The sequence below is a fragment of the Chaetodon auriga genome, chromosome 4 (genome assembly GCF_051107435.1).
Source record: "Chaetodon auriga isolate fChaAug3 chromosome 4, fChaAug3.hap1, whole genome shotgun sequence".
Lineage (NCBI taxonomy): Eukaryota > Metazoa > Chordata > Actinopteri > Chaetodontiformes > Chaetodontidae > Chaetodon > Chaetodon auriga.
In genome coordinates this window covers 5405497-5549675 of record NC_135077.1, presented here as the reverse complement: position 1 = coordinate 5549675, position 144179 = coordinate 5405497, and the positions used below count along the sequence as shown (strand labels likewise).

General features: G+C 42.6%; 1 protein-coding gene across 1 annotated transcript; it reads right to left on the bottom strand.

Moving 5' to 3' along the window:
* Nucleotides 1-31263: 31263 nt before the first annotated feature.
* Nucleotides 31264-134220, bottom strand: LOC143319398 (alpha-1,6-mannosylglycoprotein 6-beta-N-acetylglucosaminyltransferase B-like). The gene is made up of 17 exons (XM_076728354.1): nt 133672-134220; nt 128276-128388; nt 95714-95864; nt 86987-87096; nt 84061-84137; nt 83645-83824; nt 80386-80550; nt 74073-74242; nt 50204-50335; nt 43975-44108; nt 42810-42940; nt 39396-39554; nt 39023-39169; nt 38358-38474; nt 35211-35285; nt 33269-33552; nt 31264-32317 (listed from the first exon to the last, which is right to left on the bottom strand). Exons 1-17 carry the CDS (start codon nt 133737-133739, stop codon nt 32119-32121), a joined length of 2412 nt encoding a protein of 803 aa, XP_076584469.1. The 5' UTR covers nt 133740-134220; the 3' UTR covers nt 31264-32118.
* Between the last annotated feature and the right edge of the window lie 9959 nt (nt 134221-144179).

Below are 144179 nucleotides of genomic sequence, written 5' to 3'. Positions count from 1 at the left end.
ATTTCCAGAGCGACAGGTAATAGAGGGCTAATAGCTTTCCTGGTCTGGGAATCTCTCTTACTGTATTTGTGTTTTTTTTACTGGTGTATGCGTGTGTGCAAACAGAAAAGTTTGTAAATCCGCACATAGGCCTACTGTATATGCATGTGCAGCTGTGCAGAATTTACAGTGAGCTAAGTCAATGGCTAATACAAGGACTCTCATTTGAATGACACAAGAGAGGAAAGCTTGCTAGACCCTGAAACCTTTGGATTTCTCCACGTTGAAGCGGTGTACAGAGGGTTGTAGTACAAGATGTACCCAGTGTCCCAAGAGCCTTTCCAAAACCCAAAATAAAGTGTAATGAATGCATGAGTGTGTTTATCAGCTAAAATCTGCCACCTTTATCTTTGTGGACTCGGTGAACTGTCAGCTGAGGAGATAAACGAGAGGTGACATGGAGGAAGTTTGCAGTGGCTGATGAAATAAGAGGCACATCAGGGAGGGCTTGCACATCACTGAGAAGATACACTATACACTAATTGTTTGCCTGCGTGGCCATCAGTCAGTGTTTGTGTTGTCAAGCGCATCACTCTTTTAAAATATTCATTGGTCTGTTCCCCCCTATGCAAATTTGATCCCCAGCGCTGGAGTATATGCAGTCCTTTCCCATCATTTCAAGCTAATACACACCACAGCAGTAAAGCAGTGGTCGCCCTGTGGAGAATTCAAAGTCACTTCCATCCAGCCTTGGACAGCACGGTGTGGTTATGCTTTGCTCTGTCTCTGGCTCTCTCACTCTGTCACTCTGTGTCTATCATATGTCTGTCTATCTTCTCTGTGCCACTTCATTGTTAATCAGTCCCATTTACTCACAGCACTTGCCAAAAGACCTCTGGCTCTCAGTATGCAGCTCTTAGTGTTGGCTTCGCCTGTGAGGATCGGATGAAAGGGGCGAGTGCTAACATGACTGAAATGGTGGGGTTTCTGCAATGAGGTGGACGCAGATGTAAAGGAGGACACAATCACATACAAACTGGACACAAACATACTGTCTGAATATTACAACCTGTCACCGACAAAGCAGTGGACAATAGCAGTGCGGATATCTAGCATGTCCAACCCTGTTTTGGCTAAATAATTTCACATTTAAAATGAACTGTAATACAACTGCCAAGTAGCTATCAACACTTTTCAAACTGCACATGTGACGTATGTGTGCCACTCTTTTATATAAGTCCTCTAAAATTTGACGTAAAATTTTCTTGCATAATTTAATTCACTTAATTTAAGGAAAGTTCCTTCCACACTGTGCACACTCTTATGGCCAGCTCTCATCCCAAAATGAAGACGCCATATGCACAGACACGCAGGGTCGACATATGCAAAAACATACGGAGGCAGAGGCGCGTAAAGGTAAACTGACACAGACGGATGCACAAGGACATACACACATGCAGATGGAAACTCAGAAAAGTGCATCCCTGCATGCCAGCACAAAGACTTGCACATACTGTGTGTTACAAACAGGCACAGAGGTACAAAGGCACACACAGGGACATAGCGTAACAATCCTCTTAAGTCTCTCCGTGGTGCCCTGAGCTGTGATCAGTATCCTCCACAGTCCCTGGCCACCACACACACACACACACACACACACACACACACACACACACGCACACACAATCTGCAAGTGATTCTCTTTTTGGGCAGAACGAACACAGTGGAGGTCACACGCCCAAAATTTCAGGCTTTGTGGGCGGATGATTGTACAATTATGCACCCCTGCTTGTTAGCCAAAGTCACCAGATACACACATTTCCATATTCATCCCCGTTATTTCCAGTTAAAAAGGTCATGTGCTCAGCAGCTATTTGCATAGCAGAGGGGTACACAGGGAGGTGAGCCTGGATGAGCCACAGTAAACGTGCCAGGGAGGCTTCAGATGCCTCAAGTTTTTATTATCCTCAAACTCAAGTTGTTTCTGTGCCAGTGATGTTTTTAATTAGCGAATTCCTGAAAATGGTAGCTGGCCAGGAAATTTGACATTACAGTTGCGGCTAAAAATGGAAAAACAAATTATACTATTATCTTTTATGAACCTTATTTGCAGTATGAATAAAATACAGTCATACTGAGTATACTATGATCGGTATTCGATTTTGACATACATCTGTAGATACATATACATATTTGATACAGGTCCCTTAAGTAATTGGCATCAAGATATCATGTGTACTAACTTGACATTTAACAGCTAAATAATGAGCTCAGAGTCAGTTCTCTCCAGTGGACAAACTGTAATGACCACACTGTCTCTAAATCACCACATGGCTGACATACTGTATTTGTGATATGGTAATATTAGGTTAATTACAGAATTTTAAAACCTGGCAGTCTATTTGAGGGCAGTAGCATTATGTTTGACTGACTTCTGATCTCCCACATAACTATCTAATGTAATTTTGTGATGCCGTTTGTGTGTCCTTTCATGAAAGTGAGCCTTTGTATGTGTTTAAAAGCATCTGTGAAAAGAAGTCTGGAGGTCACAAATAATCAAGGACCAAGCAGTGAATTAAGGAGGCTGAAGGCAAGAGATAAATAAAGAGAGAGAAGATCAAGTGAAAGAGGCCTCCCACAGAGACCTCTGCGATGCCGCAGGGAACGAGGACCCCGTTTTTCTTGAGCCGGCCTTTCCCCTTGTTTCCTCACATGAGATCCGCTGAATCCTCACACGCACACAGCAGCAAGCAAGCCTAAGCTAGAGGAAAGTACGCCTCGCATTAAAACCCCACAGAAAATTCCCTTTGTTCTGCACACATGCCATTTTAAAATGTCTTTTCTTTCACACTCTTGTAAGCCCTTGAATGTGTGCAACAACACAGAAACTCCCCGATGGCTAATTTTATAACTTCAAGGATTAAACCAGAGAAAAAGATAAGCAAACAGTTCTAATCACCCATCAGGAGACTGTTTTGTTTGGATCAATAATCACATTAATGACCCTTATTAGTTGGTGGATTTTTTCCTATTCAACTAATTATGCTGCTAGCAAAGATCTTACTCATGTAATTGGACAGCTTTTGTCAGTTTCCACACATAAATTATCATTTGAATTTAAAAGCTTGCTTTCAGGGCTCATAATCCTACCTTAAGTGTAGCGCTTCCATTAGACGAAACTCAATTTGAGGAGCAGATTTGCTTTAATTATGAGGTCCATCAACATGATCATCCGGCCTCATGTCCATTCACAGTGCTATTTGTGCTGTAGTGTCCAAGATGTTACACAGCCAGCGATGGAAAGTACTTACTGCGAGATGTTCCCACAGCCAAGTTCAAAATCCACACCCCGTTTAATCACTGTAGTCATTATCCAAACTGAAGACTCACCCTGCCAGCCAAAACTCCGGTCTGCGCTCCATTAGTCGGGCACTGCCAGTCGGTCCAGATGGCTGCTGCCGGGCTCAGCCACCATGTGGCCGGCTTGGACTCATTGAGACAGAGTGGATCATTCTGCCATCCCTCTCTGCATCCATGCATGGCAAACACAAACACACACATACAAACACATTTCATACACAGAGATATGAGAGCAAAGATGCTGTGATGAAGACAAATGGCACAACTTTAAGTCCTGCGTCCTGCCAATGGTAGCGTGGCCAGTGGAGAATGCCTCAACACGCCCACTGATATAACGATATACCAGGACCATATCAATTTATCTACCATCTAATATTTTCACATTTATACAATGGTATCTACTCTTTTAATATATCTTAAAATAAAGTCAGTGACATTTGTCAGATATTTAATTGACTGAATCAATCAAAAACATCTGTCTGGCTGTTCTATCTATACTACTAAACTGACTGTGACTCGAGAAAATTGATGTTTATCAAAAAAGTTATCAGACCCTCATTTACCTGAATTAAAGGGCCTGAGTCCTACTAATGCGTGAAGTTACAAATTTAGATTTCTGTCTGTGAAGTGTTGGTGGTTACAGTAAATAATGAACATTTTTATAGTGTTTACTGAGGAAAGTATGGATGGAAATGGTGAATAGTTGCATTCAATTATTACATGGTTTATAATGTTAATTAAACCATGTAATTATTATGTATTTATTATACACTGGGTGTTAGAGTAGTTGCGAAAAACTGCATTAAGGTAAAATAGAGAAGCAAACATGAGCAGGATTCGTTAGCTGGAACCTGTATGCTGACTGGTGTACAAACATCAGTCTCCTCAGACTGTTGTCCATTGAACCCATGTGGTGTGAACCACAGAGAGCTGAGCAGGAGTCTCTGTAAGCAGTGAGATCAAAGGGAGCCATTTGAAGGTTGATGACTTATGTCAGGAGGGTGGGCACTCTGAGACCCTGTTTACACTGTGTTTTAAAATCCCAAGTGAACAGTGCTAAATACGAGAGAGAAGGACCTGGTGCTCTGGAACTCATTTGACTACATACTGCATCTTTTGTAGTGTAAACGCCACGGTGTCCTGATGCGTCCCTGACAGGGACCTAAAAGGATCTCATCCACATATATAATTTAAAATGTGGAAATTACTGAGTATCTAAGTACCCATTTTGATTTTATTAGCTGAGTCCGAGGACAGAGTAGACGGACTGAGAGAATGAACGGAGCTGATGAACACTCATGAAATCTGCAAGTGCAGCCTGTGGTGTTGTCTTTGATTCACTGAACAACAATGATGCCTCAACCGCTGCCATTTCAGAAGAAAACACAGTATTTGAAGCCACATTGAAACAACCAAACCAAAGCAGGAGAGAAGCACAAACATGACTTTCCAGTTGGAGAGTATTCCCTCCAGCTATCCTGTATGTTCCAGCAGTAAACCATATGAACTGACTCACATTGCTAGGTGTTGGATTAGATCATGAGGGGACACTTTTATGCAGTGTGTGTGTGTGTGAGAGTGTGTGCATAAGCATGGACCTAATTAGGATTTAGGCAGTTAATGGGCAGAGGCCTGATGGTGTGTGATTGCCTGGGGCTCTTGGGGAGCATCAGCCCTCATGTCTACACACACTTCAGAGGAAAACTGCAGTGGCAGAGAAGCGTTCACTTTTTCCTCTATTTCTTGGTCCCTTTTGTTTTTTTCCTCACACTTTTCCTTTTCTTACACACACACACACACACACACACACACACACACACACACACACACACGCAGTCATGTTTCTATCACTTTTTACATTGATTTCCTGGAGACTTGCTCTAACCTTATCCATTACTGGCCCACCCCGACCCTTTACAGTGACCATAACCTAAAGCTAATCCAAAAATGTCCTCACTCCCAAGGTCTAAAACTCAAATTGGTTCTTACAAAGATAGCTATACAAATACACACACACATACCCATACCCCCCCCCACACACACTGCCTAATGAATAATGGCTGAAGTGAGGAGTGTAGAGGTTATTCATTTACAAAGCACTTCCTCTGCTTTCATCTCCCTGTAGGCGCATCACTCTCACGCTGAATGAATCCCAAGAGAGACAGTAAGGTAGAGATGAAGAATTTAATATGCTTAATATATTGTTTGGTGCGCCAACTTCAGCACGCACGCACGCACGCACGCACACACACACACACACACACTCTCTCTCTCTCTCTCTCTCTCTCTCTCTCTCTCTCTCTCTCTCTCTCTCTCTCTCTCTCTCTCTCTGCTGGCCTTCAATGGAACTGCTCTGACAGTCATGGCAGGGGAGAGCACTGGCACTGGCCACCCCTGAAATCTGACTGGTTGCCCCAGGTGTCATCCAGTTATCCTAAAGTATGATTGGTTATCTGTCCAGTAAGAGGCGGCTGTTATGTGTTATGTATCTGCATTAATGTTGTTGTTTAATGACGTATTCTGTTAGCACAGAGTCAGCTTCAAACCCCGTCCCATAATTCACTGCACTGTACTGCTCAGAGCAATGTACTTACTGCACAGGTCTCTAGTGACCCTATAAACCTTTTCGGTAAATAACAGTGCTTTTTATTATTTTTGACATTTTGAACACTGTCAAAGACAAATCATTTGAGGAAAACCAGGGAGCTGAGTACATAATTGCATAAAAAAATGAATTAGGCAGGGTGTGTTGTTGTCCCAGGCGGCTCAATATCAGTAACCATTGTAACAGAGAGAAACTGAAGCCTTGTAGTTCACAAAAGCCTCTGGCAGTCAGCATGTGATGTGTTTACATTTTAGTTTGCTTGGAATGAACACAGCAAAAACTGGTTGGATAGTTAGTTTGAGCATCAGAGGCTGCCATGAATGAATAGAAAAAGAACACAAAGCCGGCGCTTTGTGTTCTTTTTGATTGACAAGTGACCTCTGGAAAGTACAAACGCAAAGCAGCAGCTAGAACTTAGCACCAAGATAACTGTGGATAAACAAAGGATTTCAGGGATTAGCAGAGTAAACGATGCGGCAGGGAAGCTTGCATAGAGGACAGGGAACAAAGAGCTTGCTCGCAGAGAGTGGAGTAGGGTCATAACTTCCACATCCATTACATGAAAATACTGAAGGATGGTCCGAGCCAGTAGAGGGGAAAACAATCTCTGCATCTATGCTAAAGACAAAAATGAAGACAAATGAAATTGTCAGGACACTAAATACTTACCTGCTGATGACTTGGATCATTGTGCTCTTTAATGTATAGTTGTACTGATAATAAGACACATCATGATGAATGTTTCTGTAGGTGGAGACTGTGCTTGCCCTCCCTTTTTGGGAGATTTTGTCAGAAATGTCCCCTGTCATTCAAGTTACTTGCTTTCTCTGTCTGTAACTGCCAGATGAAATTTATTTGCCACACACACACACACAAACACACCTATTTCCCTTGCTGTGACCCTGCCTGCTGTGCCAATGTGTTGTTCTAATTAAAGGCGAGTTTCCATTGGGGCATGGCGACTGAGGTCATAACACCATCTGAGTGACAATAGAACTCTCAGGCGGTGTTGTCGCACCATCAGTATGCCGTGCAATATTGCACCGCTATCCCCCACAGAAGCACAAACACCTTTCCTTATTAATAAAATTCCTGTGACTGAGATGGGAGGAGGAGATTGTTTGCATCTCCACAAGGTGTTTATAAGTTCACGTAATTAATGTATGTGTGTGTGTCTGGTGTTGATACGGATGTGTGGGTGTGAGCAGTTGTGTGTTTGTGTGTAATTACGTGTGCTTCAAGCGCATCTTCCCTCCCTTTAATGTGCTTCTCTATTGGAACAAGACCTAACACATTGGTAACAGCTGCATGGGAACTACAAACAATACGAACACACACAATAGCTTTCATGATACGGCCTGTAAATTGTCAGAAGAAAAATCAACCAGCTGTAGCATGAACACAAGTACATGTTGATCACAGCTACTGTAAGAGAGACGGGGAATGGCTCCATGAGGATGGAAAATATATCCCCACTGAACAAGAAAATGGAAAATCTGATTGCTCAGTAAAACACTACAATTTGAAACTTGAGCAGTCGCCCATAGTGAATTTATGTACTGTAAATGAGTGTAATGTGGCATTTGGCACATTTCTTTGAGTAAAATACACACCTGCGATCAGCCTGAATCATTAAGTGGGACTGCACCACTGACAAGCATCCCATCTCTACTAATTTCAAATACAGTGGATTTACTCTATTTTGTGCCAGATTGTTAACTCAGATCCGTGTGATTCTTCTACCTGGTTACCTGTATCTGGTTTTTCCTGCCTGATTTCACTGTTTAACCTTTTCCCTGTTTGTCGGACTGTGGAGTCCTTATTGAATTCGCTTGCTTGTGTTAGACTGCCTTCTGGTTTTTGACCCTTGTCTTATGTTCCTCAGTTTATAACATTAAAGATCAGTGGACTGCGCTAGATCTGTCTCTGTCGTCTGCATCTGGGTCCATCCCTGTTACCTTACGCTCACCACTAGAGACACTTAAAGATTAATCACACTTACCGTGAGCGCCGTCTCCGCCTACTGCGAAATTATGAAAAGTATGTGGCTCGGATGAATAAGGGAGGAAATGCGTTTTCATGTTAGATTCTGGTCCATTTGACACCAGAGTGCTGTGACTGTGACTGTCACTCTGAAACTTGTGAAGCCACAGGGCCAATGTGGCGTTTCTGCCCGTTTCTGGCTGTATAACACTGTTTACATAACATTATATGAATGTCAGTGTGGCCTTGCGTAGGGAGGACTGCAACAAATCGTGGGAAGACTGCAAGAATGATTCTGTCTGATCAATTTGTATGATGTTTCTGGCATTAGTGTGGACATTGTCCGGAAATCTCTTCTATACGCATGACTTGCTTGAAGTCCAGCAAAAAGGCTGTTTACTAGTTCCTGTTGCCAATAAATGCAGCCAACATGCAACCTTCCTGGCAGTTTTACAGTGGAGGTCAAAGGGGCAAATCTGGAGGTTTGGAGTTTTTCTCCTCATCACTGTTTGAGGCAAACAGCTCAAGTCTACATTAGCTGCAGGAAGCAAATCAGACCTGAAACCCTGATCAGACTGTCTGTGGTTGAGTTGTATTGTGGAAAATGTAGGTGTCACTTTTAACAGAGAAGAACAATGTGTGGAACAAAAAAGAAAACATCTGTCCAACGTGAGTCCAGTCATGTTTCTTTTACACAGTAATGTGTGTTTCTTAGTTTTAGTAATTTCTTATCAGGACGAGCAAATATAATGAGCATATAGTGAAGCTGTATGACTAAGTGCATTTCTTTAAAGATGCACTATAGCAGACGAAAATATCTGTTTATGATTGGATGGTGTCAATTTGACTACATACTGTAACTAAGTAAGCAAGACACAGGAAATGGTTTTCAGTTGTTCTTTCTGCTTTTGTGCTTATTGTATAAGAAATATAATGCATTCATATTTGGCAGATGATGGATGAGTCAAAGCGACAAAGAGTGCTATGATGTGAAACAGGAGCACTAGTATATGCAGGGTAATGTCCCTTCCACTACATCAGGACACCACTTTGGGACAGGTAGTAGGCTAAGACAAACACACAGTACTGCTCCACTCATGTCATATGAGACATGTGTTACCTGGTGCTTCAACAGGCTGTTAAGTCTGTTTTAAATGTGGTGGGCTGCTAACAAGCCAAAATGTTGGACTCTGTTTAGAAAACAAAGAGCTTCACAACAGTCTTTACAGAACAGGCTATCTCTGTACATCCATTGTCTCTTTATGCCCATCAGTCTGGCTGGCTGTCTTCTCACCAGTCCTTTTCTAAATGATTCCTTCTAACACCCCTATTGTCTGTGGTATGGCTGCTCCACAGTTGATGCTGTGGGATGGTAGTCATTTATAGCACTCCGGCTGTGCGGCACCCAAACTGGGACGCTTTTCAGCAAAGCTGCACGGAGAGATTAATCTGCTGAGGAGACAAGGAAAAAGGGAGGGGAGAGTAGCTAAGAGCCACGGAAGTGAAGTGTCCCTCCAAGGACCCCAGCTGTGCACCTGTCTGCATCCTGAAGTGATTTATTTTCTGGAGGGATGATAATACAATTATAATACAGGGCAACAAGACTCCGTGGTACCATTTGACAACTGCTTGCTGAAAACAGAGAGATAGCAGTAAGAGAGAGAACAACTGTGTATAGGATTGAGATCAAAAAGAGGTGAAAATAGCTACTGCCGTTTTATGACTAAATTGTACTTAAAATAGTGAACGTTCTGCCCCTTCGGGCACTTTGAAAAGTGCTCTGTGGAGTTTCCCTCTGAACAAACAAAAGGTATGTTTGTATTCAGCATTTCTCACCAAAAAGTAATGTGTGTATCTTTGACGGCTAGTTAGTCGTCGTCTTCTTCTTCTCCGCCTTTATTGATGTATTGCTGTTTCTTTGCTACCAATTGTCAGTCAGTGGAACAGACACATGCTCGAGTGCATGCACATGTGCGTGCGTGATACAAACAAAATTGAAACCCATTCATAAGAAGCGTGACGAGCGGTCAAAGGTGCCCGCACACGACAAGGGCTGAAATCTTCCTATTCTGCTTGAGTTGTTATTGTCCAATGGGGACAGCAGTGATATAACAGCAAAGCTTTTTACATGCCTAAACTGGTAGTAGTCTACATTAGCCTGCTGTATGTTTTTTAAAGGAGCAACAGTTTCTATTATTCATGTTTCTGCAATGATGTATAGTACCTCATCGTGCATCGGACGGCAGTTTGTAGCTGCCGTGTGCAGATGCAGCTTGGAAATAAGTTGTTTATGCAGAGCAAAAGAAAAATTCAAAGCTTTTTCATGCCACAGTTTCTTGTATCGACACTTGGCCACCTTGATTCAGCATCAAAGCATTCTGCAAAGCTCCCTTCTAGCGCTGAGTCAGCGTCTGCTCTGTTAGCCATGTTTGAGTAAACTGTGGCTCTTCGGCAAGTTAAATAACATGAACTCATCTGATGATGCACACATCTGTGGACGTACATCAGCGTACTGTACATATGTGTGCATGTGTACAGATTTATGACATGCAAACACAGAAACCTAAGCTGACGTAATGTTCCACTCTGAAAAACAAAGACTATGAGGCTTCTGAGGAGAATACAGACGTTCAGAGGACAAACTCTTGAATGTTGAGAGGGAAAGATTAAAAAACACCACAGCATTTTCCTGTTAGACAAAGGTAATGCAAAGGTAGAGCGGTGACCCAGTTCCAGCGGATGTTTCAGTTTACCCTTGTTTTCTGTACACTTGAAGGCACAGAAAGTATACTGTAGGTGTAGTTTGAGCATCTACAGTACACAGGAATTATGTCACGGCCAAACAGCTGGTGCGGTGGATGCTAATGCAGCTTCTACCACATGGCCAGTTTGGCATGTGCTGTCTTGAACATGTTCAGGGGCTGCACACTTCTTTTACTTGATTGTACACGGTGAATTAACAGTGTTATACCTCAGTGTTAAATTCAGCACCTCTCATTCCCGCTGTCATCTCCCACTAAAATAGCACAGCTAGCCAACAGAGGCTGGTATCCAGTTGAGAACATGTATGGAAATACAGTTTATGGATTATATTGATGCCAATTTGACAAGAAGACTGTCGACATATGATGCCTTTTATCCTTTTATGTGTTCTTGCACACATAATGCATTGTTAATATGCCATATCCCAGAGAGCACAGGGAGCTCCCGTTTCAGTCAAATAATGTGTGTATATTTTTTAAAGTTTCTAATAACATGTAATTAAATCTTAATTTATTTAGTGTTAAATTTTAACTGCAGGACAAAAACAGCCATACATATGTGTCCCACAGTTCTAATTTGACATCTGGTCCAAATACTACGCTCGACAACTGGCCCATATCTTGTTTGCTGGCTTAAACGCAGTGCCACCTCTGCCACATCTTACTGGGTTCATGTGCCCTATGCCAGTGCCAGTGTCATGCCAAATCTTAGCCAAATGTCTCTGCTGTGTGGGAATATTATGAGTTGTTCACATTTTAAAAGATCAAGCCGACAGCACTTTTTGGAAAAGTCAAACACTCAGGTTACAGTTTTAGTAAACTCAGTACTGTTTTTCAATACACTGACTCCTAATTGTTGATTATACACTGTTTTTTCTTTGCACAACGTAATTATCACTTTTTGTTACTGCACCATTGGTTCTGGCCTTTGTGCCTACATTTTTGCGGCAATGGCCGCAATAAATTTATATTTATTAAAGGCCAAAGAGGCCTTGACCTAAAAATGTCCAGGCCTGATATTTCAGCCTCCAAAGTCCAGGAGACCTTAAATGGACAAGAAAGAGCGTAAAATGCAAAGGGGTTTAGATGGATGGACGCAGGACGATTCTGGGTCATTTTTCACACTTCGTTGGCTTTTGTCCTTCCCCTCATTGGGCTTCGCTGCAGTTTAAAAAGCTTATTCGGCTAGAGAGGAACATTTAATACAATGTGTTTGAGTGTGCCTCAGTGTCAGAGAGAAAAAAAGCAGCAGAGCTATTTTCAGATCTCCTAGCTGTACAGATCAGTGTGTATCCAGCTGTAAGTAAATACCCAAACACCAGTGCAGTGTTACAGTTTCAGGGAGATTTTCCTTATCCAAATCCAGGGTGTAAGGACAGGAGGTTGTAAATGCTGTACAGATTGTAAAGCCGCTTGTGACAGATTGTAATTTGCGATTTTGGGCTACATAAATTAAACTTGACGTACACAATCCTGAACACTTCACCCAACCTGCACAGACACACACGCACAGTCTCACTCTGCCGTCCCCCTCAATCAGTCAACGTAACGCAGGTGGTTGGGTTTCACCTCTATCAGTCTGACTGGCTCTGTGATTTGCTCTAAGTGGACATTCAGCCTTGGGAAACATCTGTGTTTACCTCCCTCACTGAAAGTGGATGGATCAGCCTCGCTCTGCCTGCCCCTGAAAGGTCTCTTCAGAGGAGGTGGCTATAATCACTATGGAGCCCACAGCTCACGGCCAGATGAAGCTGCAAGGCCACATGCTGTGTGTGTGTGTGTGTGTGTGTGACATGATTGAAGACATGTTCTTCGTTTTTTTTTTTTTTTTTTTTTTTACTGCAGTCATAGACAGAGTGAAATGTTGATGATCTTCTGTAGGCGGCTTATGAGGGTTGCCAGGTTAGATCACTGGATCAGATAATACCTTGACTGTGGCTGAACCAGATGATGAATATCAAGACGGTCTTGATTCCAGACACTTGACTTTTCAACGGAGCTATCTGTGAAAGGGTCAGAGTAAAACGCCTCTGAAGTCCATGTTTTGCATAATGATGCATTATGTCTTTACCAGTTGGGTTGTCTCATCATCTGGTCTTTTGGTCATTCTGCTTCCAGTGTGACAGTATCAGTATCATGGTGACAATGAGACTTTATAGTTTTCTATCAACTACAGATCACCAGAAGTTTCCATCAAGGCACCGGTGCAGGATGACACAAAGACGGTGAATGGTCTCTTTTATTTGTGTAGCTGTTAAAAGGTTAAATCTCTTAATGTAATCCAGAGACATCCTCCACTCCACTTTATCCTGCTCAGAACTGCAATTAACGCAGCTATATTCATAGTGTGGGGGTGTTAATGTTACACTTAAATCCATTCTGCCGCCGGCACTTATTTTTTGTTGGACCTCCTGTTGCTAGTAGCAACTGCTACTGGCACACCATCATAGTGGTTTCTGGAACTGACCAAGTAAATATTAATATGTGCTTTTTATTTATCATTTATTACAGGGTTTTTGGGATTGTTGATGTACGATATGCAGTTTTACTGTGATTACTTAGTATTGTAATTTTTAGTGTTACTGCTAACCTAGCCATTAGCCATCTAAGGCTAATTCATTGCTAAATGTAAAGTTGTAATATTATTACTTTTTTTGTCGACATAACTGTTAAGTTACTGTTTGGCTAAATGTTGATGTTACTTGTTACTGGTGAAAGTTAATTTTTTACAGAGACGAACTTAACCAAGTTAAACAGTTTACCTGTTACTGTAAAAATTCATTTTTACCATGTTGCTTTATTAAGTGGCTGTTTCATAACTGAGCTAGCTGCTGTTTGCTAGCTCAGTTAGTCATGGAGCTAGTGGCCTTATTAGTTGACTGGAGTCTGCTGACCGTGGGAGTGCTGACTGGTGTTTCTGTCGAGTTTGAATAAATGTGTTTTACGATGAGTTAACTTGGCAATTAAGCTCATCTTAGCTTAGTAAAACAGAGCGACTTGACTTCACAAGGTGTGTTTTTGTTTTCTTCTGTTGGCGTAATGTTAGTTCTGGTTCATTTTGTTTATTTTTGAGAGAATTTCTGAAATGTTGGTTGGGCCGAGGCTAGCTGGTTGTGACGTAGCGTCAGAGCTGTTACCACTTCGCATTCTGTTGATAATGTAAATTCATTTTTATTTTTTTATTTTTAAACATTTTAAACTAAAATTCTGACCATACCTGACACATTCTACTTTTACAATTACAATTAGTCTTTTGGCAGACGCTTTTATCCAAAGTGACGTACATATGAATTCACACTCCGATGGCCCAGCATCAGGGGCAGTTTAGGGGTTCAGTATCTTGACCAAGGATGTTTCGGCATGTGGACTGCCAAGGCCAGAGATTGAACCACAGACCTCCTGCAGATAATCGCTCTACCTCCTGAGCCACAGCCACCTTTTAATAAGCAAAACTTGTAGTACATAATTTGCTACAGCTGATAAAATCTGTCATTTCAGATGGCAAAAATGAAATTAGTCTTTTTTTGTGTACTTTTGTGTATGTTGAGTATCAAAAATTATTACTTCAGACTTCCACTGCGCTCCCTAAAATCTTGCTGCAGTGTTTTCCTGAATCCTTGCTGTCATTCCCTATGGTTGACCCACTGTGACATGGTTATTCTAGCTTTTACCTCCATGATCACGAATCCATAGACAAAGGAGGGAAATGGAAAAAGAAGAAACTAAGTATTGGGCTGCATTTAAGAGCTTCTGTCTGAATGAAGGACAACGCAACTGTCAAGGGGAATCAGAGGAGCAATGGCAGGCTTCGGGGAAACACAAGAGTACCACCACCTGAATTTGAGGGCTCTTAGGAGGACATATCTGTCCTTAATGGAACAGCAAGAAAGAAAAGCCCTATTTCTGCTCCCTACTGAGTGAGTACAAACTGTATTGTACAATTGTACAACATGTACTATTTAGGAAAGAAGACAGGTATTTGGTATGAGAGCTTTGTAGCCCACAGTATTTTGGCCCCTCATGTATCCTTTGTTCTTTTCAAGTCATGCTTTTTGCTTCAAGGATGATATTTCAGCTGTAGTTTCCAGTTTTATTTGTCAGATTAAAAGAGACCTTCAGTGGAGGTTGTGGAGAGTAAACACACAATTAGCCTGGTCAGCAACCAAGGCCATAAATACAAGACAAGTAAAAGTCATATCAAACTGCATTTACTTAACACATGTAAATTTCATATTGACAAAATCCAAATCAATTGTCCCAACATACCCAACATTATTGAAAGTACATGAAAATGCTTGTAGGGAAGTCCCATTTTCAAGCCGAGCTCATCTCAGGGAGCCCTACAGTAATGTCAGACATATTTTTAAGATCATTATTATTGAGAACAATTAAGATTGAATCAGTCTCTGGTCTTTAGATTGAATCAGGGCAAAGTTACCGGCTGTAAAATCCAAACGATGAATTGAAAGATATTAAAACGCTCATGAAGGGTCAGCTGATAATCCTCAGCGAGTGGCCTTCAGGAGCCACACCTTTCTTAAGCAGAACATGCAGCAGCGCTCAAACCTGAGGACATTCCAGAGTATCGCCCTTGATTCATTTTCACATTTCCATTAGCAGGTACAGCTATAAAGAAGCCCTTATATAAGTGTCAAATATTTTCAACGGAGGCTGCCTTAGAAAGAATAATTGGTTCTGGAAACTCATATAAAGTCTGCTGGTTGCACAGATCTCTTTATATGACAATGACCTTGAAATCTGCAGTGCTTAAACCTGATCTTATTCAAGCACCTCATCCTATGTGCCTAAATCTTTGCTTTTGCTTTCTTCAGATGAATGTCATCTTATGAGGGCAGCAAGGTGCAACAACGCCCGGAGGCCTGTAACGTAGCTGTTCGCTGCACTGCCGCTGTGCCACAGGGAGCTTCCTTGAAGTGTCAGGTGGTTGCCTGGATCTCGATGACTGTTTCCACAGCTGTTACAGCAGTAAAACCTTTGCTGTAGCTGCTGGCCAGCAATATCACCTTCCCTGGAGCAGCAGAGGAGAGACAGGAGGTGGGTATCCTGCAGCCACAGTTGTGATAGATGGCACTCTGATTCCTGTGTTGCTCAGTAAAAATTACCTCTACAGCTGCCAGAGAATTTCACTATTATGACTCACGTTATTTACAGCCTCCATCATATGTTCTATACCCAGGGCCAGTTCTGAATTGGAGATGGCCAAATACACAAGAATAGTGGTTAACCTCCCCAACCTTATTTTCTCACACATGCCAAGAGGAGAGGTACGAATAACGTGCAGGGTGGAGAGGGCAACTGGTGTTTATCTTTCTCAGCAAGCCCGCGTACAGCTGAACACCAACACACGGCGACTTTCTATTATGAATTATTATAGTTATTATATTATTGTTAGTCGTCTTGATGGGCCTAACTTTAAAAAGTTCTGTCTTTTATTGAACAAATTGAACTGGCTTTAGTTTGAGCTTAACAATTGTGTTCTTGTGTTTCCATTATTGTTACAACATTTACATTTTCTTAGATATTTCCCACCTATGAATCCTCTTGCATCATAAGTAATCCGAGGGGGAGACTCCCTCAGGAAGTATTAATTGTTTTAAGTATTAATAGTTTTTATTACTCATAATTATTTACATCTTGACGAATTGGCACCATCACAAGTATGCAGAATTTTGCACCATCCTCAGGAACGTACATGGAGCTGCCACTGCACTACTTTGAATCTGAAGAATACTTAAAAAACGTGAGGTTTCTCAGCCAAGTTCTGGAGCTGTAAGGATTGTGTTTTTTCTGTGATTCTAACTGGATTTTTGGATGTGGACATGAAAGATAATGACATGCCCACGATGTGTAGGCCACTCTGAATCTAAAAATACAGGTCATGAATAAGACACCATATTGACAAGTTTTGACTGACAGATAAAATGAGCTGGAGTCAGTTAGACATTTATATTCAGTCCCTGTTTAAATAAAGCAGCTTGTGGATTTTTCTTAAGGATATGAAAAATGTATTCAGGGGAAGTATCCCTACTGCAGGAGAAGTTAGCATGTCAACCAAGGTAAGGAAATGCTTCTGTAGCCGAAATTTAACAAAGAATTGACAAAGTAAAATACATAGTCAGTACAGCATCAAAAAAACCCCCCAAAAAACCTCAAGTTAAAGCAGTGAGATTTTGTCTGTGTGTATGTCCAGGGGGAATGACGGTCCTCAGGCAAATGAGAAACGTAGAAGACAGTGCCAAGCGTGTCAAAGACTGTGTAGTCAGTCAGAAAACTTTAACAGAGGGAGAATACACATTGGGATTACAGCCACCACTCCGAAAAGATCAGCAAGGTGCATTCAAAGGGAATCTGGAGTTCGATGTTTCTTTTGTGGCATCAGTTCTGCAGACGTCTGATTATTTCCTGTCTCTGTGTCAGAAACCTCCAGGGACAGCAAAGGGCTGGGAGCAAAGCGGAGTGAACATGAAGGATAATGTGACAGAAAATGAATTGTCTCGGGTGCCTGGCTTTGTCTCTTACTGAGGGACGGCATCCCAATATTGTTTTTCCACAACACCAGCCTAATTCTAAATTCTGCAAACAGAAAACTGTCCTCAAAATCTTTGCGTTAGACGTGTCATCATGGTGCGTTGAGCCACTTTGTGTAAATCAGCTCCGCTCTTTTTCAAATAATTAGTCAAATTAAGCTACAGTAAATTTGCTCAGTGCAAATTTGGACTGAATGTCTCATAATCAGTTTGTGTGCAAGTAACTTCTTACAGTGTTAAATAACAAGACAGAGAATGGGGTCTTCCATTCCCTCAACAAGGCCTGTTAGGCAGCTGCCTTCAAGGCTGCCAGTCATAGATGCGTTCAACAGCAAGCGATAAGGAAGCTGCTTCACATTATAGGAAAAGACAATACCACAGATTTCATTTTTGATCTGATGCTACAGTCCTCATACTAGCCAAGCTGATACCAATACTTTTTAATTGACTCTGAAGTTTAAAGGAAGTGCTGAGTGAAGTTGAAGTGTTGAAGGAGTCGAAAAAGGTGAAAGGGAAAAGTTGGAGTGCCTGAAAGAACTGGAAAACTGACAAATTTAGACTTCAAAACTGTATATTATGCAGTAGTTTATGGCTTTAAAAACAACAGCCGAAGATGTGATTGAATATATCTGTTTCTTTAATTACACGAATAATAATACATGTGTTCAACAACTCTGTCTAATTAAGTTGTGTTCAGACAGAAATAGAAGCAAGGGTGTTTCTTCGCATTGAATTAACATTTGTCACATCATGTTGAATGAAATACCCTCAGTACTCCATGTCAAAGCTGAACTCAGGCCATGAAAACTGAGAAAAATATTCTTCCTGTTATAACATTGGTGCTACGATCAGAAGATTTAGCATTTCTGAGCATTTTGAGGAGAGGACAGTGAGGGCATTGTTGAGCACCCAGCGAGGAGTCCACAACTGAATCCCGGCATTGAATAACGAGGCTGCGTGTGTCCTTCAGTTTGTTGTTGGTGATGGTGCCGTCCCCTGTGGCGTCTGTCAGCTTCTATGGGCTCATGCAGATCCTGTACATACTGTTCAGAGCTGTTCACCAGAAGCGTTTGAGGAATCTGACAGTGAAAGGTCTTTCCAGGAACACGGTCGTGCAGCGTTGAAAGCCATTCATTAAAGTGGAGGCTTTCTCTGCTCTGACGTAGACGATGCCACAGAGGTAACAAGAGACATATGCCTGGAAACGGAAACTCGGCCTTCTCTCTGTCACTGTTTGATATCCTTTATCCCAAATCAGCACCGCGACTTGACCCCTCTGAGCCCAGAGGTTGTCAACTGAAACCTTGAGAAGCAAGTTTAAAGGGGTGAAGGATTACCTGCAGCAGTACAGAGACGCAAAGATACAAGTGAGATATCAGAAAAGGCCTCAGAAGGCACCTTTAGTGCCCTCACAGATGCTGCCCTCATCACCTTAAAGCAAAAGGCTTTCACACTCATAAAACACTGTGCGGAGAGAGAAATTGGAAGTTGATGCGGAGGATGTGAACCTGCAGGTCACGCCGCTGTTAGGAAATTCCCCTCTGATGTCTCCTTGCTCTCTGAGATACTTTTTAACGCCTGCAGGGAAAATATCATAGACCTCAGTGTAGTTCACTGAGGCAGATGCTTCAGGTGAAAGTTTTTTTTTTTATTATTATTTTAATGTATCGTTCTGAATTTTATTAAAACTTTGATCCATGTCAGGAGAGAGGCTGTCAGTGCAGGGATCTCCATTGAGGATAGAGTCAGAAAGTCACCGTGTATCCAGAGTCTGTGATCAGATGTGCAGAGGAGAAAGCTTTAAGGTTCAGATGCTGATCGCCATCCTCAAACAATCATCCAAGCTATACCAGCCACGCTCTGCAAACATAAAAAATATCACAGAGAGACCACAAAAAAAGTGTAGCCGAAGCCCCCAAATCTGTAAATACACCGTCAGTGGAACTGTAAGCAAATCATTTGTCGCGCTGTGGGTGTTCAGACAATCACCTGGAGTTTACAAGGCAACAGAAAAAGAAACATCTCCCCAGTCTGTCGCCGTATGAAGATGGCTTCTCAATTTCATAGAAATAACTAGCATGGACCCCTGCGAACATAACATGCACCGTGCAAAAGCTGAAAATATTTCACGCTGGGAAGACGCCACTGTTTTATGGTTGATGTTTTATAGGAAGGAGGCAGGAAGTTCATGAAAGAAAGGGCTTATTTTTTGTTTGTTTGTGGATTTTTACTTATTTTTAAGTGTCTGAGATTTCACTTTGTTTTCTCACTTTCTCTTATAACTTTGTTCAGATCTCAATAATAAAAAAAAGTATTTCACTAAAGAGCAGAAAACTGAATAACTGAATTATCCAGATTGTGAATAAATAAAAATACAAGTACACAGTACAGTTACAATGCATTCATTCATATTAGAGATGGATATGAATACTTCCACATGCTTGTAGAAACACACATAATATATATGCACACTTACAGAAATATTCTTCTAAATAGATAGAAATGTAAATGTGTTTCTATGTGTAATACACCTGCAGTTTGCAGGTTCAGTCCACAAAGTGCATAAAAAGATGAGGAAGGAATTGAGCTTATGTGTTCTCCACCATCTGCATTGTTTGCTAATGGTCACATTGTTCAGTTTTAAGTCCAGTGTTGACATTTATTACGGGCATTTTTAATGAAGAAAATGCAAATTCAGAGGAGCCAGCTGTCCTGCTTTGTACTGAGGCACCGGGACCACGGGGACTGTACTGTACAAATAAATAGCCCGAGGCTTTAATACACACACTTGCTAATTAAACACTTGTGTTAGTATCACCTACAACGAGTTTCATTAATGTTTGTAACAATTACAATGATTCTGTGCCGGAGGCGCTCATGAGGCGGGGTCACCTCAAAAGGATGTAAAATGTCAACTTTGAATGAATGAAATTAGCGGTTGTGAATAGCCCAGGGCCAGATTTTAGGCCTGAAAAGACAAAGCTGGAATCAATACAAATGTGACCTTGATACCAACACCAGTGGGATTTTCTGTTTGCATAATAACACTGCAAAGTTACAAGGAGAGAATTAGTTTATAACCTGGTTACTGAAGCATTTTTTTTTTTTTTTTTTTTGGGGGGGGGGGGTTAAGTCTGAGAATTTGCTTGCTTGTTTTTCAGTTAATTTCAATGCAATACATGAGCGTTGTCTGAGCATTAAGTGCATGAAGTGTGGAGCTGAGGGCCAGTTAGCTTAGCTTAGCATAAAGAGAGGAATCGCAACTATTTCTTGACAGAAAACAGTTTATCTGTACATCCTGCAGCTTCTCCGTCTGTGACGCAGGTTGTCAATGAGCAGTCGGTTAGTCAGGCAGGCACAATGATACAAAACCTACCAATTTCACTGTTCAATGTTAAATGAACTTTTCTAATTCTTCGTTTCTGTTTTCGTGTGAATTAAACAGTTGAGGTGTGAATTAGTGAGCTTTTCAGGTGCTGGGGGCATATTTTAATAGTCTGGATAACGCCAGGCTAGCTGTTTCCTCCTGCTTCCAGACTTTGGAACTAGAACTACAAAATAATAAGTAACATAAGTGCAACTTAAATACAAAACGACTCCAAACAAATCACTGGGGGACGTTTACTAATGGTGACACAAACGATTCTGACACTTAGTGTGTGTTAACATTTATTTGTTCTGTTGCACTACGCTGGTTCCTTATGTACAAGTATAAATATCCAGAAAGTTGTGCTCTGCTTTTGTAACTTCACAAATGTGATCCAATCGATGTTGAACCATCTGCTGTCTTTGTGTAAACAGCTCAAGAACAGAAAAGCCTAACAAGATTTGACTCCATAACGGTGTTAAATAGTACTGGCTGGGAGAGGGATCGCCTCTCGGGACAAAACTAATAGTCATAATGGATTTGATTGCAAGTTTTAACAGAAAAAGAAGTGAAAGTTGGAAACTATAAACAACAGATTGGCTTTCAGTAAAGGACAGGTTCCCAATTATCCCTTCAGAGAGTACTTACACTCAGACACTCTGAAAGAAAAAGGCTGTGATTCTCCAGTATAAATGCCTTAGAGACTATAATGCTGTACGGTAAGTAAATATATTTGAAATATATTTTTTATAGTGGCTTACTGTGTCCCCACTGGCAGTTTGTTGCCTCCAAGCAATCTCCTTATATCCATCTGTACTGTCATGTAGAGATGTATGGCTGCGCTATTTGTGTCCCATCCTGTCAAAACAATCTGGAACGGCCATCGCACATCTCCCGGGCTTTCTGTGACCGTGCTTTTAGTTTTTAAGCTGAATTTACAGTGTGTGTGTGTGTGTGTGTGTGTGTGTGTGTGTGTGGAATGAGAGGGAGAGAGAGTGGGAATCAAAGAGATCCAACAGTCCTTTTTCTGGTAATAGACCGTAGCAAACCAAGGCTACTATCCAGTGTCTCACGCATGCACCAACATAATTCACAATTTCACTTTCTATGTTGCCTTGGGCTGATCAAAGCTCCTCTCTGCTGTGGAAGTAGGTCCCCAAGGTCCACGCATAAATAATACTACACACACACACACACACACACACACAGAGTCACACATATCCACACACCATCTGATTCACAATAATTTCAGCTCTAATTAAAACCCACGTCTATTTCCCAAACACAATCTGAAAACTTTCTGAAAACACGACTCGCTGCAGTGTTTTATAAACCAGAGGTCACTACTCAAAATAGGTCGAAAACATGTTTTGTTTTTTTGTTTTTTTTGCTCAGGAAAAGTCTTAAAATGTTCCCTGGGTTGGAACAAGCTGAGGAATCACTTGAGCTTTTACGCCTCCATTTCATAGCTCTAAAAATTCTCCTTGTAAATCCTCTTACTTGGGCGATCAGTGATGCTCACGACATCCCAGTCATTAACTTGACGCTGTATTTTAGATTTTTTGGGTAAACCCATTTGCTGCCATGTCTACTGTAGTTAGTGATGCTCTACACTCTCTCTAAGTGACTGTTACACATTAGCCCAAAATAGCCACTCTAGAAAGAAGCCTCTGTGCTTTGAATCCAAGGAAAACTGCTCTCTATCTGTTCAAATCTCTCTGCGGCCATCTTCTTTACTTTCTCCTTCTCTGGAGAAAGTAAAGAAAGTGGATTTGGACACTCATCTGGCCTGTTCCTCCTCAGTCATCTCTCCAGTGTTGACTCCTCTGAATCTGTCTGTTGCACATTCCCCGAAACATTCATTAAAACCATTGACCACAAAAACTCTAACAGACTTAAGTGACCTTAAATGTAATTTTCATGTGAACGAAAGGCCCAAACGCAGAGGAAATCAATAGAAAATATCCATATTTATGCGGTCATGGTCTCAGTTTCAGGGTCCTGGTATCGAGCATGCTGGCTCTCTGTCAAGGTTTATTGGATCCTTGAATAGAAGAGAGCCATCAGTAATGCTATTAGTAACACCTGTGCTGTTCCTGCAATGACAATTCAAAATGTCTGCTGTGATAAAGGCCAGTGAAGCTCAGTCTACGAGGTCTAATGAACCAAAAGAATTTAAATCACCTGTGTGCATATGCCTTGGATTTGCCGTGCCTTTAATCTGCCTGTATTGACTGACATATTAGGGTGGTGAAAAAAGCAAAAAGGAGAGACTCTTCACCATAATAAGTAAGTGAAAAGCTGTGTCTGGATTAAGTGGCACAATTGCCAATTTGCATTACCTTAAAATGTTTTTCTGTGTGTCATGGTGTTTACAGTGCTAATCCACCTGCCATAAAATAGACAAACGCTTCACGCTCAAGTGAGCAGAGCTGCCATTAACAGAATGCAAAATGAGACTCTTGACAGAAAGACACCCAAATACTTTCCAGCGAATGCAACGTCCCTATTTGGGTTCGAACCTCCTCAGTGTTTTATGTCACTGCCTGTAGACTGCGAGAGGGGCGGCACAGAGAGGAAGACGGTCGAGTCAGAGTTTGGAATTTACGATCAGGGTCGTCTGTTAGAAAGTATCCCCGTGTGACCGCAGCTGTAAGCCGAAGCTGGAGGACAGACTACATGCTGGATGAAATGTTGACATACAGCCTGGCTGACATGAAACGCAGGTTCACGTCCAGCCCTGCAGGCCGAGGTTTGATCGCTGCAGCTCCACGTATTGTCTTTGTTTACAAGGGATTTTTAGGTCTGCTCTGTGAACGCTTCACTTTACTATATTTTACATGATAGCTCCCTGTAGGTAATTGCCACTTTCTGTCTTTGCGTCTCCCTTTATTGCTTACTCGCTGTCTGCCTTGTTTGCTTTCTTGTTATGTGATCTGGTCAGTGAGTGAAGTGACGGCCGTTCAAGGTTCAGACATCAGACGCGAAGCACTGGATGAATGTTGAAAGACGCTCTGGCTCCCATCCTTTTCAAAGGGGACCTCTTCCTCTGCTCAGGCGTCCTGCTGAGCCCCCTCCCTGGGCAGAGGAAAGCTCAGGGCCAGCCTCTCTCTCTCAGCCGGCTCTCAGCCTCTCCGCCGTCTTTCATCATCCCTTCTCTCTGTTTTCTGTCTTTTTTCCTTTTAAAGCAACCATTCTCTGGTTTAAACAACATCAGAGAAAAGAGACAATGTGCAAACTAAGTCCTTGCTGGTGACAGATTTGACCTTGTGTTTTATTTTGAAATGTATTGATTTTGACGCTTGTCAAGCTCAGAGCGTCCCTTTCCTCAGACTCTGCTGTAACAAATTGCTACCATGATGCATTAGTGCCATTTGCTGCAGAGGCAGCTCTTATAAGGCGGAGGTGTTTATTGTCTTTGGACTGCGTTCCACAAACTGTGCATCAAGGGACACGATGCATGGGAAACCTTGCTGAAGTCGGTCATACATTTCAGGTGCTGAATAGAGTCTCTCCACCTTTTGACTGGCACAAAGCTTAAAAGCTCCTCTTTTCCTGCACTTCTTCTATTCTCCAGTAAAGATCTTCAAAGAAACTACTGTCTTAGTATTTGGTGCATTGAACATGGATTTGATCCTTTTTTAGGTCACTGTCTAGGGGTTATTTTGAGTTATTTAAGTTGCTTTGAAGTCTTGCCATTAACAGTATTTACTTCATTTTCAGGCATATACTGAAATGTTCCGGCTGTAATGCTGTTGAAAAAAGTCGCTATATGCAACTTTGACACCTAACAAAACAATTTTTCCAAAAATGTTTTGTCTGGTTTCAACATAGACAGCTTTTCACCAGTGAATGATCTAATAAAAGGCTTTCTGGGCCCTGTAAACAGGTGGGGAAGGTGTATTGCCTGATACAACGTTACAGAATGTAACTGCCTCATATTTACAGTCTCTGTTTTCTGTCCCGCTGGAAATTAACGGGAGCCATCAAGCTCGACAGCTTTGGCTAAAAGGATTCAAAAATATTTATCTAGAAACAACCGGACTGTTTTATCCACCCATATTTATACTCTTTGCCTCTCAAAAATGATTGTTTCCTGAACAAATAACCAGCCGGGTGAGTGAAAGCCACCATCAGTTTCACCAGGGACTTTGTTTTTTTTAATGAATTTTCCCAACACCTATAAAACAAATAGCAACCAGTGCAAATTAGAGAGATGAAATGGTCTACTTTACTTACTTACACGTCCATGCAGTGTGTAGCCTACATTTGTTCTGCATCAAGTAAGTATGCATTTAATGTGCCATTGATGCAAAGTGAAAGTATTCCTGCTGGCTTTCCTACACTGCCACCAGTGGCCCAGTGTGCAATCGCTGAATTTGAGCTACATTATAGAGCAACCAAGCTATAAGTTGAAAAGGTGTTTGCCTGTTTTTCACACATTAATATCTGCCTCAAACACACGACTCTTTGTACCGGAAGGCAGACCAGTTAAAGGCGGATAAATGTAGATTGCCTGGATTTAGTTTAGTTGAAGCCTGAAGGTCATTTTAACGTCAGCACTGCATGGACCTTATTGTGCCATAACCACCACTGTTGAAAACCTCTTTTTAAATCGGCCTCCGCTCCTTTGCACCATTTCTCTCTCTCTCTCTCTCTCTCTCTCTCTCTCTCTCTCTCTCTCTCTCTCTCTCTCTCTCTCTCACTCCTTCTCTACCTCATTACGGCAGCTCCCCGAGGGGGTCCTTATCAGTTTTAGCTGGCCTCACCTATGCCGGTACTGAAAGAGGTTGGAGGGAAGGAGGACAGACGTGGAGATGGAGGGCATGATGCAAGAAGCGCTGGGAAGAGGAGTGTAGAGGAGAGAGGCATGGCTGAAGGAGAAACATGCTTAGAGAGGAGATAACAGTGGAGAGCTGCTGAGGGGAGAACAAAGATGGAAGAAATGCATGCAAATTGCTCCGAAGGTGTTATCTGCATGGCTTATTGTTACGCACCGCTTTGAGCCCACCTTGTTGTTTAATGCTGAAGGAAATGAAGAAAGAAAGAGGGTGGGGGGGGTTCTCTCCCTCTCTCACCTGGAGCATCTCTCATTGATTTGCTGCTCTTTCTGAGCGGCTCTTTTATTTACACACAACTTTATTTATTCAGGCTCACGTCGGCACTCAGAACGAGTCAGCCAATTACCCATGCATTATTGACAAGGACGCTCTCGCGACTCCCATCTCCACTTCTCCTCCTCTTCATTTCCTCCTTTTCTCTGTCTTCTCCCCTCTCCTCCCATTACATCATCTTTCTTGTCTTTCTCTTTCTATCCACCCCTCTTTCCTCTTCTAATTTCCCCATATCTCATCACCTCTTCCTCCTCCTCTAATTTCCCTCCTTCCTTCCTGCATCTCTCCTGCATTTCTTTTCCTCATGATGTCCCTCTGCTACTGTAGGTCTGGAGGTATTTAACTACAGAACAAGGGTGAATTTCCATCTTACTGTCTTGGAGATAAACAGTGGCACACACACATTTAGTTCTTCCTGTTCTCATTCGCTGTCAACTCTCTGCATACAGGCATAAACACATCGGCTGCAGCATTTCATCACGATGGTCTTTAAGTATGAACCAGTTCTGGCACATTGGTGGGGATTTCTGTCCAGAGAGAGGGACTGAGATAGTAGCACATCTGAGGCGAACAGGAAACAGGCCCACTCCACCTTGATGTGAAAAGCCCAGTGGGGATCTGACCACATGACTAAAGGCACTGGATACATCCTCCTCCTCCTCCTCCTCCTCCTCCTCCTCCTCCACCACCACTTCAAAAGGATGTCGGCTTCATTAAAGGGCTGTGCCGGAAAACATGAGAAAGTACTACAAAGAGATGAGTGTTTGTCTTCACATCTGTGGGCGAGCTCACACACACACAGCTTCCAGTGCACATATAAACAAAAACACACACAAACACACACACACACTGGTGCATTATCCAAGGCTGAACAGGGACAGAGCACGTGCACAGGTAGAAACCAGGGGGAGAGGTAATTAGAGTCGCACATATTGTAGCAGCTACACAAACAAATAAATAAACAAACAGTTTGTGTCAGCAGGACTGTTGCAACAAAGGTTTGGTGGGCAAATTGGACCACTGAGAACTCTTAGACACGGACACACAAAAGAGAGAGGAAGGAAAAAAACGACAGTTTGAAAGCTGACTTTGTATGTTTGCAGTGTGTGTGTGTGTGTGTGAGTGTCCAGTGGACACCGTGTTCCTCAGAGAGACGTAATGATTGTGTGCGTCTGTGTGTTTACTCTGTGTGTTTGTGTGTGTGTCCGTGTACACAGGTCACCGTGACCACACGTCCACGCGTTTGTCAGTCTAAGCCGAGGAATGGCAGGTTCTGACAAACACGCTTCCTGCCAGTTATTTATTTATCTATTATCTTCTCTGGCTCAGTAATTATTCAGCTGTGTACATCAATCTGTTCCTGAACTGATTAATTATTGTTTAAACAGCATAAATAATATGCTTGGATGTGGTTCTAATTCAAATTTCTTAACAGCTGACAGACTAAATAGGACTGATAATAAGCTCATTAATGCTGCTTTGTAGATACAGTCGCCCACACAGACACAAACAGAAGTAAGACGGAGACACGCACCACTATAGACAGAGCAGACACAGATTTAAGTACATTTACGCCAACACTGTACTTACACATCATTTTGAGGTACTTTTCTCTGAAAACTGTGAAAAATGTCCACCAAAATTCACAATTTCAAGCACAAAGATGTTAAATTTAGCATCAGATGAGACCACAAAAATCAGCAGCCTCACAATCGAGAAGCTGGAAGCAGCGAATGTTTGGCGTTTCTGCTTGAATGACTCAAAAGATTTATCGATGAGCAGCTTTGTTGGCAGTCGATTATCTGTCCGTTGACTAATAGCTGTAATCACACACACACACACACACACACACACACACACACACACACACGAATCTACAGGTGAGTCCCTCATGCTGCTGTTCCCTGCCAACACGCCTCCACTTCAACCAAATTCCAAACTAAAATGCAATTAAAATCAGATGCATGGGTGAAGAATCGTGTCACAAGCCACATAACCAATAATCGGTTTGCCTCCACGCATGAGAAGCGCAATCATCACTGTGAACCTGATACAATTAAAATCCAGGCGTGCATCCGCCGCTCTCTGTGGGAGAACAAAAAGCCAGCGTCGGAGTAATTGTTCAGCGAGAGTCTTCGGCACACGTGAACCTCCTCGAAACGGAAGGCAGATGAGCTGCTTCCAGTGAAGGAGGCTCGAGTCGGCATCGCCCTCAGCGATCAGCCGTTTGCTGTGTAATTGTTCCTCGCTGTGAATTCACTGGTGTTTCCCCCCCAGTCTTTACACTGAGCGGTGAGTATGACCATGATAAAACTGACTGCTGCCGCTGCTGCTGGTTATTCGTTTGGTTTTCAAGCCTTGACAGCACAGTAATAATTGTCCTTGGTGAAGGTGCCGAGAAATGTCTTTTTATCCAGAAAGAGAATAAATATGACATTTAAATTCACTCAAGACATGTTGTTTGCTTCTTATGCTTGGAAAGTGTTTGGTTCATGTCTTTCTGTTTGGATGGAGCCTTCAGTCAAAATAATTGTGGAAACTCACAGCTAGAAAACATTCTGCTTGAATTTTAGCCTCCAGGCATTTTGAGGGCTATTTAGGCTCATGCTGCTCTGTGCATCTTCTCTCTCTCTCTCTCTCTCACACACACACACACACACCGAGTCTGTGTCCTTAAAAGGCAAGTCAAGAGGTTTTTTGGGGGGTTCAACAAAAACAGGAAATGCATCTGTTGGAAAAATTCCCCCATCTGGTTCTGAGGCAGCCATGTGTAAAGTTTGAAAGTCACCCTGAGAGCTGATAAAGACTTTCGGAGAGAGACGGAAAGCTCTGAGTTTATAGGCTCAAATTAATATCTGATGGTTGTAATAAAACCATGTTCAGCCTTCAGTGGTTCAGTTTCATGTGCTCTTGTCTAAAGTACGTGGTCTCTCACACAGACATGACCTGCAGATACCAAAACCAAGACCATAAACCTCATCTCCTCTAATTTACATTCCTATTTAGCACGAGTAATTTATGTCCATTGGCAAGCAGGAAGCACTGTGAGGTTCACACAGTGCAGCTACAAGGACAGGGAGGTGCATGGGCGGCCTGTGAAGTTCTGCATCACACTGAAAACCAGTGTCGACATTTGACCGTTTAACCACGGCCACAATCTTTCCTCAACCTTAAAGGGATACTTTGACATTTTGGGAAATATGCTTGTTTCCATTCTTGCAGTGACTCCCAGCAGTCTGCCCGCTGGTTGCACGCAACCAGGAAACAGTCTGAGACACGTAAAACCACACTTTGTCCTTTTAAAACAGGTTAAATAAACAAGATGGCAAGTGTGAATTAGTAGACTTCAGAGGAGCTGGGAGGTGGATTTTGTTATTTTTGGACAGAGCGAGATGTTTCCGTCTGTTTCTCACCTTTATGCCAAGCTAAGCTAACTGTCTCCTCATCCAGCTTCATAATGATTGGACTAATGTGAGATCCATTCACACCTCAGCGTTTTTCCCAGAGGGCTGACCTGTTCCTTCAATCAGAAAATCTTAGTTACTTAAACTTAACCACACTTCATTTGCCACATGGTAAAACTGAAGGAAAAAAACCAAAAACAAAACCAAAAATTCCAGCTGAGACAGACAGATGTGAACGCTTAACATCTTCACATAAAATGTAACGTAGGTGATGTTGTGTTTCCTCAAACGTATCCATCTGTTGAAATATGTGCTCTGCTTTTAATTCGTACGAGTGAAGAAATGATGATGCGACATCGTCTCTCATTACGCTCACAGAGTTGACATCGGAGCCGTTCTATTGGCTGCTGGCCTTTCTGATGTGCTGAGTTTATGGAGAGAAAGAACTGATTTTCTGCACGAGGCCTAAGTGCTTTTTTATGACCATTGTAAATATTTCACTTGAGAAGACGGATGAATTGCACAGATGAAAAGTATTCATTGCAATTTGAATTGCCTCTGGTGTTAAATTGAAATCACAGTGCGCGGGCGAGTCGGGTGACATTTTTTTTCCCATGCTGCTGTGGGTCAATGAGGATTTGATGAATCTACTTTGGCATTCACGCTTGTGATTTATTATTCATTGAATTCTGCTTTAGTCAGTGGGATTCAGACTGAGAGGGGCTGTTTCTCTGACACACATGCACACAAACACACACACACACACACACACACACACACACACACACACACGGTATATATGACACAAAGGTCATTATTTAATAGTTAATCAAACAGCTGTGTATTGGTTATACAGATGGCCTCCACTACAGTTGTGATTAATCTGTCTTGAAAAAAACAAACAAGAAATAAACTGAGTTACAAACAAATTTTTCACATCAAATACTGAACTGAAAAGACTTTTGGAAGGTTTTAACACCGAACTGACTCCTCCTGATAGCAGTTTGTCTCCACAAGAACTCAGCATTTTGCGCAGACGTGAAATAATGACTCCTCAAAAGTGCCTATAAATAACAAAAATAGTGTGAAAGTATCGTGTGGAGGGAGCACAGCTAACCTGCCTGAGATGCTACCAGGTTGTTTGCCATCACTCTCACAAAAAGAAGGAATCCCTGGATCTTTTCTCACATCTGTTAACAGCATTCACAGCTGTCAAAATAACCGCAGCAGAATGAAGAGTTACGCTGAGTTCATCGGTGGCCACACGTATGACAGAGGACATAATTCTTAGTTAAATCAATTACTTTAAATACCACACAAAGGGGAGGTCAAGGGTGGTGGAGCGAGGCAGAGTGTGACCAGCCCTCACACTTCAAAGCTTTGTCGAATGTTGTTCTGCTGATGTGGGTGTCAGATCAGAAGCTGTTTCCATATATCCAGAGGTCATAAACAGCTTATTATGTCATTTCACGTGTTGTTGGAGGATGACGCTGACTTTGACCGTTCACCAAAACAAGCTGTCATTCTTGCGTGGAGGACACACATTAAATATTGCAGTGAGGAATGAACAAGAAGGAGCAGTCGCAGTGAGCTGTAGGATGAGGAGCTGCAGGCAACAGGTTGCACACTTGAAACACTTCAGCAAGGCAACCAACTCCAACCACAACACCCTGCTGAGGGCAATATTTGGCTTTCCTAGTGATTTCCCGTGTTTCCCAGAATGCCACTGGGTAGCCTCCAGAATAATGGACTTTCACTTTCTGCACATAGCAGCAACTGCAGTACTTGTGTACATGACCAGAGTCAAGACAACCTGATACTGGACATTACTGCAGATATCGGATATTGTTTTCCGTTTTGAAAAACACTGAGTGTCCCTAATCTGAAATCTGATTCCCTCCCCTCTGTCACTTGCTGCCTCACTTCTTATCGACAGCTTCGACCAGAGCCGTCTGTCGACTCCATGTTTAAAAGATCAAAACGATTCTGCCTGCGGTTGGACGGATTGATTGAAATCCAGATGAATGTGAGTGGTGGGAGGATTGTTAGAGATGGGTGTAGAAGAAACACTCCAACCTGAAAAGAACAAAAGGAACTGAGTGAAGGTGATGTGTTACATAAAAACCACCTCAACACTTGGATCCGTTCTAATTTTGTTTTTTATTTCATGATTTGTTTTTCCATCATAAAGCCCAGAGGACTCTTTAAAAATCCAGTCGAGAGCTCTAAAGGCGTATTTATTGAAAAATAATCTTGTACCCTTTATCTTTGTCCCCTGTCCTCCTCCTCCTCCTTTCTTTTTCATGACCAGAGATGATTGCATTGACCGATGTTGCCTCAGACTTGGGGTTCAGTCTGATAAATGACTCTGCCCATCACTGGAGGAGGGGAGAAAAAGCGAGGGAGATAACCTGGTTGTCCATCATCCTTTGTCCAAGTGCAGAGAGGAGATTGGATATTGACCCGAGGTTGCCTTCTCCAAGCCAAGATATTTGAAGTCTCTGTCATGGAATGACACTATAGTCCCAATACTGACTTTCTCTGCAATCACACACTTCTTAAAGTGTATATTTTCCAACTTAAACCCATTATTTTTGGTGAGGCACAGTTCCAAAAATGAAATGTTGTGTATCACATCACCGGTGAACATCTTGCAGAAACTATTATCCTGTGGTTGGAGGGTTAATGTGAAATTTTGTCAGTAATAAAGGCCTTTGCCCCTGGTTGCAATGACACCTGGTATCACTGGAGCTCTGCTCTAAGACGTCTTACTGCTTTTTATCTCCAGGTACAGTCTAACAGCTGTTACAACAATTACAGTCAACCAGACATTTCATGCCTACTTCCAGCACTACAATCCATGCATGTTCCTCATCATCCCACATACCTCTGTGCACCATCAGGTCATTTTGCCGCAGCTTTGTACCTGTGGGTTCCCTTCCCCACCCTCAATCTGTGTCCAATTCTTCTGCATCTGTCCTTCACCTGTCCCATCACTATAGACAGTCTCTGCACAGCGCCACCTGGCCGCGGCGGAAGTCCCTGCAGGGGCAAAGGCGCCTGTATTTGGGGGAGTGTCCTGCACAGCTGAAGAGGAGGGGCTCCCGCTGGAGGCCGCACTCCTGCCGCACCACCGAGAAGGCTGGGAGGATGTGGTTGATCTCGGAGTCCACCACCTCGCACTGCACCTCCAACCTGAGGGGAAACAGAGGAGCAGAGGTCTGTGCACACCCTAAAATAAGCAGTTCACTGGGTTTAATCACAGGGGAGCCTCTCTTGAGAGGATAAGAAACTTAGAAAATACAAGTAATCAAAGTTATTTTATTTCAGACAAGTAACAGGGAAGTGGAATTGGAATAACCTCAAAATAAATGGAAATTAGGGACAGATTCAGACCTCAGATTCCAATTTAAAAAGAGAACGATGAAATGTTTGGAGGAGAGACTCAAACAGCAGCAGGCTGTCTTTCTTGTGTCAGAGCTCCAGAAAAGGAAGCGTCTGAAAGTTAAGTTTCTGGTTCGCCTGGAGCTGGTGCAGTAAACTGAGTAAGCTGGTGAGAAACAGCCTCACCTGTCCTCAGGGTTAACTTATACTGGAGAGGTTTACCAGCCAGGCAGTGAAACCACCTGGAGCCTTTAAGATACAGAGCTGTTGTTATTCGTTGAGGGGATTTGGATTTTTGTGCTGATAGATGAACCAAATATCTTCCAAAATAACTTGTTTGTTTTCAACTTGTGTCTGTATTCCATTTAGACATGACTGACAGTGTTGTGACAGACGACAGACGGTCTAGCTGAGAGAGAGAGAGAGAGAGAGAGAGAGAGCACTCGTAAGTGGGGAAAATCTGTGATGAAACGTCAAACCATCACAGTCATAATCATCCTGATTTTTGTGGGCATGGAAAAAGTCCAAACACCGTGACTGAGGAATTCAAATGTTACTGTAACAAAAAGTATGAAGACGGGTGAAATCGACCTGCTTCATGCCTCAGGAATGTCTCTCTGGGTAAACTGAAGGAGTGGTGCACCGGCTTGCTGGGACTGAAGTTTCCAGGTTTGGTTGACAGACAGCAAGTTTTGTACTTGTGCAGCTTCCAACCAGGTATGCTCACGTAACTCAGACGGACATTACTCCCGGCTGACTCACCCGTGCAGGGCCTCTTTGTTGTTGATGAAGCGGAAGTGAGCGGGCTCACAGATGAGACCGGCTGAATGGCACGCCTCCACACAGGACTGGCCCTCTTGAGATACCACCAGCCTGAGGGAGCTGAGAGGAGGCCAGGCAGGGGGAGCCGTCACATTGGACGCCCAGCCAAGGGCTGTGGAATTGGGCAGGGGCACAAACAGAGGCCCTGTAATCCTGCTCCCACCAGCAGACCCCTGTCTGGAGAGGTTGGCTGGGATGAAGGGAGGCTCTGGGGCACAAAAGTCCTGGAGGTGGAAGATATGGTGGCATTAGTTTAGCAGTCATATAATAGTGGTAGACTGTTGGACAATGTGTCTTTTATTGTGTTTACAGGCAGTGATGCAGCTCACTAACAGGTAAATTAAAAGAGAGGTTCACAAGGCCGTCTTAAAACATTACTCTCATGCCCATATGGATGCTGACATAGTTTCTTCTTGCTGTAATCATTCCTCTCGTTCATGCATCCCTTCCTAACAGGAATTCCATCCAAGTGATGGGAGGCAAAATCCACAGTCATCGGTTTGTGCAACATATACACGATCGAGTTTATCCGAAGCTACAATGAGGCTTCACAGTCTGAGTTAGTCGAATCAAGCAGAGATCCTTCAAAGATACAGTCTCTTTAGCACCAAATCCTCTTTTTGGGTCCCTTACTGTACACCATCAGATCAACTGGAGTGATTGGCTGAAACAGAACGAACATCCAAATACAGTTTTGATGAAAATTGCAAACCCTTTTAAGCACATACATTTGTGGATTTGTTTAACATGTGTATCTATGTCTACATCTCTTTGTGGACAGTATGAATAGGGAGCAGCCGAACAGGTAGAAACTGTTTCAGTGTCCATATGAGCACCTGATTATTGTTTTAAGATAGACTTGAGAAAACGTGAACTTCTCCTTCAACAGCGGTGGTTCTCTCTCTGTGTCTCCACCTCCACAGCTGCTGGCTACTACTAGCAGCTTGTGTCATATGCTGCAGAATGCTGCTACCCACCTACTCTAATTCATTCAAAATAGAGCAGGCTGTCGCTTCAAACTGAGGAAATAATATCTAATTAATATTACAAGTTAAGCTAACCGATATCAAATGTGTTTTATGTTACCTGAAGACAATTTTTGGTAATCAATACATTTGTTGGCTGCTGGTGTGGGGGTGTAATTTATCTCTATATGACATCTAAAAGCATCAAAAGACAAGTTGATTTGTACAACACCTTTCAACAACAGCCTCCTATTTATTGCTCATGCAGCAGCATTAGCATTAAAAGAAGGAGCTCATTTAGCCTTAACTGCTACAGCAGGCCAGTGTGTCTTCAGAAACACTGAAGAAAGCACATCGCTGACTAACTGTAAGCACTGGTCTGTTAAATCTCCTGTTTGTCTTTCGACAGTACGAATGCTGTAGTCGAGGTTTCTGTGTCCACGCCAGCTGACGGTCAGGAGCAGTCAAAAGCTGTTGAGAAACTCTTGGCAGTTTGTCTGACATCTAGTGTGGGATTATTAAAAAAAAAAAAACCCTTTCCTTCATCCCAGTCCTCCATCACCATCATGCCCACACTTCTGCTCTTCCTCCTTACTCATCCTTCCTCATTAGTGTCAGTAGACCTTCTGCTTTAGAGCCAGAGGGCAGATATGTGGTTCATAATGAGAGTTAGCATGTAGATTAATCACAAGTCCACATACATGGAGCACAGAGACACTGACGCACACACACACACACACACAAGCAGAGATACACAATGTTCTAGGTGTTGAATGCACATGCACACAACTATGAAATATTGAGCAGAGTGGGGAGTTTGAGGGCTGGTTTGAGAGAGAAGGAAGGGGAGCGACTGAGAATCTCTGCAGGTGTGTGTTTTGTGCGGCGCTCTGTGTTCGTCTTCACATGGACCTCACCTGATGCTGGATGTAGGAATGGACTCTCTCCAGCATCCCCTCACAGGTGTACTCATAAGGCAGATATGGCTCAACCTGAAACACAAACATTTCTCAGCCCACTGTTATTTCCATGTTATTTTGCACACGTTAAAGTTTACTTTTTTTTTTCGCTGTCACTTCATTGTTCACACTAATTGCAATAAATTGTCTCTGCTCCTTGTTAATTTCAACAGATAGATTTTTCTATTGTCGCATTTCTGCGAGGCCTAATCACAGTGTGTCACTGCTTGGAAACTCATTAGGCTTTATTTGCATACCAATAGATCATCCCTTACTGTGATGTGCCGGTTTTATAACTAAAGCACACTTGATTGGCCTAATTAGCGATGAGCTGGATTCACTATATATGTATTCTTTTGTGTTTGTCGCTGATACCGACATGTTCAACGCAGGCTAACAAACTGTGTGACACAAACTGGATGAATGTAAAGCGGCTGCAACTGCAACAGCAGGATTAATACAAATTGAATTAGGGGATTTTAAAAACTGCTTTTTTTTTGTTGATTTATCCTCATTGGAAATCAGCCAGAAAATCAGATATAACAATGCGAAAGCTTCATGACTGACTTCGAATCCATTGTCACCAAAGTGTAACAAATGAGAAGACTTCTCCGTGTTTAAAGGACACCACACATCAGAGAGATCGAAGCAGCTTGTCTTTACACCCTAATGCAAAAGACCTGCCTTTGTCAATGATACTCGACTCTCTAAATTGCATTTCTGATCTGAAGTCAAAGCGGTCTAATGCTAAACCATGTGTGAAATCAAACTTGGCCCATTTCAAGTGAAACCCGCTGAGAAGCAAGCACGCAGGGATGATGCAATTTAGAAAGTTCTGATTAAAGCCTTATGTTAATCGACTCAGCTGGAGCAGAAAGTAAACACGTGGACAAACGAGCTTCCGGCAACAACAGTCTACTGTATATAAGATACTCGCTCCTATTCCTTCTGTCACTTCTCTCATTTAGCTTTACTTAACCAGGCAGGGTGACTTAGAGCATAGTCTCATTTATAGGAGCCACCCCTGGCTAAAAAGATTAGATTGTTTTGCGAATAAAGACGGTTGACAACGTTTAAGCCACAAACCAAAAATATTGTACTTTTCCCAAAAATGAAAATGAAAATAAGCTTCATCTTCTATTAAATGAGAGCAAATACCAGTTCAGTCAGCTACAGCAGAGAATACTGAAAGCCACAGACCCCGCAAAGGTCTTCTACTGCAAACAACAACAGGTCGGAGGGACAGAGGGACAAAGACTGAAGGACAGAGACTGAATAATACAGAGACAGAAAGGAGGGACCGGGGACGACAAAACCAAGGATGAGAAATAAATAAAGAAAGAGAGAAACAAAGAACGAGGGAAAGAAAGAGATGAAGAAAGGATTTATTGGAACATGAGGATTTGTTACCCAGCCAGAGATTGCTTTGTCCTGCATGACTGAACATGAGCCTCTACTAAAAACACACACATACACACTCACACACACATACACAGACACAGACACATACACATACGCATGCAAAGTGTGTATGTTTGAGTGTGTGACTGGAAGTTGATGGCATTAATGTGCAGGTTAGGCTCTGTGTGCTGTGCAACTCCGGTGTCTGTCCAATAGTGGTTATGTGTTTTTGTTTGAATAGATGCAAAAGAAGAATATTATCTGACTCTGTGTGTGTGTGTGTGTGTGTGTGTGTGTGTGTGTGTGTGTGTGTGTGTGTGTGTGTTAGCTGGGAGATTGTGCCTCCAGTGAAGGGTGAAGGGGTCCATCAGCTCTCTCTCAGTGGTCTGACTTTGCAGACAGAGACACAGTAGTCAGCCAGTGCTGTTGAACTGTAGCTTGTCTGACAACACAGACGAGATGCAGAGAGCAGACACACACACGCACGCACGCACGCACGCACGCACGCACGCACGCACGCACGCACGCACGCACGCACGCACGCACGCACGCACGCACACACACACATCACTACAGATATCACCTTTCCTCTAATCTCCATGCACACTACTTTCTAATCTGCTAAAGGCACACACTATTACAGAGTGTTTAAAGGATCATGCAGACAGCTGTCTTCCTGCTGCACATGATCCCTCAGTGCCCTTCATGCCGTTGAGGTTGACGCTTTGTTGGAGCATTACTGCGGCTGACTCCCTCTATGAAATACAATATGGAATTAGCTACATGGCTGAAATGGAAAGAAATAACGCCAAAGCCACGTCTTGACTCGCGCTGACGTTTGCAAACAGTATCATATGCTATGAGCATGATTTCTTCAGCAGTAAGTATCACTCAGATTTAAAAATAGCCACTGAACAATCAAGTTGCAACAGACCTGTATTATTTTTGTGCTTGAAATGGCAAAAAGTATGTTTTTCTGCAATTTCCATGAGTGGGTTGACTATTAAAGCTGTGTGCAGAGTAGAGATCCACTGTTCACTCTCTCAAACCCTCCATTCTACGCACTTGAAGCACCTGTAATCTTAACATTTTAAACATTACTTAGTCTGAGATACAGACGGTTTGTGCTGTGGGTATTTTAGAGAGCAAGTTTTGCCCGGTTGGCACATCAGTCTTCCTTTTTAATGAGAACAGACTATGCAGACATTTAGTCGATCTGAGCCTCACTCTCCCTCTCAATCTGCCTGTTTCTCCGTCTGTACGTTCATCTCTCTATTCTTTTCCCATTTTCTCCCCCTTTGTCGTTCTTTCCAGAAAGATTTAATATCCTCGGCTGACTCCTTAATTAACCTCTCTCCCACTCTTGGCATCCTCATATTCTCTATCAGCCCACATTCCCTGCATGGAAAAGTTCAGCACTTTGTAATATCAGAGGGCTACCTACATGCTGGCAAAGCTGCACTGTGGATAAAGCTGCTGTGCGGTTGTATCAAAGTTTAAAAACCCTTTATCTCGACACGTCACACATTAAGATGTCGATGACTGATTTGACCGCAGGAGAAGTTGAATGGATAGTGAAGGCTTTTCTTTTTCAATTTAATGTCATAGCCTGACAGCTTAGCTGCATCAGAGGGAATTATAAGTACTGTTACACAATGTACAATCTCTATTCTGTCCTTTGTGATTTACAGTGTGTATGAGTACCTTGGTCCTCACGATTTCCCTGATGGCAGAGTCAAACTCCAGGGAGTTGTTGTAATCCACCGTCATGACATGAGGTCTGCCGATGTACTGCTCTGCATACGGGTGCTGGGAGGACACCTTCAGAAAACACGTGCAAGGCATACATTAACAGTTCTATATGTCTAAAATGTCTTAAATGGCCTTAAAAGGTTCTCGTGGGGAGTTAGATCATCTTGCTAATTCTTAACTTTTTCTTACAGTGATGGCTATTTGATTGGATTAAGTGCATATCATCAGTTATCATTTTACATGTTGAAAAATACAAATATTTTATGCTAATGGAAAATGTCTCAAGTGCAATGCATTTAGAGCAGAGCTAGCACATCAGCTGTTTGCAGTGTTTCAAGGATGTTCCTCTGAGGGCTATGAAGAACGTCCTGGGCCAGAAGAATGGACTGCAAGACTTACACATGCAATCATTAGTAACAACATATCTCGGTGTTCTAGGAACACTTTGTTCTCGCCTCTTATCAAGCGCTAACATGTGTTGTCTGGGCCTACAGTTTGTGCCAGTTCTTTTAAAGGGTGAATGAATAAAGTTACCTGGCAACACAGCTGGAAGTGCGGGGCCAAAATATTCTCATCGATGACTGATGGTGGGGATTAATGAGCAGTAATGAGCTCACCTCTCTCGACGTGGGTTTGCCTCTGAAGAACTCGTGATTGAGTGAGCTGTGAGGTGGGTGGAACTTGGGCTGCAGGAAGATGCAGCCATTGGCTATCGCCTCCAGGGGGGCTGGGCCTTCATAGGGGAAACCAAAGCCAATGAAGAGCTAGAAAAATAATCAGGAATGTTATTTTTTGTAATTATGGTAATTAACTTCAACACGTTTTTAGATGAGTTACTGTAATTTGTTGTGTGTGTTTCTGGAGAAGTAGGAAGTGTAAGAAGAGAAAGGCAGAATAGAAGCTGCAGAGGAAGAGTGTGTGTACATTCAGAATGACACCAGCAGTGAGAATTCAGCAGATAAAGGATGTGTGTAGGCGATATTTTCTTGCCTTGGCCTTCCGCAGCAGTTGCTGCAGCTCATGCTGGGGCAGCAGGCCATGGTTCTTCACAAAGGCCGGGACTTCTGGAGGTCTCTGGGTCTCATAATACACTGTGCCGTGGACCTCCATGTACCTGTGGAGAATCTGCAGGAAACCCTCCTTACCCTGCTGGGAGAGGAGGGGAAAAAAGATGGGTTGGTGAGATTGAGGGCAAAGGGCGAAGCGAGGAGGGAGTCTGTCAGAAAAGAACAGCATAGAGAGGACTATGATTAAAGAATGCCATGTTGTGCTTGTTTTGTCTCTTTGTGTGAGCTGTCCGCTTTCTGTGTGTGTAGACGCCAACCTTTTGATGTCAGTATGTTTGTACAGTACAGCGCTAAAAGAAGAAAAACAAGATTTTTTGATCATTGAACTCTTTCAGCAGGTAGGTACCCCTGGCAAAATGATTGTGCCGGTGAGCAAGAGAGACGCGATTAAGTCACGTCAAACAGATTTATTTAGCAGATTTCACAGATCATGAAGACATATTAAAACCCATGTAATGGAAAAGTCATAAAAATGATCATCCCTTAGAGATTAGAGATTAGATTTATCTGTCCGTTTGCAAGGAAAATTGTTCCCACCTTCCGTACAACCTCAGAGTACACAAATGCATAAAACCAAACCAAATACATCAAACAGCTACATACATGAATGCCATACCACAGCCCCACTACCAGCACATTCTCAAACCTCACATACACACAAACACTTGTGGTACATCTTGTATGATCAGGCTGTTTGTTTCAGAGAGCGGGACCACAGTTACTGAATGCACCTGCACCAGATTTACTTGTGATCATGGGTACAGTAAGGAGACCAGTGTCTGATGATCTGAGGGTTCTGGAGGGTTTGTGAACAGTGAGCACGTCAGAGATCAATGGTGTACTTCATCAGAAACCAGTGAAGTGAACTCAGTACAGGAGTAATATGTTTGTTTTTTCTTGTCCCAGTGAGTAGTCTGACTGTAGCATTTAACTTAATCTATTTAATAATAGCATGTTTGATGGAAAAGGGGAAGACATCTGATTGTAAACTGTTGATAATATTCATGTGACAGATAGCAAATACACGTTTGAAAAATGTTGTGGGAATTGGGTCAAGGGAGCAGCTGGAGGAGCTTAATGGCTGTATCACCTCTTCTAGATCGTTAGAGGCAGCAGGTGAAAAATTCTGCATTGTATCCACAGTGGTATGATGATGTATGGGCAGAGAAGAGCTAAATCCGATAAAGCAATACTTGCACTTACTCATGGCGATGCATACATCTCTGCTTATATTTCTAAGGAATAATAGCATTAAACTCCACTGTGAGACAGCCAGAGGGACACACTTTCAAAGTCAAGGTTGACCGTGATGACTGGGAGAACAAAAACCAACCAGCATCAGTGGACAGCCAAAACTGAATCATGTGAACGGAGCGTAACCCTGGGCCAGAGTATTGACTGGCCGTCTGGTGTTAAGCAGCTTACTGTATCCCCGTGCTGCGGTGTCGCCCCCCTCCCCAGCTGTAATTGGAGGCTGTTGCGATCGATAGCTTGCTCTGCAAGGATTTTCCCAGCCAATTAGGAGATTAGCTCAAGCGCTAAGTGCAACAGACAACATGAATTAGCAGAAGGAGAAACACAGGCGTGGAAGAGTGCAGATTCCATAAACTGCACGAGCAGCTCTCTCTCTCTCTCTCTCTCTCTCTCTCTCTCTCTCTCTCTCTCTCTCTCTCTCTCTCTCTCCCCCCCTCGCTCGCTCTCTCTCCCCATGTCGAGTGAACTCTCTCAACATTGGATTAGCACTGGTAATAAGTATGATCGGCTGTGCTGGTTTTGATCCCTCACCTCATTTTTTCTAATGTAGAAAACTGTTTGCAGGACATAAACATGTTGAGTTCAATTTGCATGTTATGTCGGAAGGGTACGATGAGTACAGGGAAAAAAAGATTTGCTGAGCCTCACCCTCCCTACAGTTGCTATGCAGCTGTCAAGCTTTCCGCTTTCACATGACAGAAATGTGGTTTACAAAGAAAATGGTGGCAGATGGGCATGAGATTTTTGTTAATTAAAGAAAAACAAAAAACAAAAAAACGGGTCCTTGATTTCAGACAGACAGACAAAAGCAGACTTCTCAATTAAGCTTAAAATGATGAAACAGTATCCACACATAAGGTGGGAGCAACTTGAGAGGACCAACATCATCGTTAGCGCTGCATTAGCCACATTAGCAGAGCTATGTTGTCAAATGTTTCAGTTGGAAGAAACTGAACTGCTGTGTTACAGCACAAAACTTCCATCCTTCACATGACTGGCTGCCTGACTAGTCATTGTGCCTTCTGACAAGAGGATAAAAAGATAATGACTGTTGTCGATAAAACTCGAGGAATGATAGCTGTCCTGTGAAGCCTGAAATGCATTTGAGTGTACTTGTGAATTTGCGACAAGTAGCTTCTCATAAATCCATTTTCGGGATAAAACCCGGACAATACGTGTGTTTGCATGCATGCTTGTGTGACATGTTAAAAGCTCAGAGTAACTTTTTTGCATACAATATAGGTTGTGAGATGGACAGAGCAGGAATATGTGGTTAAAGTAACAGGCTCTTACCTGAAGCTAATCAGCATGCAGCCGCCGGATACGCCGCAACAGAGAGAGAGGGAGAGAGAGAGAGAGAGAGAGAGAGAGAGAGAGAGAATCAGATAAAAATGTAGATAGACAAGAACAGGAAAAACAACAGCGAGAGGAGGCATTTCCTGCCTTTTCACCAGGCTTTTGCACATTATAGTATTGTGCTTTTTGAACCATTCATCTCTGTTCTGTGCTTGTCACTCTCACAAGCTGCGACTTGAAAAAAATCCAGGGAATTGTATAGACAGACGGTGGAAAGTGATGGCAGCAAACAACATCTTTATAATCACTTTAACAATGGAGGCACAACTGTGCTCCTCTGCAGTGTGCAGAGGAACAAGCAGACAGCTTTTGAGAGGAAAATTGCCTGTAAATTAAAGCCGTGCAATTGTGTATATAGAGCTACAAGAAGCGGCGCTGTAATGGTGCAAACAGCGGAGTGTGCAAAATGCTGCCGTTGGATTCTTCCGTTAATACTGCAGCACATTGTTCGGGGGTGTTGTGTGTCTGTGTGTGAGTCTGCATGCGTCAACGCTGAAAGAGGCTGTATGATGGACTCGTCTCATTTTTGAATTGAACTAAGCAACATACAATGAAACCTTTCGATGCATGTGTGGTTTCCCATGCATTGGATTTATTAAACTGCTCTACATTGTCTACATACAGTACGAGGATGCATGCATGAACATATGTGCACCATTCATGCAAATGTGCACATGATTCTAAATGCACATTTGTGTGTGTATTTGCTGTACATGTGAGTAATTACCTTCCACATGCTGGCCTCCTTCCCGTACACGACAGCCATGTTGTTCACTTTGTTCTGCTGGATGCTCCTCTTCTCCGTCTCATTCAGCTCCTCCGAAACGAAACCCATGAATGAGTTGTCTGGCGTGTGAGCTGCATGTGTGCATGTGTTTGTGTAAAGAGTAAGGAAAGGCAGGATGGTAGTAAAGACAGAGAGAACAATGCACACAGAGAGACAGAAAGTTTACTGTGAGTAAGAGACAGAGAGGAAAGACAGAAAAGGAGCAATGCATCCTTGTTTGTTTCAGTTCAACGGCTGAGTGAGTGAGTGATTATCGGTTCCCTAAATATTACAAAGAGTGAGTGTCATAAAGCCAGCTGCTGTTGGCTGTGTGTGATGGTTCTGAAAGTACTGAAGTGTGATGAGACGGGTTTTCAAGTACTGACTTTAAGTTTGCATAATCAAACTCAGGATTTTACACCTGCTTCCTCTAGGAAAGGAACTAAACCAACTAATTCTGTTTAAGATTTTTTGCAGTACAGATTCTCATACTTTGAATAAAAGTAATAAGTCACGGCTGTTCCTCCTCAGTCGGTCACACTAGCTTAGGACAGTGGGCGTCTACAGTAGGCCACATACTGGCATTATGATGATCCTGCTGCGGAGTGGCAACTATAGCTGAAAGGTCATTGAAACTGAAGCTCCTGTGCTGAATATGAGAGCAGTAGAGAGTTATGCTGTCAGTGTTTCAGTCAGAAGACAGACAACGACAAGGGCTTGCAAACAGCAGATCAGACATATTGTGTAGCATGAAACAGACGAAGAAAAAGCGAAGAAGTAAAGAACAGATAACAGCTTGAAAGGACACTAGAAGCTGTGGTGGTGCTGAAAATAGCTGCATTAAACACATTATTCCAAATGAGCAAGCAGCCACACCTGTCAAAGAAAGTGAAAACACTGAGTTGGAGTCATTTTATCATTTTTAGAATAACTGTCAAAGCTGATGACAGATCAGTGTGTGTGTGTGTGTGTGTGTGTGTGTGTGTGTGTGTGTGTGTGGGAGAGAGAGACCATTAAGAGTTCTGTTATATCAGTACACCGACAGTGTGTAGAGTGTGTTACAGAAGATCAAAAACCATATGAAATTCAGATGTTTTAAGATGAGGGAAGTGGTTTTGGTTCTTACGAAACATGGTCATGTACTGCCGGGCGTTGAGGTTCCAGTAGCCCCAGTTGGTCCGGTAACCGTGCAACGTTGCATACTCCTCATGATTGTAAGCTGGCTCCGTCCCAAACGTGTCGATCACACGAATGTGACATCTGTAAGACACAGAACAGACACTTTAAAACACAATGTCCCTGTTGCCTCTCATGTACAGAATATATCAGGAACACACCGCTTTAACATCCCTATGATAAGCTGTATATAAACGCTTGGTTTATCACAGAAAATAACCTTCAAGAACTCAGTTTTAAGCAGCTGTAAGAACATTGTAAGCACTTATTTCTGTATTTGTCACCAGATATAGTTAAAATAATTTACAATCACCTCTCGTTATGACTTTTGAACACGATCACATACAGTTTTAAATACAGTTAATAAATGTTTATAACACAATGTAAAGGACTTTTTTCATATGTTACATTGTAACCGAAACTGTTCACACAATAGTTACGGATGCTTCAATATGTATTTGCTTGAAAGTACATCAAAACGTGTTATAGTTATGATAATTAATAAAACCCAAATAGGGTTTGGTTAAAATAAAGGAACATATCAACAAACACTACATAAATGAAAATGGTGCATTTTCATCATGAGTACTGATACTGAGTTTTCTTACTATATGAAGAATATTTAGGCCCTAACTACATGAAATTAAGTCTTCAGTGTGTTATTTCATGAGTACTGGTGAATACACACATTTCCTGCTGTATTGCAGCTGAGAAAATGAGAATTTTTCTCAACTCTGCACTTGTGAATAACAACATTATCATTTCTTTTCTGAGCTTGACAATGATTCCAGACAAATCTGAGCCATTGCAGGGTATACATGGAGGGTCGTCCCACGTGCTTATCCAGTTACATGCTTGGTTTATGCTGATTATGAGCACAAACTGAATGCAAGACACAACTCAAATCTGCCTTGCACTTTCACCTTAGTAAATCCGGCCCTGGCGGTGTAAAAAATTCTGTTTTCTCCCTTGACAAAAGGCTGAATGACAGAAAGTCATTAATACCTGTCACACAAAATACTTAGCACAATAACTCAAATTATAGCACATCTCTGCAGGATTGTCAAAAGTGAAAAAGAGAAAAACAAACAAACAAAAGTAATAGAAGCCAAAAACCAAGAACAGCAACCAGCAGTTTTGCCTGCAACTTGCCAAGTGCAGTGTGGGAGGTTTGACAGGAATAAAAAAAAAATCGCAGAGGTTTAGAGGCTGGTGCTGTGCTAAGTCACTGAGAGGGTTTCCAGGTGAACGCTTAGTGGCACAACAGTGAAGCACAGAGGCTGAATATCAGCACACAGAACACCATCAAACAGACACACATCACACGCATGTGCTCTCTAACACAGCTGTACAAGCGGACACACACACACACACACACACACACACACAGACACACACAGACACACACACAGACACACACAGCTTACTTTGTCTGTAGCAGTGAATGTGTCCAATCGGACCAGTCTGTGAGCTCAGGGGGATTAACAAGAGCTAAAGGTGGCAGAGTCCACTTCCTCAGCTCTGAGACTCTTTCTTGGCAGATAACTGTGTGTCTGTCTGTCTGTGTGTGTGTGTGTGTGTGTGTGTGTGTGTGTGTGTGTGTGAAGGAGAAAGAGTGAGATGTGTGTGTGTGTGTGAAGGAGAAAGAGTGAGATTGAGTGAGAATAACATTCTTCATTAAAAGAAGTCACTTAACGCTGGCACACCACTGGCCTTGCAGATGCAAACAGGTATCTTTTTTCACACACACACATTCGTGTATGGTGAATAAATGACGTTCTCTGTTTCCCTCAACCAAGCGCATCTTCTTCTATTTTAGTTAGTAAATTCCAATATTTCCTGGAATTACTGTTCAGAAACTGCAATAACGGGCCATGAAGTGTTTGTTTTCAAATAAATATGTCAATTTTATCGGTATGTTTGATAAACATGAAATTAGAGGTAGGTACAACAATAGTACAGTCAGTACACGTGAGAGGCTTTTACATTGAACTGGTGCAGCGGTAAAAAGGTTCGATTCCATTTTTTAAGCTCTACTGAAGCTGCTCACAGTGCAGAAGTTTCCCTTTCTGTGCAACGATGGACTTCTTACTGTATACTTGTCGGACATTGGTTCTATGAGTGAGTTGCACTTTGATTCTTATAAACTGGCGGCTATAGAAAAAATCTGTTCTTACATTCCTGTGTTACAGCTGAAACAGGGTGTCATGTTTTCTATACCTGAGGTGTTTTAGCAGTTTTCCTGCACTGCCATCATCATGTGCATCCGTCAGCTGCTTGCAAACAAGATCAAAATTGCTGCGTTCAATGTTCACAGTTTGATTAAAGATAGGGTCTTTTGGTGATTGTTTATATATTTTCAGGAGCTTTAATGTAGAAAACAAAAAAATGATCCTCTGAACAACACCCAAATCTTGCTTGACACTCCTCAGATATTTCTGTCGTTGACTGCAGTGATATTTCTGGGAAAGGAGCTTATAAAAACAGGCTTATCTGCAAGAGTCAAAAAACACGCTTTTATCTGTGTAGCCTTGTTTTGAGGCGCTAAGGATGATACTCTGCAGTTGTGTGTCTGTCTGGAAGGGTCATGGAAAGATGATGATGAATTATTAATACCAAATATGAGTTTCACTTGTTTCTGTCCTGTCTCCCTTCCTCCCTCTCTCCAACCTGTGCTATCACATATCGCCAGCTCTGAAACGGTGAAAATGTTTCTGCCCACAGATAAGAGTTCCCGAAGGGAGGAAAAAAGAAGGAGTGGAAGAAGAGGGGATAAGCGGAGGAGTAGCTGAGCTGAATATCTATCGGCAGATCAGAGCATGGGGCTAATCTGGGTTAAACGGCTGCTCGGCGAGGCTCAACAGTCCTCCGGGCGAGGGGAATACGGCAGGGTGGTGTTTGTCATCCACGGTCTCAGCTTTAGCTATGGGGAGTAAGAAGAACTGGACAATGACACTTTAAACTTCAGGTACAGTTCAAGTCCTAAAGGGCAGACTCCTACTGTGTTTGTATATTATATTATTGCTATTATTATTTTTTTCTATCCAAACGGCTCAAATCACCATGAGCAGAAATGAGGTAGAAACTGGGCCTCAAACTGGAGATGATGTGCATGTGCTTTCCAAGAAATAAGAACCCAATCGGCCAGATGGTGGTGCTGTAATTAAGGACCAAAGGCTCCGTTTTGAAAAGGCTACGCCCCTCACAGTGTAAATCGGAATGACTTGAAATTGGGTACAGATTTCGTGGTCACCACAAATACCAAAACCTGTACCTCAGAAACATGCGGACAGAATCTCACCAGCTCAGGTGTACACGCTCTGGGGGCGAGTATTAACCGAAGTCTGAAGTGCCTGATGCTGATACTCAGCAATCCTGATTAAACTCACTGGAGACATGCCACGCGAGTTTCGTTTAAATTCGACGAAGGAGGGAAAAAAAATGGTGGAACTTTGTGTGCATAACTATCAACATGCTACAGGCTTTGTAATGAGACGAGTGTGCGATCGGTTTCGTTCCTTGCTTTAGCAGAATTGAACTAGCTAACGGAGCTAATGGAGCTTCATCACTCTGTTGAGTGCCTCAGGCTACCATATAGACATATTCTTAAAGAGCTTAAGTGAGTTTGAGGAAGGTGACAACTCTATGATAATCAAAACAAACAACCAGCTATTGATATCTCTATGAAACTTGCTCTTTTATTAATCTAAATTGTTAGTGATGTTTCCCCTGGAGGGAGCGGGCTCCAGGGAAGTGTAGCTCTTAGTTCGTCTTGCATCTTAGTAAGGAGGTTGTTTTTTTTTTGCAGGCCTTCCCCTGGATATCTTACCCAAACTGCCTCTATCAGAGCAGTAAATTCAGCATGCAGAAGAAATCAATATGCCAGTCCTGTTATCTGATGAGTGGGCACGCATGCACCAACACACCCTTGTACACACACACACAAACGCACAAACACACAAACGCAACACACCTGGCAGGACAGCGCTCTGTTGTCCAGGCATAATAAATGAATGTGGATGTCGGTGGGAACATAAAACAAAAGTAATTAAAGGGAGCTGAAGGGCCCCAAAGCTCAGAGCAGTTGATTAATGATGTCTTTCAGTGCACAGGGCTCAGCTAGACTGGTCTAACGCCTGACGAGGCTAGAGAGAGAGAGAGGGAGGGAGGGAGGGAGAGGCAGGTGCATAGGTATGTCATTGACCTGGTCTAAACCTCTGGGGGAAAGTGCAATGGTTGGGTTAAGATAAATGGATGAAGAGGCTGCCTGATGGGGAAACAGTGAACGGGGAAGAAATGCAGCTTTACAGTACATCGATACAAACGATTGGTGTGCCTTATATATCATACACCTGATTGTAAGTTTGAATGATTTCTTTAAAAGCTTGTAGCAAATATGCACCTCCGCTCCCAAGAATTGCACATCCTGGACATTCTTCTTCATATATTTGAAATCTCTTCGGCTGAAACTTTCGGATAATTCCTTCACGGTGAGCTTCTGCGGGTGAACAAAAGACTGTCTCTTACTCGCACTAAAAGTCACGTTCTGTTAGGGAAAGCAGAAATCTCGACACTGAGCGGTAATGACGGAGCGGAGAACCGCTGACCTAAGCATGCAATTAGGTGCAGACTGCTAGCAGAGTGGCATCTTGTCTGGGTGGAATTGTGGGATTTGGTGTGTGTGTGTGTGTGTGTGTGTGTGTGTGTGTGAGAGGGAGACAAATCGTGAGAAAGGGGGAGGCAGCAAAACAGGTTTTGTGCTGGGAAAATAGCTCCCCAGCCCACCCGTAATGCATTTCTCTCTCTCTCATAATTGGATTTTAAAAATACATGGAGCGGCCCTTTTTATGTGGTGTCAGGTTGACTCCAGACACTTTCCACTCCTCCTTTGTGGGATCTCTCTTTCTCTGTTCTCTTGTTTCTCCTTTGTCTTTGCCATCTCTCCGCACACCTTCACTGTTTTATCTCTTCCTCTTTCCTCTCTCTGTCACTTGGCCTCATACTGACATTTGCCCTTTCCTCTTTCATGTTTCATTGTTACTTCTTAACGCTGGGAACTTGAACAAGGAAAGCAAAATGGCTGTCACATTCAGGGGGGTACGCAAAGATGCCAATTTATTGGACCAGGAAATATGAGAGCGGGACAGAGGGGGGTGGCTGCAAGCTGGTTTTAAGGGGCTGCAGAGGACAAGGCTCAAACTACATTTTCAATTTTCTGTTTTTCTGAGGCAACAACATGGAAGGCCTCTGAAGATAATATGGGCTTGCATTGCTGTGCTCTGCAGGGTCGTGCCGCTTATTTTTATTTCCAAATGCACTGTGGCCCTTTAAATTCTTGTTTTTGTACGTCTCTTTATTGTTTTGTTGCCTCTGTCTCATGGCTGTCATGGCCTACTTTCCAAGTTGTTCCATATATTTGTAGCGATGCCAAAAGCAATTAAACACACTTTTGTAACAGCACAAAAAAAACTTTCAGCCTGTTTCTTTTTAATGTCTCACTAATGTTCCTTCTTTCTCGGGAGGCAGATGTCCTCTGTTTTTTCACCACCCTCCCGTGGACAGTAAGCCTGTGAGTGCAAAAGGAAACCGTGCAAACAGGGTTTGACTGGAAAGTGGTGCAACATATGAACCGGTGTTTATGGGTGGATTCATGTATGTGTGTGTGTGTGTGTGTGTGTGTGTGTGTGTGTGTGTGTGTGTGTGTCCGGGGGGTGACTGGTACATGTGTGCTGCTGTTCAAGCATAATGACTTGTCAATATCTCATCTACCTCCAGTAAGCTACTACATGTGCTATTTATCTTACTCTTGCTGTGCAGAGTAATGATGTATGACAGGTGGTGCATGACCAGTTTGTGTGTGTAGCATGTTGTGAATTTGTTCCATCTTATCCGAACATGAAATATCACGTGTCTGATGTATTTTGTATTACGAGTGTCTGACAGGGTGTGTGAATTTAACAAGCTGAATAAGTTACAGTCAGACATCTGGACAGAGACGTGTACACCTTATTACCTGCAATAATTGATCCATAAACACAGCCAATAAACTTCCCTGCCTGCTCGGAAAATTGCTGACACACACGCGCACACACACACACACACACACACACACACACACACACACACACACACACGTACAGTGAGAAAATGGAGCCACATACAAAAATACATCCACTAACTTGTGTTTCTTGAGCGAGAGCCCCATGTGCTGCTTCATCTGCTGCAGGCCGTGGTAGTCGGTGTAGATGAGGTCAAAGGGCAGCGGGCCAGTCAGTGGGCAACTGCCTCTGCCTGGGGGCACACCAAGGAAGCTGCAAGACACACACAAACACGCACAAATACAAACACAGAGTTTAGATAAGCAGAGGAACGTGACAGACAGTATTTTTGGAGTGAATCTGAACTTCAGCCCGCTGAGCCACCAGAGCATCCAAGCATGTATTATTAACTTGGACAAAAACATTCTGGTTTTGTTATAAAAAGAAACGGTAAAAGCAAAGAGTACATGCAGTACAGAAGTGTTTTTCTACTGATGCTCCAGGTGTTCTAGTGTTTTCTAGTATCCCTGAATCGACATGCCCAGAGCGGACATGAGTCGGCTTCTATCTACCCATGCTTCATATTGGGTCACCTGCCAACCAGAACAACCAGAATAAAAGAGAGCTGAGTTCAGTTCAGCCACATACAGCAGCTAATTAACCAGAGTGGAAGCCTGCAGTCCACACTGTCAGCAACTACTGCTGCTGCGCCGCAATCACATACAAGTAAAGGCTTTTCTCTTAAGTCTGAAGGTTGTGGACAAATGCTATTGTAACAAGTAGGCTGCACACACACACACACACACACACACACACACACACAGAAATGACAGTTTGTCTTTTTCACCTACAGCAAAGACAAAGGAAACACCAGGCGGAGTGTGTTGAAGTGGCAGAGGCACTTTCAGCGGGTCAGAAATGTGTTCTCATCGTACTGCATTTTTATTGACTATAATAATCTCATAATGAGCCTGTTCTCTTTTTCTGTTGCTCTTGCAATTATAACCCTGTGCTGCTTTGAAAAATGTGTGCTGCTGCTTACTGTTTGTTAAAAGTTCTCCAGTGTTACAATAATAGAGTAGCTGTATTAAAGGGGTGTAAAGTCTGATTTGTTTGCCAAGTGAATTCATGCAGCATTTAGTATGATTCTGAAACAGCAGCATGTCATTGTCAGCGTGTTAGCATGCAGATGTTAGCTCTTTGCTCAAGGTGTTAGCCTAATAGAGCTGCCAGTGTAGCTGCAGACTCTTAGCCTTGTTTTATAGTGGTTTCAAGAAATGCATATTCCCTATTTGAAATTTAAGGGCTATAATGTTACTTGATTACAGTTGGAATCACCTGGAAATGGGTGCAAAGATACACATTTCCATCTGCAGAAAAAGTAAGCGGCTAGCGTGAGCAGTGATAGCTGAACAAACGTCATCAGGAAATCCTGTTTGATTGACAGTCGATCTCTGAGATCTCTGCAGACGCCACAGACTTTGTACAAAACTTATTTTTTAAAGAACTGTGCCACTTTAAAACACCAGAAGGATATATTTTTTAAATGCATGCACCCTCACCCTGGAGCTGTTCTACCTCATTCTACCTGCCTGCTGAGGCACTCGGCAACACAAGTGAGAGAAACAGACTGTAGGACTAGATGGCAGTATGAAGCCAGAGCTGGAGAACAGCATGAAGAGGGATTTGAATAAAAACTGCAGTCGCCACAATTGAGGGAACTCCTCGCACTGTGTGCCAAAATGATAATGACCACCAGCATGTCCTTCAAAGAGTTTGGGTGACCGAGTAACCAAGTTAACTTGTAATAATAAACAGTGCCCATCACTGTTCACATCTCCCCTTCCTTTGAGAAAGTCTTTCTCATATCAACGTTAAGAATCGAAATCCCTGGAGTGAAAAGAAAAAAAGAAAAACCTATTAAAACTAAAACTGTGTTTAGCCTGAAAGCTGAATTAAAAGTGTGTTTGTTGATCAGATAACATCATACGGGTAATACCGAATTCAATCAAAGTCAAGCCAAGGGGCACCTGGGGGGGGGGGGGGCCTTAGGCGAAAAATAATTCAAACAAGCAGGATGAAAAGAGCTGAATGTGTAATGACCTGGCTGTTGTACCTTACAGCAACAACAACAGCAGCAGATGGTCAATGGACAGAGGGAGAGAAAGTACAAGGGGGTAAACTGATTTATTGTGTGTGTGTGTGTGTGTGTGTGTGCGTGTGTGTGTGAGGTTACCAACTGTATAAGTGCTTATGTGTGTACGTAACACTTGCTGTGTTGTGAGATCCAAACGTCTGCCTATCTGATACCTGCACTCCTACCACTTCCCAAAAGTCTTTGATTACAAGAAGACCTTGAAGACACAAACACACACAGGTACGAACCAAAGGGGAGAAGAGATATCATTTCTAATTATGGCTGTACTGCGTCCAGATCCACATCCTTGTTTGACTCATTGATTGACTGAGGGCCTCTCCGTTGCCACGCTGACAGACGTGCTATCGGATACCTGACCTGTGAGTGGTCTGCTAGCTCTTACTTAGCTCTTATTTCTGTGACAGATGAGGCCAAAGGCTAATGGAGACTGAAATGCAATTCATACCCCCAGTGAGTTTCATCTCACTGTGCTGGTTTCACAGTGCAGTCTTTTTGGCTGCGCTGCCTATCCAAAGGGTCATTTGATAGTGTTTGCAGGGCAGCACTTACAGGAGCTCTGCTGGCAGCTGCTAACCACCATCAGACAGCAGTGAAAACAAACAGATGACTGGGTTTGATGTGACAAATACAAAATACGGTATTACTGTAAACCAACACCCGTGCATGAGTATGGGGGGGGTGTACTAATATAATTACGACTGTAACTTGTAATAATGTGACAAAGTAATAATCTTAACTCAAAGTCAGTTTACTAACTTACTAGCTGTCTTCGTCTTGGCTGCTGAAGACTGCGAGATGTGGCTGAAAGCTGGTAAGCGGTTCCTGAGTTTGTTAAATTGAAATTATTCCCATGGTCGATTATGAACTTTCATGATCAAATAGTAGGCCGATGAAAACAGTTATCCAGCGATCCAGGCGTGTTTCTCTGGATATATAAAAACAACAACAAAATAAATAGATAAATAATATACCACATTTATTTAACCCAGCTTTCCTGTGCATGCTTTCTAAAGTTCAGGTGAAATATGAGCCTTCAGCAGTCTGACTTAGAAAAATCTTCCAAAATTACCATCTTTCTTAAAGGAAATCCCCTCTTTGTGTTACTATCCCTTCACTACAGCTCAGTAAGGAAACAGTGTCTGTCTTCTGAGGATCCAGGTTAGCTTCAGTCAAACTCCAGAATAGATTTTATTCCACAGAACAAGGCCTGGGCTTGGTCTCCATCTCTTACACTGAAAGCCCTTGTTGTATGGGCAGGGACAATGACTGCGACCAATCAGTGTTTACTCGTACATGAATGTAAGTGAGAGTGAAAGCATTAAGACAGACTTGAAAAATTATAAACCCATCCTTTCAATACGTTGACAAATAGTTTAACAAGTCCATGCCTCTTGAAACCCTCAGTGGGTCACAACTGTAATGTTTCCTGCATTCAAGCATTTTAGAAGCTGCTCGCCATCTGCGGTTTGAAGCCCTGGAACAAATTATGGAACAGTGTGATGGGATTTCAAGTGTGCACTCTGCTTGGAGTGTGGTGCCCCTCATTATTCTTGCTTCCATTAGCGATACAATGTCTCCCCCCATCTTCATACGTAGATAATGGAGAACTCTCAGAGTTAAAGAGGCCTACTCAAAGGACCACTCGGTGAGAACAATCACATGTCAGAGATGACAGGAAAAAGCAAGCTTCCTACAGCACTGTTTAAACTTGTTACGGAAGTTTTACACAAAAATATGCCTTAGGTCATACAGTCTTTAACTGAAGAGTGAGGGAAGTTACAAGACCATTTCCAAAAAAGTTGGGATGCCGTGGAAAAAGAAAAGAAACAGAATGACATAATTTGCAACACTATATTTGATTAAAAACAGCACAAAGGCAACATATCAAATGTTGAAACTGAGAAATTGGATTGTTATCTCTCTGGTACCGAGCTCAAAACACCTATGTGTCAAAATGAAAGCAGGTAAAAGATGAGCTCTCTTTGGTGTGGACGTGACGAGACGGTAAAATAGAGTATTAAAGGAAGAAGAGTTTTAAATGAGGACGAGGAGGGACAGAGAGAAGTCTGAATGTCTTGGAGGAGGCCTGAGAGCGTCTGGGTGATATTCGTTGAACACACTGTGTGTTTGCTAACCCTCCCAGTCTCACCTCAACTTTACAGATTTTCATTCCGGCACCTGTTGTCCTTCCATGCTGGATATCTTCACATTTTTTCTTCCATAATAGAACACCTTCAGTCACATTTGCACATTCCTTTGTTGTCTCTCCTCCCGTGCAAACCTCCTGACTAAAAACTGGAGGGTTTGGAAGTATAACGCTGACAAAAGCCACAGAACAGCCTGAGTCACACGCTGCAGCTTCCATTGTCGGCACTTTCAAAATGAGAACAATCAAACTGTGGACATGCTTTGCTTTTTAATGTAGCAAGGTGTTCAATGTGTGGTTTTATTTCAGAAAAGTGAATCTGTTAAGTATGAGTACTTCTGATTTAAGAGAAGTTTGTTTACTGGAGTGTATTCTGCTATTGAAGTATTTTAAGTAGTTTCACACAAAGGATGACAACGTGAACAGAATGAGCTCAGACAAACTGCTTTGGCCCAGAGCCACATCCTGAAAGTCCATAGGTGCTCAGTTTTAATGAACATTCGCATCATTTTCTTAATGAAATACTTCTACACATACTGTCTGTTTGTTAATTCCTCTGGATGGAAAAATAATCCATTAACAGGCTGCTCATTTAAGTTCATATATACCCTCATCAAACCCAATCGAGTGCATGAGTTCATGATTTACATTATGGGGACCTGCATTTTGTCAAGTATGGCGAGTCCCCACAATGTGACTGTGGAAACAGATTTATGTCCCCACAACATGAGTAATACATGGGTACAGAGACACACACACACACACACACACACACGAGTAAACACACATGCACACTCACTCACACAGACACACAGTGTTCCATCAGAAGCAGAAAAAGCCGTAACTGATGATTATCACTACACCATCGTACCATCTCTGGTAATGGAGGACGCAGTAACACAATATGTACAATCCATTTTCATTTCATACGCGGCGCTGGAGCTCAGTCAGACCTTTTGTTTGCCCGCAGATGTCTATCAGCCTGCCTGTATGCATGCCCGTCTGTCTGTCTGACGCAACAGAAAGACGAGGGGCAATGAGGCCGAAGAGAAAGGCTTTTACAGGAATGTTAATTGGGATTCAAAAGACAAACAGAAACTAAGAAAGTGAAGAAAGAAAAGCAGACAGCTGAGGAAACAGCAGCACGGCAGAGCACAAGCAGCTTCTCGGTTCTTCGTTTTCAATCAGCAGCCCGTCTCTCACTCTTTTCCTCTCATCCCTCTCTTTTGGCAGCTATTAAGCCACATGGGCCAAGAGTGAAAATAATTTGTTTGTTCTTCAAACACTCTCATTTTTTCCCTCTTTTGTTCAAGAGCTGTGAAGGACAATTCTGCTGACGAAGCTACCTTGAACAGCTGACCTCTGAATTGTATATACCTTTACAAAGCCAACTGAAGCAGCTGTCTATTAAATTCCCCTTTGATGGAGGTTGATACAGTACTAACACCATGCCAACACCTTGTGTAGGACAATTCAATGGCATTCAACTAAAGTTGGATGTACTGCTAATAGGACACACTGTCTCTGTGACAAAGGCGGGCTTGTTACAAACAGACACATAAAACATGCTTTATGGCTATGATCAGGTGATAATGATAAGTCATACTGAGCCTTCTGAATGGGTATTTGTATGTAAGTGAAACTGAACGGTGCTGTTTTATTACATTTACATTACTCAAGCTTCTGTTTGCCATGTAACCAGGTGCAGGCACAATTTTAAAGGACAGTTTGCAAACGTCTATTTTCAAAATGCTTGAAAAACTGATAATCAAGATTACATTTTTTGGAAAAAACAAAAAAACAAAGAAAGTCAGTTAATAAATCACACACAAGTCACAGCATCAAACCCATTATAAAATCAGCACATAGAACTCAAACTCAGGTGGGTCGTGGCTCCAATACACAGAACAGAGCCATAGACGCTGACATGCAGAAAAGACTGTTCAGAGATCCAACACAGGCATCAGTAATTCACACAAGCACACACACACACACACACACACACACACACACACACACACACACACACACACACACACACACACACACACACTTGGGATGGCAGACATCCCAGACACAATTCCAATGCCATGCAGGGCCACACAGGAGTCCAATTACCCAAGGTTCTCTTGTCTCCTGGCTGGCATGCAGTCAACGATCCCTCAGAATGAACACACACACATACGTACACACACATAGGCAAAGGGATGGCATAAAGTATGAGAGTATGCAAGTAAGGGAAGGCAGGAAAGCAGCGTGTCAATTAATGTTTCCTCGCTAATATCTATTTACTGTAAAGAGTACTCAGAGTCTATACAGGCTGTTTAAATAAGCCACTGTTCATACAATGAACCAGCAGTGTTGCTAATGCATTTGTTGATGCTGCACCACAGTCTGAAAGTAACATGGCGTGGCCCACTGCTCATAAAAACTGTGTTATCTTTCACAAAATGGTGTTGTCCAAATGAATACTTGACAGAATAATGTAATGTAACAGCATATTATGTGAAGTGAGGCAGTGAACAGCCCTAACGTTCAGGACACAGTTTATTAAATCCTGCATTCGCACACTCTTCAGACATGACACTTCGTCCTCCCCCATCTCAGGCTATCAACCCTCTCAGCTCTAACTCCTTGCTGCTTCAGTATATGAACAATCAATAGAATCGCAGTGAAATGTTTTATGTATGTGTTTGCGATGTGTGTGTGCTTTCCTAGTTATGTTTTCCTGAGCATGGTGCACATTGCTATTCCATTCAACACCAAATGCCTGTATTGATCTCCTGAGGAGCAATTTAACAAAATGAGCAATAACACACAATGCTTGTGGAGAGCTAATCTCTGATATTTTGCTCATAGGTCTATTACTGTATATGCTGTGTATAGTGTGTGTGTGTGTGTGTGTGTGTGTGTGTGTGTGTGTGTCTTGGTCAAGTGGTACAGAAGATATTTTATTCTTACTCACTCCTGCTCTTTGGTCTGTACTCACTGTATGAGTTCATGCATGGGTCTGTTATGCCTCCCTGTCTAGTTCAGTGTGTGTGTGTGTGTGTGTGTGTGTGTGTGTGTGTGTGTGTGTGTGTGTGTGTGTGTGTGTGTGTGTGTGCGTGTCACCAAACAACCAGTTGGCCACATGTCACGGTGAGGTGAAGAGATTCCATGCATACATGCATTTGCACTGTATTCTGTGATTTGTGTGTGTGTGTGTGTGTGTTTGGTGTTTGTATAACACAAAAGTTGAAGGGCATTCCAATCAGTGCTGTCAGCTAATGTCGTCCCCACTGTCCCGCGAGACAGAGGGCAGGACGGGGTCGGCAGTGAGACGAGGATGGAAGCAACTGAGACTGTGACAAGCACTGCAAGGAATGTGTGTGTGTGTGAGTCTGTGTTTGTGTGTATCCTACCATAAAAAACGCATCCCCAACATGACAAAATGGACTGATGTTTAGCTTTGGAATCACACCGACATCTTTATTTACTGGACTTATGCTGCATCCCAAGGAGCTGTTAAAAACGTTCAGTGTATTCTGGCACCTTTGTATTAAATTGTCTGTGTTGTGTCTGTGCACATTCTTCTTTTCAACTTCTAGTATCAAAGGAAAAAAAAAATGCCACTGCCTGAATGATCTCTTCTTTGCACATCAGCGTGATGAAAATGTTTTGACATTCAAAGCTAAGAATGTCATTTTAAGCACATTTTGGTTTTTACATTTTCCCTTTATCATTCAAGCAATTCAAAGCAAATCCTCTGGATTTTACAGGACATCCACATTGCTTATTCAGTTTTTCAGAAGCGAAAACAAGTAAATGACGCATTTTCGACTTCAATTGTCTTAATTTTTTGTTTTGATGTCTTACCTGTGCAACCGAGATTAATCTAGACAAATATTATGCATGCAAACCGAAGCAGTCCTCACTCTGCCAGCGAGGAAAACAAACAAAGAAGACAATATGGTAATCAGTTCTATTTCCATATGAGAGAGTGGTCAAGTCAAGGGAGCACATTTAGAGAGCAAATATAGTGTGAAATAGAATGTCTAAAACTTTCATCAGGATTGTTTTGAAGATTTCTCTTTGAGGGAAATGTTTCACTTGGTATGCAAAATGTCTACATGTTTACAAGCCTCAGTGACAATTCAAAGCAGGGCCAGGCAAAAATCAGAAAGTCAAAGCAAAAACTCAGTACGGAATGTCATTAAAATGTTGCCTTGCTGTTGCATAAGGTAACATCAAAAAAGTTCCTGCCTTAAAACTTGAAGAGCTGAATGTGGTTAAAAAGTTTATCACCATGACATGATGACAAAATTGTGCAACACCAGCTTGATCCTCTTATGTGTGGACCCTGGAGGCAGCTGTAGGCTCAAGAAAATACTCCCATTTTAGGAAGACAAGACTACTTTACATGTCAAGAAGTTTCCACAGTGACATGAGTGTGTGTGTGTGTGTGTGTGTGCACACGCACGTGTAGGTGAGTATGTCTGTGTGCATGTGTGGTAGCACGGATAGCTGGAATATTAAAAATAGCTGCCTGAAAAAGTAAATACTGTTGCAAGTCAACATGTTTTTAATTCTCAGCTGATGATAGCTGGGCACACACACACACACACACACACACACACACACACACACACACACACACACACACACACACACAGAGCGTAATCAAACACTCAAACATCCATGTAATCATCAGTTTCCATATCCGCCCGTGATTGCACTCAGGGGATGGCAATCTGTGTGCATGTTGGCAAAGTTTCTCTTACTTGAAACACACACACACATACGACCACAACCACACACACACACACACAAGCAGATACCATTCAACAAAATCTTTTACACACAAGCAATCACATGCACCGACACACACGTACACATACGGCAGTTCTAGAAGCAGCTGACAGGCTCCAGTTATCAGCCAAGGCAGGGTGCACTAGATAAGGGAGCCGCAAGGCATCATAAACACCAATGCACACAGAGAGCGAGAGAGAGAGCAGCAGAGGGAGGAATGATTCAGAGATGAAAGAAGGAAGAGGAAAAAATTCAACACTCCTGTCAGAGATAATAAAATTCTCAGATGAAGAGCTCCAGTGCAGAGAGGGAGAATTAGAGACGCAGGGGGAGAAAGATAGAGAGAAAGATGAGGGAGTAAGGTGAAAGGAGCGATGACAAGTTAGTCGAGAGGAGGTGGCTAGTCAGAGAGAGAGAGAGAGAGAGAGAGAGAGAGAGAGAGAGAGAGAGAGAGAGAGCCAAGTGGGAGTGAGAGAGAGGAAGAAGAATAGCAAAGGGAAAGATGAACTAAGAGAAGGCAGGAAGAGAAAAAAAAAAATCAGGTAATATTAGAAAGATTAAGGTGCTGAAAATAGAAAAAAAAGGAATCAGGAGCAGGGGATATCAGTTTCAGGAAGTATCTGTGTTTGTGTGTGTGTGTGTGTGTGTGTCCGTGCGTGCGTGCGTGCATGCGTGCATGCGTGCGTTAGGAAGAGACAGGGAGGCCGCTGTGCAAGGACGAGATAGTGTGATGATAGACGGAAAATACACCTCTATAACCTCCAAGGTCTGACTTTGGTATCTGGAAAAATGCGAATTTATGGATAAATGTATTTACGCATACACACGCACACACACACACACACACACACGCGCACGCGCACGCACGCACGCACGCATGCACGCACGCACGCACGCACGCACGCATTGCTAATAAAGCCAGCTCCTGCTTTGTCTCCCAAGACGTCAGGCTCTCTGCTCTCTTCTCTTTGTCAGCAACTTTTGATCTAATCCCACTAAATCAAGAAGAATAAGAGTCTGCATTAGTTGTGACGGAGGAAGTCGAGGGAATAGAAAACGCACACACACCGATGGATACACACGAGACCACAAGGCGCACGCTCACATGCACGCACGCACGCACGCACGCACGCACGTACACACACACAAACAACAGTACATACGGTGGGACGCGTGTGTAAATAGAGACTCTGGCAGTCCTACATATCGTTATGCTCTCACATATGGTGCAGATCAAATAAATCCACTTTGCAACGTGCCACCAGGACTCAGGAAGGAATGAAACAGAAGCAGAGTGCTGCTCTGTGACACTGCAGGCAGATGCCTTTCACTCAAGAGTGAACACACACATATGGATGAATGTGTAGGAAAAACTCAAACTCAAACTCAGAAATCATCTCAAGTCAAGTGGATGCAAATGCCATCTCACATCCCGCTACACACACACACACACACACACACACACACACACACACACACACAGCTTATTCAAGTGAACTGATTAGTATTACCAAGCTAACAGGGCGCAGCACCAACTGAACTAATTTTTATCGATGTGTGCTGCAGACCATTGACCCTCTGAAGTTGCACTCAGCTGCCTGAACTGAGTTCTTGCTCGCACCTGACCTGAAATTAGACTTTCAAATCCACACTGGCACTAGAGAAGAGTTTTCCAGAGGCCATCAAATGGCAGAGAGTAAACCCATCTCTCATTCATGCCTCAGTAACATGCTAAAAAAAAGTTGTTGTGTTTCTTCACTAACAATTATTCCAACGTGATGAGTGTTAATGAGCAAGTTGTTTGTTCACACACAGAGCTGATATGACAGCGGGGCAGCCATGCAAAGTATCAAAAGTCTGAAATCTGATGGGGTGGAAAGAAACAGTGGCACAGAGTTAAAGTGACACTGTCGATTTTGTTGCGCGTTGAGGACTTTGGAAGCTGTCAGATTAACAGAAAATGCCCCAACACAGCATTTGTTTACATTGAAGTGACAAAGCGCTCTAGTTGTTATTGGAATAAAGGCTCTTGTCTTTTGGGAATAAAGCAGGAAATATGTGTGCTGTTGTTATAAAGCCAAGAAGTCTGCAGAAAGATTCTAATCAAGCACTTTGTGTGCAAATTAGCAAATGATATCAAGCTAACATGCTAAACTAAAATGGTGGCCATGCTTAACATGCGTATGTCTACTTTAACGTCAGCATGTTAGCATTGTCACTGTGTACATGTTAGCATGCTAACATTTGCAATTTGTTCACAGCTCTGCTGTGCCTAAGCACAGCCTCACAGAGCAGCTAGCATTGCTGTAGACTTGTAGGGAAACCATGATCTTTCCCATACCCTAACAAACTTGTTTTTGAACCTAAAATGAGCTAACCCTAACCGTGATCAGAAAACAGGGTTAGGTTTAGAGTTAGGGTTAGGGTTAGGGTTAGGGAACCTAAACCGAGCTAACCCTAACCGTGATCAGAAAACAGGGTTAGGGTTAGGGTTAGGGAACCTAAACCGAGCTAACCCTAACCGTGATCAGAAAACATTTTTGCAGCAGTGATTTAAACCAGCTTTGGAAGGCACCGCCAGTCAATGTTGTCCTACTACTAGGAGTCTCAGATCAGAATACGCTTTCAGGGCAATTAAAAACCTTGTATTCAGTTGTTGAATTGGGAGGACTTGCTGGAAATTTTCCAAATAAATTATTTTTCAGGATGAAATGACAGCACAACAGAAGTAGGAAAAGAGGAATTATATTGCTGTGACACATCTGTGGTCCACAGAGAAAGGGTTGCGAAATGGGAGAGCTGCACTGAATGTTCAAACTCACCATATGACTCAGGTCTCAGGCAGGGTTAATCCACCGTATTATCGATTTTAACTCAACAAAAGATACTGAGAAATAAAAACTAAAGTGGTGGAATGTGGTTTCTGTAGGACACAGACGTTAGGGACTCTGCTCACATCTCTCTATCAGACAAATGGAGCAGAAACACAATGTCGGTTTGTCGGTGATGGAGTTGTAAAGAAGCCGTTAGAGCAGTGGCTGTCTACACTGATACGGTAGGCATCCACAAAACGAACTGCCAGTGCGTTTTATAACTGTCTTCAGCTGCTTGAGTTCAGTTATTACCCAGAATTTGCTGCACAAACCAGAGGGAGAGTGAGAGGAAAAGGCTAAAGTGAGACAAAGTGGGGAATCAAACAAAAAAGTAAAGGTGCGAGAAAAGACAGCAATCTATTTAGATTTAGTGAAATCAACACCTTTCTGCGCTGAGCCTAATTTCAAGGTTGGCTGCCCTAAAATGGTCCAATTTTCTCCTCGGAGAAAGCACAGAAACATCAGGTGTACTGACAGCAGTTTGAGCCCATCGCTTTTTAAGCCATTAGGAAGAGGAGACACTGACAGCATTATTGAGCAAAATGTTTTGGGTTTTCGTGTTAACTCTTAACAACCCCGAGGACACCTCGTGAGGTAGAGTATGTAGGTACCAAACCTAATTATGCTTGACTTTGCTCACATCAGCTGCACTCTCTTTTCAGTGAAAGTGGAGATAACAAGGGCTCTGATATAACTAGCAAGCACTGTCGTTGCTAAAGGAAAATGTGGATAATAAGAGGTTTCTGACCCCATTTCTAACAGTGCTTGGCACAGGCATGATAAATTGCTGTCTCTGGTTTTGAGTGCTATTTTAACTTACAATAGGTCCAAAAGATAAAATCAAATATTCTAATGAGTAGATAAAGAATAGAGAGTTGATGCTTATAAAGAATCACTGATAAATAAAAGAACTTGTGGGAAAAACAAGGGGAAGAAGCCAGAATTTGCGAACAGCACACTGTGTGTGATCCTCTACCGACTGTTCAGTTTTACGATGCACATAATTGATGTAACTATTGATATTTTCCTTGAATTCATGGCTGCGTACTTTCCCAATATCATAATTGATGACTTTGTGCTTGCTCTGCAGGTGCTGCACACTAATTTGTCACTAGCGGTCACGCACCATTGCACTGAGTACCAATTAAGAACTATTATGAGGTTCATGATCTTCCAAGGAAGGGCTCATTATTTCTCTTAGCTCAAGAGGGAATTTAGTGTTTCACCCTACAGTAACTATGATGCTGTGTCACATCTTTCACTAACTCCACCTTTTGGCTACATCAAATAAACGCTGCACGAAGACGGTTCTACTGAATGCGTACTTCTTTTTGCAGTCTCCCTCAAGACTCCCTCGAGTGACGAGCGGACATTACTCTTGTACCCCCGTTACACCACTATGGATTATGGATTCTCATCATCTTCACTGAGATCGGATCTCTGTCCTCCAGAGTTAAACTGGCGTGAGTAATTTTAGATGTTAGATTGAACTTCATACATTTGTGAAACATTCTTAATTATTTGTCCCCTGTTGTAGATTTGGCAGATGTAATATATGAAGTTATTCCTTTCTGATTTCTTTGTATTTAAAGCTTTGGGTCAGTTTGCCACAGTGTGTTAGTGTGTTAGCTACTCTCTGACTGATAACTCATATGCTTTGTTAAGAGCAGATCTGATGCACACATGCACACAGCCATTTCTTACCGTATATTATTCATTTGCCTCCTGTATTGCTTTAATTTTTCATGTAGTTCAGTTGTATAACGCATCTTTTGGATATCAGTAATCAGTGTCACTTTCAGCCTCCTGCTCTTTCCGATCACCCACGCATTTACACCATCCATTAACGTGTTTTTCCTTATTCCGATAATGCGTCCGAGTACAGATTGCATTTTAATACCAGGTATAAATGGGGTCGAAGACAATTGCATTTTACAGAGTCAGCACACAGCTCTATCCATCAATTTTCTACACATCACTTCTCAGATGGTTTGGTGTCATTATAATCTGTTTGGTAATGCTTGCCTGTGTTATTCCAGCCAAGAGAACAAGAAAAGCCCAGCACACTGAGGGGGAGAGCTGCAACAGGTCAGTCACGCAGACATTTTACTACACGAGACAATACACAACACACTTCCTCAAGCTTCGCCATTCTGTCATTCTCTTTATTTCCTTTTCTGTCTGCCTGAGGCAACTTCTCAAGAGAAATAAAGCTTGCTGAGGGAAAGGAGGCTGATGAATGGCTGATAGCATTGGTTTAACTGGAGCTTGGCTCAATGTGTCCCAGGCCTTGTAGTCTATTCAGCGGTAGAACTCACCTCCCCTGCTTCCGTTTCACGGTAAGATGAGATTGAAAAGCCCTCAGCGTCTGGGTCAGGAATGATGAAACATGCACGCTACCATGCAACACACGCACACATGCCTTCTCTCTCACACATGCCGTTGCTGTACCTGTCTGTCTCGCTTTTTTCTTTCTTTTTTTTTTTTTTTCACTTTATTCAGCCAGACCAAATGTTTTGGCCCTGCAGCCAGTGGAGGCTGACATCCTTTGGCCTTTCGTCATGAAGTCAGACAACTGAATCCGCCTTTACTGCCTTTACTTTCCACTCTACCCCTCCGTCAATCTCTATTTTTATTGTACTCACTGGACAAAATGCCTTAATGGACCAACATGGCTTACAGAGAAACTTGTTTCTCTCCCGGGACGATAGACGCCTCTGTGGCAGACATGCTGACAGTTACAGCTGGAAAAAGACAGGTGTGCTTAATAACTTTGATACTGATGGCATTATTTTTGGGATCATCAGGCTGAATTTAAGCATGTTATTATGTGTGTCTTTTATCTGCATAAAATACAGATATGATTTAATATGCTTTCACTCACATCTTGCAACACATATGGATGCTCTTCAGGCAGATTCTGTATGCTTGTCTGTCTTGAAATTGCAAGAACCAAGAACCCTTTTCCCAGGTGGCAGGAAGAGTGACAGCTAATTCCGGTGCAACTTCAGCTGCCAGTGTCACAGGGGACAGACCTCGCAGAGGCCAGTTTCCACCGATTGCTTACTGATGTAGTGAAACATGGGGGAAGTAAAGATTGCATACGATGGATGCATTTACATCTTTTTAACATGTGGCTTAAATGTCAGCAACTTCAATCAAATGCTTCTGGGATTGGTATCCGATCTGTCCACGACGCATGGAGTGGCTGCTTGTAGTTATTCCAGACATGCTGGTTTACCTGCTTGACTGACTGGTGCCATTAAACTGAATTGAGCATTAATATTATTAGTTACACGTGAAATGAAAAACACACTCCCCACACTCTCTCTGTTGTCCCTGTTAATGTATCTCTTCTTATATGCTCATCACAGAAAACCACACATGATTGTTAGCAACTAGGTAGCTAGCAGAGCTATAGTAGGAGATTTCAGCTGGCAAAATGTTTTCCAGTGGTCCCATTTAAATCTCTTTCATAACTAAAGCCACATATGCTCCAACTGCCAATTCATGTTCCAGATGATGTTTAGTCTCATGTCACAATATTCAACTTATATCATTACTTATGAGGTTTGTTCGTGTTACAAACTGTCCCCAAGTTAAAGGGCTAAAACCCCAACTTTACAAGACTAGATGTATACCAGCACACACAGACACACTCAAACAATTCCATCAAGGATTGTGCTAAATCAGCTAAAGCAGCAGCTTGTCCCATTTGCATTTCCAAATCCCAGCTGTGTCACGCAGACCAGTTAGAGGTAATGTCACGTGGAGAAGCGAGCCAAAGCAACACCAGTAACGAAAGACGGAATCACCCGTGGGCAGCAACTGTTTTTTCCATCCGTTCTTCAAATCTGAGACAAGGGATAACCGAAGTCATTACTAAGTGTGTGCTGCCGTGGTGTATGTGTGTCAGGAAGGGGTTACAAGGAAGGGTAAGGGTGATGAAATGCTGTACAAATCTGGGAAGTTGCTAACAAGCACATTGATTTGAGCTCAGAGGGGAACAACTGGAGGGAGAAAGAGAAAGGCACAGAGAGAGAGCAGGACTGATGGAGACAGAGAGACAAGAAAGGTGAGGAGGCACAGGGCGAGAGAGGAGGAGAGGAGCCAGGAGAAGAGGAAGGCAACAGTGGAGGAAGTATTCAGATACTGTTATATGCTATATCATTAGAAGAGAAGCAATATTTTACTGCTGTAGTTGGTTGAGGTGGAGCTAATTTTGAAGTGTTTTTTTATGGGACTAGAACTAATAATGAACAAATTATAATAACAATTAGAATGAAAAGCAGCAAATCCTCACGTATGAGACGATGGAACCTTGAAATGATTTTTCAGGAACGACGACTTCAACGATCAAAATACTTTTCTGTTAATTTTCTGTCAATCGACTAATTGATTAATTGGCTAATGGCTGTACTTAGTTACACTTCTCCACTGGAGGAGAGGAGGGGCGTTTGCTTGTGGTTTGTTCCTGCTAACACAGACACTTCAGGCAGACAAAATGATGCAGACTGAGCATACTACTCATTTGCACGCTCTAGTTTATAACAAAGAAACAAGCTGATGCTCTATCTCACATACCCAGCACCACACACACACACACACACACACACACACACACACACACACACACACACACACACACACACACACACACACACAAACAGCTCCCACAACTGATTAATGTTAATGTGCTAGCTTTTCTCTTCAAGAGGGAGCTCCCTTGTTGGGAGTTTCACACACCTCAGCAGGTTCTCTTGAATAAAGAGATCAGATACACACTCCCTTCATGACTTAAAGTTTGGATATTTTTAATGGGAGACACTTCTCCCCCGTACTTACAGCCAAGTGTATAATAATGTTTCGAGTCAGCTGCTTTACAAGTTGTTTTCCCCTAAAACTGTGACGTTGTACACTTGCACAACAAAGTCAGAAGCAAGAGAAAAGTATTTAAGTTGTGAAAAAAATGAGACGAAACAGCGATGCAAGGAAAGTCAGACCAGCCTAATTGCCAAGGAGAGCGAAGGAAAGCAAGATCAGGGTTTTAAAGAGGATACGTTTGCAGGTGTGTACTGTACGTGTGTGTGTGTGTGTGTGTGTGTGTGTGTGTGTGTGTGTGTGTGTGTGTGTTTTAATCTGCTTTGGGGTAGGTAAAATAAGGCAGCCTGTGGGAGAGCTGAGGTCACTGACTCCAGTCTCCCTACAGGCTTCACTTTAATGATGGTGGAACACGAGGGAGTCAAGTCGATGGGAGGTGACGGAGGGAGAAGGAACACGGAGAGAATGAAAGAGATGGGGAGAACGACGGTTTATGAGGCAAAGAGTCAAACTGAATGAGACTTTGATTTTGCAGAAAAACAGCAATAGGAGGAAAAGGTAGTAAACAGCAGCTCCCACAAACACCCACATACTCACATCCACTCGCTTATTCTGAGTGTTTTCCTAGTTGAAGGTGTGCAGAGAGCAGCCCACACCTCTATCTACAAAGTCTTTGACCTTGGACTTTCAGGCTTTCAGCCACACAAACCATTTAACAAGGTCAGGACACATGTAGTGCTCTGATGATGAGAAACGGAGGAAAGAGAGAGATGCAATTGGAACCAAAAGCAGCTGGAGACACGGTAACAAACAGAAGAGAGAAGGACGAGAGCGTCCACAAAGAGAGCTGAGATGAAGTGACGGCCAAGACAGAGCGCACACAGGACAGAGCGGAATACAGAGAAAACAAGTGTGCAACTGAGAGATTCTGAAGACCAATCCAATTTTACAAGGCATTACATAACCTCAGTGGATAGCTCTTTTTGCATTAATCTCTTGGGTTATGCAAGCCATTTCTGGGCCAAAGCACTAGATTTATAGCAATGAGCTTATGATGCAAACTAGCTTTAGTTCTTTTACAGCAAGCTGAGAAAATACACGCACACACGGATTCACAAGCACATATGGAGCTTTTCTCTCCCTATAAAACAATATGTCTCACACGCATCACAATAATAGATCACTGAATGTTACAGTAATATATTACTTGTCACACAAAGCAATATGATGCATTACTAATAAAAGTTCAGAACTATTATTACAATCTCTACCTTATGTAACACGTTACCACCACCTATTAAGCACTCAGCAGCTCCCAGCGGTCAGTCATTGATGGATGTTCAGCACAGGCCAAAAGAACTCTGTTGTTAAAGAAATGTAACCGGGGTCAAGACGTGTAACAGCCACCCCGCTAATGGTTAAAACCATAAACCACAGCAAACATGGCAGTTACCAACATAAACCACCGTGTTCTGCGACAGACAAATTACAAACACTATTGTACAAACACTACTGTTAGTAACATTTGTTTGTAGTCTTACTACTACAACCAGTAATATAACTGTAATATATAACTGGTTGTCGTACCTTTTGCACTTATTTTGTGGAAGTAATGCAAAAGCAACATCATCAGTAACACATTACTCCACATTTGAACAGATCTACTGGCTAAAGGCTCAAAGGTAACACTCACTGTTGCCCTGGTTTACAGCGAGACACCAGAGGCTCTTTAGACCTTTGATATTGACAAACTGTCCAAAAGATGTATGATATAAGATGCAAACTTATATCATACATCAAACTCCCCTGACCAGCAGACTTGGCCTGTCTGGAGACTGATTTTTCTGTGGTGGTGCGAGCATGTATGAAGCTGAAGAAAAAAAAAAATACCAACAAAAAACTCACACATGGTACTAGATAAATCAGACGCCCGTTCACCTGCTGACCCTGACTTCAGCAGTTTGACTGGAGAGGCATGAAATACCACTGTGGAAGCAGAACCAGCGGACGATGTACAGGGACACATAAAAAACTTAACATAAAGGTTTTATGGCACTGATGTAACTTAAAGTGCAAAAGACTTGTGAACAGATGGTTGTTACAGTAACTGTTAACTGTTACTGAGGGTGGTGTAAAAAATGATCCTGGCCACTACTGAGAAGTGAACCACTGTCTTATCTCTTGGTGACCCAGAAATGTCCGACACATCAACTTTTGTGGTGAAATTAACGGTTAGAAAACATCAGCATTAACCCATAACACTAACAATGACTCATAACAAGAGCAACAACTCATGGCAATGTTACTGCTGCAACTCGCAGCAGCATTACTGTAACATAAACATAATAGCTGCATTAACTAATAACAGCAACCAGTGGTGCTGAGAAAAGGGCTCCACAACTGAGCGCAGGCGTAGGTTTAAAGTTAAGGTTAGGGTTGATTTTTGCTCCAGTGTCACACCAAAGCAGCATATGAACTGGTGCCAGAGGGGGATTGACCAAAGATGAAGTTTTGTGGACCAAAGGGGCACATGAGTGCTGCAAGTGCGCATCTAGCGCCCACAGAAGGGGTCTTTGGGGGCTATTTACACCAAATAGATTTTCTCTAATCTAAGTGCCCTTGTATTGTTGACACCAGGGTCAAATAAAGAAACATTGAACTGCCTGAGAAAGGCGGACGTACCCTGCTTGAAAGAACATTTAGCACTCTTCCTCGGCCCTGAAATGTAGATTTTATGCAGCTTTTCTCTCCAATCACAGCAGCGGCATGTTCATTTCAGGTGTAAATGAGCTCATAAAGCTTGAGGCGAAATACTAGAAAAGAAAGGGCAAGTTCAACTGATCATATGCATGAGCAGTGGAAACTATGGCTTTGTCATTTTATTGTGACTATTATGCCAAGTGCACCAATCCTTGCGGTCTTTGCTTATGTGCTGCTATTATGCGTTTTTTATGAAATTTGGAGACTTGTGAAAGCAGAGCTGAAATACAAAACACAGCTCTGCACTATTCTAACCCGTGAGTCCCTTTCCATTGACACTCACAGTACGGTATGGTATTTCTTATTTTTGTACACGCACACACTGTAAATACTGCATGATAGGAGTAGGCAGGAGAAACAAAAACTTTACCTAAAAAAAATCATATAGAGTTTGAGTCTTGGGAAGCAGTTCTATGTTCTCAAAACTAAAAACCTCTTCACACGTGTGGGTTGGAGGGTTAGACTGAATATGCATCCCTGCTGCAGGCCTCGAATCTGTCCACGGACCAACTCTCCAATTATCAGCACATCTTAGCCTCTGGTTTCCCTCCACCCTTCCTCCTCTACTGTACTGGAGGTGTTGATTGACTGTTACTCTGTGTCTCTCCACCTCCAACCGCAAAAAGGCCCGGAGTCTGATCTCCATGGCAACTGAGACATTACCTGCAGTTGGGATGAGATGGTGAAACTTGACACCCAAAGTTGGAGGAGGAGAGGCAGAGAGAGCACGCGAGACAGCAGGAGTGAGTCACACAGCGCATGGGTGGGGTTTTAAACTGGTGATCAGGACACGATGCACTTGGAAAATAAAATTATAACGTCCAAAGCCGATTTGCCCATATTGTTGGCTCACATAGATTAATACTTGTTTGCCATTACCCCTGAAAAACTATTCAGTTTACAGTTCGAGTTACTTTCTCACCTCCACACAGCTAATGGTCGGACATAGCTAGAACTAATCCGCCACGAGGAAGGTGGTTTCTGAAGCTATTCAACCATCCGGCAGTACACAGGCACCTTAATTCAGTCCAGTTTCTAATTTGCCATTTTTGTCTGGTTTTGTCAACTGTCCCATCTATTGCTGTAATGCCTTTTGGTTACTCTGGGTAGTCATTGCACAAAGGCCAACACACACATTTGTTCCCTTGATCTTTTATCTTTGAGCATTACCGAACTCTCTATTCACCTCTTTAGAGCAGTGAAAGGATCAGGCACAAAGGTGCTGACCACCCACCTTCACAGTGACAGCAGCAGCTCTCACTGATCTGGACCCTGGAGTCTGTAATGTAGAGCAGGCGGAGCCCTGTCTCTTCTCCCTCTCACTCTCATACATCTCAGGTGTCTTGCCAATCTAATTGGCACCAAATTCAGCTTCATTTCCATCAAGAGACTCAGTTAGCCCACATTGTGAGGAGTGCAGGCTCAGCAGAAACGGGGAGACGCAAAAAAAAAAAAAAATCTGTATTGAATTAAGTCGGGTTTGTGTGCTGCTGTGTGCGAGCGAGCAAGTGGTGCGAGTAGAATTTCGTCTCTGTGCAGAAATGAAGGACAGTCAAATATCTGAAAACAAAGGGGTGGCATTCATCACTGAGCCTTCAAACAAAAAAAAATACAATACAAAAAAACCATCATTTGCACATTTGAATAACAACAGTCCTCGCCACGACTCCACAGATGTCAACTCAGCACTTTGCTGCTAAATCCCCTTTCTTCCCTCCCCTACAGGCTTTTCCATACACATTTTCTCATCTGTCCGTCCATTCACACAGTGACAGCTGATTGATTCCCTCGTATCATTAGGACCTGCAGGCCGTAAGACAACACAATCAGAAAAAAAAAGAAAAGAAAAGTGATCTGATCATGCATCTCTGGTCCAGCCATCTGATCATAGTGCTGAACAACAAATCAGGGTATTTGTTGTAAACAGTATACAGTAAGACCATACATCCCCTCAGTGGCCAATTACTGCTACTCTCCACTTCCTCCTCAGCCAATTACAACTCTCAGATGTGGCTATGGGAGCACTGTATCACAGACTATGCACGCACACACATACGTGCACACGCGCACACACATACACACTATTGCCGAGCTGTGGAGGTGGTTGGACCCAGGGCACTTGTTCAGTTTTGTTCCGACGCGGCTCGGTGACGCCCAAAGAAGGCGAAGAAAACTTTCAAATGTCAAGGTGTCTGTCACCTGTCTGCCTGATTCTCCATTACATCTCGGTCAGCCTGCCTGTCCAGATTGTAAGACTGTTTATCTGCACTGTTATCTGTTTGTCTGGTTACATCTTTGTGTCCCTGCCTGTCTGTCTGGTCTGTTCATCTGCAGTATCTACCTGTTTGTCTGTTGCTCAAACTGCGTCACCTGCTGTCTTTAGAAGGACTCGCATTGGACACATGGACAAATAGGAGTGCAGTCTGTGTGTGAAAATGGAGACACACGGGTCACAGGACAGACATGCATTCAAACTACATAGTGTGACAGCACAGATGATACCTTATGGATCAGTATGCCACTAATAGCTAAAAACAGGGTATCGTCCTTTAAACAGCATCTGTTTGCCCAGAATTGATTTTATCATTGATGGTTTAACTGAATGGACACATTACATTATTATACCATCATCTATAACATATAAGGGAGCTTTTCTACATGTTTGAAGAGCCAGAGATCCATAAAGACATCATTGGATTTGGGTTGAGACAAAGGAAAGGAACAAGCAGTATATTTATTTTTTGTTTGTTCAACATCAACTTTCGATTTTTTTGGTCTTACTGAAGGCAGGGACCAAGGGAAACGAAAGTTGTGCAAACAAAAAAGTGACACATTGGCAAAAAAAAGATTGGATGCACTGCATAACCCTTCTCTGTTCCACTTTCCTGCTGCAAACCATGTGGAAAGACTGACATCAGGGGGCAAAGCTGATGTGCTCTTCCTCACATCAGTGTTTTTAAAGGAACTCAGTCAGGATTCAAATGCAGTTTGAAGAAAGATTAGACCTCCTATCCAAAGCTAAAAGCTATTTTTCCAGAGCCATTTCATGTGGGCAAGGTGAGTTATTCTTCATGCTGGTCTGTTAGATTATACCGCACAGTTATCCCGCATAGTGAGGAGGACCAATTTTCAAATGGGGGTCCCGAAACACTACAGTGACACACGCACAGTAAAAACAATCTCGCCATCCATTTCAAGTCTGACAACTGAACTCAGTCTTGTGGATGTCCCTGCCATCTCTGAACTCATTTTTTAAGTAGAAAATGCCTCTAGATTTTCCCACTCTCCCCTGCTCCCTGCAGAGGTGTTATATGTCTACAAAATGACTGCCAAAGGCTGGGGGTCAATACAATACTTCTTCTATGATTTGTGGCAGTTGTCGCAGGCAGTGCACAGTGTAAAAGAGTACAGCGGGGTCTCTGTAGACATCATTATATTGATCTATACTCTATACATGTGTCATCGCAGTGATCAACGATGGCAGTAAGACAAAGACTATTGGCCCAATCAAGGCTGAACAAAGACGTCGCCCATCTGCACTATAATTCAGTTGTCTCCTCACACTCATACCTATTCATAATTCTACTGTTCAACATTAGCCATCCATCATCAGGGAGCTTGACAACCTGTGTGATTTATTCAGTCTCAGCCATGAAGTAGATATTGCACAGTCTGGACAGAACAAGCCTGAGGGATCTCTCCCAACAGGGTAGATTTACATCCATCCACCCGTGTGTGTGTGTGTGTGTGTGTGTGTGTGTGTGTGTGTGTGTGTCTTGGCTCGACAGCTGTATCCGTCAGCAGAAACATGTAAGCGTGCTGATGCAGGGGATAAAAAGGCACACACCAACACAGCCACGCTGACAGGAGGCTGTGGAGTGCGTCGATGCACGATCGATACAGCAACAAATAAATCAACAGGACCTTAGGGCCCTCATACCTGATCTTTAGGTTAAGTGGGAAATGGGTGTAATTAGAGCAGAATGCTCTCTTACACATTTTGAATCCAGTATGCAGGAGAACAAGAGCACATTAGCAGAACAGGAAGACTGTTAAAGGTCATTGGTTTGTTGTCACAGCTGTCATCGGGGGTCATTCTGTATCCCTCCTAATAAAGATGTTAAATACGACTGCGACAGGATGTCATTGGATAAAGTATTTTTACACAGCAAACAAAACATGCAGATGTTAAAAAGGGCGAGATTGTTTTCTTACAACCGTGACCCTGCCAATCAATAACCTTTCTCTTTTCAAAGCAAACATGTTTCCTTGTCTGGATAATTCCCACGTCAATGTAATGAAGCCAGTCAACTGGAGAAATGCCACCTACTTGCTTCTCTTGATACCAGGACAGCTGAGCTGATTTGATGAATGAGAAATATGGCCAACATATGCATCATTCCCAAGTACCAGTAACAAGCCAAAAAACGCTTCAGCCGTCAGTAGCATACAGTAACTCACCCCTGCAGCTCCTTGACAGACATGGAGATCTTGAGGTTATGTCCCAAAACATGGAGGGCGGTGAGGATGTCAGCCCACTGGACCATCTCTCCCAGAGGACCCCCCTTCAGCACTTTGGGGCTGAAAACATCTCCAGACTCCTCTGTCAGGAAGCCCACATGGACCAGGATCTGAAGGAGGACAGAGACACATTGTGGCACAGAGTTAAAATAAAAGTCTGCGCTGAAGCTCCACCACAAAGCTCCACTTGAGAAGAATATCAACTGCAAGAATTACCATGGTCCTAAGTAACTTCCTTTTAATTTAATAATCATTTACTAGCGTTAACTAAATTTCTTTACTAATTGTGAATGATGTTATGCTGCTAATCAGCCCTTACTCTGTTACTCTATTTCACAATTTCAACAACTCAACGATAACTCTATGAAAAAGTGATTTTTCCTGTTGGATAATAAGCCTGAAAACATCCAGTCATTCTTCAGCATGGACCACAGCGTACATCTATTAACACAACGCACTTTACAGACAACACTACTTGCTGGTGATGCAGTCATTTATATACACATAATGGATAATGTGTATATTATAAAGCACATTTTACTTAATCTGATTTACATTACATTACTAATATGTGTGTGTGTGTGTACTGTATAAAGTTAAGCCCCTTGAAAGTTAAGCCACCGCAGTGCAAACTGTTTTAATGAGTTTGAGGATTAGAATCATTAGAATTTCAGACTCTTCCAAAAGAAAATTATGGAAACTGAAAAGTAATTCTTTGAAATCCCCGATGAATTATCCCCTCATGCTCCAATGGAATAGCATGCACAAGCAGAAATCCATCATTATGGACTTTATGGTCCAACTCATTTCACATGCACAGTATGCCTATTCAGATAACTGCTGCACCAAATTCCCAGGCGCCTGATGGCCAAATCCCCCTTTGTTTTAAAACATCATATAACACGTGAAGGCATTTTCACAGTTTATATGTTGCACTATTGTACAACTTTGCACTTACAGGATACAGTCCTGTCATGCATGTCCACCTAGCCACTGCACAATCAGTGCAACCCACTGAGAAATGAGCAACATGTTGCCTTTCACAGCGGATTAGACACACCCATGTCCAAACGATGCTCCGCTGAGTAATCCTGATTAACTGACGCAGCATGAACACCTCCATGCAACATACATAATGAGCTTAAGGCCGGCTGTGTGGAGTTTGGTAGAAGTTTCTGACAGTGATTGCTCGCGATGTTCGTCTTTCTCTGCTTGTATGTACATACATGTGCATCCTGTATCTGGATCTTCACAGCTTTGAGCTGGAGAGATAATCATTAAAAAAGCTTCCAAGAGTTTTTAGATGTCTCCCACAATGCACTCCTTTGCCCTCTCCATCACATTAGCTACAATGCACTAATGTATACATACTGCTGTAACACATTACACATTTTATGATGCGGGAAAGCCTGAATTTTGAAAAATTCTGAAGTCTGGATATCTGATATTTAATGATTTGAAATATTTATCATTATACATAGTGATACAACTGCTTAAGCCATCCCACTGATGTCCAAAATGTATGTAAAACACTGGACAATGGTGTGTGTGCAGCAGAGTCAAGCTCCAGTGGCACTCCAGCTGGCGTGAAAAATCCCCTGATTTAATAAGCCTGCTCTATTAACTTCTGCTTCATAAAAAAGATAAGTGAAATTTAATTACAGTTTGGGTGGCAGATGGCAAGAGTGAGAATTCATGGCGCCAATACTATTCACTCTTTTGGCTTGGTGGCGGTTGTGGTGCTGGTGAGGGCGTATCACACAAACACTGGCAACAAAGCAGAAATGGAGACAGAAGGAGACGAATTTCACATACTGGCAGCAGCTCAGGAGCGCCGCTAAATAAATATGAGAAATATCACACAGAAGCAGCAGAGCTGATTAACTGTGGATTGGATTCTATAAAACTGGCATCCACATAGACACAAGTTAATAGGGAGAGAGATAAGAGTGCTTTCCAAAACCAGGCAACTTGCACCCATAATCTAGAATGCTGAGGAGAGATTTCACCTTCTCTAATGGGCAGTAACAGAATTAGAGCGGAGTTCAATGAAACATTTCAGGAGAACACTGGAGAAGAAATCTTTATATCGCAGAAAGGAACCAATAGCTAGACTGGAGAGGAGAGAGGAGCTCGGCTGGATGGTTTGCACTGTTTTACTGTGCAGATCGTCGCCAACACACTGTCGCATATTTGCTCACGCGCTCGCTTGAAAACGAAGCTGAACGGGTGGAAAAGCCACACAATGCGAAGTCAACAACAGAGGGAGTAACTCCCGAGCTAAAGCTGTGCTTTCTAATAAACTCCTGTATCACGGCCAGCTGCCTCCCCCAGGAATCTAATCACACACAAGAGAGTGGAGCTCTTTATACAGTGGACTTATGGTACTCCCAGATGGTGCGTGTGTCTGAGTGCGTGTGTGTGTGTGTGTGTGTGTGTGCACGCTAATAGATTTTGAATTTTATTTGTTTTTGTTTGTGCGCATTTGTTTCACACTGACATACATCAATGAACCCAGTGTGTGTGGATGTTTGTGTGCGTTCGGGGTGGATGCTTGCTCGTTCCCCACGAGATCGGGGGATTCTCAGAAGGATGTGAAGCTGCTCTCTACTGTTAACATCCCACGAGGATCGAACACAAAGCCCCCTCAAACCCGCTGAGACAGACAGAGAGCTAGGAGAACGACGAACTCCAGCTCAAATCTCTCGCTCACCTTTGCAACGCCCCGTCTGCCAGTGTGCGTATTCATGCACCACCTCTCAAATCAAGGTCTTTTCACAACATCCCTGTTCTGAATGTTTTGTGTGTGTGTGTGTGTGTGCGATTATATAACTGGGATAAGCTGTGGAAAAGGAAATCTATTGTCTTTCATGTTTTATGTAATATAAGTCTGTATCTTAGTAAAATCCTTGGAAAGCCCTTGGTGCGTACATGCTGTATGAGAGCAGGAGAGCTGAAGTGGCTCTCCGGTATGTGTTACCACTCCATTGCTTTGCTCTGCCCCACTCATCACTAACAGGCCAATAACAGAAGAATGCTAATGCTTGTCGCAAGATCTTGCATGTATGCATGTGTGTGTGTGTGTGTGTGTGCTTTACACCCTTTATGCTCATGCACTCCCGAAGGTCGCAGCTGTCCAATGGAGAGCTACGGGTCGCAACACAAGCTGGCACTGCCAACCACCACTCCTCTACCCTTACTTTCACCTTCTCCGTCATCCTTTCACGCCTCTACAGACTACGTTCCCCTCTTTCTTCCTCCACACGTCTTTCCTCCTTGTTGTCATATTCCTCCAACCTGCTCCCCTCCCCCTGCCTCCTAACTTCTACTCACCCCAAGCCCCACACATACACACATGCACACATGCACTCCTCACTTCACCTTCAATATCCTATTAGTCTCCTACACTGTCTGCACTTCATCAGTCAGAGGTCAATACACTCTCAAGAGGGCAGACATATGCTGAAAAACATTAAATGTGCACGTTCAACACACACGAAGCAGGCACAGATGCACCCGGTCACTTTTTGAGGCACTTAAACTAACACCAGATGCAGTGAATTCACCGCAGAAGGTTAACAGGATGAGGTCAGTGTCTTTGGATTTGTATTATTGTCTCTCTCCATTATAACCCGGCTGAGCTGAATTAGTCTCTTTTGATGTTGGGTAAAAAGACAGAAATTTCTTATACCCAAATATTCCATCAGCGGTGTTATAATGGCTGAATGGGTTGACCCATGCTTTTCATTATGTTTAATAATGACACTTCCAAAAAAAAAAAAAAAAAAAAGAGTTCTCACAAACGTCTAATTGCTTTGAAAGGGAAGCACGGCAAAAGGTTGATTGTATTCTTTCTGAACTCCACAACCACTGAGGAAATGGGCAGATTAGCCGCAAAATAAAAAGAAAGATTTCCTAGAATATCTAAGGCAGGTTTCTTCTTCATCACTCAGCGCGGCACTCTGCATACAAAATCTCTCCAACGTCTATCTCTCAAATATATTTGACTGTAGAAAATCTCCTCTGCTGTGACTCTCACACAGACACACACACACACACACACACACACACACACACACAGACACACACACACACACACAGACACACACACACAGACACACACACACACACACACACCTTCTCGCTTCGCGTTCTTTTGTCCGCTGCTGACAGTTAAAAAGGATCATCTTGCTTTTTTCTCTCAATTTCCTCTCCAACCTTTCTCCCTCCGTACTTGCCTCCGCGCTCCGCTAATTCATTCTTTCTCTGAGTAAACATCCACTATGCTTACAATCAAAGAGAAGGCCAAACGAGGAAAAAGAACTGAATCAACAGAGCCCTATTGGAAATTGTAAAGACCGCACACTCAAGCAGAATGCTAACATTGCTATTGCAAATGGGGATTTTGTCAAATCCAAAGGTTAGGCGAGTGCAAGGCCACAGTCAACTCACATCAGACAATGTTTTTTTTTTTTTTTTTTTTTCCTCGAGTCAGACTTAATTAAAATCAAACAGCGTTCTCCCTCTCAAAGTGAGTGCTTATGTTAAAGTTTAAATGAAAATGAATCTTCCCAGGGAGAGAGGAGGTTGACAGTCAAAAACGGCAAATTAGCCTGGTCCAGAAGGAGATTTCATTTTAAAATAAAACGTATGAGATTAATGTCCAATTAGCAGTCACGCACACACGCACAGACCCACACCGACAGACACACAGGACAGAAAGGCACACATTTTTATGTCCATCTCTAATTATTATGATAAACAGCTTCTGACAGCCAAGGCGAGCTCTTATAAATACCAGGACATCTGCTGTTGCAATAGCAGCAGCGCGTTGTAAAGCATATACGCTGTTCAAGCAGCCGCGGAGCCATGATGGAGGATAACAAATCCTTCCGTGCACTACAAGAAAGGAGAACATCAATCTTGGTGACAGAGGACTATTTCCACCCTTGTTAACTTATTTTAGAGAGAGACGGGGGCAGAGAGAAACATTTTGGGAGAAGAAGCAGACTGTGTGCTCAATCTGCCTTCTCACGTTAACGCGTTAATTTATCACTATTTTCTGAACAAAAAGATTATGAGTCGACTCGGAGCAGGGTGAGACATGCTCAAGGCGAGGAGGCTCGACAGAGCTAAAAGGTGGCGTGGTGAAAGGTTACATGCAGCGAAAAAAAAAAAAGTTTCCAAGACTCCCAAAGTTTTAATTACATATCGCTTTCGTTGACATTTGCAAAAGTAAGCCTTTGAATTATACCCTTGGTTTTATATTAACTAATTTTTAATGAAATACCCACCTTGGTCTCCCACTCTTTGCACATCTCAGCGGTGCTTCACGACTCCCCTCTCCACCTCCATCAATCCTTTCCTAATCCACATTCTACTGTACCCTCCCCACCACCGTCCACCCCCCTCTTGTTCCTCCTTTCTCATCTCATTCTTCTCCCTCTGGCACTGGCACACGCTTGGCATTTCATCATAATCCCAGCATTTGTCATCAACATTTCTCACCTCCTTTCTCCCTTTCATTTCTTCTCCCTCATCTGTCCTCGCGTGTCTTTCTTCCTTTCTCTCACACTCTGTAGTATATGGCTCGAAGCAGGAAGTAGCTAAGTCCATACTGCGTCGCTTCAGTGGCGACCAAAAGGAGGTTTAACACTATAATACAGCACTAAATTCTTAGTCTGCGTGTGCAGCGTTGATGAGCATTTTTCAACAGGTACATACAGACATTTACACACCAATTACAGGAGAAGAATGTAGACGTTAGTGATGGATGGCAGCCTATCATTACCTCGTCTATAATTTTTCTCCCACCATCATTCAAACTGAGGAGCCTCAAGAGGCATCTGAAAAAGGCTTTTTAAGCCCAACTACCAAAGTGGAAAACAATCTTTGCTGCTCCTCTGAATTTGAAGACTTTTAGCTAAACTTGAGACATCCATTACTTCATTTGTGGAGTCTATAAGCTGAACTGTGTGTGTTCATGTGTTTCAGGCTGTGCTGTTCAGTTGTGTTGTTGTGCTCCTCCTTCATTCTCCCCCCTACGGTACATTTTTCATGTACACTATCACCGTTGTGCATCGGTGTGCGTTCTAACATTTAAGCTCTTGATCTCTAGCCTTAAAAATGAAAAAAAGGTTATCACAGTACCTCATCACAGTCGAGAGAATAAACACTTCACCCACGTTGTTCTTACCCAACATCCTGCATCAGCAATCAGCCTTTCCTTTTCATCCCTCCCTCCCTCTCTCACCTTTTTCTGGTCCCTCCACCTTTGCTCCAGCTTGGCATCCAGGCGGTTGGCGGCCGTCGCCCACTGCTGTGCAAGACGGCGGATTCGGCGCTTCATGAAACTGAGGGACTCCTTTCCTGTCCCGACCTGGTCCAGCAGGACAGAGAGGTCTGTGCGGAAGGCAGCCTGGGAGGGCGAGGGATGGATAGTAGAAGGAGAGACGGAAAGAAGTGAGGACAAAGAATGAGAAGGTGGACAAATAGTGCAAAAGAAGTTTTGAATTTGACGTTTTGAGCAGCTATGTGGGCGCCAGTGTCAGTGGGTCAGCCACTTTGATGCAGACAGAAATATCTCAACTACTATTTGATGGATTTTTCAGAATTTCGGTGCAGATCTTAACGCTGCCCAGAGGATAAAATACTACTCTCTCCTGACTCAAGTGCGACCAATAATATACCAAGATTTCAATGTGATTTGGTGCAGACAATCATGGTCTTCTTCAACTTTGGTGATCCTCTGACTTTTCATCCAGTGTCTTCATCAGCCTGGAACTTCAATCTGTCCAACACTGTCTTATCTTTTAAATGGTTTGGGTTTCTCATAGAGCCGTTTACATGGCTGGAGACTCTCAAGTCAGAAAAGATGTGAAAGAGGAGTGTGCCATCTGCAGATTTGATTTAAGAACATCAGCTGACGTAACTTGTGCATGAATATCTTTTTCCTGAGTGTCATGGTAATTCTGTTTTCTATGCAAATGCAGGAAAACATTTACTGGTAGATTTTTAAAAGACTAAACCATTTTGCAACATGATGCAATATTTGCCTCGTCAAGGCTCATGTTTTAGACAAGCGTCTCAAAGAGAGCTTCGTTCACCGTGCTGTTTGTTTGACTATTTCGAGGCTCCTTTTAGTTCCCCTGTCAAAGGAAAGTATGTATGGAAAGGGTTTAGAAACGCATGCATTTTCTAACTAATGCTCTAAACAATCAAGACTTTGCTCTTCTGAGAGCAACCTTGGCTCAGCCCTGTTCGTGTGCAAGATACAGGAAGACTGTAATCCTTCAGTAATTTGGCTCACAAGGTAAGATGGAGACATCTGTCTTCATTTACACTGACATTCTGCTTTACCTCCTGAAAATTACCCTGCTGCCACAAATAAAGTAAAAAAAAAACATGGTGAAACCACACACACAAAGACATAACGCACATACATCACTTTATAACTACTTCACTCAAACACACACCTTAAAAGGCTGACAAAGCCTCTCAGTATGAGTGTGTGCAGCGAAGACTCTTATTATCACTGCACAGGTTTGCCCCAGAGGGCACCTTCACCTGTGTTGTGCCGCCGATGTGAGGAACAAAACAGTTAATCTTGAAATAAAGGCAATTACATCGACCCGTGATAAAACGCGGTCACTATTAACCGTAAACTTAAGCGTGGAGGATTTTAGTGTTCCTTTATAGACGTCAGCAAGAGGAACAACGGCGGACTTTCACCACTCAATTCATGAAAGTTACAAATTACGGTGCTGTTAAGAAGAACAACAGATAGCTGGACACTGTGTGTGCATGTATGCTGTTGTGGGTGTGACCCTGCAAACTGACACCACCTCATGACCTTATAGGCAAAACTAGAGGGCAGGGGATAATGAAGCGGGGGGTCAGGCCTGTTTTAATTAGTGGAGATGGTAAGATGGAGGTTATCTATTATGCAGTAATGAGGGCAGACTGTTCACATCCCAGTGACTGAACGGCATGTTTTGAGCAAAAGGACTGTGAGCCCTCTTCTTTCCTCTGTTTTGATTAGTGCTGTGGACATGTGACTGACAACTTGACAACCACCATTAATCACTCTCTTCAGATTTAATTTTCTGTCTCTGTTGTTATTAAAGCCTGTCTAAAACTGAAAATACAAAAAGCAACAATTTGGAAGAAATAACACGGTGGAGCAAATATATTTGTTCTGTAAAAACCATAATTATAACTGAACCACATCTTATCTGTCAGTTCCAGCAGATGACTGAAAACAATATTGCTTGTCTGAGGTCTTTTTCTCCCCCTCACATTTAACATTCTCTTTTTAACTACCTTGACTCGAATCTCTATCCATTACAGGACTGAAGTTTTCATTTTCCACAGAAACAAGCAACTAACCATTAAGGTCAATGTGTTTATTTAGGCGTCACCAGCACAAAAAAGCTTAACAATAATGGGTTCATAAGAAGGGCAAGCATGTGCATGTTGTTAACATGTTTTATTCATGTACTGAGAAAAGAAGCAGGATTCTGTTCTACTTCACACTACGCAGTGGTCAACGATTAAAAACATGTACATTTTCTTACTATGGCTGCACTACGGCTTTCACAACTCATCTACATTCTTACTTGGATATATGACAGCTAAATGAAACAAATGTGAAGAGGGTGAAATACAGTAAAGGCTGCTCCTAATAACAAGCTGAACTCGTCGCCCCTCATGTCTACCCTGACGGTATTTTATGAATTTCCAAAGGAACGGTTGCCCTGATTTCCTATTAATTTGCACCACTGTAGTATTTCCACATAACCTTGGTGAACTGAGCGCGCCTGGACTGTCTGAGCTAATAGCCTAGTTACTTATTTATTTTTATTTTAAGCAAAATATACAGGAAATAGAGCAGATCTGCAACACACACTGCTACATCGATACATACTTACTGTATGCAGCTTACTGAATACAACATTCAGAGCAATTTAAAATATTTTTCCAGGCCAGAAAGGTTGAAAAACATGTCTCTTGGTTACTCAGACTCAGCCGTGTAGACGATACTCCTACACACTGCATCTGCTCTTTCTCATCACAGACAGAAGTGCTTTACCTCTAATGCACCATTTGGGTTGTGCATACTGTTTAGATGGTTGTTTCAACCTTAAGCCATTTATCAATTCAAAATACTTAGTGACCTGTGTATGTTTAAAGAATTAACTCAGGGTCGAATGAAATGAGCGATCTTAATACTTTCGAGTGGTCGTAACACTGTGTGTAGGCATTGTTGTGTTTATGTGCTACAGTACAGTAAGACGCGATATCACTTCCTGCTTTCATGGTGCCTGTAAGCAGCATTATTAGTTGCTACACTGAGCCAAGCATAATCACATGTGTGTTTACTGCACATCCATCAATTTGCTTTCACCAGCTGTGCATGTGTTTCTGAGTACACCTGTATGTACGTCCACGGGAGCATCTCATTTAGCTGGTGTCTGTTTTGAGCTGTGCATGTTTGTGAGTACTCCCCTCACCTGTCTCTTGGGGGCCTTCGCCTGCTGTGCATGCTGGGTGGGGGGGCTGCTGTGGTTCCTCCAGGGCAGTGGGGGGCAGAACCACTCCACCTCACTCAGGTAGATGAGGAAAGAGCAGTCCGAACCGTCGACACCGTAGAAGGCGTAGCAAGGGTCTGACGTCCAGCGTGCACGCATCCACTGGATGGTACACAGAGAACATGTGCATTAAGTGCAATTTACATTTCCACACCAACAGAAATGACATCAACAAAGGGTAAAACTGAAAAACAGCAGGTCAGAAGGGATCATGAATGATTTTCTAACTTGATGCTTACTTTGGATGTGACACCCCTGTTAACTCTCCCACCACCTTGTCCACACCTGCTGTACCAGCATATTCAAAATGAAAATAACAGATTGATTGAAACACTCACATCTACTTTCCCTGGACACTCTGGAAAGCGGGGGTCTCTTGGTACTTCACACTGGTTTGACGTCCCGTCTCTCACTGCTGAAAAGGTACAGTGAACAGAATTCTACCTTCAGTAAGAAAGCATCGATATATTTCTTGTAGGCTGGAACCTTCTAGGAAAAGGCCAGCAACAAACAAGGATCCACTCCCATTTCCAAATATTAAGTTAAACCAATATTTTCCTCTTGGAAGTGAAGTTGCAAGCCTTTGCTTTACCCACAGTCACTGCTTCATTAGTCTATAGGCTCGCTGACTTAGCTCACTTAATTCAGATTGCTTTAATATGAATATTTATCTTCCAGTGAAGAAAACTATTCCAACTGCAATCAACCAGTGTAATCATTTCTATCAGGTCATTGGGCAGCATATGGTGCATGTCAAAGTCTCTTTAAAAGTCAGGTTTTATTTCTTAAACCAAAGCACTTGTAGACATGAACTTCTTTGACCCACAGGCTCAACCCTCAGAGCCTCCAGGTCACAGCGTCGCTCACATCATTGGCTTCTCTCCTCTCGACAGTTGATGGCGCTTTCTCCATCATCATTCGCATCATCACTTGCAGCGTATGCCTTGTGTGTGTGTGTGTGTGTGTGTGTGTGTGTGTGTGTGTGTGTGTGCCATCAGTGACCATAAATCTCTGTGGTTTCCCCTTTGCAACATCGCATCATATCGGCTCTACTGCAGTGCACGCTATTCACTGGGCTCTGACAAAGCAGCACAGCCTGTCTGCCCCTGCTGCCAAACCATCCCAGGGTTATGCTAGCAAGCACGTCTGCTCACTTAGGCTACACTCACTGCATTAATTGCTCCACTGACTTAGTTAACTGCCTCTCTGCTGCCGATGTGAGGAAAAGCACCAAAGAGAGTGACAGAGGGAGAGAGAGAGAGAAGTGGAATGATATCGTCTGAGAAGAGAAGAAATGCAGCTTTAATTTCAATTTCTCAATCCCCCTCCTTTCTCTCTCTCCGGACCAACAAATTTGCCTTCTCTCTAGGTTGCGTCTGTTTCCATTTGCCTAATGAAAAAGAGACATTTCTCTACATAAGTCTTCCCTGGGGCTTCTCTCTACGTCTGAAAACACACACACTGAGCAACACACCGCTTACAAATATGATTACAATAGCAGCCACTGTAGCAACAATTGGAAATGTGGTCAACTAGCTTGATAAAAACTTGACTCCTGTCCCTGCAAGACAGCACATAAAAGCGTCGTCAGTGCTTGAGGGGAAGGAAATTCTAATCACGTCCTCGTTCTGTCTCTCTCTGCTGTCGTTCCCTCTTGCACACGCCTGACCACGAGATAAATAAACCGCCACTGAGCCGTATGATAATAAAGTCTGCCGGCAGTGTTTCAATTCATCTGTGATTAGAGAAAACAGCAGTGTTTTCATTTTGCCGTGCGCCGTCGTCCCTGCAGATGCAGCGGGGAAAAACAGATGAAAAAAGGAGATGTAATGCTCATTTATTCTCTTGTAAAGAATTGGGCAATTACCCTCGAGAGAAAAAGTGAGAGAGGAGAATAAGGAGGAAAAAAATGATCACAATGGTGGTTATATTGTGTGTGTGTGTGTGTGTGTGTGTGTGTGTGTGTGTGTGTGTGTGTATGTGTGTGCATGTATAGAACTGTCACAAGCTTGGTTTTATTTAGGTTTTGATTAAAAATGTGCAAGAGTCACACAACAGAAAAACAGCAGGGTTGGCCGGAAGCAATAAAGCGAAGATGAGATACACAGAGATGACCACAGCGTTCTTCCCAGACGACTCGATTACTCACATTTATCTTCTTACCAACCTAAAAATAATGTAAAATCAATCTTCTGTCCAACTCCAAATTATTCCCGGTAGTGATTTCAAGGTTAAGACGGAGCTTGAGAATATGATGGAGATTTTACACGAGATGCTGTGCTTACTTTAAGATTTCAGATTTGCAGTAATTGCACAGAGCCTCAGTACTGCCTTTCTTACAGTGTAGTGCTTTTCTGCGGAGAACTCAAATACTCACCTGTGTATTTTGGTAAGATGTCAGACGTGATTTGTGTCAGAGGAAAAATCAGCTAGATTGCCTCACTTAAACAAGTCTGTGAGTGTGTTTGACATGTTTGTCTCTCTCTCTCTTACTCTGCATGTGTGTGTCTGCAGATCTGTTTGTTGTGTCTGTCCTCTGTTCTATTGTAACAGCAGCAACTGAGGTTTCACTCCAACACAAGTTGACAGCTGTGCCTGAGCCCAGCTGTGCTTCAAGTTTAACATTAGTGAAGAATTACACTTACTGGAGCTTTTTTTCCTCTTTTGTTTACCAGCGCCCTTCTACCCACACCTGTTCTTGAACGAGAGAGCGGACAGAACCCAGTACTTTGACAATGTGAAGCTTTTGTCCTAATTGTACTTATCACTCAAGTCATACTAAGCATTGTGCATTACTCTCTTGTCTTTTGCACATATGTTAAAATTTTATACTAATTTTATATACTATTATGTACGGTTTATTGCAGTATGACACCATATGTACTGTCACTGGTATTGGGAGTCTGCCATGTGTGCACTATGCCTTTGATTGTTTTTACTGTGTATGTTTTTATTGTGTATGTTTGATTTTGTGACCACAATGCAGAAACAATTTCCCTTGAGGATAATAAAGCTATCTGTCACATAAATGCAATGTAATGTAGCAAAGAGGCTGCAGAGGGGTGCAATGGGACTCAACACGTCAGTTGTGAATGTACACGTGTTTGAGACTGGATGGGACTGTTTAGTGTTGTGTGGATGTGTGTGTGTGCGTGTGTGTGCGCGCATAGGCTTATATGCTTATTTACTTTTGAGTTAATTGCGTGGAAGGATAAAGGCATTTCACATTGATGATGATGATGATGATGATGATTGCTACTGTACCTCTTCCTTGCACTATACTGTTTTGCAATATCTGCTCCACCCTGATGGCCATGTTGGACACATTCTGGGCTATAGCTTGGATCTTCTCCACCAGGCCGGCTGGTTGAAACCTGCACACAAACAACAACACACAAACGTAGAGTAAAGAAGGGCTGCAGGCACACGGAAATGAGAGTTTCCCTCACACTGTTGCCACACAATGTAAAGTTAATTAAAAATAAAGTGCCTTGGACAAAAAGCATGTACCTCTGCATCAAGTACAGCCTCTAATCCTGCACTGGCACCCAAAGCTTCTATAAACAGCTATAAATAACTCTCATCACGGAGTCTTTCTGCTACGACTGTATCGGCTCCTCTTCAGTCCTTTCTTTGCTGCTTCCTCCCTCACTTCAATCACAGGCCGGTCTCTCTCCTCTTAAGTTATTCCCAACTTTTGTGTTTCATTCTTGTTTTTACGTTTTTTTTTTCTATCTTTCTCCCACTCCTCTCCCTTGCCTGTCTTTCTCTACCTCCCCTCCCTCCATTTTTACATCTCAACAGATGTAAAAGTGTTCGCGGGAGATGCAAATTGTTAGACACTTGGTTGGAGCGTGAAATAGAAAAAGACCTGTGCTGTTAATACCACTTCCTCTGTAGGGTGAGAGACTTCTCATTCACATAATAAGATGTGTGGGGAATGTGTGTGTGTGTTTGTTGTGTGAATGCATTTGCATCGATTTGTGTGCTCACTGAAGTTCTGCATATTTCCAAAGCATCTCGCTGCATGATTGCACATCACGCAAAGCCAAGCCTGCGTAACCACACACGCTCATACTGCTGTGCCCATTATGTCCATTTAAATGACTTGATTTCAGTGTGGATTGCGGGTGTGTGTGTGTGTGTGTGTGCATGTGTACGTGCCTTCCTGTCTCTCTGTATTGTCTAATCAGCAGATGGTATTAACCCTCATTAAAGCCAGAGGCTTAAATGTGGCATAATAACACATCAGAGAAGATGATCAGAATTATTGATTGTGTGTGTGTGTGTGTGTGTGTGTGTGTACAGGATGGAATGCAAGGCTGTTTGACTAATACAACGGCAACAGCAGCTGCATGAAAATGAACTAAAATAAAACAGGAGGCAGCCATAAAAGTCACAGAAAATTTCAACACCATTAACAGCGTTGTAAATGTCATTTGTAAACATCACTAAATGTGTTTGTGCCCTGTTTAATACGTTTACTACAAGAGAAGCCATTATTCCATAGTCGTGTATTTTAGGGGCAACAGCTATCCCCAAAACATTCTACAAATTTGAAGAAATGTGAAGTTATAACATAATCTTCAGCATTTCTGTTGCTTTTACATAAACACACATTATTTCTGTATCTTTGCCTGAATGGGATACACTATCCTTCCAGCATGTTCTGTCTGCTGCCTGGTCTCCTCCCAGTTGGATGAGCCAAGAATACCTCCACAGAGGAGCCTCCAGGTTTCATCTGAACTACATGCCAAAACCACCTTAACTGACTCCCGTTGAATGTGAAGCGCCAGCAGGGCTACTCCAAGTTCCTTCCCAGTGTGTGATCTCCAAGGGTGAGCCCAGCCGTCCTCCGAAGGAAATTTGTTTTGGTATCATGCATCTCTGGTCTTATTCTTTTGGCCATTAACCAAAGCTCATGATCAATGGTGAGGTGATGTAGATTGACGAGTAAATGAAGAGCTTTGCCTTCAGGCTCAACTTCTTCTTCACCACGACAGTCGGAGGCAGCGTCTGCATTGCTGCTGATGCCTCATCAATCCGCCTGGAGACTCCATCTTACCCGCACTTGTGAATGAGACCACAAGATAGATGAACTCTTTCACTTGGTGCAATGACCCTTTCCAAACACTGAAGGGGGCAGTGCACTGTTTTCCTGCCGAGTAGACTTGCAGGCGCTGGTCATTGTCACTTCCCACTCGTCCGCACACCATTCAGTGTTTTCCGAAAGCGACCTCATCCCAGGAATATATTGCTGTGTAGGAATATATAAGTTGCATCTTTTGACTCTCGCATTGTGGGATTATATCATAGTTTTCTCAGGACATTCTGCACCACCCATGCTGAAAAAAAAACTGCTGTGCTGGAACATTTTCATTTTGTCAGTTTGGTTATTCAGTGCGACAAATGGCATTCATCTCACCTGCTTACAGTAGAAGCAGGTGAGATGAATGCCATGGCGTGAAAGCACCCTGAAACAGAGTTATCTAAATAAAAAGCATATGACAGAACTAATTCCAATTTCACTCTTTCATTCCGTGTAAGTGAGGCAAACACAGTGACTGCATTAGGAAAAGTCATTACCCTCATATTGTTTTATAATGAGAACCAATACTAGGCTATAAAGTTATGTTACAACATTAATATTATTACATGGAGCGTTACACAAAAGTTCCCAGCTGCACAGGGATTACAGCTGCCATGGTACACATCCGACAAAAGATGCAATATATTTGGCCTGAAGGACAAAACCTTTGCTTGGTAAGGTGGGTTACCCATGTTAGTGTAAAGCTCTCTTTGGGGGGGGCTTGACTGTGACTGTGCAAGTCGGCCTCTATAAGACTTGACCTTCTAATCTTACCTCTTATGTCTGCTACAATGTGAAACTCATGCCAAGAGATGAACACACAGAGAAGGAGAAAAGAAAAGAGTCATAGAAGGAGAGAGTGGGGCAGAGAAAGAGTACTGCACAATGAGATACAAAGAGGGCAAGACACAAAGACAGACAGAGAAACATACAGTGGGAGAGTGGAGAAAAAAAAACTGGAATAAAAGCAGGCGGAAAATAAAGAGAAGGAGATCAACAATCCACAGCAAGCAGAGAGTACCAGGGGTCTCTTCGTATTAAGAAAGAGAGATGATAAAATGAAGAGATCCTCTGTGCCTTCGTGTGGAAGCCAACAAATAGCTTCACTGGAACATTAAGCAATGATTATGATCAAAGAATACAGGGATATGCATATTTGATGGCCCACTGTTGTGCGCTACTCGCAATGAAAATTCCTCCTGTTTGATGAATGTAGACAGTTGGCTCTTTTACAAATGAGGGAAACAAAACAGAGATGAGGAAGAGCAAAGAGACGACAAAATGGGAGGAAAGTACGAGGGGAGAAGATATGACAAGAGGAAATCCACTGACGGATGCCGAGCACAAGTAGAACGCTCTGAAAAGAAGAAGCTGAAAGAGCAGTGGGAGGAGAAAATCAATGGGAGCTACAGGGAGTGTTTCTAAGGATACAGTATGTTCTCATGTTCTCCTCATTTCTCCCAGCCTACCTCTCTATCTAATGAACTCATCTTCTTAAGGGAAGAGGACAGTTCTGGCAGCATCCCATCAACCAAAGCTGTTGAGGGCGAGAGATGCATGTGACAAGGTGTCAGCATGCGGGGCTTGTGTGTTTGGCTGATGTCCATTTGTCCCAACTTACTCCACCCCCACGTCGTGCTGTGAAAGCATCACACTTCACAGCTCTTACTCACACACACATGCACGCATGCACACGCACTCACTGTTTTTTCCACATACAGTGGTAAAGAAAATTAGGTTTGAACAGCGTTATTTATTTCTCCCACTGATCTATGCACGGAGGATCTGAGAAAAGAAAAAAAAAAAACCTCAAATGAAAGAAGAATTTAAGTGTCTCCTTTGCGGGCTACTTTGAGCAAAGCTGCAGTATGACATTGACTTGAGTGCTGTGGAAAAGAAGGCCTCCTGGGATAAAGGTTGTTACTGACGGAGCTTAGATGGGTGCTTAAGGGAGAAGAAATAGGTAAAGCCGAGCCAAAGCAGTGATCTTCAGAGAGAGTCCGCCTAAGGGGAGACTTACCAATCTCCCCTCTCATCCGTTGCACAGTAAAACGGAGTGAATCAACTGCACATCCTTTTCCCCTCCCTCATCTCCCTCTCTCATTTTCTCAGGCTCTTTGCTGTCCCTCTCCCTCCCTCCCTCCCTCCCTTGTTATTTTCCCTCAGTTTTCTGCTCTAACGAGTGGCTGCCCCGTGGGTGAATCGCAGGCTGGGGCCTCAGACATCAAGTCCCATTCGCCGCTACACGGGAGTGTGTCAGCACCAATGAAGCTCACATGGAGATGAGACTCCCGCCCGGTGTGTGTGTGTGTGTGTGTGTGTGTGTGTGTGTGTGTGTGTGTGTGTGTGTGTGTTCTGTGAACTATGTGTGGCAGACTGGCCTGGATTTGGGATATGTTTTTATAAAGCTCTCTCTTCCCATTTGCTCCTTTCCCCGCTGGCAAAAATCACACTTTACCACGTCACTCATACCCAACTACCTTTCTCACACACTCTCTCACCCTGTGTGTATGTGTGGGAGCAAAACAAAGAGCAAGAGTAGTAAGAAAATGTAGCTAAAGGAGACGAAAGGCAAGAAAGGGAAGGCAGAGAGACAGAGAGATCGAGGCGGGAGGAGAGCGGAAGTGAGTGATGGGATGAAAATCATTGGACTAAAGAGAGACTTAGGTCATCTGTGCGTGTGTGTGTGTGTGTGTGTGGCCATTAATCCTGCAGGCTATGTCCTCGGCCAGGGGTCTGTGCCCTGGTCTCACGCCCAGACTGGTTTTAACAAGTGTTACCTCAAATGAACTAATACAGAGACACACACATGCATGATGCACACACACACATTTTATTGTCCTTCTTCAGCTGGGAGCCATCAAAGGGGCCTCATCAAGACAAGAAGTGTGCATGTGTGTGTGTGTGTGTGTGTGTGTGTGTGTGTGTGTGTGTGTGTGTGTGTGTGTGTGTGTGTGTGTTTGTATGTGCCCACTAGTTTCTTTGGTCAATATTCTTTTATTTTGCTTCCTGAATCAAAACTTTCACTCCAGCTATTACAGCAGCTTTTCTCCAAGGATCCATTCAGTCCAAACCAAACAATGCTGTACTCGGAAAATAAATGGATTTTTTTCTTTTTCTTCTTCCATTTGCAGTGTGTTCTGACTTTGATTTCGTATTGTTCACAGAGCACTGCTGTTGAAGAGACCAACTTTCAAGGAGAACTCATTTAAGGATTAAACACAGAAAGGTGAGCTCCTCGTAGAAGAAGTTTATGTGCCAGTCTCTGAGCTTGGAGGAAGTTTTCTTCTTCTTCTTCTTGGATGATGTTTGGTCTCTGTGGGGAGTTTGATGTTTATTGCTTATAAATCATCAAAATATTTTATGGCTTGCATCAATTTGTACAAACACGCATTTTAGACCAGCCTGGATATGTAATTCATGTTTACAAGTCACGCATTTTAAACTCCTATTTTTGAAGCTTAGATTTAAAGTAGCAGCTAAATAATTCTTCATTCAACAAAGCAAACCAGTGGTGGACTGAGGCCGTGGGGTCCGTGTTCATTTTGTCAGTGCGATCACAGATTCTGTAAGAACCAAAACATTGCTGTGCTTTCATTTAGTCATTTTACAGTTGCAGCTTATGGAAATGTTAGATTTCCCAGATAACATAATCCTGTTTTAAAATGCAAAACGCCCCTTTCACTGTGCATTATCATTTTTATGATTAACAGCTCATTAGGGGTAATGCTTAGGGTAGACAAATAAACATAAATATTCGGAGAAAATTGACCATAACTTTAAAGTAACAGGTTGAACGTAGTTGCAATGAGCCAAGCTGAAGGCAGTGCTGCTGTGGATTAAGCCACCATGACTTAACTTTTGCAAAACACTGTTTTGATCATGCCAACTATATTTTACCCCCCAAAGCCCAACTCAGCTAATAAAACATGCAGAGCTATTCGCTGAATGTGAAAATTAAACTGGATGGACTAATACAAACACTGCCAATTGGCATCTTGAATAATGCAAAGGCGTGAACACCTCCGCTGGGATCCTTCCCATCTCTATCCTCCATCCCACACACTGTGAACTCCAAATGACATGCGCTGGTATCTTCAGACAATAATAGAAAAAGGATAATTACCAATCAGGGTTTGTTAAAGAATAACTAATATTACGTGCCGTATGATGTAATTATCAGAATCACTGCACGTAACAGTATGGTCCTGTCATTTTCAACTAATTTAAAGGCACTGCAATGCAGCTAGCTGTTGTTTATCTAAGTTTAGTGGCAAAGGGCAAGCTGTTCATTAGCCATAGTCACACATCATTGATTTCAGCTCTTCTGTTTGACCCTGATTACACCCTGACCAGAACCCTCTATCTACCCAAACTACCTGCTTTGAGGCAATAACTAGGAATTGATTTCTGTTACAGTAACACACGCACTTACTGTCCTACTTAGAATCCCTGACAATAGACAGAGTTACATCCGTAGCAGGGCACCTCTCCCCAGTCGTGGCCTAAGAGTAGAATGGCTTCCCCCACATTAAACAGCCCATTACTAGACATTGATTGCAGTTAACACCTACGCTAGACCATATTAATCGCTCCATCCATCCGCTCTAGTGCCTCGGCGCAGATCTGAACCTGGGCGCTTATCCGGGATCATTTAACAAGGTTCGAGGAAGTGAGGGGATTTCTGTCAGTGTGTATCACATCACTCCTGAGTTTAGTCAGGCTGTTTGAAAATGAAAGGAGTCAGAATGAAGAGAACGTTAGATAGGAAAGACAAATTGGATGTTTTGGTATTAACGGGGCAAAAAGAGGAGCGGTTTGATAAAAGCGGTAGCAGCAAGGTCATACAAGACTCGTCTGTTTGCAGCAGTGATTTTGAGGTAATAGGCAGCAATTTCCACAAGTGATCGTGAAGGGAAAAAAAAAACGAGAATGAAGATGAGAGTGTAATACAATAAGGCGAGGAGTGAAGAGGAGAGAAGACAGGAGGCATGACTACAGTGGAGGGAGAGAGGTGATGTGCGGCATGAATGACAATGAGGAATACATCTTAAATATGATGGTGTAATTAGAGAATTTCATGTTTATCTTTGCCATTAAGGGCAAGTGATCTCACAAAGCTCTACCAGCTGCTCTCTGTTCATACACACCTGAGCTTAGCAGAGCACTCATGACACTGTATCATACAAGAGCTGAATAGCGTGCATTATCTCTGTGTTAGAAATGCACCATTTGTGTAATTCATTTCCATTTATAAGAGGAAAGAGCAATCCTTCTCTGGTACTGCCATATTATCAATCTTGTATCAAATTATTGTATTGATGTAATGCTAAATATTACAGTTTTGTTTCAGGCCTGAAAAAGTATTTGGTGTTTTCACTGGAAGAATAATTAAGCATGTAACATATGGTTGTGAACATTAAGATGAAATAGTTCAGGTGGAAAGTGTCTTTTAACACTTTTCCTGTTGTCAATGCAAACTGAACAATGACTGACCTTGAGCTCGGCTGAATTGTGTCCATATATAAGCCAAACCAATAGTGTAAAACTGAGGCTCTCAAACTCACTCAATCACTCAAAGGTCCACATCTGATTTTTATCCACGGTCAGAGGTCCAGAACGATTGGCGATAACAAAATAACATTTAGTCAATGAATTAACGTCACATTTGACGTGACAGCATGAAACCGAGGCAGACAAGGCTCAGACAGTTAGTCCATATTTATTTCTGACTCTGACATATGCTTAAAACTACACTTACACTCGTTGTAGAGATTGTATCCAGGACAAAATGAACTCGGCAGCAGCAACACACAACACTCTCCAGCAGTTACATCGGCATGACAATAATGTCAAAGATACGGAAATCGGCCACATTAAAACCACACTGATCTGAGGACAGGATCGCTCTGAGTGATCTCCAGCTACACTGTATGATCAAGGTCACTAACAATTTATTGATCAACAGAAAATTAATTTCAAAATAGAAGCATCACACTTCACGTAATGTAGCCTATTCATGAGATGCGTGGGAGGGGTCCTCAACTACATTTGTCCAAGGACCAGAATTTTTCTAAGCAGACACTGTGAGGGCTTTAAATAAAATATTTGGGTATAATTAGGCTATTAGAATCCAAAATCCGTAACGATAACGAAATACTTAACTGGAAAATGCTCTCAGACCTCCACCAAGGAGGCAGTCAGTGATAAGTCCTTATCTCATTAAAAGGCTCCTTAAAAACTACAACAGCAGGTCAACGAAAAGAAAGACTAGATGCCTCTTGCATCTAATAGACAAGCTTAGAGATTCTCCATGAGTATCTGTTTCTGCAGAAGTGGTGAACTATGAATCATGAACTTTTTGTGCTCGTTGCCAGGGCTTGGCAAGCTGATCGATGATCACTCTCAGGATGGGCTGGGCTCCATCCACCGGTTGAGAAACGTTAAACACGCACATTTTCTGAATTCATTGATATTCTTCAGGCTGAACATGACCTGCGGGCTGCCAGTTGATGATATGGGCTGGGTCCGGGTAGAGAAGAACGAGGCCTGAGCTTTGAGAAGCCCTGATGTACAATATTGTACAATATAACTTCACTTTAGATAATTGCATTTTGGGGAAAAAAAAAAAAATCAATGTGTTTTTAACAGATGAAGACCAACCCACACTCATGAAATTCACAGATTTGTTTTCGGAAAATGTGTTTTAGTGAAAGAAAGTAGAGGTATCAATCTTATGTGACTTATTCTGAAAATAAATAACATGACGTCCTCATCTTATGTGTGAATCTCCTTATAACCAGTCACATCTAGGGAGCACTGACTAATTTAATAAGACCTTTGCTGATTACCAAAACCAGTTAGCGCTGACGCAGAACCAGACCAAAAAAACTTCAGCGTACCTGTTGATAGCAGAGCTGAGCTCATCCAGGCGCCGTGCGTCGGTGGTGGAGGTGTTGTCGAGTTTGGACAGGCTGTCCATCCTCTTCAGAATCACCTCCAGCATGTCACTGATCTTCCTCAGCACACCACGTGACTCCACACCTCCCAGCACTGAGCGTAGAGACAGACATGGACGGAGAGGCAGGAGATGAATGAAAAGCTGGACAGTAGATCACATAACAAACTTGTAGAACAGCATGAACATTAATCACAAAGCCCGCAGCTCTTCTGGCTCAATGCACTGTGGCTGGTTTTGGCTGTGCTCTTGCTTTGGACAACTGTCTCTATGCACTCCACTGCAATGCAGATCAAAAGCAAATTCCTGTCTGCGGTACGCCAAAAAAATGTCCCCTTAATGAGATTTGCAGAAAAGCATTCACTATCTACCTTCCTTCTGTATTGCCGACCAGTATTTTATGACTAAAAAATTGATAGCTCTTTTGAAATTAAATATCTATTTAAAAAGCCCCCATTGCTCACTACTGAGCATTTTTTATGTAATAATATATTTAGCTTATAACCCTAAACAAGAAAGTTGGACTGCAATAGAGCCAGCACTACAAACTACAAAAGAAAGACAAGGAAGAGGTGCATGAAAATTTAAGGCTGAAATCCACAGCCTCTGTCAAACAGCAGTAAGAGAACACATGGTATATGCCAGAAAAATCTTCGATCTTTTGCCTCCGTGGTTCATTTCGTTCAGATGCCACCTCACTGATTAAATCAGTTTTCAGACTGTCGCCATTAATTAACATTTGGGGGAGCCAACGTGCAATGTTCCCTAATTCATGTAATTACAAAACAATGATTGCACGAGACATGTTTTCAAACAGAAGTAAAAGTGTCCTTGTTCACATTAAAGATGACAGTTTTATGAACTGAAGCTTTATACAGCCTTTCAATTTGTGTGCTTGTCCCCATAATATGTAGAAAAAGTCTGCTATTACAGTCCAATTTAAACCCCATTTTGTCATCTTTTATATTAAAAAATAATCTGAACATTTTTTAAAGGTTTTACTTTATTGTTGAACGGAAGAAAAACGGTGTTTGTCTTGTTATGTGTTTGACTGACAGCAGCTGGCAGGGTGCCAGAGTGCAGCATCACTCCTGAGGGAATGACAGACAAAGTAAACAAACTTGCGGTGTAATTTATTAACGGCATCTTGTTAGTAGCATTAAAGAGTAAAGACCAAACCAGCATCTAACTGACTGAAGAGACATTCGCAGGTATGTTTAAACGGTTGTGTTTAATGTGGTGCAGCTGAGCAGCTAAGTAGCTATGTAGCCTGTGAAGTGACTTCAGGCGTCCCGTTCCCCTTCAATGTTTGTTTGCTTACTCGCTCAACAAGCACATGTTCAGGACGGACGTGCTGTGGCAGACATGCAAAAAAAACAAAAAAAACAATTTATTTTGAAGGATGATTTTCAAGTATGAATCAATTGGTACAAAAGCTGTTTTTTTTTTTTTTTTGTTTGTCAAGCTTTCCATTTACTCCCCTTGTTTTTCCATTAGAGAAAGCCCCCCTCCCATCATAATACCCCTTTGACCTCAATAGAGCAGGTCCTCTGCACTTGATCATGTGTGTTAATCCTCACCCTTAAATATAAAAGCCAACAGTTTGATTATCTCAGTCTTTAACCTGTATATCTTCAGCCTGATCTCTCATTTCCTCTGCCAACGGCAGTGCACATCACTCAGCGCTGTACTCTGATCTCTTGTCATAAACTGGCTTTTGTTAAGGCCAGACACCCAGACACTCTGGAGTCTGATGTCTGAATATGGGCTTACTTTTACATCCTTTGATACCCTTTGATATGAAAAAGAGACTTCCACCAAGACTCTGAGTTATGAAAAGCCAGGAACTAATTACGCTGGGGCACTCTTCTTTCTAGTCTGTGTCTGTGTGATGGCCAATTTATTTCTTCCACCTAGCATGGCAGAGAGGGGTCTCTGTGGACATAAAGGAGTGGCGGCTTACGTATTTGTGTGTGTGGAGAGATGAACACATCTTTGGCCATCACAGGTGAAAAGTGAGGATTAACACATAAGCATGCACACACAGATAGTAGCTCCAGACACAGTGAGAGAGAGAGGTAGAATATACTCTGACGGGTTAGAAGGTGTACAAGACCTCATTAGGCTAATTACACCAACACCGCCAGGGTCAGAGTGCGTGCGTGTGAATTAGCAATGAATTAGTGATAGTGAATTAACCCTTAATCGATTAACCACTGAGAATATTGTTCATGTGTGGGTGCCTTGAGCCTGACTACACTATGGCATTGAGAGCTACAGTGAGTAAAAGCCAAGCTAGCTCTGACCAACAACTGCTGGACGGCTCTCACACACACAAGCTACATCACAGCTCCGTCACTTCGTCAGTGCTGACTGGGAGCAGGGTTTCCTTTATGTGGTAATTGGTTGTTTTATGCTGGGAAAGTCTCTGAAAGTCACATATATTCAAATCTCTCCAGTCATGATGTCGGGTTGGTGAGTTAGATGTGAAAACGTTTTGGCTCTACATGCTGTTTCCCCCCCGCTGTTTCTCTGATGTTTGCCCTCTCTCTTGCTCTCTCTCTCTCCCATTTCCGTGAATTAAGGGTTTATTTCGACCAAACCGGAGATTGTGGTGATTGTTGGAACAGTATAAGCATGAACCAAGAAGGTTTTTGGTGAGTTTTATTTTGTTTCTGTCTGGCTACAAATTCAGAGTAAAGGAATGCTTGATAATCTATGTTTTGGTCACAGAAATCTGATTTCAGTGCCTACGCATTAACATACACACATTAATGTCTGGTGCGAGTATAACTCAGGTATATAGTACATTAACTCAATCCATATACTGGCACACATTATACAAGCAAAGAAGGCTTAAGGCAATCTGTCCACTGAAATCATTAAATGTTCAGTACCCACACATGACGCAGTAAACAGCCTAATAAGACACAGCTTGGGACATAAGGGGCACATAGGTCCGAGTGTATTCTTCTAGCCTCCCGTCAGAGGACTTGGCAAGACCCATATTGACACTGCAAACACCTGGAATACGCTTGCCGACCACTCTGTCAAACCCCATGTCTGCTGCTTGACAGGCAATTACAGCCAATGGGCTCCGGTGCCTAACAGCTCTGGTGCAAGGTCATTGTCTGCCTCGATCTCTACCAACAGCAGAAGGAATCCTAAGTTCAGTGAGTTATCTCCTCAGCGACAGATGTATTCGTCTCAGACTGGCAGTGTCATGTCCTTTGCCTGTGATGGATCACCCTGTCAGGGTGCGCTGGTGGGTCGCTCTGGTTACATCTTTGTGATTGGCTGAAAATGGATAACGTCCACGTTAAGGGTCAAGCAAATTGAAGGCCATGAAAAATATAGATTATAGTTTATTTTTAGGTTGAACCCATATGGGCTTGTCTAATGTTCAGTGTTTCTCTCAGTCTTGGCAGTCTTCGTTCAATATGGGTGATTCCCTTTGAACGACTATGTGACATAAAGTTAGAATAAACACCAAGTGATATTAAAAACTGTCAAGGTATGAGATCCAAAAAAGCTCAAGAATAGGTCTTTCATATGTCCCCATGGTCTAATGCAGGGGGCTAATTGTTCCCTGCGAGTCTTTGTTTCTTGACGAATCTGCGTGTCAAAATCTCGTCACAGAAGCTGCACTCCCATGGCTGACAAACGAGCAGCTGTTAGAAATGAGGTCTGCTTTCAAAAGCTGATCCTTGATGAGGATTCATTGTGTACCGAGATGAAAATCGCATCGAAATCTTTTTATTGTGTTTGACTGAGGCGACCAAATGCCAACTTAAAGGACAAGTGTCAATACTCCAAAAGCTTGTTTAAATGATACTGTCATAAAGAAAATGGCTGCCCTTGTCTTCCCTCATCAGATGAAACCTCATTCAGATCACACTGGTGTAATATGTTTGCGAGTGAAGGACACTGTGACTGCAGATACAGTATGTCAGGGGTGGGGTTGCATATTTAGTTTTTGGGATAATACAAACAGTGAAAGAGAGTGTAGAGCTGATACAAACCTGAATGTCAACACTACATGGCTCCCAGTTGTGGGTCGTCCCAAACAGAGATGCAAACTTCAGTGCATGTCTCCTCAGAATGGGAAAATCCTTAAGATGTACAAACACACAGTTTGAAGTCGAGCAAAGGCAGATTGCTGTAATTAGCTTTGAGCTCGTCGCTGCTTTGCAGCTCAATGATTTCGTAGCGGGTACCGCTGAACATACTGATGTGGCAAATACTTTCAGTTCCTTTTTATTTTTCATGTCCTGAAACCTATCGCCAAAGGCATGATGGAGTTTCCACACCCAGCAGAATATTCAGATGTTACAGCGGGCTTTTGTTTTCACGGAGTGGGAAAATGCACAGCGTCACCTCTTTCCAGTCACACGTGCCGCAGCTTTAATTTTGCTTCAAATGATTTCACATTTGAAAGCAGAGAGCTGAGAAGCTGGCTGGAGCTTGAGGTTCAGCTCTGAGAGGTACCCTCACAGCAGGCTTTCTCTTCATCTCCATGAATTCTTCGAGACAAACTGATATTTTGAGACAATTTTACTTTGTCCGGTACTAGCAGTAAGTTATTTTAACCGACGGTCTCATAGGCTGCATACTGCCTCACCCCTGCTGTGTCTAAAGGACAGAAGCTGAAAGATGATAAACAGCAGCAACATTACTGCAGAGATAGAGATGGTTTGACTTGCTCAAGCTCAAAGGGCAGTGGAGTCAAAAAGAGGAAACTGTGTGTGTGTGTGTGTGTGTGTGTGTGTGTGTGTGTGTGTGTGAGAGAGAGAGAAAGAGAGAGAGAAAGAGAGAGACAGAGAGAGCAAGTTTGATGAAACAATAAAGCCAGAGGGATCATGACATAGACTGGTGGAAAAGGTGAAGTCATATTTTCGAATTACAATGTGGGCGAATTATTTTATTAACGAAAAACTTTCCACTGAAATGGCGTATCTTGATCAATGGATGCATTCATCTGGTAAACGCTGATTGATTTCACTGCCATGCAGCTGCAATCACGTCGCAACGACGCCTTTGATCCCAAGAAAATTATGAAATGGAAGATTTTTTAAAAAATGGTAGAAAAGTGAAGCCTTCTAAACTGGCGAATAACCAAATCTGTACTTTAATTAGACTTGTGCTGCACGTTATTTACTATGCATGAAGCAGTAACTTATCCCAAGAGATCAAACAAAAGCTGTTTTTGGGCCTTCGGTCATGAATCGAGCACTGTGCTGTCTGAGTGACTACCTGTTTGTGTTTGCGAAAGATAAATGCAGACTTAAGATTCAATGAGAGTAAAGGCAGCGGGCTAACAGGGCCAAGCTGCTGGCGTACTATTTCATGCCGTGTTTGGCTTCCCCCACTGGCACAAGGTGGAATAAATCAGCACATGCACACATACACAGTGCCCTGCTTTAGCCACCATATTGGACTGCATATTTAGTGTCAGGGCACATCATATTTCTCCTGAGGACTGAAATGCGTGAAGCGTGAACAGAATCCTTGTTAGCGTCTCTAAACGGACTACTGAAAACTGAGAGGGAGAATTTTGTGCATATGTACTGCATGCGTATGTGTGTGTGTGTGTGCGCAAGTACTGTAGCCTACACAGAAAGTTGGCAGTTTTCCCTTATCCAATTTCAGCATCTGAGCGACAGAATTTTGACAGTGGGAACAATTAACATTAGCGAACAGAAATTAAATCGGCAGCCAGATGCAGCTTCGCTAGAAATCCATACAGAATTCTGAATCTAATGTGTCCGTGTGTGAGTCCGTGAAAGAGCCACATCATGTCCGTCTGCTTGACTTGTCGGTAATGGAAATGACAAAAAGGATCACGCAATACAAAATAGCTATGACTCCCCTCCATCAAATTCCTTTTATGCCACTAACTTTAAAAATTCATGTTTCACCCAGGCCGGGAACAGTATTTGTCTGTGTCAACTTACCCATCAAAAAAATGACTTTTCACATCTCAGCACAGCCACATGGGTGTGTTTGTATAGTACGGTCTATAAGCCGACCTATGACTAAAGCATGTAATATGTGCGGGGTTGAATACATAATGGATCCATCCATTACGGTTGAATGTTAAGGAAAAGAAAAAAGAAAAAAAAGAAAGAGGTTTAGAGCAGCAGGGTTCCTTCCATTAAAAGACATTAAAAGAGTGTGATTGTGCCCCGAGGTGTTCTGGCAGCCTGTGTGAGTGTGTGTGTTTATCTTTGTGTAAAGGACATAGGCCATGGAGGGGCCACAGAGCAGCAGGACATATAGGTGGGTTTTTGCCCTGCGTTTTTCGCATGTCTAATTCAATTAAACTGAACAACTGCACATATTATGAAGGTAAAATAATAAATAAAAAAAATGTCCAGCATAACCTGACAGCATGTCTGTGCTCCAATTCAGTGTATAACAGAGGGGTTTAGAGCGTACTGAACAATTAACATTGACAGTCTAGAAATACAAATGGCACAATCCCATAAAAAAAAAAAAGCATTTTGAAAATGATGAAATCCGATTTGGAAATATTCAATGTTCACCTGCAGCGGGGCTGTGGCACTTTGAAAGCGTTTCCCTGTCAAACATGATCGAGCTCTGTCTTTGAAAATCAAACTGTCTTGAAGAGAACTCTCAATCATCTGATATGTGGTGGGTTTGTGAGGCAGCGCTGCACTATAATCCTTCCTATGGCGAGCGTGTCAATCATTTGTGTTTGTGCATGCATGGCATTTACATGCCAACACGATGCGAGCGTGTCTCTACAATCGTCTCTTTAAGCACGGCTGCAGCGGCACAGAACACACGGTGAGTGACTTACACATATGTGAGTGCACACAAACACGCTCGTACACGGACACGTCTGCGTGCATGAGGTATTATGTGTGCCAGAACGGGATGGTATTTTGATTGGCTGGGGGGGCGTTTGAATATTCATGAGAAGAAAACCATTTGTGGTTTGATGAATGCTGACAGAAGGGCCTGCTGGATAGGAGTTGACACAGCTAAATTAACTGGAGACTGATGTCATTTTGTCACAGGAGCACACGCACACGCATGCACACGCACACACAAACAGAGAGAGAGAGAGAGAGAGAGAGAGAGAGAGAGAGAGAGAGAGAGAGAGAGAGAGAGAGAGAGAGAGAGAACAGGAAAACACATCCTCGAAACCAAAGTGTGATATTATTTTACACTTTAAGTGTGAGTTGAGCCTTGAATTAAGATGTCACATGATACACTATGGAGATGTTTCATCAGTGCTTAATAGCTCTGTGAGCTCATGAATGTTTTGTTTGAGATATTCCGTCCCAGTGAGTATGATTTGAATGTGCTGCTTCCAGCTGTGCCTGAGAAAATGCCGCCGTAAACCTGAGTAAAATCACCGTGGGTGCTGTCATGGTGTCCTGCCTGCTGTTTCCCATTATTCACCATCATCTCCAGGATTTGTCGAGAGATGACACCGTCACTGCAGTCGGACTTGGCTATACAAAACTAACAAACTACACACACAATACCCTCCAGCTGACACACACACACACACACATTAATTCATACATAATGCATGTTTACCTGTGCATACCTCCCCTCCCTCTTTTACTTCACTTTTAATCCACTTTATCTTCAGCCTCTACTTTTCTCTAAACCTCTCCCTTCCTCTCCCTCACCACTGTGCTTTTCTCTTGTCATCTTCCTCATATCCTATTTTACTCCTTCACCCAATTCTTTGTCCTCCTTGGTCCACTTCCCCCTCCTTCTCCTCTGCAGTAAAGGAAACAACACCATCACCAGTAAAACTCCTCCCTCAGCGGGCAGGCAGACAGACAGAGCGACAGACTGGTGCTTAATGCCGCGCTACCACTCCAATCCCTAGTACATCTCCTCTCTTCATTTCCACACCCACATTCAATTACTACAAATTACAAGCAGTTTAATTATTATGGTGCAGGAGCTCTGCTGTTCATTAGCTAAAGAACGACAGGACTGAGTGCAGACAGAAAAGAGTGGGATGAAGTTTTTTTTTAAGCCTCATGATGGGAATGGAAATGTACGGTGGGAGGAGGGTTTTGGCAAATGAAAATGCAGCAAATGAAGCATGAAGGAAGTGAAATATCATGCTGGCAATAAAGTAAACACAATGAATGGCGATGATCTAAAAGACAATTTAAAAAGATGTAAGACCACATACAGTGGGATGATCAATAAGCTATTTTGTATACTACATAATAAAGAATAGAATATAATAAAAACAGCTACTGATGGTGGACAAAACATACTTTGCTCAATCTTAATTCCCCCTCTTGGTTCAGTTTTTTAAATATTTATTGTTCATCTGATTTTCACATTTTCTCTCCATTCATCCAGTGATGTCAAGGCAAATTGGATTTCATGAGGGGAGACGAGACAGATGAGAGGATATTAAAAAACACAAAGAAAGAGAGACAGCTTCTCTGTTTCAAAGTGATCGAGGACGGGATGAAGAAAGACTTTGTGTATGACTCTAATCTGGCGCTCAGTTGAGCCTCAGTTCAACCCCCATCCTCTTTCCCCTCCGTTGCCAAGCTGTGTTTCACTCGTAGGGCCGTTGTAAGCGGCTGTTTCCTTAGATTTGCACATTTTGTTTTGAAGCTGTCACATTCGTCCATCTGCAATATCTTCTCTCATTCTCCCTCTTATCTTTCATCCTCTATTACTCTTTAATTTTGACTGTTTCCCTCTCTGTCATCTTGATTTGTCATAGTTTATCTTACGATGATGACAGAGGATGAAAAGCTGGCATCAACACAACCCCACACAAAGCACTTGAGATTCACAAATAGAACAATATTTGAACAGAGACCAAATTGCATATACACATATGCAGCATGAAAGGCTAATCTGTTGACAAGTGCGTCGTGTCTCCGTGTGTGGGCGTGTTTGTTTCTTGATGAAACTGTGATGAAATGGGCCGATAGCAATGGCTGTTTCAAAAGCACGATTTCAAATGGAATACAAAACAATGGACATCTTCATCAGACGGCATTGTTCTTCTTTGAATTACGCATGAACAATGCAGCATTTCATGTCCAGAGCTTAAGGTTGACATTTATGAGTGATGACCTCCCTTTTGATTTCTAACACACACACACACACACACACACACACACACACGGAAAACATACTCATCTTCATGCGCCATCCTGAGAAGTTTGACAGACACAAGCCGTGGCCTTCATTACCATTTCCACCACCTTCTCAAATCTCTGTCTCTCAGAAAACATTTCTCTGTTGACTTTCACTACTTCAGCACAGCTCAGACAGACACACAGCTGCAGGGGCTCCTTCCACCACGAGCACGTCAATGTGTGTTAGTGTGACAGAGCGTTGTGTTCTACGCCGGGATTGGCAGAGATGAGGAGGTTGAGTTCAGAATGTAGAAAGTGTGCGAGTGTCTATGCATGCATGTACACCCCCTATGGTAGATGGGGGGGGGGGGGGGGGGGGGGGTATACAAGAATTTAGATGGGAAATGTGTGTGACGTGACCTTTTCACTGTTCTGTGTGTCTGAGTGTGCATATCTGGCTGCAGCATGTTCACAAATGTGTGTGTATGTGTGTGTGAGTTTGCCCTAGATGATGTTTAGTCTCATAGAAGAAATTCCTGGAAAGATGAGGGACAGGAAATAAAACATCTCCCATATGTACAATTTATGAGTGTTTAAGTTGTATGATTACAGTCAATGGATACATCACACATTTTACACATCACGGGCGCAAAAATGGACAGCTGTACACGTGCATTTGTCATGGTTACATTATTTATGATCACAAACTTGTGAGTCGACAGCTTTGCGAATGCAGCCAAACATCAAGCAAGTGCAGTAACACAAGAAGCTAGCTAATATTACGTCTTTCCTTTTCCCCCCTCCTTAGCTTCCTCTCTCAACCTCCATCAACCTCTGGCAGTCCAAGGCTCCTCTGTTAGCGATGTAAACACCAACACTCCCCTGGCACGCCGAGCTCCCAGTCCAGTACGGGCAGAGTCAGTTAACTGCACGGCTATCTGAGCTTACTAGTTGACAGCAGGTACAGTTAGGCAGCAGTAAGCGGATGCTTTAGCAACAAGCAAAGCTATCTATCCACCAGGAAAATCCCTCGCTGGAGGACATCAGAGGGAAAAATGATCTAGTTTCACAAAAGTCACTGATAGTTGGTACGTGATGTAGTGTTATACACTTCTAATGGGAGATCATACCAAGTTACATAGTGCAAGAACAGGCGGGGTAACACAGTGGGAGAGAAAGAGGCACCATTCTCTCTATAACAAGTCGGTGTAGCATCAAAATGATTCTGAAGCTGTTTTCAAGGTAGGGTTTAGTTACGTAATGTAGGTCGAGCTATCAAAGTTATCAAACTTTGCCACGACATGAATGCTATCTGTAAGCAGGTGAATTAAGTGAAACAACAAATTTTAGCAGTATTCATTTTCACCTATTTTCCTTTAACCCTAGCTTCTAATACTATACATCTTTACATATGTTTATCTAACTATTACATAATCTAAAGAGATACAAACGACAAATAATCTCCGGAAACAAACTACATCTTTTCAGTTTTGTTGATATGGCTGCATTGTGCATTTCAAATCTGCTGCAGAAATCTGCTAACAGCCGTCCATCAGACATGAGCAAAGCAATAGATGTCTGTTAAGAATGAAACTTCCATTAGGCAGATTAGACCACTCTGCTTTTGGCTGCCTTTAAAATCAATATGAGTTTCACACTGAGACCACACAGATATCTTGTTGTCCTGTGAAGCTCGTTCGGCTTGTGAAAAGCAAAGTCTTAGTCCGGAATAAAGAGATGCACCACATTAAGGTACTTCAGTAAGTTTTAAAAAAATGTTCAAACACTGAAAAGATGCTCCCATTTTGGACAAGCATAGCCAAGCCCTCGGCAGTAATTGGATGTGCTGTATCTTCTTTGCCTCTCCATTATCTTTCACTACATCACCTGAAGGCCTCCTATCAATCAACATTACAATGAAACACGGCAGCCTTGACGGAAGGAAAAGATGAAAGAGCAAGACGAGGTGGACAGCAGTAAAACTGATTTAAGAGAGGTGGATTTCTACAGTCACCCACAGGATCATTGAGAAATAAGATACATGGCATAGGTCAGAAAATATACAGAAATATAGACAGAAAAAAAAGGAAGGATCCTCCTGAAAGCATCCGATAAGGCACACAATCTGAATGGTAAAATTAATTAATGGGTACTTGTAATACTGTACATTTTATTGCGCATAAGCACTTGCTGGCCACTTGTTTTCAGATGTGCTGATCTGAGAGCAGGTAACTTCTGCTACCAGGCTTTGTGATGACTAAGAGGACGGTGATTCATTCTCAACTGCATCTGAAACTTTTTACCTACCTTGTATTGTATGTGCAAACATTTTAGATTAGATTTTTTGGGAAGTGTTGTGTAAATCTCATAATATGCCAGGGGGCAGTGTCTATGGCGATTATGTGTAATGTGGAACAAAAAAAAAAGGGTTTCTCATCATGTTTTGCCTCTCCTTCAACTCTTTCACTGCACATTTATCCCGTTTAGTAAAGTGCAGTTACTTTACCAGCTATTTGGGCGATGAGTACATTCACTCTCCTGGAATCAATCTATTCTGCGACCTCTCAATAATCTTTGTGTCCTTTGTCTCCATTTTCCTCCCCCTCTCGTTCATGTGCTTACAGATTCTTTCTTCATACTTTCCCTCCTGGAGTCTCTCGCTCCCTATTCCCCTTAAGTCTTATCCAATAGTCTTTCCCTCTTTGTCTCTCTGGACCTATAAGTGTTTGTCTCCATAATTCAGCCCTCAGTAGATACATTAGCATCTGTCAAGGCTTTGCTCTGTGCTGAGAGCTTTGGCAGAAGCTGCTCTCTTTTTTCTTTTTGCTCAGTGGCACACTTCAGCACCCTGGCACCTTCACTCATTCTGTTATTTACTCTGACTCACAGGTAATGAAGCAAAGGACTGGTGAAACCGTGCGTGAGAGAGGGAAGACATACCATTCTTGGAGCCAGAATGGACATCTGGCCTTGTGATACTGGGAGGCTGAGTTGCAAACTAGGGATATACAAATGTTTACAGTCGAAATGAACAGCTGGGTTGGGGGCAGTTTACATGTACAGTGAAAAAGGTGTTTACGTGAAGGCTTTTCGCCAATGCCAACAACTGTGCCATGTGTTTTACAGAGCCAAAGTAGAAAATGAAAAAACACGTTTTAGATTAGGGCATCTCAAAGTCTGGACTGCAGATTCACATCTGAACCGCATGGCAAGTCAATTCGGACCCTGCAAATAACTCAGTGATCATCGACTGGCAGCCCACATGCCACATCCATACTGCAGAATATAAACGAATGCAAAGAATATGCAGGTCTAACATTTCTCACCAGTGGAACAAGGCCAGTCTGTCCCCAGAGTGATCATTGATTAGCTTGCCAACGCCTGGCAACGAGCCAAGGAGTCCGTAATTCATAGTTCACCCGTTCTACAACATGGGGTTATTCTCCAACTCCATCCTCTCTACTCTGAGGACCCAACATCAAACCACTCAGCGCCCAGGCTGGCCATTCCCCGGAGCCGTTAGTAATGGATTGGCCAGACTACAGGAGGTAACTCTGGAGATGTTATTGAATCACTAAGCTTATCTATTAGACACAAGACATGGTTAAGTCTCAAGCTGAGTGTTCTTCTTCACTTCCTGGGATCCAGAAGAGTTGTGATAAGGACTCATTCATTGGTAGTGGTACTGTGGGTTATGTCCTGTCTGCCTCTGTTTCACGCTGGCCCAAACACAAGAGCTGTGACGTTAATTAATTGATTAAATGATTTCAAATGACTGAAATGATTAAATGGACCTCTGACCTTGAAAAAAAAAAAAAAACAGATGTGGACCTTTGAGTGATAAGTGTGAGAACCCCTGCTATAGATGAACAACACAGTTGTTGCCTCTAACTTGGGAAACACTAACTGATTGCACATATTTCATTTTTCAGTTGTTCATCTTGACTTCAGTGCATTCAGAATGGGGAAATAAGTTTTCACTACATCCCAGAAAATGTTTTGTGGCTAGCAAACATCTTGTTAGCATGCAAGCAGCTTCTATGTAGCTCCTAAAAAAAAGATAAACTGGATTTTGCAGGAAAAGCCATCAATGGTTTTTTGTACAAACTTTCCAAACTTTCAGTCGCTGACGGAATTTTAAAGCAGCAAATGTTGTTCTTTTCCCCCAAGATGATGTAAATCAGAAAACAGAGGACACTCTTTAAATTTTCAGGACACACAGCTAGCAGCAGCTAGCTAATCTCAACGCTTAACTAAATAATGAACAACTTTTAGTCTGATTTTATGGGTGACTGATACAGCGCTCATCTGTGTATTTTCCACCTCATCATGACAACGATGGTACACATCCAGTAAAGGTTATACATTCTCTGCTTGAACAAGAACACTCTGAACATTGGTGTTCATTTCTGTATGTGATATAAAGTATAGAGAACATTCAAATCATCTGTGTAAGGCATCGTGGCTTTAGAGTTCAGTATGATGTTTTTCATCATGATAATTATGGAAGCAATTAAAAAACAAAACTAATGAGCCCTCTAAGATATATGCCAAACACTGAATAATCTATCACATCAACCAAACAGTAGGGATGAGCGAGTACACCACTATCTGTATCTGTATCTGTACAACCATCTAAATTATCTGCATCCGTATCTGTACTCGGAGTGGGCGTGGCCTGGTAGTAAAAAGCGGAAATGGGTGGGGCTTAAATCGGTACATTATTTTAAGTCCGAAATTGATATACGATAAAAATATTAATATAGGCTACTTTGTGTGTTCAGCTATATGTGTGTAAGTGTGTAAGTGGTGTGTAAGACTGTTTATTTTTTAATGATCTGTGTGAACTTGGTGATTCATGCAAACATCCAGTGATGGCAAACAGGGAAATAATATGTCAGCCTTGTTCACTGTATTCTTCTCAAAAGCACCGCGTTCAGTACGAGCAAAGTTTTCCAACTGACTTTATATCACCAGCCAAACTAAGAGCAAGCAGACAGTAAAAAAAAAAAAAAACCCGACTGGAGTGGAGGCAGTGACCGACGCGACACGAGTCGTTTTCTTGTCAAATGCACTGCGTATGTTATGAAACAAGTCGTGAGAACAGAGCAGAGCGTGAAGACAGTCAGTTACCCAATGAGGATTTTCCTTCAGCACGAGCACGGATATTGACAAGTTTTACTCGTATCATGCTCGTACTCGTCAAAAATGCTTTATCCGTACCGGATGCTCGTCTGAAACGAGAATCCGGCTCAACCCTACCAAACAGTAATATTTACCCATTTACTGCTGCATATTTCCCATGAATTTTGGTGGATGAATGTGAAGTGATACATATTACTGGTATGAAGCAGGGTCATCGAGCTGATGGCTCCGAATGAAAGCATGAAAGAAAGAAATATTCTGATCCATTACACGCATCTGTTATGACCTCCAGCTGGCACAGTTAACTGAGAGACCAAATGAGTTATATTAAAAGTCTTTCATTATTTTTCAACTGTGTAGCTGAGTATAAGAAGAGAAGAAATAGATGAGAAGAAACCAAAAGAGGGAAATTACGAAGCCGAAACTAGGCCAAATGACAGAGGCCCTAACAGGTTCGTGTTCAAGTGGACCAAGACAAGAGCGACCTCCATTTCCAATTGACACTCTGATGTGTAATCTGGAGCAGCCTGCTGCATCTGCCTGCTCTGTCTCTGTCTCATACACATCCAAACACTCACACGCAAATCAACAAATATATATACTAAAGCTCACACTCTGATCTGTCTCCCTCCCAGCTTAATCTGACAGCTATGTCAGCCTCGATAAGCCTCTGTTTGCAGCTGAGGCCCGGCGGTCTCTGCCTAATTGCATTATCTTTCAGCTACCTGAGACACCGCTGTGTTTTATTCTGCTGATGCTGATGCAGAGATGAGACGTTAGCTATTGTAGAGGGAGACTGGGAACAAAGTGGGTGCTGTGTTGACAGCCTTGCTAGCCACTTAAAGGCGACAGTGTGCGATGCTTATTGTTGGCCCAGTTGAAACGTGCACACCACACTCACATTCATACAGAGGCGCAACACGCAAATAATAACACATTGCATGCAAATAACACACTTATTAAATCCCACTGGATGGCTAATCAATTATTTATTCACTCCCTCGTGCTGAGAGTGATGTTCTTTTGAAATAGTGATGACATGGACTAGACAGTGCGTTTGTGTTGTGCCTATGTGGAAAAAATGTGAACCAAATTAACATATAACTGTCCGACCGGTTCCTTGTGTGTGACACATTGAATAAGATTGTGTATACTGTATGTTTAATATGTGCCGTGTAAAGCTTGTTTATCTGATGTCTATAACTTATTTCTGTTACAACATAGGACTTAGGAACTTAGGACTTCTCGGCTACCATTCAGTCTCATTGCAATACAGCAGCCTGCCACCTTTCCATTTCAGTATGCAAATAAAGTCTCTTTGCAGAAGAGCTGACACAAACAAAGTGATAGAAACCTAAATCAGTGTGATATTATTTTATATCAGAAAAAAAGGTGTTACTTTTTTAGTGTGCAATTTCAACACTTTACCTAAACACGTTATGAAAACTCTTACCAGGGTGGTCTTGTTTGTGCTGACCTCCAGAAGTTTAACTCATTTTGCTGCAGTGTACTGTAGGTGTGCTAGCATGCTGTGACATCAGTGTTTGGTGTGGTCAGAGGTGCAACTCACATCTTTTCAGAGTGGTATTAAGCCTTTAAGTGGTTCATTAGACTATTGACTATTTTCTTTCATATACATCCACTACAGCCCAGTCAATATAAACTTTCTGAGGTGGATACCGATATACTGTATTTTCAGATAACAATATTCATTATGAGCTGATAATTTTCAAAAGATAAACACATAATGTCACCAAAAAATCTTGACATGGATTTCTTTTCTTTTTCTTTCCAGAATTACAGGTGGGGCATTTTATGATTGAAAAATCACCTTGTCAGTGCTCCCCGGTGACACTCACTTCAAAATTGCCTCAGACTGAGTTTGGCATCTCTGTACTGCAATTTCTTGTTACTTCGTGGCCAGCACACACTGATACTGATATACTGTATATCTGTAATAAGATAATTCCCTGATTCCATTTTAGCAGGGAGGCTTTGGTTCAATGCTGTACACTTTATACGATCCAAACTGTGCACTGGAGAAATGGCTGTAGCTTAAGTGTCAGTGAAAAATATCAATATATTGGCAGTGCATAGAGGCAACTTATTCCCTCGACACTCCACCTTTGTCGAGCAAATGATGATGCGTGGTTACTAAGACGCGCACAATGCAGCTTAACCTCAATATATTTTGTCTGGTCATTGACTGCGGTGACACTGATTGGTATGGTAATGGTGGTATGGTATTGATTCGTTCAGCTGCAGACAGCAGACATTTAGCGTAAAGGTAGGTAGTAGTTCACTTTTTGCAAGCATCTTGTCCTTCATGGGGACACAAGAAATAAGGCCTAAGTGAGTGAGACACATGTGACTAACTAGTGGTTGAAGACATGAGTTTGAAGCATGCCGTTATAACTGGACACCACAATTTGTGTTCGAGAAACCATGCTGAAACATGACAGCGACACTGCAAGACATGCAGAGCAGATAAACATAGCATGAACAGCAGAGGCAGAAGTACATATACACTTATAATTTAAGGGTCAGTGTAGATAGATGAGGGGAACTAGTGTGTACTTACAACAATGAAACAATGGACACCATGCACAGGGGGTGCGTTACACATAAACAGATGCATAATTCACACGGGCCAAACAGGGGATCATAGAGGAAGTATACTAAGTGCTCTAAACTGGGTGCATTTGAATGTCGATGTAAAACACATTAAACTACTTTTTTTTTGTTTCTCGAAAGGAATAAGGCCTTGGTTGTATTTGTACAAAGCTGTGCTGAGGGGCTTGAAGCAGCTTTCTCCATTGATTTGCTAAACTGAGGCCAGCTACTCTGAAAGCTTGTGGATACAGTTAGCTGCAAGTGTGTGACAGACAGTGGGGACTGGTGCATATACAAATGCAACGCGCTACATATATGTTTGGAAACAACAAGACCACTGGTGTGTACATGTAAATAATCTACAGCATGAACTTCGGGTTTCTATGCGTTAAATACATGTAAGATGCTTGGATGCTTCCCCAACCATAAGATGCAGTTAGTTAGACACATTTCATTTTTCTCAGACCAATAGCCTGGTGGGAGCCACAGAGACTGACGCCGCCTTGAGCGCAGCCATTAAGAAAATGAAAGTGATCGATCAAAATGGATTAACCCAACTTGATCTCCCAAATGCGAGGTCGAGAAATTTTAATCTGCCCCAACATGCCCACATGTATCCCAACACGTTGGCATGCATGTCCACATACGCACTCACTGACACTAACATTTAAACCTACAGACCAAGATGAAGCCATTTCGAGACAGCCATAATTAGTAACTGTACAACATTATGTTTCACGCGTTGCCTCTGTGACTTTGAAACCAAACTTGTGCTCGAAATGAAAAGCTTTAAACATACTATGATTTGTAAATCCCAGGAAAGCGACTGTACTCCACCACATCGATTGTTAGGTGAGTGTTTCTGACAGGGAAAAGTAGCGCTTGTTAAATCTGTTCCCATTCAAACGGGATACATTTCTCAGCAGACAAATCTACTGAATGTTACATGACAGAAACAAAGTATGAGAGATTTGGGAAAACCTTTTAGAAATTGCTTTTTCTGTTGCGCTTCGGCACGTCTGTTATTTACTGAGAAACGGATGGGCGCTATCATCCAAGCTGACAGGTAATGCCATTTAAACTTTCCCAGGGAGAAGAAGAGCCCAAGGCTTGGCAGTATAGCACGCACACACACACACACACACACACACACACACACACACACACACACACACAGACACACAGACACACAGACACGCAACCAGATCAGTTCAGTAAGCTTCTAAACAGATGCTTGAGAAGAGGAGAGCCGTCAGAAGGCGGCAAGTATGTCAATGTAAAGCATTGAAGTGCTTGTTACAATTCAGTATATGGCCTTGGCAAATGTTTTTCTTTCCTTATGGATACTGAATATTTATGTATGTTTTGTAGATTTCTATGAACACATTCATTAATCACAATCATGAACACCCACTGCCTTATTATCAAGAAGGTGATATGCAGAAATGGAAATGTACTTTTCAGACTGAGCATGCAGACTAAAACAATGCCTATAAAAAACTCAGTAGGTGAAAAAACTAAGATTCTTGGTTTGGTAACAGGTGACAGTATCATGATTGGGTATGCAAGGGGCGCCCTCGAAAGGCTCAGTCGTTCACTAGCAAGGATGGAGGGAGGTTCACCACTTTGTGAAAAACTGTGCGGGCAAATAGTCCAGTACGATCAAAAGATTCAGAGAAATCTGTACTTGCAAGGGGCAAGGTCAAAAACCAACACTGAATGCACTTGACCTCTGATCCCTCAGGCAGCACTGCATGGAAACCTGACATAACTGTGTAAAGGAAAACACTGCACGGGCTCTGGAACGCTGGCAAACCACTGTCTGTAAACAACAATTCATCGCTGCGTTTACAAATACACATGACGACTCTTCCAGGCCAAGCGGAAGCCATAAATCAACAACATCCAGAAATGCCACCGACTTCTCTGAGCCTGAGGTCCTCTGACATGGACGGACACAAAGTGGACAAGCGTGCTGTGGTCTGATGAGGCCAGCATCTGTGATCGTTTTAGGGTGTGTTTGTGGTAACATGCGCATCTGTGAATGCACCATTAATCCTGACAGGAAAATATCTTACTTTGAGTTACAATCTGCCATCCAGATTGTCTTTTTCAGGCACGTCCCTGCAAGAGAAGACCAAGCCACTTTGTGCATATTTTACAGGATTATTGCTTTGTAGTAAAAGAGTATGGCTAGACTGGCCTGTCTGCAATCCCGTCTCCTCTTGAAAATGTGCACCGCATTATGAGGCAAAAAATACTACAACAGAGATGCCGACTGTTGAGCAACTAAAGTCATAATCAAGCAAGAAGGGGAAAGAATTTCACTTTCAAAAGTTCAACTATTAGTATCCTCAGTTCCAAATGCTTACTGAGTGTTGTTAAGAGAAAAAGTGATGTAACATAGTGGTAACCAGGGCTCCAGACTAATTCTTTTTCCACTGGTAGCACTGGTCCCAGTGGTGCTCTGAAAATTTAACACCCCTTAAATCAACAAGCGACGCATCACATATTCTTCCATCTTCACTGTATTACTAATAAATGCCTTGGTAATAAATAGACAATTTACAGAAATAACAATGAGCTGTTTTATTTTCAAAGGGAAAGGTCACAAAGGGAAGTCGTGCTTTCAGAGAAAGTCATTAGCAGCACCTCCTGAAGCCAGAGACAAGTGTATTATGAAATCCATCAACTGATAAAAAACAGGGAACGGGGCCAACACGGGTTGGATGGATCCATGTTCAAAACGTCTCATAGGAAATGGCTGCATCATCCTCACTATGCTGCGTTTTTTAAACTGATAATCTGGTCATGGGTGTCCTGCCCACGTCCAGGCACCCTCTCACTCCATCCTCCTCTGTTTGGGGGAGAGGGGGGTGGATCGGGTCTCACAGACGAACAAAACATGTTGTGCAGCGACCACAACCATGTGTGCAGCCTGTTGAGGCGGAGGATCAGATCATCAAAAGTCGAATGTTTTCTTTTCTTTTTTATTCCAGTGGAACCAGTGGAAACGTTGCTCCTGGCCTGTTTTCATACATCATTGCACTTACTCAGAGTGCATACATTACAAATCTCCATGCATTGGCACATGTTTGTTGTACTGGCCTGAGATACTGCTACGAATGTCCCAAAGCTTATTTCTTATGATATTTGAGATTTTTTTTTTTTTTTAACAAATTCAGTTGAGTTTTCGTGTAAGAGACGTCTTCACAAAACTAGCCTTCTTGTCAGCAATAGGAATCACGGTTGCATATAACCTCTGCATGTTACCTACGATGAAGATGCCCTACAAATATTTAGTTGATAGTGGTTCGATACACCTGCGTGTAAACTGCACCAATGAAAGTGAACAATTTAACTGTAAAATTAAATCTGTTCTCCTCCTTCAATTTCTAGCATTTCTTAGAAAAAACATTGTCCAAACAGCTTCACCTGACAGGGGTAAAAAATTTCTTATTGGACGCTGATGCTGATAAGGTATCCATTAGGGAGAGCTGGTGTGAGTGTTTGTGTGTGACAAAACGGTGGCAAACATCAACAGCTTCGTGACATTATCACGCACGGCTGACAGATGTGTAACATAACAGCTCGAATCAACGCTGCCGGCGTGATTACTGCCGCCACATGATTACGATTACTGGAAGCGAAGGAAAGTTTGACGTATCTTTCTAAGTGTGTGCGCGTGTTTGTGTGGAAGTCACATGGCAGATAGAGAGAAGTGAAGGGAAGAACAGAGAGATGCCGAGAGGTTGAATGTAATTTCAAATGACTGCGTGACGAGCGCACAAAAACACAATGTTTCTGCGTTTGTCTTTTCGGCCCACGTGCATCTTAATTTAGCTTCGCACCCATGTGTATCCCCAGTTTTAAAAGAAAACCATTTCAGCTGCCCTCAGCTGAGCTTTCTTCTCCTTTTCTTCAACTCTCAGCATTCGCTCCCCCCTACTTTCAGCTCAGCTTTACAGCCCAGCCCAGACACAGCATCTCCCCAGGGGCCACAAATAGGGCCTTCTCTCCCTCTCTCTCTCTCTCTCTCACACACACACACACACACACACACACACACACACACACACACACATCTCATACCCCAGGTTTTCATCACTTTTGGGGACATTACATAGACTTGCATTAATTTCCTGGAGACTTACCCTAACCATAACCACTACTTGCCTAATCCTAACCAAGATTTATGTCCCCACAAAGTTAGTAATACATGGGCATGCACACACACACACACACACACACACACACACACACACACACACACACCTAGATGAGGTTAGGTCCTCCTGTCTAGCACTTAGAGAGACTCACTGGAGCTCCCATTCATTTCTCCTCTTTCAAGTCTTTTTCCTGTGGTCAAACTGCTTCTGTCCTTCTCTGCCATTACCTGTCAGGAGGAGCTGTTTTCTCTGTTCATCTTGCAGGAATGGAGGGCTGATGTACTGTAGGGTAGTAGAGAAAATATTTAAGAAACTGTCCTGAGTGTTTGAGTATAGCTTCGAGGGACAGAGAGGGAAAGAGTGTCTCCATCTTTACACCTAGTTGTTTTACAATCAAGGCAGCCACTGTTGTCTGTCATTTGGCTTGTTTCAGTCGTGTTGGTAAAACTTGAAACACCTGCAGTAAAACATCACGCTGTGTGTATGGAAGTATAGTCATCTTGATCATTTTTATGTCTGAACATTGATGGATTCCAATCACTTAGGTTTGGCATTTTATCATTAGCATCATAAGAAAGCACAATTAAGCTATGAATTAAAAATAATAAGAGACTGACATCATGTCAAACACTGACAATAAAATATTTTTCGGATGGGTGTGTATATAAGATATCATCACTTTGGTAGCCTTGCGTATCAACATGCCATGAGCGTGAATCTTTGAAAACAGATTATGCCTTAAGCTTTGTATGTGTCAGTTGAATTATAGTGTTTTCTACACAGGGAAGCAGCGAGGTTCAGTAAAACTGATTTGGCTGCTGGATCTTAATTAGCCAATGTGTTTGATTTGAAATGCCACAACTCATATCAGCAACTCATATCAGCAGCAGTTGTGGGTTGGTACATGCAGCTAATTATCCTCAATTAACCACTGAAAAAGACAAAAACGGGACAGAGAGACAGAAAGACAGAGATGAAAAGAGAGCTGCAGTGTCAATGCAGCGAACAATGTGAATCAAACAGGAGTGAATTACACTGTGAAACAAACAAGCAGAGCAGAGTTAACTCTTATTACAGCAACCTCTCTCATCCTTTGTTTTCGCCTCATCTGTCTATCTATACTGCATCTCTGCTGCCCTAAGAGACGTGTCACTTCCTCCTTGCAGCATTTCCTGAAATAGCACCAGTGCTCTCGCAACGCTACATCAGCATCATATCCAATAAAGCACTTTGGATACAGTACATACAGTGTATGGGATTTACTGTGCCACACTAATCTAAAATCAGTGTTGGCAACATTATTTATCTTTGGCAGCTTATGCATGCACTTCTCAGCTTAGTTCTGCTCTCTACCCATTTCCACCAGGGGCAGTTTTATTTTGGAATACAGTAAGAGAGCGCCATGTCACACGCCAGGAGCCAATCACAAATTCTCTGCCAACAGATGATACATTGTACAAAAATACAGACACTTAATATACAAGAAGGTGCAGTGTGGAGGCCCTGAAGGCTTTCCAATGTCACGGTCTCATTTGTTTACAGTACATAAAATAACATAACAAAACAGTGATGCTACATTACTGCCATTTGCATTGCATCTTGCCAGTTCCTCTGCACATACTACCTCCATCTTTCAAACCACCTCAAGGAAGATCATTTTAGGTCTTTTTCAACAAAACACAACAAAAGAGGCAGGGTCTGCTGCACATGAAGAACAGGCTTGTAAGACTGGCTTTCTGATATTGTCTCCAACTGTCTGCTAACCATCTGAAACTAAGCTTCATTATTTAGAGCCGAATCTGTCACTTTGAAGGTAGTAAAAAGGTTGAGAAACCTTTATTTCCTCATCTTTTCATCACCCTTCCCCTATATACTTTGTGCCAAATAAATGAATTCCCCTGCATTGCAGCAATCATTTATGTCACTTTTCAGAAAGAGGCAGGAGTGTGTGAGTATGTGTGTGTGTGTGTGTGTGTGTGTGTGTGTGTGTGTGTGTGTGTGTTGGGGGGGGGGGGGGGGGGGGGCTGTCCAACAGTGTTCAACACAGGCACAGAGCAGAAAAAAAGGGGCGCAGCAGAAGAAACAAAGAAAAAGCTACAGCTACCCTGCAATTATTCAGTCTCACACCAGGCTCTTAATATATTCATCTCTGAGGGAAAGAAATGAGAGGGAATGAGAAGCGGGAAGAGAAGGGGAAAGACGTGGGAAAAGAGGTGGCTTCAGGAAAGAAATAATCTCAAGTGATGCTTGGTGTGCTTTCATGACTTTATCAGCCCACACCAGTAAAGAAACCAGGCAAATACAGCTGTCATTTCTGTCAAAACAGACGTAATACAGTCAAACTGTCAGGCAACAGAGGCCGTGGCTTCCTAAACACCATTAGTGTATATCTGCAGAAAGAAAGCACAAGCACGCTCGAGTATGACACTATCAGGGCTCGAGAAAATTACCAGCTTATGGCCGAGGAAACGATGAGCTAGCGACCTGTAGACAAAGCTTGATGCGGGCTGGGTAATTGAGACAGCATATTGCTGCAGAGTAACCTTCCCAGAGACATAACCATAATATAATGTGCTGTGGAGAAATTTCTCATTTACGGCTGGGTAATAGCACTTAGGTCAGAACAATGGCCCTCCATACTTGGAAAGTGGATAGGCTTTCTCATTAATATGTATTGTGTCAGGAATGGGATCAGGATGGAATAACACGTGAATGGCCTGAAGTTTGCACACAGTCGAAACAAAGTTGGGTCGGAGAGATAAAAATACGGATAGCACAGGTGTGTTAAATAGATGTAGCACAGGTACAAATTTACGGCACTTCACTTGTAAAGATATGGGGCACGTGAAGTAAAGTGCACGTTTGGTAAAAGGACCCAGCACAGGAATGTAAGATGCTGCTGAGTGTTCGTGCCAGTGACAAAGGAACATGGCGCACAGTGTTCGTTCATGCAGAACACCGAACTTGCACTTGCATGAGTTGTCTCATCAGATGTTTCATTCATACTTTACCATCAGTGGCTCATTCAGCAGCTGCTTGGCTACCAGCTGACTACTGACACCCAATCACATTCATTCAGCTGCAGCAATTACAAGTTGTATAACCTGACGCTTGTCTCTGTTCTGTGCTGATACTGTACCTTCACGTCAACCTCATTTCTTGCTGCAGCTCCCTCCACCACCCCGGGCGTCCTCCACACTGCTGGCTTTTTGCTATTGTTGTTTTAAGTACGATTTAATGTTTATTAATGTGTTTGTTACAGTGGGATTAGTTCTAGTAGAATCCTCATTTCTGCACTGATTCTTCCAGAGCCCCCTTCAAAGAGCAGAGCCTTTTCCACAATAGTTTACTCTATAACAGATTGCTACGCACAGTCAACCCCTTCATGCAAATGTCTCTGACACTCTGAGCTCAACGTTTTGGACAAATAATATGGCAGCCATTTGGTCATTGTGGTGTACCCGCACAGCACTGAAACTGCCAACAAATGCTCTCCTTTTAAAGTCAACATCCCATGGTGTATTGACTGAGCACCTTTGCTCCCTTTTCAGCAAGTACTGTAATACTTCACGTTCAACCCTCAAAGCTGTTTAAGTGCAAACATCTATTTCTCCCCACTGTGCAGCTCCAAAAGAGCAGTTGAGGTTGTGTTCCTCTCTCAAAGACACACTGAAGAGGGTGGTGAATATTATAGTAATGTCCAGTCTAAAGTTTTTAATCCATTTAGTGTTTTTTTTTTTTTACCTGTCAGTGGATTTATACCTGAAGAATTTGGATCATAGCTTCTGCACTGGAAGACTGCGTTCAGTCCCTGTTCGAGGTGTTTTTGGTTTGGCCTTGAAATGCAATTGGCAGTATGCATTGGAAGCTGGTGAAGGATCATCATGTCACAACAATAGTGTCTCCTGCTGGTTTGCCCAGGCCAAGAGTGAAGGTAAACAGCAAAGCAGCAGCAAGCAGAGGACTTGGCAATTTCACAATATGGTATTCTGGATACGTGCTACAACTGCACTTCTGAAGGAGAAATTGTAGAGGTGGAAAAATAGATCTGTCAGAGAGATTATCATTATGTACAACTGCGCATGTACTACCCTCTGACAAGCTTTTGTACAACAAAAGGTAAAAATCTGCACGACCTTTTTCTGAGTATTTTAAACTCTTTGTTCAATACGTATGTGTTTCTATGACAAAAGCTTCCCATCACTCTCATGACTAATACAGCATAACATGACTCACCAGCTTCCTTTAACCTCATACATCTCTTCATACCTGAAACTAATCATTACAGGTACCACAACACACTTGTGTTACCACTCATCTAACCAACCCCTAATCTTATCCTCATCCTAATTTAAACCCTGTGCGGTAGTTTTTCTTACTTACCCACAAACTTGAGGATGCCCTTTTTTATGTCTCTGGGTGCAATTTGATTGAACGGTGCTTGGCTTTGCTTTGCTTTATGGATGGGGATCAAATAGCAGCTCCTCTCTAAAGAGAAATAGACCAACAAATCTTCTCCAAACCCAGAAGGCTGGCATTAAGCAGCTTTCAAGCTGCAATTAACACGTTTGTAAAATCAGTCATTTGAGTACAAAAAACCAGCTGATATCAAACCTCTGATCCACTGCATGCACAAAATGATGTGCACACAGGCACATGCTTTTGACTGAACTCAAAGCCTGGTAAAACCGTCAACTAAATTAGCTAAGATTGACATTCAGTCGTTCATTCAAACTCTACACGCAGAGCTAAAAAAGGCAACCTTGAGTTTTTGTGTGGGAAATAGCAAAATTCACCACAAGCATGCTGTAATCATGCCGTTGCTATGCTAATGCTCTAAATTACATTTAATCTTTTGTCTGAGCTAATCAGGTGATCTGGAGTTTCCACTGGACAGAGTTACCTGATCTTTTTATCACATATTCCACACAAGCCCAATAAAAGATTCCAGCACTCTGAGGTGATGGACGTGCAATGTTATACTATAATATGTAATAACTAAACTATAAAAGCGAAAATTGGCTAAATTGCCTTGATTTCCAATGTTATACTCTCTATACTTGTGAGGACAGGAAAGCACAAACACACTGACTCAAAAGAGACAGACACACACACACGCACACACTGATTCACTCCCAAGCATTTTATATTTTTGGCACTGAGTTGACAGTGTTATCCAGAGAGAATCACAAAACCATAAACCCACACACACACACACACACACACACACACACAGCGTCCATTCAAACTCCCCAGGCTATGAGTGCACTAATAAAGTGTACTCTCCGAGTGACTCTCCTGCTGCACCTAGAGCCTGCGACATGCAGAAGATTGTCATGCCAGATTTGTTCGACATGAAGCGACGGGAGAGCAACATAACTGCAGGGAACGTGTGATAGAGATGAACATCCAGTGTGAAAAAAACATGAAAGGGGACCACAGAGCGGGGGTGTCTGATGCACTCAACTGGTACCAGCTACTGCATACTGACATACTGAAATACACAGCGCATGAGCTAAATCACTTCCCACTTTCTAAGCACTTTACCTTATAATGACCAAAGATCTGTAACACCCGCAGTCATTTTCATGAGTGTAAACTCTCTGCTGGGATCCTCTTTGGGCATGACATGACACATTGCTCGAGAATCTTTTTCTGACTGATGGCATTGAAACTTCCAGATGTACATCACAGAACAGTGATGAGTTCAATGCAAGATAAACTCCCATTAGTCTCTGCCCCTGCTTGGATCCAAGCACAGCAGCACTGTGTTCTCCTCAAGGTGACTATAAGTCTTCCTTTCTAGAAATCTATATAGTCTTCTATTGACGGCATTCTCAATCAGTTAGCAATTAAACCTTCTCTCTCCCAGCTGGGACCAACCTAGACAGAGAAAGCCTTGAGTCTTTCAGCTAGAACAAACAGGGTGAGGGGACTGTCATGGGTCCTTGTTAATGTAATAAACTGCAGAGTATGAACAAGGTCCATAGGGAGGGCCTTTGATCAAGCTAACATCTCCCTCGTGTCTGATGTATTTTAATCTAGTGAAAAGAAATCTGTGTGTGTACCGTTTCATCCCTGTTTTTCATCCGAGTCTGTTGTGAGTAATGCAACCTCTAGAAATCTCATTCTCTTTCTTAATCACAGATACACACACAAACACATACAAGCTCCACTCCATTTCCACCTCTTTCCTCCTCCTCCTCTACTCTCTAATTTTCACTATTGAGCCCCTACCTCTCCATCTCCGGCTCATAGCTCTTGATGAGTTTGTGAGTCACTGAGGAGAGAAGGGGATTTCAGAGAAAACCCAGCACTCTGAACCTCCAGTGGAAGCTGATAATCCACAGAAGCGAGAGGTGGCGATGAATTTCAGCTAATACCCAAACAATTGCTATCAGCGCAACTCCCACTAAGGTGACAAAGCCCTACACAAATTTGGCTGTTATTGTGTGCAAACAGCAAGCTGATAGCTGTGTAAAAATGACTGAGACACAATGCAAGATGAAAGCCTACGAATTTGATTTAAATGCAGAAAAGCAACTTGTCTACTTGTGTTCCTGATGGCCTCGCTGTCAACACAGCATGGATTAGCCTTACACGACAGCTGCTGAGTCAGTCATCCTCAACTCAAAGCCCTGTTAGACAATGACATCTAAACACAGTGAAACATGCACATTTTGAGAGAATCCAGTTGGACAGCAGTGACTGTCAGCTGTCTTCTTTAGGTCAGAATGCCATCTGTATATTAAAATCCCTACATTCAGTCATCGTTATGACGCCAGTCTTTTTAAGAACAGCATCTGGCCTATTTTTACGATGAAGCATTTCCTTTTTAGAGGTCATGTTTGAGAGAGAGCTAAAGGCAATGGACAAGACAAAACAGCTTTTGACAGTTTGTTGTGTCAAGTAAAACTCTGAGTAAAATGACTCTGTTTTAACTTGGGAAAAAGGCTTTTCCAGTAGAGCAATAAGCTCACACAGCATAATGTATGACAATCTTTCCACATTGGACCACAAATGAAACTGCTCCTGGGGCTGCAAAATTTTAGGAAAACATATTATTGAGACGGTTCTGATCAATATTGTGATGCTATTTAAGTTGTGATTATTCACTAGAAATTCAGCTACAAGCTTCTATTTGTGGTCAACATAAGATTTAATAAGAATCTGATGGTTTTTAAACCTGTCAGTTGAAGAAAAACCGAACTTTTAAATAAAGTTGCACAGTGAACATCTGACTATTTTCAGGTCACATTTAATAAACCTCTGCAGAAGTGTATTTGACATTTAATAGTCAGATTTAATCTTAAAGCTCAAAAGTGGTATTATTTTTGATTGACACTGCAAAATGGATCAAGCTGCTTAATCAGTATTTTGATATTCAACTGGTGGACCTAAATACTCCTGCTGACAGCACTGCACTGCAGCTGCTTCAGCTAACGATGTTAGCCTCACAGACTGACAGAGCAGGCTGCTTCACAGCCTCAAATCTTACAGGTTTCAATTCAGAGCTTTTAAAGTGATAAGCTCACAATAATATGATGTGCTAAAAATGTAACCTGGATATTCAGACAACTCAGCTGTCTGTCAAACTACTGCCAAGCGACCTGCTTAACCTGACGCCTTACACCTAAGCCATGCCTGCATGCAGCTGCCAGTAGTTCCTCATATGACACTGATTGGTCCAAACCACTGCGGTTCAGCCACATGTGCACAACTTGAAGCATGGCTAAGTGGCTTCTCGTCTTGCGTGATCTCAGTTGACCTCATGATCTTGCAAATCAAGCTGCCTTGCAAGCTGCCTGCTAGCTGCCGCTCTGAAACTGACATCAAGCCATCACCTGTTTCTGTCATGGAGAGACGGATGCTGTTGGTGATGAGAAAAAAAAAAAAAACATGCAGCCCACTCCTCATTTCTTTCAGTGGTGTTTCTGCTTGCGCAAAACCATCTTTGGCAAAGTGTTAATTGTACAGACACTGGCATGCTGGGAGAGAAAGCACACACAGCCAAGAATTTGTTGTTTGCCCAACTCACAGAACTAACATTCATTTTCTCCAGCTTAATGAATATACCAGCAGCAGATGCCATTGGAGGCAGTGAAATCATCTATTCCCAGCTTAAACTTTTACTTGATTATGTAAATTGTAATTAAAATGATGGCTCTTGGATTTTAAAATTGCACTCTTTCAAACACGATTTCAATGCAAAAACAATGAACTGTTCAGGCCAACCTGCTCCCAAACCAGAAATCCAAAATTTCCTGGTAGCTGTCAAATGATCACAAACATGGTTACGATAAAGCCTCATTCTGGTCATAGAAAAAATGTCTTCTGGCCAAATAAAAACAAAGTAACCACAAAATAAAGTAGCCCTGCTTTGCTGGTCTGTGTGACAAGACCAGAGCCTGAGAATTTGGAGAAAATTCTTAATTTGGCAACAATGCATAGTTTCACACGGAAGGTCTGCCAGAAATGACATGTATTTAATGAGACACGGGAGTGGTGTGTGTCGCTGTGTGTGTGTGTGTGTGTGTGTGTGTGTGTGTGTGTGTGTGCTGCTCTGCAGGTGGTGAGTGGAAGCTTAATGAAAGGGCCAGTTGTTTTTTTGCGGGGCTGATTTGCAGAGAGCAGATGGATCGGTCTCTCAGTCTCTCTGGTCTCAATCTTGTCCCACATTGCTGCTGTCGCCCCATTTAACAGCCGATTTCCTGCCAGCTCATCACAAACACACATAAACACACACACGTACAGACTCAAATGGAGAAGGCAGCACAAACAGTGTGAGGTGGGAGACCGCGGATCCACGCACAAAGGGAGAAAAGAGGGTGAAGCTGTGCAGCACACACATAAACAAATGTACCCAGGCAGGCGCACTGTAAATGACAGAGATACAGCATCTTTTGTGCATGGACGAGCACAAAAGTATTTACCTACTGTACATAAAGGGACACACACACACACACACACACACACACACACACACACACACACACGCATTTAGAGACGCACACACACAAAGTGAACTCCGATGGGGAACCACAGTTGGATACTATACAGTTTTTAATGAGCTTGCTCCAGATGTCCCAGGCAGCAACACACGAGCAGCTGATTAATCAAGTACGTTTTACTAAGAAACACTGACGCATACACACTAATCTTAATTTATCACACAAAGGCAGTGATCTCAATTTATCACAAAAACAGTAAATCTCATATGACCATCACCCTGCCCCATTATCTCTCTCTCTCTCTCACACACACACACACACACACACACACACACACACAGCAGTTGATTTTTAATATGCCTCTGCATCTGTCCATCCAGTTAAGTCCACGATATTCTGCTTCTGTTTCCCCTGCTTCCTCGTTTTCTCTGACGGATTACAGCATAAACCGTATACTCACCAACACCTGACTCATTCACACTTAAAGTAGCACTCGCTCCGTCTTTCAGTTGCTCGCGCGCCCACGCAAACTGACACACGGCGTGCTTCAACTGCCGTTGTGCCCACACACATGTGGAAGCAGCCCTCGGAACGCGGGATTGCTGATTTTAACTCTGGCAGTAGTGAGAAGTGGTTGGCCTCCACAAAATGACCTCTGACTTTCAATCTCGGCACCCCGTACGGCAGGAGATTACAATGGCGCTCTTTTTTTTTTTTTTTTTCCTGCCTTGCCCCCAGCGGTCAGCTTTCACTGCAGGTCACGTGATAGCGCCAGTCGACCGACGTGTTAATGATACTTCACTGGTGAGATATGGTTTTGCCGGATGCAGGCTTCAGTGTGCAAGCAACACTGGCAAGCAATGTGCAGCCTTATGGAAATTCATGGATGTCAGAGTCATTATTTACAGTATTTGTTTGCAGACAAAGGATCACACTGAGATGTGACACTCTTCACTTGCTCTTATATATCTGAATGTATTTTGATAGATTAGCACTAAACGCAGTCATTGTAACTGAACATCAGAAGCAAAGCCACGCCTCGCCCTACTTCACTGTGTCTACCTATATAGGTGGTTGTGTCTAACCCCATTCTCTCCCGTTTGTCTCAGTTCTCTCAGCTCTCCCTCCCACAGCCTGTTCCTCCTTCCCTCTCAGTACAGGAACCACAGGGGTACGCTGAAGCCAAGGCTCATCGAGGCGAGTCCCCACCAAACATGGTTATGATAAAGCCTAATTCTGGCTGTGGAAAATGTTCAGAGATCACAGTTTATTAGCAAAATGAGATGTCTAGACAATTTTTTTAAAAAAAGCACAGATGAAGTAACCAAAGAATAAAGTAGCTCTGCTTTACTGGATTCTGTGAACAGACCAGAACCCGAAGATTTGGAGGAAATTCTTAACTTGGTGTTCCTCACTGATCTCCATTTGACCCTCCGTTCATCCCTTTACACCTGATCCTTGTTCAACCCTTCATGACCCTACCTGCCATTCCAAAAAACTAATTAGTATATAGTATAATTTCTGTCGTTTTGGTTTGTGAAGATTTGTTTTGTGCTCATCCGTAGCTAATGTTGTCTGCACTCAACTCAACCACTGACTCACGACTGAAATTCAGTGCGTCATCGTACGATACTTCCCACTTGTGGTTACAACGAAAGTTAAATAGACTTGCTTTAATGGACTTCCCTATAGTGGCGAGTCTTACAGCGAATCCTGAGGGAGTTCAGGGGAGCTGTAAAAAGCATTTTAGGCTGGATTGCTCAGCGTTCCTCTAAAGTCATCAGAGGTAGTGCATGAAAAAAACAAGAGCGATTTTTGCTGTCAGTCTATAAACATTAAGTGGATTAATTCTGTCGTAAATTATGCATAGCTGTAAAGTACTGTCAGCTAAGTAAATAACATTTCAGCAAACATATATATTCACATGTATTTTCATATACCTGCATGTCTCCCTCTCACACACACACACACACACACACACACTATATATATATATACCGTTTGTGTCAAAGAGAGAAGAAGGCCGCCCATCAGCGCGGTGCATCACAGATGTAATATTAGCCACCCACCCTGCTGTCACTGCCTCGGATCAGACCAATAACTTCCAAGCCACTGGTTGGCCTCTCTGTCTCACGTCTAAACCTTCCCCCGCACATCAGTCCTCTTTTACAAGCACGTTGATTTATCTCTCGCCACTTGAGAGCAAATAAAGAAAGAGCGGCTTTTCTACTGAAGGTTATATGAATGAAATTCACTGGTCACGCTGGTTCTGCAATGGAATTTACATTTACTTTATGATTTCTTTGCCTCATAGCAATATACCAGGACATTTTATGTTTCCAGTGGCAGGTGGTGCGGCTTTGACGAAGTGCCACATGGCAGTGAAGCACCGGCAGGACCGTGGAGAGTTACAGCACAGCAATATGCAGTGACATCACGGCATTTCAACTCACTGAGGGAACTGTTTACACACAAACACACGCACACACATGCACTCAGACACACTCTCTGCACATGTCAGTACCTTCTGTGCGGATGGTGAAGGGGGAGTCCCCCAGTCTCTTGGCTGAGAACTGCCCCCCCAGAGAGGTCATTAGAAAGCACAGGCTGAAGAAGCCTATTCCCACCACGAATATCCTGCAACACAGGGGGAGGAGAGAGGGAACAGATGAAACGGCAGCTGAGATAGACAGACATATTTATAGGGAAGGGCAGGTAAATAGATGTTTTGGGTGAGTAGTTGGGAAATATGAAGATGAGGAGGGTGGATGGTGAGGTGGTTGAGTGGATGAAGAGGGAGACTTGCAGCTTGAAAAACAAAAAGGAAGAATGTCCGAAGACAAACAGCTCGACAATTACAGAAGACAGGATCGCGCCCCACAATGATCGACAGTGAGGAGAAAAAGCGGGAGAGCGAGGCAAAACGTGGAGGAGGGCAGAGGAGAGGAGAGGAGGAGGGACAGTGAAGACACAGCAGAGAGCACTTCCAGGAGGCAGAGCATAAATAAAGCAACGGCCACACGCAGAAAAGTAGAAACTTGAAGCCAAAGGGCACCTGAAACATTTTAGTGTTTCGATGTTATCGGCTGGCGTGCATCTAGGACGACTGACAAAATAAGGGTGAGCAGTTTGTCCCTAAGTGCAGGCAAAATGGATGTGATGATTTATGTAATATCAAAGGCACGCAGAGGGGATGGAAAGAAAAAGGCAAGAAGAGGACGGACGGCCAAAACTTTCAGGCTTTTAAGGTGAGAAGAAGAGTGTAAACATAGCTAAAACTTCCAGTGGAGGCACACAAACTGGTCTCACTCTTGCCCCTGACTGAGCCACACTAAATTAGGTCAACGACAATAAGCTCTGCAACACAGTCACAGTTCAGTGAGTTACTCTGTACTGTGTCACCCTCAGTTATCAAATATGTTTGCATTCCAAGGCCTGTTCTCTGGTCTCTGCTTTGTCGTATATAACATGTCATCAAAGGATGGATTATTGGTTGCTGCGGTAGTTTCTCCTCTCCACACTGACCCTGAAAAGATCCTTTTCTAATGCAGTTCATAACGTGTGTGTCGCTTTAACTTCAGCGGCCCGACTTCAGCGGCCAAGTCAAGTGGGTATCTTCACGGCAAGGCAGGACAGGAGGAATGATTTCAGCCAAAAATCACTCCTTCTATATACATACAGGGATATGAGTATCGTTTTAAGATAGACTTGGACAAATGTGGACCTAGTCTTTAAACCGGCGCTTATATTGTAAAATGCGTGAGGATGTGGGCTCTGATCTGTAGTGCAGAGCTGAGCTTTGAAACGTAAACTTCTGCTATACCCCGCTTTGTGCAACAGATCTGATATTTGAAACATCACCGTACCTCAGAAGGGAGAATAAAATGAGACTCCGTGTGGGTTCCCTCTTGTTCGACAGCCATGAGAGAGTCAGATCTTTGACTTAAAAGAGTTGAAAATCAGGTCTTTTGTATCTGTGTAAATCCTGCCCTAGTTAAGCTATTCTCTTCAGTGTATGGATCAAAGGTTATCTTATGATGCCAAGGCTTACACCAGGGAGGAAAAGCTGTCTGTGAAGCTCATCCGCTGGACAAAATACCAGTCAGCCTGCATGACTAACAAGTCGAGTCCCACTTTAAAAATGCGTGCTGCTCGGCTGCTAAACCCCAACGAGAGAAAATTCTTCGAAGATTATATGGAAGCAGTGCAGAACAAAGACAGATTTATGTGACAATGAATGAACACTCCAGTACTTATGCTACATATTTGAAGAGCTGATGCCATTTTCCCAAATGCCCTCTTCATGTGCATTTGTACGGCTAAACGCACGTCATTTTTCACAAATATACGGGGCTCCAACAATCATATACAGCAGATGAGGAATGCATCAAAAGTGGTGATCGTAATATCATAAAATAGCCTGAAGAAAAGGGGCTTATGTGGTATAATTATCATAATTCACATGAAATTCATAGCCTAGCCAACCTTGCACAGGGAACCTTTAAACTTTTAACTTCTGCATCAGAGGTTGAAAAACTGAATGTTAACATAACAAAGGGATGAATTATTCATAAGTATTGCTTTCTCTTCAAAGCCAGGCAAGAGCTGTTTGCTTGAATGCATGGCCCACTGCGAAATCTGACAGCACTTTCTGGAACGGTACAGTAAGGAGCTCCGGTCACGCAAAGTTCTGAACCCAACCTCTTAATATGGATGAGGCTGTAAGAAATGAGTTCCTATCAACAGCGAGTAAGAATGGCCACTTAAAAGGACATTTGTTGAAGTGATCTGATTGACCCGAAGGGATCACGATGATGTCGAATAATCTGTTAAGTATAGAGCTTGGTGGTTTGGCAAGCTCCCAGGGTGACTATAGAGCCAAGACAGAGCCAATGTGTCTTGTCCTGAGTTGTAATACGCTGCCTTCAAGGACAGGCGGTGGGATGTGGCTCTTTAGGAGTACAACACAAGAACATATTGGCAGTGAATAATCAACATCGAGGCTCTAATCTAATGGGCTGCATCAAAAAGTAAAGCATCTATGCCATTCATTACAGTTAAATTGGCCATTTATCCTCATTTTCCATACATTTTGTGAGCAAAGTGGTGAGATGCCATTCTGAGTTGGGTCTAATGAATTACTGTACTGATTACATTCGTAACAAGGCAAACTGTAATTTGTGTTTGAATACGTGCTGAAATTAGACTCCCCAATTCTGATTATCAACTTCATTTGCTGGTGGTGGAAGCAGATTATTAGACAACACTTTAATGCGATGATGACTGTGATCAGCAGGGTTAGAGTCAGCCTATCAACGGGCACTCCTGCATGTCGCATGTCTTCACTGATTTACGCTGAAAGCATGCGGAAATTATCATCATGCTGTATTTAAATTAAAGTCTGAGCTTCTCAGGAGCTGCCACATGCTCGCTCGCGATCATTCCTCATTTACCTATCTGTCTCTCCCAGGATACTGTAATATTATTAAATAATAAAATATTACCCCCATCTGTTCCAGGCATATTGCAGAATTAATTAGAATTGCTCAATCATTGTCAGAGAACCACAGAGCAGCAATACGTTGATTGATATGAATCCCAGTCCCATACAATCATTGCGATCAAGGGATTATTCGTCATGCATATGGCGCCATGATCTGGAGGTACGTATGCCTGCTTGGATTATGCACTCATCATGCTATCATCTGGCCAGCAAGCCAAGTAACTAGGTGGAAAGTGACAATCAGAATAGCTGAACTCAGGGCTCATCCTCAGTGCGCCACATTATTAGAGTAAGGCAAAATAAAGAGGCCCAAAGACGAGACAAGAGAAAAGGGTTACACAGAGGACATGAAGCAAAATTAGCTGATTTTACAGTTAACCGATATGTTTTCTAATCCACTTTATCTATTCTTCTCTCTCTGTGACCAAAGGATTAATAATCCTGTGTGCGTTTATGTGCGTGCAGGACGGGGGAGAAGGTGGCAATGCTCGTAAGCAACACCGAGACCGATGGAAAAAGAAGAGAGGGAAATAAAGGAAAATATTCAGCTGGCGTGGGTGAGTGGAGGTTGGCCCGATGCTGTCCTAGGGTGATCGTTTCCTCTTATCATTGAGCCGTTTTCCAAAGTGGCGTTAGGTGGGTGATATGAGAGGATTAGGCCTCAGTCTTGCCTGACGAGTCTTTAATTAACAGGCTTAAAGTAAATGCTCTGCTCCCTATAATTGGATCAGAAGGAGAGATCTGCTATCAGCTAATTGGCTTCCTCACACATATAGACTTATCAGATTTTGCCTCTAGGTAGACGATTTTGAAGCGAGGGGAGCTCTGCCAGGCGTGGAGGAGCTGTGCTGTAGATGCTCGTTGTTGTGTTTTTCAAGAAACTTTTCCTGGCACCTGCGCTGGCCTGAATTCTGGAAAACATTCAGATCTTGTGGGGCTTCACGCGCAGATGATGGTTCTGAAATTTCACATTAACTACAGTGTGACAAGCAGCAATTTTGGTTATCAACACTTTTCTGCTGTAGTTCTGGGCAACTGATCAGACGTGCCAATTAATATTCCTGTTGCCCAATAGTGAGGGTGTAATTGCTATCGTCATAGCCCAAAAATCTGTCTGCTGGGGCCGTCCAAGATAAGTATTCACAGCTGCTCGAGTTAAAGTCTGGCCGGGGCACTTTCCATCTTCCATGTCAAAACAATCAAATAAAGGCAAAAAGTCTTTTTCTGAGATTCACAGTTGATTAGTTGTCAACTATTAAATTAAGCAGCAACTATTTTGACAATCGATTAAACAGACAAAGTCATTTTTTAAGTCCAAAAGTCCAAAATTCTCTGATTCCAGCTTCTTAAATGTGAATATTTCCTGGTTCTTAACCCCTTTATGACAGTAGACTGAATATCTTCGGGTTGAGGACAAAACAAGACATTTAAGGACGTCATCCTTGGCTTGATCGACATTTTTCACCATTTTCTGACCTTTGACCGAGAAAACAATGGACAGATTACTCGATAATGTAACTAACCCTGAGTTAAAACCAACGTCCAGGCTAGAGACCTGTCTTGATTTTCAACACCTGCATCACCTGTGATGAGCTCCCACCGTCTGCCCTGTCGAGGCCGGCGTAGCATCGTCACAAAGGTCATTAACCGAGTGTGTTTGAATAAATCTTTTCATTTATTCATTTGTTCTGGAAAATCTAACAAGACTAGCAGGTGGAAAGCAGGGAATAAAGAGCGAATGGTGGCATCCACTGGAGGAGACCCTCTGGCTTTTTGTACCACTGAACTCTCAGAATTAAGAGGAGAGAAATTCATTGAAGGATTTGAAACCTGCCGTTATTCTACACCGATGGGGGCAAATCAGATAAAGCAGACTGAAGCAGCGTGGCTAAATGGACTGTAAAGCATCATCCGTTTAAGTGGTTAACGTGTTTCCCCCCTCGTATCTCCACAAACAGCCCAGCCACACAGTGATAATGGAGCCATCCATGCAGTAAGAAACTAAGTTAGCGCTCGGCTGACTGGTAGTACTGGTTTACAGAAGGCTCCTCCATGATTTATCGCTGCATGTTGTCCTTTCATCCATGTGGATCTAAATCGAATTCACGTAGTAGAGAAACATCTGCCGTGTGTGTGTGTGTGTGTGTGTGTGTGTGTTTAGGTGAGTAGTGACACACATACACACACCTCAGCTACACGTAATACACACAGAGCCATAGACGGGATATTTGTCAGGTTTGTACAACTCAGAAGCAGATCTTTATGCTCAGTTTTGGGACATCTGTGTGATGAGATGTTCGCTAAACGTGTAGCTGAGAGACAAAACAGTCACATTTGAACGGATGCTAACAACCACAATGCTGGAGGCTAAAGGGAAACTGGGGACAGAAAAGCGTCGCCAGCTTCTTGTCTCTTACCTGAACGGTTTGAACGTCACTAGACATCTTCTGACCATTATTTTACCGTCGGTGCTGCCAGCAATCATTTTCCAAAACGAGCGACCCCTGACATCGTTGCTAACCTCCCAACCTGGAACTTGAGGTGACCAAACATTTTATCTGCGTCCCATCCAGCAGCGCTGCAGTCGGTTATTTTAAAAGAACACGGCACCCATAAGTGCTGCTTTATCCCTCCGGATGAAATGGGACAAAGTTTCATTCAGCAAGTCTCCTTTCCTGTGTGGGAAAATGTCATTTAACGCGTTATTCCGTCGTCAGGCAAACACTCTGAATCTGGGGTGAAGTCGCCGCCGGTCGTGTCGACCGTTGGAGTCATATCCGATGTGAGTTCTTTACAAAAAAAAATGGCGTTGTTGTCAAACATGTGGGTTAAAGTGTGTGTCGTTTGAAATCTACGTTTTCTCGGGGAGAGGAGAGCGAGCTTCATGGACGGTTTTAACTTCGCAGCGGAGCCAGCGCGAGTGTGGCAAGTCGGCCGTGTTGACTCGTACTCGTTCACTTCTCGACTGGCAAGTTATCATCAGCGGAGTATTGAACGTCCGGTTGATCTTTTCAAAATAATAGCCCTGCTGATGAGCGCCCGTTCTAATAACGGCAAGCGGCACCGGTAAAAAAAAAAAAAAATCGTGTCAAAATTTTTGTTTCTAAAATCCAAAATCATTAATTCTACCTCAGAGGACTGTATAAATAAAAGGTTCCACCTGCTACACCCTACACTCCAGAAAAAAAAGAAATAAAGAAATGTAACAGAGGGAAAAATCCTAAAGGATTTTCCTAAATGGTGACATTTTTTGTTGTTTGTTTTGTGACGTTTCATAAATCATTTCATGAAACACATAAGACTATTTTAATCTTATAGTTATTTATAATATAAGGACAGTGTTCAATGGGGACAAGTCCAAAATGTGCTGTTGTGAGATAAAAAGGGTGTAAATTCTCTCTGTGTCTGCAGCCTGGTGATCCTTTGGGTGGGATCTTTTTGTTTTGCTTGATGTTTTTGCACTGAAAACAGGCTTATAAACAAATCATTCTGCAAAGCAGGTCTAAAGAGGCCCATTTAAAGGTTTTTTTTAATCGGTTTCAGTGGTACAGTTACCACAGAGGCTATGGGCTAAAGCACCAAAACCACTATTTAGCGCGTATATATTTTGTGCTTTTATTTGGGGGATAAATTCTCATACTTTCCTGTCTCGTCGTGGCTTCCTCTGGCTGACTTGACGCTGGTCCAGCGGCACAGTGAAGGACAGATTTAGATGCTCCAGGGCCGCCGCACCCGCATTCATCTCTGTATGGCGCCATCTACGGCTTTTAAGTAGTGACACTAGAAGCACTCAAGTATAATTCAAAACCTCAACTTTCCCTGACCCTGCCTCAGCACGAGACAGGCATTTATCCGTTTACTATAGCCTATTTTCTTCCATGCAGCCTATCAAAGGACCATCTCTTTATGAGGCTCTGAACTGTTGTCACCGTCTCCTTCGATGGCGAGGAGTCTTTGGTTTGGTTCCACTACGTCTCTGGAAGTGGACTGAGTGTTTCATGATTTTTGAGACACTTGCTTTGGCACATTAGGAGCTATAGGTAAATTTAGTGGTGCCAAACAGTGGGAATATGTGGGATGCCCCGTGTTGAGCATGACAGTTTCAGGACCACGGACAACGAATATGAGCAGGATGCAACAGCGGCACCCAGCGGCAGGTACCGTTACAGCAGCAGCGCCTGTTAGGAGGAGGAGGAGGAGGAGAGGAGGAGGAGGAGGAGGAGGAGGAGGAGGAGTACTGTCTAGTATAAATCTAAATTTACAGGTAAGGATGTAGTACTGATACCCACATTAAAACAATGAAGATAATAAGCACTTCTTTCTTAATATAATCACAACCACGCAATTTACAGTACTACACAGAATTAGCTCAAACAAATGTGGAGGGACTTGAGTTACAACTTCAAGTCTTATTTGTTCATTTCAGTGATTTGCAGTCAGTTGTAGTCGTGGCACAGATTATACAGTCTATGTGGTCAGTGGAGCGTTGGAGCAGAAATGGAGGCAGAAGGGGGAGATCTGCAGGGGACCAGACTGAAGATGACAGTGAAATCTCACACTCTCTTCATGCATCACTTGCCCTGGTACATGTGGATTTGACTGACAGCCCACCGCCCACGCAGGCTGTCCCTCTCTGCGGGTTGTGGGAATAGTTCTGCTCTATCAGCGGGAATCCACTGGGCAAACATAGGATTTTTACACCTTTTATTTGTGTGTGTGTTTGTTTGTGTGTGTGTGGCATGCATTTTAGTTCACACACACACACACACACACACACACACACACACACACACACACACACACACACAGGAATAGTCATGCATATGCGCATACTGTAGTAGAAATAGCAGAAGTTTAAGAAGCACTCTGTCAAACACAGAGAAGAATACCCATAGGTACGAGGCTGCACGTTGCTTCATATATAAATAAAGACATTATCCCTGACTGCTTTTATTAGATTATTTAGGAATGTTGCACTATATGTAGGAAAGGTGCATGGCTGCACACTGCAGCTCTTGCCATTTTTGTGGTTAGAACTGAAGAGGTATTAAGTCGAGTTCTGGGGTGGGAGAAAGTGTCACAGGCCCTGTCACAGCTATGATATGCAGCTTTTTGCTTAGTCCTCCTTCCCTTCAGCTGGTTACGTTCCCTCCACAGCACTTGTCCCTATTCTTAATGAGCTGTCTACCTGAAAGAGCATCTCGCCCTCGGCTGAGCTAACCAGCGTCTGGAAAGCAACCACAGGCACAGAGGAAGCAGGCGATCTGTAATAAAAACTAAAGGCAGGCCTGATGCACCGTGTTTATTGTTGCTGCGCATTTGGTATTGTTCTATTTTCTTTTTGTTTGGCTTTGTTGTTGTTGATGTTTATACATGTAGCTCCCATCTAACTCATTAGCCTCAGCAAATGATAAATACCCTAAAATGTACTCATGATTGCAGCCAGTTTGAAGCTAGGGGATTAATGCACATCTACCATGTGTAATTTATCCTGTTTATATATTGTTATATTTTCTTACAAACCTTTCATATTGTAGCTTTACATTATAACATAGTCGTGCATCAAAGAAAGTTTCAGATGTGTGATGATTGTAACTAAACAAATCAATTTTTGTATGGATGCTTTGTGATCTGTCGGCTGGTCAACATAGCATTCTGGCAAATGTGCTTAAAAAAAGACCCATCAAAATGTCTTTCAGGAGGAATCCAACATGGGACATAAAGACCCTTCTGACCACATGAGATGGTAGGAGCCCATGAACGGTCACAGTTCCTCTGTCCTGTGTCACAATGTTTTCCAAATGTAATCAAGTGATATCCAGACAGAAAAAATAAATACTGCAGCAGTCATTTTTCAACTTAAAATGTGAAAATTCAATCATTCAAAAATATGATATTGGAATCAAATAAAAAACATTCAGGAAAACCAACAAATCTCAGACACTGAGGTAAACAAACACAGCAAAGTGCACTTAAAGCCTCTAAGACGCTAAGACAAACACTCACAAAGAGACACGCAGCAAGAAGAATAAAGATGAAGACGCGATGTTTCTTATCGTGTTTTTACATATTTCCTCAGAGGAACGATGACCAAACGAGAAGGGGAGCGCTGCCCATCGATCTAACAGACAGGGACAAAGAGAGGAGAGCATATGCGGACATTTGTTTCGGCTATTTCACAAGAACTTCTTTTATCTGCCACGCAAAGTTGTTATCAGATTTCACCTGAAACAAAGTCTGTTACCAAGGGTGAATAATGGACCTTGGAAAAAACAGGATCGCACAGGGTGTGACTTTGCTGCTGCTCACAGTTAACTGTGTGGACGAGCGACAGTTGAGTCAGGGCAAACCAAGTAAATGGAAATGCTTTTAATTAAATTGTGAAGACATTATGCTTATGTGGTGCGAACATAAATCTTCAGACTGGATCATAATCATCATTCTATGCATCCTGTTCACTTAAATTACCTATCATCTATTCACTTTGTTGTTTGCTTGTTTGCACACACATACACATAGACGGATTAATGCTGCGGGCCGACGACACATCTGGCATCCTCATTCTTCAGCACTGTTTTCAAGAGGGGACACAGTCTGAACAAACGTGTTGTGGATGGATGATTGGTGCTGATAATCTCGTGGTATGTGAGGGTTAAGGAGCGCTTTTGCTTGCAAATGTCAATGCGCAGCCCACAGGATTATCTCAAGCATGTTTGATTTTCATGCTATCTAAACAAATCTGAATAGAGGGAGCAATTCAGAGCTGAGAATTAGATAATGGCACATCACAATGAGCAGGGGAACAAATCATAACAATTTGATGGGCGATTATACAACTAATCAATGCCTAACGGACTTATGTGTGATGAAGTTGCCCTCAGTTAATCTCAATCAGTCTACTAGTGTCATTTGCAAATACGCTCTCGGCTTGGAAGGAAATAGATGAAGTTAAATGCTTCCTCCAGAAAAATAATAACATTTTCGTGGCTGTTTCTCGTGCTGGTCAAATATGAATGACAAATTGATCCCACTAATTGAGTATGTGTCTGAAAAGCATCTTTTCGTTAATGCTGGCAATCTCTAAATGGTGGTGTAACAGACTGTATGTGTCTGATAATCCTGTTTTTGAGCCCACGGAGAAGCGATTTATCGGGACAGCAGCATAAATTGATTTTCTGTGTCTGAGGCCAGCAAAAGTCAAAGCCACTTCCCCCTTTCTAAACTCATCTCATCAGAACAAAGTGTAAGAGGAGGCAGCTAAACAAAACGCGATTCTAATCGAGTGATTTATGCAAGTCATTATAAAGGTAAGTTACCATCACAGAGGAGTTGAGATGAGGACAACAGACTGAGATCAAACTCTAAACTCCGATCACGTAGACAAACCGCATATCAGTGTCACGCACCCGTGGCCGCTTATCTGATTTAGATAAAGAAAGAAGTGGGGGAAAAAAAAAGGGAAACGACGTTCCTGTTGCACTTCTTAAGATATGCTAAAAATCGGACAACACCCAGACAGGAAGATACATCAAGAGAAGGCATTAAGGGACTTTAACAAACATATTAATGCAAGTATAGGGGACGTCCCCAGTCTGAAGGAGTAAATCCACTGAATCACATGAGAGGAAGATATGGGTTTACATTTCTAAGCCTATTAGACTTCTGGTCACAACCAAGTAAGTAACAGTCAAGTAACTGCTGCGAGGCCAAAGAACAAAATCCATTAAAGAATCAAACAGCAGAGCAGTGCAGCAGCAGCTTTCTGCCCTCAGTTATTCACTTCAGATTTTAAACTGGTAGCATATTTATAGTAGATTTTATTTACCATTCAGTGATTCAGCTGAAGGATAGGGTGAGCTTTTTCACTTGCCACAGGTGTTTTGGGTGGTCATGGCTGCTGTTTGTCCTCTCCATACTGGTGATACCCTGAAGTGACACCTTAGCTGACAAAGTAAAGTCCTTCTGTGTTTCATACTTTTCAGTATGAAATACTCTTGGTGTTTCCCTGCTGAGCTGTGGCGGAAGGGATACGTCCTGGTGCTCACATGTGCTGCGACACGATGAAGACGCTGACATGACACTGCTGGAATGCTTATTTATGACAAACTGAAAACATTTCATCTGATCTTTTGCAGGGAACTTCTTTTCTTAGCTCACTTTTACTCCTTAAGCTATACTGTTAGTTTACTCTCATCCTTTTCAGCTGCAGCCGGCTGCTCTTTTGTGTGAAAAGGCTCTTAAACCCCAGCGGTACACTACCTGCCCAGCACACACAGTGCACAGTAAAGTCAGCGAGTAGCTGGTGGACACAGTGGAGACACTTAGCAGTCACAGAGCCAGATATTTGGCTCAGGAAAAGACCAAAAACAGAGCTTAAAGGAGGCTGAATATTGGACTTAAAAACATCTGGTGGTTGGAAACTGACTAAATAGGCAACTGTTTGCTAATATATCAGATTAGATTTACAGGTGATAATACATCAGAGTTGTATTTGCAGCTTGTTTCCACTCAAGTGAAAGAGGAAAATCAGCTATTGTAGGTTTAAAGATCATGAACATGTTCCAGAAGTTTCTAAATGTACATCAGGCTACATTCTGTTTGTTATAAGTTGCAAAAAGAACTCCAGGCTTGTCTTGCTCAAAGCCTTTCTTCTGGTCTGCCTACAACACAAACCCTTTACCCTTCAGCGGGATAGATGTCTGTGCTATCACAGGTTACATTTCTGCCACAGGACTGATCTTAAAAGAAGGGGAAATTAGAACAGGCATTGAACTGAGCCCCTCTTTGTTAATTCAGATCCACTCAGTTGTTGTCTGAGACTCGCTCCTTCCATCCCGCCCTCCCTGAACTCCAAAACAAAGACGGGCTAATTGGGAGTCGAGTCGGTCAGAAAGAATCAAACAAAAAACAATCCATTACCTCTGAACTGTAATTGAAAACAGAGCCTGGGCTTAATTACTAATCATCAGTCATGCCTTTCCCCTCCGGCTACCTGTTTGCTTTATCGTTTTTCATTCCAGCAACTTTTTTTTTAATATACCGATTACAAAAAGTCCCTCTGGATGGGACGGAATCAAAGTGTTGAAAGGAGAGATGAAGACAAAACGGTTCAGACCATTGGAAGAATGACAGAAATCGATGGACGAATAGAGAACAGACATGAGGAGAGAACATAACAATAAGGGAGATTGATTTATCCGTAATGAATGAGGGAAATGGCCTGGTGGAGTGATTTGTCCCAGTCACGTCCAGGTTGATTGTGGGCCGTTTTGTGAGAGGTTGAAAGGCGATGGAGTATTGTGATGCTGATTGACAGCGCAGGTTGACAAGAGGAAGACAATTTGCATTTTCATTACATTTGAGATTGATTCCTTCTCCTGTGTGGTTTGACTCTCTCTCTCTTTCAGACACACACACACACACACACACACACACACACACATAAATCTGTTTACGCAGTCACATTGTGGGGACTCCTTTACATAACATAAATTATTAAATTCAAGGGTGGATGAATGTAAGCCTATGTAATGTCAACAAAAATGATGGAAGTCTCTCTCTCTCTCTCTCTGTGTGTGTGTGTGTGTGTGTGTGTGTTTGTGTTGACCAATAGAGTGAGGACATTTTTGGAAAGTGAGGACATTTTGGCCAGTCCTCATAACTTCAAAAAGCCGTTTAAAGGTTCAGACTTGGTTTTAAGGGTTACGGTTGGGGTCAGTATGGGGTTATTTGATGCATTATGTCAATGAGGGTCCTCACAAAGATACAAGTATGTGTCCCTACAATGAAGAATGCGTGGGTGTGAGTAATACACACACACACACACACACACACCCCTGCTATCTCCTTGCAGAGCCGACCCTCAGCATCTCTGCAGTGTCTGACTGACAGCTACGCAGCGAGTCTGTGGGATTTGGGAAAGTAGCAAAATAATCTCTCTGAAAATAGACCAAGTGGAGTGAAATTATGTGATGTAAACAAACTCTAATATTGAAAACAAGGTATTATTTCAACAGTAAATTGTGCGTCAGACTTTATGGGAAAGTGTGACTAAAACTTTTGCTTGAGGAATTGGAGATTTTGATCTCATCATACTTTGGCTAACAGAGGGTATTTGCTATGATAAGATCATCAATGACAGATATTTAATGTAATGTTGTATGTGTTGATGTGAGGAAGCATCAGATCTGCGTGAAACGATGATGTTTTAATCTGTGGAAATGTTTTATTGTCTCGGAGGGACACGGCTGATCTTGTGAGTTAAATGTTTGCTACATCAAAACTTATTCAGAAAGGGTGTTTCCAGCTCCCACTAAGTGCATTAACTCTTTAGCAAAAAAAGGCAAAAAAAAAAAAAAAAACATATCAGGCGAGTGTCCAAACTTTTTTCCATCAACCTTTTCTAACTCAACAGTATAAAATGTGTTTCATGATGTTTATGAACATATGTTGATGGACACATGGCTATTGTGACATTAATTAATCTCAAGTCACAACACAGGAAACAGAAGTCTCCAGCAGCAGGAACACAAAGTATATCCAAAGTGTGTCAGTGCTTAAAATATTTAGTAAAACACTGACTAACTGAGTTCGAAGAAGAAAGAGTAAACAAGGTTTAACTTGATGTGACAGACCAGTGTTCATACGCTACAGCTGGGTCAACTACAATGTTCATTAAAGGTGGAATTCACATTAGTGTAAATATCGTCTCTACTCATTTGGTTTAGGGTTGATCTTAGATGCTCAGAAGTCTCAAACAATGGCCACAGATATAAAAATACTCTGGTGAAGTGACATGTTTATGCGATGTTCACATCAGCAGCCATGAGCAGCACAGGTGGACGAGCAGCTTCTGGTTGTGTGCACGTGGCACAGATATTTGGAAATAATGGTGAAGCATGGAGCAACAATATTGCACTAGTTTATTGTCACAGGATTTGACGTCCACACAGGCACTCACACACACACACACACACACACACACACACACACACACACACACACACACTGATTTTATTCACTTTTGGGTACATTACATAGACTTCCATTCATTTCTTGGAGATTTACCCTGACCCTAACCTAAACTACTCACCACCTGTTTAACAATTGGGTACATGGCTTTTGTCTCCAACTGGACAGGCCATCCCCAGTGAACTCATCTTTAATCTGAAATTTGTCCCCAAATGTAGGCTATGTCAGAAGCACACATGCGCACACACACAAACACACACACACACACACACACACACACACACACACACACACACACACACACACACACACACACTGTTGTTCCTTCAGACAAGCGCTTTTGTCAAGCAGACTGTTTTGACAGCGAGCAGCCGTCAGACTGAGAGGAGAAGTCCTCTGAGTGTGGCATTACTAAGAAATGCCAAAGGGGAAAGGCCTGCGGGGCCCACTGTGGACCCAAATACTGAAATACTGACAATGTGACTGACAGACCTACAGTCCTGTTCTGTGACAGCAGGCCAAGGATGCAATATACAGAGTTGACAAGCTCCCGAAAGTATCTTCCCAGAGCAGATTTCTGCAATGTGATCCAAACAGAAATTCTCCCTGTGGCTCACTGTCTCACACAAAACACACTGAGCGGCCTACAGCCACAACACACACACACACACACACACACACACACACACACACACACACACACATTCTCTCCTGGCAGAAGAAACTGCTGCACAGAAAAAGTTAAAATTAGATGTTACATATGTGCATACACACACACGCGCACACACACATGTTCATAGAGTTTCCCACGCTGGTGTGAATGGATTTGACTGTCCTGCACACAGCCCTGACCTCAACCTCATCAAACACCTTTAGGATGAACTGGAACACCAACTTCCTGCTGGGCCTTATAGCCCAACTTCAGTGGTCGATCTCATTACTGCTCTTGTGGCTGAATGGGAGCGGCCACATTCCAAATCTTGTGGGAAGCCTTCCACAAGGAGAAGGCAAAGCGGTTATTGTAACATTATAAGTGTATTATTGGGTTGGTCTGTGCCACGGGTGATCGGTCCTCTCATAAAAAGGACCTGACATGTGGTGTCCTGCAGGGCTCTATCTTAGGCCCAGTTCATTTCAGTCTCTATATGTTACCACTTGCCAGTATTACGAGAAATCGTAACATTCATTTCCACAGTTATGCAGACGATGCCAGCTATATATGTCAACTCAGGTGACTACAATTCTGTCAGCAGCTTAATTGCATATATCTCAGGTATCAGCTTGTGGATGACTCAGAACTTCCTGCAGCTGAAGACAAAGACAAAACGGAGATCCTTGTTATTGGAGCAAAAGCTGAGAGCGAGAAACCATCTGAACGCCTAAATCTGTTGACACTAAACACCAAAGAACAGGTCGAAAACCTTGGCGTTATCGTTGACTCAGACCTAGTGTTTGACGATCACATCAGAAACGTGTCTAAAGTGTCGATCTATCACTTAAGGAATATTGTTGGAGTCAGACCGTTCTCTCCCAGCGACACACGGAAAATTGAATACATGCTTTTATCTGCAGCAGGCTGGACAACTGTCACACTCTTCTGTCTGGTGTGTTGAAGAAAGCTATTGGTAAGTTACAGCTCGCACAGAAAGCAGCAGCCCGTGACAAAAACCAGACTGAGAGTTCGCATTACTCCTATCTTAAAATGCTTACATTGGTTACCTTTCTGTCATATATAAACATAATAGACACAATGACCAAAAAAAGAAGTGTGTAAACCTTGAAGCCTCTGCATCGCTTGCCCTTCTTGCTGCTGCTCTCATCTCCTCTGGGGTGACACATCAGCAGTTCCACACCGACTCGCTACGACCCACCGTGACATCTGTGTGCAATTTGCTGCACTGCTTTTGTTGGGAAAGACAGTGCAGAAGAGGCCTTAAGTCGTGGAAATTCGTTC

Bases quoted from the DNA above. Each gene is read 5' to 3' on its own strand.
- LOC143319398 (XM_076728354.1), bottom strand. From the start codon at position 133,739: ATGATTGCTGGCAGCACCGACGGTAAAATAATGGTCAGAAGATGTCTA. The intron at 42,941-43,974 runs GTAAGAACCAAA...GCACACATGCAG, and splicing joins GCAGTACATGACCATGTTTC to CTCACACGCCAGACAACTCA. The intron at 35,286-38,357 runs GTACTCATACAC...TTTGTGTTTCAG, and splicing joins GGGAAATCGTGAGGACCAAG to GTTGAGCCATATCTGCCTTA.